General features: G+C 39.4%; 4 protein-coding genes across 6 annotated transcripts; 2 read left to right on the forward strand and 2 right to left on the reverse strand.

The window, feature by feature from the left end:
• The first annotated feature begins 2,433 nt into the window (after positions 1-2,433).
• ptk2aa (protein tyrosine kinase 2aa) lies at positions 2,434-65,020 on the forward strand. The gene is given in 34 exon segments (XM_030146755.1): positions 2,434-2,550; positions 2,552-2,588; positions 2,591-2,628; positions 4,060-4,229; positions 5,393-5,480; positions 5,674-5,753; positions 5,867-5,929; positions 8,282-8,336; positions 15,654-15,794; positions 16,068-16,145; positions 16,861-16,968; positions 21,966-22,083; positions 22,918-22,948; positions 23,805-23,869; positions 30,334-30,390; positions 33,385-33,482; positions 33,729-33,813; positions 33,904-34,004; positions 35,871-35,986; positions 40,410-40,510; positions 42,890-42,979; positions 43,115-43,319; positions 43,524-43,635; positions 43,725-43,799; positions 48,408-48,515; positions 48,893-48,997; positions 53,429-53,485; positions 57,087-57,126; positions 57,212-57,306; positions 58,190-58,198; positions 59,884-60,039; positions 60,128-60,208; positions 60,295-60,380; positions 63,823-65,020. Coding segments are annotated over 34 exon segments (3,093 nt in total). The 3' UTR covers positions 63,950-65,020.
• A 4,081-nt stretch (positions 65,021-69,101) lies between these two features.
• Positions 69,102-71,261, reverse strand: rplp1 (ribosomal protein lateral stalk subunit P1). The gene is made up of 4 exons (XM_030146766.1): positions 71,047-71,261; positions 70,254-70,328; positions 70,011-70,122; positions 69,102-69,227 (listed from the first exon to the last, which is right to left on the reverse strand). The coding sequence occupies exons 1-4, from the start codon at positions 71,116-71,118 to the stop codon at positions 69,145-69,147; spliced, it is 342 nt and encodes a 113-aa protein (XP_030002626.1). The 5' UTR covers positions 71,119-71,261; the 3' UTR covers positions 69,102-69,144.
• Positions 71,262-76,098: 4,837 nt separating this feature from the next.
• Positions 76,099-93,766, reverse strand: LOC115427993 (uncharacterized). Of its 3 annotated transcripts, none has more exons than XM_030146760.1 (10): positions 93,711-93,766; positions 91,296-91,461; positions 89,488-89,847; positions 88,190-88,510; positions 87,687-87,788; positions 84,618-84,950; positions 81,737-82,072; positions 79,928-80,260; positions 78,119-78,451; positions 76,099-77,075 (listed from the first exon to the last, which is right to left on the reverse strand). In XM_030146760.1, the coding sequence occupies exons 2-10, from the start codon at positions 91,330-91,332 to the stop codon at positions 76,615-76,617; spliced, it is 2,616 nt and encodes an 871-aa protein (XP_030002620.1). In that variant the 5' UTR covers positions 91,333-91,461; positions 93,711-93,766; the 3' UTR covers positions 76,099-76,614. The 3 variants fall into 3 exon arrangements, with proteins under 3 accessions (XP_030002620.1, XP_030002621.1, XP_030002619.1); XM_030146761.1 differs by having other exon boundaries at positions 91,296-91,458; positions 93,711-93,731; XM_030146759.1 differs by lacking the exon at positions 93,711-93,766 and adding an exon at positions 92,080-92,170.
• Positions 93,767-123,160: 29,394 nt separating this feature from the next.
• Positions 123,161-129,150, forward strand: LOC115428900 (stonustoxin subunit beta-like). Its single transcript, XM_030148146.1, has 3 exons — positions 123,161-123,168; positions 123,500-123,546; positions 128,403-129,150. The coding sequence occupies exon 3, from the start codon at positions 128,531-128,533 to the stop codon at positions 128,954-128,956; it is 426 nt and encodes a 141-aa protein (XP_030004006.1). The 5' UTR covers positions 123,161-123,168; positions 123,500-123,546; positions 128,403-128,530; the 3' UTR covers positions 128,957-129,150.
• The last annotated feature ends 15,029 nt before the right edge of the window (positions 129,151-144,179 follow it).

The following is a 144,179-nucleotide window of genomic DNA, read 5'->3' on the forward strand; positions in this document are numbered from 1 at the left end:
GTGGCTCCACCCCCTTCACAACCCTGTAGAGCACAGGTATCAAACATGGGACCCAGGAACCAAATCTGGCCCGCCAAAAGGGTCAATCTGGCCCATGGGATGAATTTCTGAAATGGAAAAATTACCCTGAAGATAGGGCTGTGCACTTAATCGAAAATTCAATTACGATTTCAATTATTAGACGCAACGATTACAAAAATTATGTAATCGAGAAAAAACGATTATTAATTTTGAGTTGTTTTAATTCACGCGCACGCAAGCTGATGAGCGCATGAGCTGCTCTGCCCCGCCCCCCCTAAGCCCTAAACTACAGCTGCCAGCTAGCCGGCAGGTCCACCCCAAGAGGAAAGTTGTACCTAGCGGTCTGGACAAATGGCAGGAGAATCACAGCAGAAGTGCTTGGTAACAAAAAAGGCAAGTCAGATCAATTGTATGGAATCACTTTGGGTTTGATGAAGAAGACGAAGAGCAAAAACAATTACGTGCAAAAAGTGTTTCGTAGTTGTGTCCGCCACCGACCGGTAACACAACAAACCTTTTAACCATCTAAAGTTTAACCACCACCACCTTATCATAATCTTATGAAAAACTACAACACATAAAAACAACTTCGTCCGCAATGCAATCTTCAGTTTCCGAATCTCTTTATGCTGCAACTCCCGTATTAACCTACCCGTATAACCCTAACGTACGAATTCTAGATGGCTGATGCATACAGAAGGCCTTAACTGAAACCTTACGGCACGCCACTGAATTATTATGTTTCATACTACATTGAACATACTTGAATTTATAATTTGCACTTTACGTGAGTTTTTATTTTTTATTTTTTTAATTGCTACAGTTCTATGGCAAGTCTATAGCAGTTTAATTACAGTGCACTATTATTTACAAAAGGAAACATACTTGAATTTACAGTACACTTATTTGCCATTCAAAGATTTTTTTGTTTCGTACAAAAGTGAAACATACTTTGCTTTAGTGGTTAAAAGCTTTATTTATCTTTAAAGAGTATATTTACATTGTTTTGCAAGAAAAAAATAACAACTTTAAGGTTAACAAATAATCATTTTTAATAATCGTGATTTCAATAATTGCTAAAATAATCGTGATTTTTTTTTTTTTCTATAATCGAGCAGCCCTACCTGAAGATATTAACAATCAGTGGTATCAAAGTCCATTTTTAATTCAGCTTCTACATACAGATCAATATAATCTCAGGTGGGTCAGACCAGTAAAATACTATTATAATAACCTATAGCCTAAATAATGACCACTACAAATTTTCTCTTTGTTTTAGTGTAAAAAAGTATGGAATGTTTGCATTACAAACTATCCTTTTACAAAAAATGTGAATAATCTGAACAAAATATGAACAACCTGAAATTGTCTTAAAAGAAGTAAGTGCAATTTACCAACATTCTGCCTGTTACTAAATGTTTTGTGTATTTGTAAGTGTAATTTAAGTTGTAACGCACATGTGTAAGTGATAAACTGAGGCCAGAATATTGGTAAAATTGCACTTGTTAATTTTAAGACATTTCAAGTTGTTCATGTTATTCAGATTTTTACGGAAACTTTGTAGATGTAAACGTGATCATAATATAATTTAACTTTTTTCACTGTTATTATTTTCCTGGTCCGGCCCACTTGAGATCATATTAAGGCTAATGTGGCCCCTGAACTAAAATGAGTTTGACAGCCATGCTGTAGAGGATTAATGGTTCCAGGCTGTGAATGATGAATATCACTAAATAATGCGGAAATCCTACCACAGTTTTCAAAAAGCTTGATGTGATGTCCTCTGGGTTGTGTCTCTGTCAAATGAAGTGTGAAGTGCTTAAAGATATCAAATTAGCAGGGACAATAACATACTGTTATTGCAAGTATTATTGATTGATATATGATCTAGAGTTTGGATTGTTAGCTGTTTTTTTTTTTTGTTATTAACCAACTAAATCATTAGACCTCCACACCCCAACAGATTTTACTGTCAGCTAACATGATAATTGATTAAACCGCAGAAACTTGTGTCTTATTTAATTTTGCCTGAGAAGCCGAACTGCTTGCCATGCTATTAATGGGAATGATAACTGATATTTTCTTTTATCGTGTAATTATTAGAAATCCTAAAGTGTGTTGCTTTGAAAAAAGTTAAAGTGTAGGACATGATCAGGATAAAAACCACCTCTGCCTCAGTTTGATCCCCAACAAACCTCAAATTCTAATGAGTGTCATGTATTTTTGTAGTCTTAGAAATTATGACGCACTTTTCCAGATTTTTGAACATTTATATCAAGACAAGCTGATGACAAATTGTATGATCATAGGAGGGAGGACGTCCTTTTTGATTTGATTGACACGTCGTATATTTTTCTGTGTTTCCAGAATATGACAGACACCTAGCAGCCGCAGTATCAGCTGGGAAAAACCATGGCAACAGCCTACATGGACCCCAACCTAAACCACGCCCTCCTGGGAGGAGCCAAGTCCCGGCTGAGTGCTGGGGCATCAGACAGAACTGGCTCTGTGGACAGGGTTCTTAAAGTTTTTCCATTACCATGAGACCAACACTGAACACAGCTTCTGGCGGCCAATATCAGATATGGAGACGCCACTGATGTCAGGGTAAGGAGACATGCATCTTTCCTTTGTCCTCACATGGATGTCTATGGTTGCCATCAGCACTGATTAGTTTTACATATCGTTAGCCTCATAGCATAATTTCCTAAGACACATTTTTGGCCAAATTGTGGGTATCTGCGTAACTTTACTCGCCTAACACTGCCGCTTCATTTTATGCAGGTATCACAAAATATGACTTAGGCTATTATGCTATGAGGCTAGCGATATTGTATGTAGGCCAGCGTTAGACATGCAGAGTCACGTGGCCAGTGACAGGTCTATGCTCACCTGGACACATCAAACATCAAACTTTTTAACATACTGTTTGATAAATTCCACCTGACATGGTTTGAGGAGTCAAGTCCCAGATATGCATGTTGGCTTATTCTCGTACAGAGTTTTTCTCAAATTGTGAGTGCATAAGAGAGTGATAACACATTTTCTGCTTGAAGTTTATATTTAAAGACTAGAGATCAGCGCAGCTCATGTTTATTGCGTAATACAATTTGTTAATGATGTCCAATGTTGTGGCAACAGAGTGACTGATTTTGATAAATGAATGTATGTTTACTGAGTAGCTAGTTCAGAATAGGTTACAGTGTTTTAGCAACTCAGCAAAAGTAGTATATTTCAACTTTATTTGTGTTATATAATTATTCAACCCGAAGTGGTGTAGTGAGTAGCTTCTTCTTCCTTAAGGCTCCTGTGAACTGTCCTTAAGGCTCTCCTATCTCTTGTATTGGAGTGAGTGTAGTGCACACACACCATTTAAACTCAGGGTGTGTATGGTAAAGGGAGAGTCCTTTGGCCCGAACAGGAAACCTGTGACTTGACTGTTCACTAAACCACCAAAAACACTTTTAAACTCCACTTGAAGACAGATTATACACAGCACTCACAGGCTCACTTTTTTGTAATTTTTTTTTTCTGGGATCCCTATTGTCTTCTTCGTCATGTGAGACAGGTGGGCCGGTGCCCTTGCGCCTTCTATTGGCGAACCCTAACTGTCTAAAACACAACCAGAAGTTAACACAAATAAAAGTTGCACACATCAGGCTGAAATTGTGGAAAAAAATTCCACAGGAATCTGACTTCCCCATTCTCTAGTACTGGTGATGTGAGAGTGAGACTCTGGACAGAAATAAATGTTGTGACATTCATGATGACATTGAGTGTGCAGAAGCATTGCATGGCATAAACTGACCAAAAATGACACGGTGAATGGGACCTGAAATCAGAGCTGAAGCCAACCCCCACTGTGAGTGTGGCTTTTTTCTTCACTGCGCTGAATTGGTCACAGTGAGGTATTACTGATAAGTAAGACTTTCTGTCTTTAAGTCAGAAGTCTTATAAAAACATGAATTATTTGTGCTAGAGGAAGGCAGTAAAAGAGTATTCATAAAATATATATCTAAGCACCGTCTTCATCTTCAGGGGATCATCCAGAAGATTCTGGACATCCACAAAGTACGCTGGACTAATTGTTTTGGGCTCCGCCTCAGCCACGCCCATACCAGAGACCAGGTGCATTGGCTCCACCCTGATATGGGTGTGTCACATGTCAGAGAGACGTACGAACAAGCCAGATCCAATGACGAGTGGAGGTGAGAGACATTACTTCTTTATTTGTCTAATGGAACTTCCTTTCCTTCCCTTCACATCCAAAACTATATCTTTCACAGGAGAAGTTCAGAAAGAGTTGGGTGGACGCATCACAAGCAGTTTCTTGCCGTAGTCGTGACTTATTTGGCTTTGTAAATGTATTTAAAGTCTGTGTTTTAGTGTCAGCAGTTGACTAGAGGCACAAGTGATAAACTGCCAAAGGCCCATGAAGAATAGCTCAGCTGTCTGTTCTGTGGTGATGTGCCCTGTGTACGTTGTAGTCTGTATGTGTGTGTATTTATGACCTTTAGTGGTATGAAGGGCTCATTTATACTCTACGTTAAAGATGCAGACGGATATGGATGGAGCTTTCTGTCCATGCCCTGTGTACATTACGTGCGTAATTCTGTCCGTTTTCCGGGAGCTTGCAGATACGTACCCAGATGAGAATATGGAGCAGTACCAACAAGAACAGTGGAGGCAGTGTGGAGATTTGAACAGAATAATTTCCATAAATAGCGGCACTTTTCAAAGAGTGACTGTGTGAGTTAGTGAAAAACTACCAACATACTTCTGACAACTACCCTTCTGAATATCAACATTAGTGTTCACATTAGTAAACCTACTCTGTCGTCGCCATCTTTGTTATTATTGACCTTCTTCTTCTTCATCTTCTTCTTCTCAAAAAAACATTACTTTTCTTCGTGGTATTCGGCCAGTATGATAATTAAGAGGGCGTCATCTGGTAGATTGATTGGAGAAACACTCATTCCAACGTACAGGATGCATGGAAGTATGAAGGCAGTGATGCATGACAACGTTACAGACCGATGAACCTATTTATATACGTAAACCGAACGTAAATGACCCCTAATGCTGTTGTATGGAGAGTTTTTATGCCGTGACCTTTAAGACTCATAGAACCAGACTGCGTCAACATGTCCCCATCTGTATCCTCTCTACACGTCAGTTATCACATTTGCATTTTTGTCACTTTTTGAAGCCGTTCCTACTCTTTCCTTGGTTTATCTGCTAATGTTTTTTTTTTTTTTTTATTGTAAAACATTTCAATAAGTACTTACAAGAAATTACTAATGTCACTATTCAATTAATTCATGTTTTGATTGAAGTCATTCCTTTTTCACTTTTTTCTTCCTCCTCATAGGTATGAGTTAAGGATACGGTATCTACCAAAGGGCTTTGTCCAACAGTTTACAGAAGACAAACCTACACTCAACTATTTCTACCACCAGGTACACACAGTGGCACGCACATACACAACTACACAAACATATGTCCTATTGTCCTTATGAATGTATGGTCAGATCTGAGGCATGTGCCATTTGGGTATATTTATCTGTCAGATACATGGTCTGATATTTGATGTTTGGAGAAGTTAAGGTTTTGATAAACACAAGAATGCTCTTGTCATTTTGTTCCTGTTAGGTGAAGTACGACTACATGACGGAGATTGGAGATCAGGTTGACCAAGATGTGGCTCTGAAACTGGGCTGTTTAGAAATCAGGTGAGGCAGCTCATCTTTTTATTTGTTTACAGTTCTTTGTCTCCTTTCTTTGAAATGTGACTATATCTGTTGTAGATGGAGCTAATTTTGTGTCTGCCTGGTTTCAATTCCAGGAGGTTTTTTAAGGAAATGAGAGGAAATGCCCTTGACAAGAAATCCAACTATGAACTACTGGAGTAAGTATTTCTTGGTGAGCGAAATACTGCATCACCACATGTCAGCATGGCTCCTGATCTGCACGTCGACGTCTTCTTCACCTAATCACTTCCCTTCTTTGCTTGTAGATCAGATGGTCATTTGGAAAGTTGTTTATTTGCAGTCTAAGGTGTTTTCAGTTGCGTTAAAACCTCTCCAGATCAGTAGGTTCATTTCAAACACATTCCTACTCCTCTTGAATAACCCTTGTTTTCTCAATGATCATATATCGGCTGTTTTCACTGTGGTTTGCTCTGAGTTGATTTATCTCCCTGTTTGATAAATGCAGTGCAGAACATTACACGTGGTGGTTTTAATGAGGCTCGGCTCCAACACAGCAGTTCTAATGAGCAGCGCAATTCCAATGAGCTCTTCCTCTCTTTATGTCCATCAGCCTAACGAGTTCTCCAATTAAAAGAGAGAATGTCCACTTTCTTTCCACCAGTGTCTCTTTGTTTTTCTTCCTTTCTCGTTGTTGCAGTCCTTCTCTCTGTCTATGCTCTCTTTTTCTCTTTCTATTATGGTGTGTGTGGACTCTTTGTTTAGTCTCTATCTGTCCGTTGCTGGCTCTCTGCTCATTGGACTAAGATGTTGTCATGCATGTTTTACGCTGAGATGAGAATGAGAGGGAAAGGCTGAAGGGCTTTGATCCACCGTCAGAGCTGGGTCTTTGCTGACCATCCTTTGTCAATTAAAATCTCTACTGGCCATTATGTAACAAATGAATGACTGTTCACAAAGAAAAGAGTAGTTTTAACCATTTTGTCCCTTATAGGAAAATTCTATATAAGCCCAATGTTATCAATATTCGCTTTTAAGTGAATTGAAAGTAACTGTAATTTAATTGTGTTTATGTGTGTGTGTGTGTGTGTGTGTATATACACATTTATATGTGTGTGTGTATATATGTCAATGCAGAGAGCTAGCCAGGGCAGAAAACGATGGACTGTCTGTAAAAGAAGCATATCATGGATGTTTCTCAGTGAAATGAGGGGCTCTGTCTACAAGTAGTTTGAGCGCCTGTAAAATAGTTGAAAGTAGGGATGTAACGGTATTGAAAATTTCATATCACGGTTATTGTGACCAAAACTTATCATTATTATCATTGTTATCATTATTATCACTGTATTGTTGAATTTGTACTCAAAATGTTCAAAAAGTACTTATACACAACCTGAAATATTTAACCAAGTTGTAGTTTGGAAAAAAAAAAAAAAAAAAAAAAAATAAGAACACTTTCTGTACTTTCTGTTTGAAGAAACATTCAAATATTAACAGTAAACATCAAACATACAAATGTGTATTAAAGATGGCACCTTATGGCCATTGTTTTGACCATTTTTCCATATTAAGTTTGAGTTGTTTTTGTTTCTTTTTCAGAAATAGACATAGAGATAGAACTGAGAATGAGTTTTCAAAGTGCGGGTCATCAAACACAGTTATCATAATTAGAATTTACACGGTAATACTAACCGTCAGAAATTTTACCGCGGTTTATTGTTATACCTGTAATCGTTACATCCCTAGTTGAAACTTTATTTCAATAATCTCGTAAAGTTTGTTCTGAACATTTAAAGTTGTTTTTCATCATAAATATGACTGAAAATTCAAGTTCGTTTTTGTTTCTTTGGTATAACACATTTTTTTAAGCATTTATTAAAATATATTATTATTAATATTATAATAATGATAATTAATGGCCAGATATTGAAAGATAAGTTCTTTCTGAAAAAAGGTGCAAAAGAATTGGCAAAAAAAAAAGACATTCTCTGACACTTTTAATGCAAAACCAACATCTAGGCCTGTTCTAACAGTAGTCGTTCTAGGGTTAATGGTGTCCTTTTCAGACAGACATAGGTCAGAAACCGACTGTCCACTGACAGTGTTTCTAAATCTGTAATATAAATATAATCCTTAAGGAGGGAAGAGGATGATGTAAGGTGTCGTACTCGTCTTTTCTCCAGAAGTATTTGAGTCATTATCTGCGTCCTGTTTTAGCTCTACACATCTTTCTGTGTCTCTGTGGTTTCCTCTTTGAACTCCTCCCTCCTTTCTTTGTCTTTCTGCTCTTTGGGTTTTTCTTCACCTCCGTCTGGTAGGAAAAGATGACGTGCTCTGTACTCACTTCTTAGCCATAGCTCTGTGTTTCTGCATTCTGTAATAAGTCATCTGCCTGACACTATCTGGATGGAGCTGTTGTTTTATTTCTCAGTGGAAGGGAATATAATCTGCTGAGACCAGATAAAGACTCAAGTGCTTGTCAATTAACATTCCTGTGTGTAATTACTGCAGTAAACATTCTGCTCTTCATCTCTGTATCTTTCTCTTTGTAGAAAGGATGTTGGTCTGAGACGCTTTTTCCCCAAAGAACTGTTGGATTCAGTGAAGGTGAGAATAATCTGTTTTAAAGTTATTTATAAAAACTGAGTTGGTTAAAGACCTAAGGCGGGGTGGTGATAGGATTCCAGCACCATTTCTGGTGATCAGCAAATGGAGGTGGGGGGGCAGGATATATATCATAGGTGCAAAAAGATCAGAGCCAGTATAATATCAAGGGCTCCAACCTGGGCTTTGATGAACCTCTCATTCTCAACCAATGGCTTTCGCTCCCAAGTTCAATTATGGCTACTAGCCAATCAGTTGTAGAGAGTAGGCGGGTCTTGGTGGAGACGACAACCTCAGAGTAGCCATCTGTACGTGGTGATGGCCGGCGAGATGGAAGGCAAGCAGATGAAGACCAGTGAAGACATCCTGCAGGTTCACAGGGGACTGAAAAATAAATGGTGTGGGCATGGACAGAGGAGGTGGGAGTGGATGGAAAGCCCAACGACAGTTTGTGCAAATAATTAAGACAATGGAGTGTTTGTTTTTGTACATTCTGCCCACACATATTGAAATATGCGATGATTGATGACTGATTGATGAAGCCAAACTTTTTTTTTTCTGTTCCTAGTTTCTCTTCTGGGACTTCTCCATGAATAGAGTAAAGGCTTAGGCTCCGTTCACATAGCAGGTCTTAATGCACAATTCAGAGTTTTTGGTGATATCTGACTTTTTCCTGTGTTGGTTCATATTCCACATTAAATGCGACTTCTATCAGTTTTGAGTCTGAACTGAATGTGACCCTGAAGTGATCCACATGCACAAAGAGGTCCTGACGGAATACATGACCACACAGACACATACTGTGTTTACAGAAGTAACACTCTGGGACGCAGAATTGTGACATTTGGTCGCATTTCAATAATGTAAAGTTCGGATAAATGCGATCTAGCCATTCAGACTGAAGTCACGTTGCAAAATATCAGATACGTATCGGATTTAGGACGACCTATAAAGGTGGCCGGGGTTGGATTTGAAAAAATTGGGTTAGTGCTGTTCAAACTGTCTTTAACAGATCAGATACAGGTCACATATGGGGACAAAACTGATGTGGGCCACATTTGCCTTGTAGTCTGAACAGAGCTTAAGACTCAGCTCATTGTCGGACTAAAATGAAAACTACTCTGTCGTTTGTGGTTTCAGTCCTTGTCTTCTGTCTTCATACTGTCACTGAAGTGAAGTTCACCTCAGAGCCAGAAGAGTTGTGTGCGTTTGTAGGTACAGGTGTTAGCGTACGACCTGAGTCCAGACGTATTGTCACCTGTGTCCATTCTAAACTCCTGTCTGGATTGTTGGTAGGGCTGTAGGGTTGCATTGGTGAACAGGTGAATGTTTTCAGCTTATCTCATTAGAAATGTTTGGTTTTGAAAGTACCGAAATGCAACAAAAGTCAGCACTTCATACAACACAGACTTCACACTGGTACACAAGTACATGTGAGTCTGACATATGGAACCTGTGAAGGCCCTTTACCAACGTACATATCCACACGATCCAACACATTATTACACCCATGATATTCTGGTCCTTTTATGTAGATATTTATAAAGATTTGAGGACGTTTTCCATCCGAGTTCAGTCAGACAGTGTTTGGTTTTTGTAAATGTTGTGATCGTTGGGGGTGTTTGTATAATGAACAGGGTCTTTGTCAGCGATAAATTTATGACGTGTTTATGGGGGAGAGAGAGAGAGAGAGAAAGAAAGTGTGAGCGTGAGTGAGTGAGACATTTGAGTCAGTGAGAGAATAGCCCAGTGACCCAAAGGTCTTTATTGTCGCCGTCTGACAGATGCTCTGCACAGTGAGAAAAGTGTGTTAACGTGTGTGTGTGTGTGTTTTGCTCAACCCTCAGGTCATGTTAAACCCACTTTCGTTTCTCCAACAATGAGGAGGGTGGGGGAGGGGTCAACGTGTGTCTGCCCGAACTGAGCCCTGCTGGCTCCCCCCCCCCTTCTCTTCTCCTCTTTTCTTCCTCCTCCTCCTCCCCCTCTTTCTCTTCTCCTCCTCTTCTCTTCTTCCTCCTCCTCTTCCCCCTCCTTCTCCTCTTCTTCTCCTCTTCCCCTCTTCCTCTTCTCTTCTTCCTCCTCCTCCTCCTTCTCTTCTTCTCCTCTTCCCCCCTTTCTCTTCTGTACTCCTCCTCCCCCTCTTCTTCCCCCTCTTCCTCTTCTCCTCTTCCCCCTCTTCCTCTTCTTCCTCCTCCTTCTCCTCTTCCCCCTCTTCCTCTTCTCTTCCTCCTCCTCCTTCTCCTCTTCTTCTCTTCTTCCCCCTCTTCCTCTTCTCTTCCTCCTCCTCCTCCTCCTCCCCCTCTTCTCCTCTTCTCTTCTTGTCCTCCTCCTCTTCTTCTCCTCTTCCCCCTCTTCCTCGTCTACTCCTCTTCCTCCTCCTCTTCCTTTTCCCTCTCTTCCTCTCCACCTCCTCATCCCTTCCTCCTCCTCCTCTTCCTCTTCTCCTCCTCTTCCCCCTCCCCCTCTTCCTCCTCCTCCTCCTTGACCTGTACAGTGAACACAGTTGGATTATCATAATCATATCATAATAATTAGAATTTACACGGTAATACTAAACATCAGAAATTTTACCGCAGTTTATTGTTATACCTGTAAAAACGTTATTTTACTCCTCTGGTTTTGGTAGAAGTATATGAACCCTGATATATAGTATCAGATAAAATGCAGTAAGAGTAAAGACAAGCACATCTGCTGTTCTTTATGTGGCACAAAAATGGAGAGAGAGAGAGAGAGAGAGAGAGAGAGCACAGCTGTCATTTATGTTGTGTCGATCACCCTGGTGAAAGAGAATGGTAGTCATTTAATTGGGATTATTCTCTCTCAATGGACTCCACTCTACATACACACACACACACACACACACACAGTGGTGGGAGCAGATGGCTGTGGTAGTAAACAGTGACTGATGTTGGTTGAAGCCTTTTAAAGACTGGTCGTCTGTTCATTCATACTGACAAGAGTCACAGTAGTAGGTTTAGTAGAACTGACCTTTGGAGATCAAAGTCGGATCAGATATCAGCCTCAGCTCAAGCGCTGGTCCCTTACATGACTTTATAATACACATGTGATATGTAATTGTGGGGGATAGGACTGGACAAGCAGTGACCTCTTGCTACTCCCTTTCAGGCACAACAGTTGTTCCATTTTATCTTTTTTTTTTTTTTTTTTTTTAGTTTTGTCTTGTTTATTTTTGTTTGTTTTTTTCCTTTTTCCTATGTTTTGTATTCTGTTTGTGTCTGAAATAAACTTAACAAACAATAATTTAATGATAGGGAAACCTACAGTTAAATACATGATTTCATTATAGCAGTTGTTAGTCATAGGTGAGTAAAGTAGACTGGATTTAATCGTTAGTACATTAGGGATTAATAGGTTTCAGCTGCAACACATTTAGAGCTGCAGCTATTGATTATTTTATAATCAGGTAGGGCTGTGCAATTAATCGAAATTCAATTACGATTTCGATTATTACACGCAACGATTTCAAAAATTATGTAATCGGAAAAAAACGATTATTAATTTTGAGGTTGTTTTAATTCACGCGCACGCAAGCTACCATGAGCTGCTCTGCCCCGCCCCCCTCTAAGCTACTGCTGCCTGCTAGCCGGCAGGTCCACCCCAAGAAGAGAGTTGTACCTAGCGGTCTGAAAAAATAGCAGGAGAATCGCAGCAGAAGTGCTTGGTAAACAAAAAAGGCAAGTCAAATTCAATTGTATGGAATCACTTTGGGTTTGATGAAGAGCAAAAACCCATTACGTGCAAAAAGTGTTTCGTAGTTGTGTCCGCACCGACCAGTAACACAGCAAACCTTTTTAACCATCTAAAGTTTACCACCGCCACCTTTATCATAATCTTATGAAAAACTAAAACACATAAAAAAAACAAAACAAAAACTCCGTCTACAGCTTCGTCCGCAATGCAATCTTCGGGCCTTTCTAAACTGAATGACGAATGACAAGGAATAACGAATGACACGTAAGATTCGGCAGAACCACTGCTCCTTTGTCATTCGGAATAGTTTGCATGGAATGACAGCTATAATGGGAACGACAGATGACTTCAAATAACGGAAAACGACGTGTCGGTTTACTGGCTGGCTGGGCCGGCCCCTAGTAAATATAGTGAACAGAATATGGAAGTAACATTTCTCCCCTGTAGTTAGCTGTCGGTTGTAGCCCTAGCCTCAGCTGGAAGTGAAGCTCCAGAGAGCTGCGCGAGCCCATCTAACTTGATTTTCAAAATAAAGCGCTTCCGTATCAACTTTACGGGACTAAAGCGTCAACTGTCGTCTTCCTGATATATTAGAGCCAAGGCATTACGTATGTGACGTGACATTTCTATACGCACTGTTGTCGATCAAGTTGGAATACAATGTTTTTATCTCTTCCCATGAAATTAATGTGGTATTGTGATTTATTCTTGATAAAGTGTAACTGGATGCAGTCGGTATGTAATCATTGCAGCAGGTCAAAGGTGATTACTGATGTGTATAAGTAGGAAAAAAGGGGGAATGGATCTGAAAACGTTATTCGAAGTCATCTGTCGTTCCCATTATAGCTGTCATTCCACGCAAACTATTCCGAATGACAAAGGAGCAGTGGTTACGCTAAATCTTATGTGGTCTTTGCCAAATCTTACGTGGTCATTCGTTATTCCTTGTCATTCGTCATTCAGTTTAGAAAGGCCCGCAATCTTCAGTCTCCGAATCTCTTTACGCTGCAACTCCCGTATTAACCTAACTGAAACCTCACGGCACGCCACTGAATTTACTGTTTCATACTACACTGAACATACTTGAATTTATAATTTGCACTTTACGTGAGTTTTTTTTTTTTTTTTTTTTATTGTTCCAGTTCTATGGCAAGTCTAGAGCAGTTTAATTCCAGTGCACTATTTATAAAAGGAAACATACTTGAATTTACAGTACACTTATTTGCATTCAAAGATTTTTTGTTTCGTACAAAAGTGAACATACTTTGTTTTAATGGTTAAAAGGTTATTTATATTTAAAGAGTATATCTTACATGTTTTGCAAGAAAAAAATAAACAACTTTAAGGTTAACAAATAATCATTTTTAATATCGTGATTTCAATTATTGCTAAAATAATCGTGATTTTTTTTTTTCTATAATCGAGCAGCCCTATAATCAGTTCATCTATTGATTATTTTCTTTGATTTGGTTTGATTGACTTGATCTAACTATTATTTCAGTAGGTGAAAAAAATAGTAAAAATGTGAAACGGACATGACTGAAAATGAAAACTTGTTTATTCCAGAACCAGATGAAACAATAACCACAAAACATATAAAAGTAAAAGGATATATACAAAATATCTATGTAGAAATAACAACAATAAAAACAGTATACAAGTGTATATATAAAAATATCTACATAGAAATAAATATGATAAGAACAGTGTAAAAGTATATATAAAAACTATCTATTTAGAAATAACAACGATAACAACAGTATAAAAGTATAAAAATATCTATATAGAAATAATAACTGCAGTAACAACAGTATAAAAGTAGGGCTGTCAAAAATAACTCGTTAATGCAGATTAATCCATCATCATGATTAATCTGATTAAAAATTTTAACTCCATTAACACATCTCCAGCAGAATGACTCTGAACGTCTCTGCCAACCCATTTGGGCCAGTTTGTCCAAGTGGAGTTAGCGCTGCGTATGCGCAGATGGGTTAGGTGATCCGGTAGTGACAGGCAGCAGAACCAACCCATAAAGATGGAAGACACTAAACACCACGTTAGCCTTCTGGATGGAAATATGAGGTGAAAACCCCCCAAGATGGAACAGTTTAATTTGAATGGGTTCATTAACTCAGCTCTGCGTTTATGGAGAAGCTAAGCTAACAAGACATGTCTGTCCTTGGATGTACACTGATGGTCATCGGTGAGATATTTCTGTCTAACTTATCAACTACCTCAGACTTATTCAGATAAGAGGTTACATAATACACACAGTCTCACCATGTAAAATCTGGACATAAAGAGATGGATTCATCCCATTTGACAAAAATGCGATAAACATACTGTGTACGGATAGTTGTGACTGTCCGGCCTGTTGGTGTAGTATCAGTGAGGTGGATATCTACTTGGACTTCCTCACAGGAAGGGTGGACACTTTGGACCGATGCTAATCTCATGAGAATGAGGAGGAATTCCTAAAATGGTAGAAATTAACCAGCAGGAGTTCACGTGCATTATTTTCTGGAACCTTGTGTCTGTTGTGAAATCTGGAAATAACATTTAAGGAGGGCAAAAGTACTTGAGTAATAGAATATAGAATCTGTAAAACCCCATAAATAACAGAACGATCATGAGAGTGGTTCTGACCTCCAAAGTATAAACACACAAACAGGTCAAATGTACTAGATCAGGTGTGTTAAATTACCCATTTTTTACTGTCCGTAAATCAATCGTCCTGCCTTTTGATTGTCTTGTCCCTGGTGAAGGGTCATCGTACTTGTATTAAATGACCTTATTGCAGTGTACCAGTGTACAGTCAGTGTGTGCGTGTGTTTTTAAGTCCAAGCTGTACTGCTCTAAATCTGCACTAATCTTTATCTTAATCTATATATGGGCCACTATTTCTAATACAGGATGGTCTGTGCAGTGTGTTGTGTGAATGCACGTTTTATAAAATGCTCTGACTATATGCATATGTGTTTGAATTATATTGTCATTTATATATGTTTTAATGGCCACACTGTTTCTCATAGACATGGGAAAATACAAATCAAGTGGCGGCATCATCAAGAACATTATTTCAGTTTAGTTGAACCTTAATGTAGATTTCGACCCCCACAGGATTGAAGATTATTGCACAGATATACAATATGACTGGTAAAGTGTAGCCATGCAGCTTTATGAGTAGAATTATGGGCATATTGAGAGGATTGTAAATAACAGAATAATGTTCCTAGATGGATTTTTTTGTATCAGTTCCCCATCTGTCTTCTTTGCAGTGACATAACAGACCTAAAAATAGATAAACACATTACATTCATATTTAGGGAATACACATTTACTTGTATGTTAGAGTAGCATAAATCTCATACAAAGACAAGTGGAGCCACACTGTGATGTTTTATGGAGTAGTTGTAAATAGTACAAATATAAATACTACCAATGCACCTCTGAAATGAAGTGGTGAGAATGGACTGGAACCTCAGAGGACTGTCAGTGAGTCAGTGTCTGTGCGTCCACATGTCCCAACATAATCCCTACGCTTTTTTCATCTGATATTTTGAAGTGAATCCATAGATCTTCTTTAACATAAAGTCTGTTTCTTTCCAGGCTAAAACTCTTCGTAAGCTGATTCAACAGACCTTTAAGCAGGTGGCCAACCTCAACGATCAGCAGTGCATCCTGAAGTTCTTGGAGATACTTGCACCAGTTTACCGCTATGACAAGGAGTGCTTTAAATGTGCCCTTGGGGTAGGTTTGGGTCATTTCTACCCCTCTGGACTCTGAAGGCTTACATTAGCTGTATTAGGCTGACCCCTTGTGGCCATACCAGGCCAAACAAAAGTAAAACATGTACCCATGATGCTGTGGTCGTTCTCTTTTCAGTTTGCCTTAACTTTGGCTGAACAATGCTAGTACCTAAAATGGATCAGAGGATAACTTATTGTAAATATTTCTCAGTGCGTTACCTTTTCTTCTCTGTCATTCTTTTGTTCATCTTCTTCCTTTGCCTCTGTTTAACAGAGCAGCTGGGTGATCCAGGTAGAGTTAGCCATTGGGCCAGAGGAAGGGATCAGCTACCTCACGGACAAGGGATCCACGGTGAGGTTCCTTAAAAGAACACCTCAAACTGCTGTTTCCTTTTGTTCAGAAATATTTCAACCATAGGCCACAAAGGGCAGATAAGGTGGAGAATGAGCTCATTAAACTGGTCAGTTACTTTTACACTGAGCCCGTTTACATGGCCATAATAATCCGATAACTGGAAGTTATCCGATAACTGCTGTAATCAGATGCAACGCATGTACATGCACTTCAGAAATGCGATAATGGAAAAACCTTGGTTACATGTTTCAGTCTATTATTTGATTTCTTTCGGAGCACGTACGTATGTTATCACGTAAGACGTAAACTTCCTGTCATTTTCAAAACACCCGGTCTTGTTTGTTTTGTTTTTTTTACACATGCACAGATGTAAAAACCCTGGAACAAATCAGATTAACCTGTATACATGCAGGAAACATCGGAGTATTGGGGACAAATCTTGGTGTGTTAATCCAATTTCTCATTGTAAGATAACTGCTGTTATCGGATAAAACTGATCAGATTATCCTGTTTACATGATCACTGGAATAATCTGAGAACTCTAGAAATCGGATAATGATGGGAGTGTTAGTGTGGATGTAAACGGGCTCAGTGATAACTTCTTACCACATTTTATAAACTACATAATTGGAGGATTAAACTGTCCATCCATTCATCCATCCATTAAACTCATAAATGACTAATTGTTGTGTGTTTTTCTTTTTGTCTCCAGCCAACACATCTTGCTAACTTTAACCAGGTTCAGTCCATCCAGTACTCTGCCATGGAGGAGAAGGACAGGAAAGGCATGTTACAGCTCAATGTGGCAGGAGCTGCTGAGGTACAGAACCATCACATGATCAGCTTGAACTGGTATGAAGGCAAAGGTCCACGGGGACTATGTCCACACACACAAAGGTTACAGCTGCAGCTACTAGTCAGTATTTTGGCAATCACTTAGTCTGTCAATTATTTTCTTCATTTTGATTCGATTAAAGGGTTATTTGAATGGGTGAAAGAATAGTAAAAACATGAACGGACATGTTTGAGAAATGACAAACTACTTGTTTCTTTATTCCAGAACCAGCTGGAACAACCACAAAAAGTATAAAAGTAACAGGATATTTACACCTCCTCAAGGTCTGCTGGCAGCGAGTAAAAAGACCATTACAAAATACTGGCTTAAGAGAGAATGCCCACCGATGACTGTCCTTTACCAGTGTGGTAAAACATCTGTATTACTAGAACAGATGACCTACACAATGCGACTGCAGAAAGAAATGGGTGAAGAACACTGGGAAAAATGTCATGTTTACATAACCTGAGGCAAATTTGTAAACCATTAATTATAAAAATTTGTGTTGTTTGGCCAAACAATGCGATTTTGTAACCCCTTGACCTCACGACCTTTTAGTTCTGTTTTTTGTCTTTGTATCTGTTAAAAAACCTTTCATAAAAAAAAAAAAGGAAAAGGATTTAGGGTGTATATATATATATATATATATATATATAGATGTATATATATATATGTATGTATATATGGTAGGTGCCCTCATATCTTCTGTTGTTTGTGTTGATCCTGGCGTCATGTGCATCACAATAAAAAAAACAACAGTGGAACCAATGTTTAACAGCAGCAAAATTAAAGAAACCAAGCTTTGATTCAGGAAAAATTATGATTTAATATTTTTTAAGTGATTTGAGTCAATTAATTGATGAATTGTTTCAACGCTACTAATATTCCACTATTATTATGAACATGATATTCTATTTGGATATCCTGAATTAGGGCTTTGTTCATATGAGCTATTCCGGTATTATTTTGGTTTCATGAGGATTCAATAAACATGCATATAGCCTTATTGGAATATGTGTTTGTGGGTTTTTACCACAGGTTGTGATAAATGACACCTGTTTATGGTCAGTGAGAGTATAGACATGACTCTGGTAGAAATGCATCCAAAAAGAGAAACCAACTCACTGTTAAAAACACCCTTTTGGATCAGTTGGATTGTGCAGATTTTTGGCCTTTTCAAGACAGTGTTTGATGGAATGAAAGGAGGAGGCTGTGTTCACGTAGTGGAAAACCCCTTTACGAATCTCAAAATGTGCCACTACTTGTTAACAGGACCATTAGTGGAATATTGGCTTTTTTTAGCCATTGGAAGGCAGTTTATTATGAACTTTGTCTTACACTGACCAAAAATTAAATGCACCACTTTAGTTTTTTCTCCCCATTTTCATGAGCTGAACTCAAAGATCTAAGACTTTTTCTATGTTCACTAAAGGCCTATTGCTCTTAAATATAGTTCACTGATCTGTCTAGTGAATGCTTCTCCTTTACCCAGATAATCCATCCACCTCACAGGTGTGGCAGATCCACATACTGAGTAGACAGCAGGATTATTGCACAGGTGGGCCTTCGGCTGGACACAATAAAGGCCACTCTAAAATGTGCAGTTTAACTGTATTGGGGGGCTCCGGGGGGGTCAGAAAACCAGTCAGTATCTGATATGACCATCATTTGCCTCAGTTCAACACATCTCCTTCATTAGTTGATCAGATGGTTGGTTGTGGCCTGTTGAATGTTGGTCCACTCTTCTTCAATGGCTGGGCCCAGTTGGTGGATATTGGCAGGAACTGGAACACGCTGTAGTATATGCCGATCCAGAGCATCTAAAACCTGCTCAATGGGTGGAATGTCTGGTGAGTATGCTGGCCATGCAAGAACTGGGATGTTTTCCACCTTCCAGGAACTGTGTCCAGATCCTTCAACATGGGGCTGTGCATTATCATGGTCCAACATGAGGTGATGGTAGTGGATGAACAGCACAACAATGGGCTTCAGGATATGGTCACAGTATCTGTGTTTATTCAAAATGACATCACTAAAATGCACCTGTGTTCGTTGTCCATAACATACACCTGCCCATACCATCCCCCCACCATAGGCCATTTGATTCACAATGTTGGCATCAGCAAACCACTCACCCACACGACTGCCATCTGCCCTGGACAGTGAAAACAGGGATTCATCCGTGAAGATAACACTTCTCCAAAGTGCCAGATGTGAGCATTTGCCCACTTAAGTTGGTTACGATGACAGACTGCAGTCAGGTGGAGACCCCGATGAGTACGACAAGCATGCAAATGAGCTTCCCTGAGATGTTGTCTGACAGTTTGTGCAGAAATTCTTTGGTTATTCAAACCGACTGTTGCAGCAGCTGTTCAGTGGCTGGCTCAGACCATCTTGGAGGTGAAGATGCTGGATGTGGAGGTCCTGGGCTGGTGTGGTTACACGTGGTCTGTGGTTCTGAGGCCGGTTGGACGTACTGGGAAATTCTCTGAAACACCTTTGGAGACGGCTTATGGTAGAGAAATGAATATTCAGTTCACTGGAAACAGCTCTGGTGGGCATTTCTACAGTCACATGACCATTGCACACTCCCTCAAAACTTGCGACATCTGTGTCATTGTGCTGTGATCAAACTGCACATTTTAGAGTGGCCTTTTATTGTGTCCAGCCTAAGGCCCACCTGTGCAATAATCCTGCTGTCTAATAAGCATCTGGATCTGCCACACCTTTGAGGTGGATGGATTATCTGGGCAAAGGTGAAGCGCTCACTAACACAGATTTAGATAAATTAGTGAACAAAAAGTTGAGAAAAATAGGCCTTTAGTGAACATTGAAAAGGCTTAGAGCTTTGAGTTCAGCTCATGAAAATGGAGTAAAAACAAAAGTGTTGCGTCTATATTTTTGTTCAATGTATTTAGAACTAGAAGCACTCGGAGAGCGCAGACCTCCGCCAAGGCTGATCAGTGGCGCCCCCCGTGGGCCCCCCCACCCCCCGATCACCACCAAAATTTAATCATTTCTTCCTTATCCCATTTCCAACAAACCCTGAAAATTTCATCAAAATCTGTCCATAACTTTTTGAGTTATGTTGCACACTAACGGACAGACAAACCAAACAGACAAACAAACAAACCCTGGCAAAAACATAACCTCCTTGGCGGAGGTAATCAGGGCAAAATGGAAACAATTGGTCAGGTGAACAGAGTGGATGTGTGTATTGGACCACTAGGTGTTGCTGTGCCTGTCACAGTTACCCACACAGTATATACAGGGTTGGACAAAATAATGGAAACACCTTCACCTCAAGATGATAATTGCCCCAATCCATACAGCTAGAATTGTTAAAGAATGGCATGAGGAACATTCTAATGAAGTTGAGCATCTCGTATGGCCAGCACAGTCCCCAGACCTCAACATTATTGAGCATTTATGGTCAGTTTTAGAGATTCAAGTAAGACGTCGATTTCCACCAGCCATCGTCTCTAAACAAGAGTTGGAGGGTATTCTAACTGAAGAATGGCTTAAAATTCCTTTGGAAACAATTCACAAGTTGTATGAATCAATACCTCGGAGAATTGAGGCTGTAATTGCCGCAAAAGGCGGACCTACACCATATTAAATTATATTTTGTTGATTTTTTTTAAGGTGTTTCCATTATTTTGTCCAACCCCTGTAGACATACCAGGGATTCTGCTGTCCATTTCATCTGAGATTTTGTCGAACTAATTTCTCAGACTCTATTGACCCGATTCTTTTCAAGTTTCACACATGTTCTTTGCATGTGCCTTTCTCTGTGCCTTAGGTACAAATTTTTGAAAAAAGTTTTAAAAAATATTAAAAGTTAAGACTCAAAATTCATCCCTGGCTAGGCAGGGTATCAGTAAGCAGTGATCATGACTGACCTGCATTCTGATCTGAATCAAAAGGCATAGCTTGAACCCTCAGGGGTGTCCAAATCTGATCCTTGAGGACCTACAGTTTTAGATATTTCCCTCTTCCATCACACCTGATTCAATTAATGATCAGCTCATCAAGTCTACAGAAGCCTGATAATGATGGAATGGCTTCCAGGTGTGATGGAGAGGGGAAATATCTACAACACGCAGGATGCTGGCCCTTGAGGACCAGATTTGGACACCCAGGTGTCAAAACATACGGTCTGTGGACCAAAACCGGCCCACCAAAGGGTCCATGTGGCCCACGGGATGAACTTGTGAAAAGCAAAAATTATATTAATCAGTAATGTTAAAATCATTTTAGTTCATGCTCCACATTCAGGCCTAAATTGGGCTGGACCAGTACTGTCAAATAACCTATAAATAATGACAAATGCCACATTTTTCTCTCTGTTTTAGTGTAAAGAAAAAAAGCATATTTCATGAAGATAGCATTTACAAATTGTCCTTTCACAAAAAATGTGGAGAAGCTAAACAAATATAAACAATCTGAAAACAATATTGTTTCTTTTACTAAATGTTTTGTGTATTTGTAGACTGTCCACTGTGATCTTTGAGTTATAACGTATACGTGTAAATGATACACTGAAGCAGAATATTGTTAAAATTAGTTTTTTTTCTGAAGACATTTCAGATTGTTCATGTTATTCACACTTTTAAGGATAGTTTGTAGATGTAAACATGTTCATCATGTAATTTTACTTTTTCACTGCTATTGTTTTTCTGGTCTGGCCCGTTTGAGATCATATTGGGCTAAATGTGGAAGCTGAACTAATGAGTTCAACACCCCTGTTCTAACCCTAGAAAGATATTTTCTAGATTTAGATTCCATATTATGTTTCTCCAACAGAGGGGTTTCATGACATGCACTGATGTATGGTGTGTGATGTATTACCTTTTGCTGTATTAGACTGACTTGTGGGCATTGACACATGTTGAAGGTTTATAGTCAGACTGTCCTTCTTTTCTTTGAGAGTCTCTGCTTTGATAATGACTTGTAACAGGACTGTTACTGTGTCTGTGCAGCCGCTCACAGTTACAACAGCATCACTGACCACGGCAGAGAACTTAGCTGACCTCATTGATGGTTACTGTCGACTCGTCTCTATGGAAACACATTCCTTCATTGTCAGAGTTCAGAAAGGTATGACCAACTTCTACCATAAATTACATGATTATATTTTACCTATCGTTATCCTCATATCATAACTGTCTAATTCATCCACTATATGGACCAAAGTATGTGGACCTGTTGAATCCAGGTGTTTCTTTTCTGACAGGGGTCTGGGATACAAAACAATAATGACTAATGTCAGAATATCGTTTTAGTATAATGGGATAAATATCATTGCATTGGTTAGTTTGGGTTAAATTATCTTTGTTTCAAAATGCCTCAGAGATGATTTTAACTTAATTTTTCTCAACACAGATTCTGTTTATTCATGACTGATTTAAATGTTCCACCTCTAAATTTTTTGAAATATTTTTCCTGCTCTGACCGTAAAATAATAATTTTCTTCCACATCTGACCATCTACTTTCATCACATTTGACTGAGGAAGAAAAATCTACCATTGGACCTTAAGGAAATGTTGATGTTTCTAAACTATATGAACATAAGTATGTGGGCACATCATGTCTATAGCTGTCAGATGTCCTGTTCATGAGGATCGGACACAGAAACATCAATATGATATTTATCCCACAATATAAACTATATTCTGATGTTAGTCATGATTGTTTTGTATCCCAGGTCCCTGTTAGAAAAGAAACACCTGAATTCAATGTGTCTACATACTTCTGTCCATACAGTGGATGAGTTAGACAGTTACAATATGAGACTAACAATGTACCCAACAGGATGTTTACACTCTGTAAAAACCCTTTTCTTCTTAGTGTGAATCAGTATTTGAAAGCTGCTGTGTACATGCTTGATAATGTTCAATCTGATCTGGTTGATTTGTGTTTTTGTCCTCTAGAGGGAGAGAGAGCGCTTCCCTCCATCCCAAAGTAAGAACTGGACTCATGCTTAACAGTCTGTCATTAAGTGTATCTTAAGGACAGTCTTATATCAAAACTTTGGTCCATTGAGTTGAGAATATTTACTCAGTTTTCTGCTATTTGATACCTAAGGATACCACAAGAACTACTTAACATTGAATGGTCTTACTATACCAGATGACAGTCCTAATGATTAATACTGGAAAATAAGCAGGCCCTCCATCCTTTAGATTCAATGTGTTCATATTCACTGTCATAGATATTTATATATATATCTCAAATCCCACACAGCAGTGACAGGCTCATCGGTATCTTACAAGCATGTGTTTTCTCATAATGAAGCCTTCAAATCCACCTTCTTGTCTGCGTTATAGATTGCAGATCCTTGTGTTAATCTGTGGAGCTTTAACATTTCTCACATTTCACTATCACTCCATATTCAAACACCAACACTTTTTGCTTCCTTTTGGTGAGTTCAGCTCAAATCTGTCCTTTTCCTCTTTCTCCTCTCTGTCTGTGGTCAAATAAGGAGATATGTTTAGGGGCCAAATATTTTCCACTTAGGGTTTTTAAACACTCCAACAGTCTCCTCCTCCTTCTGTCTGTCTTCTCTCTCTCTCTCTCTCTCTCTCTCTCTCTGTTCGTTGTGTGTGATGTATGGTGGTGAAGTTCAGCTGACTCAAAGACAGACCACGGTGAAGGCACAACAATAAGGCTTAGTGTAGCAATGGAGAAGGTTGTTTTTTTCATCATTGAATGTGAACAGAGGCTTCCACATTTAACCTCATTCAGTGAGATCTGACTTAATTTTATTTCAAACATTGCTTTGAATTTACTATCTTCCTGCTGTTTTCTCTTCCATTAGGTTGTCTAATAATGAGAAGAAGTTAGAAGCGGTCAGGAGTGGAGTCAGAGCCATCTCTGTTTCAGGTAAGACGAACAGTGATATAAACACAGTCCAGTCACTGTCATGTCCACCTTTACTTCTGTCTCCACCTCCATCAACGTCTGCTTCTTTGCGTCTTCTCCTCTGCTTGTTTCCTCCTCTGTTGGGACGTCCTCTCTGTCCTCTCCTCATCCTCTCCTCATCCTGTCTGTCCTCCTCGTCCTCTCTGTCCTCCCCATCCTCTCTGTCCTCTCTGTCCTCCTCGTCCTCTCTGTCCTCTTCTTGTCCTCTCTGACCTTTCCATCCTCTCTGACCTCCCCGTCCTCTCTGTCCTCCCCGTCCTCTCTGTCCTCCCCGTCCTCTCTGTCCTCCCCATCCTCTCTGTCCTCCTTGTCCTCTCTGTCCTCCCCGTCCTCTCTGTCCTCTCCTCATCCTCTCTGTCCTCCCTGTCCTCTCTGTCCTCCTCGTCCTCTCTGTCCTCTCCTTGTCCTCTCTATGCTCTCTGTCCTCTCCGTCCTCTCCTCGTCCTCTCTGTCCTCTCTGTACTCCCCGTCCTCTCTGTCCTCCCCATCCTCTCTGTCCTCTCTGTCCTCCTCGTCCTCTCTGTCCTCTTCTTGTCCTCTCTGACCTTTCCATCCTCTCTGACCTCCCCGTCCTCTCTGTCCTCCCCGTCCTCTCTGTCCTCCCCGTCCTCTCTGTCCTCCCCATCCTCTCTGTCCTCCCCATCCTCTCTGTCCTCCTTGTCCTCTCTGTCCTCCCCGTCCTCTCTGTCCTCTCCTCATCCTCTCTGTCCTCCCTGTCCTCTCTGTCCTCCTCGTCCTCTCTGTCCTCTCCTTGTCCTCTCTATGCTCTCTGTCCTCTCCGTCCTCTCCTCGTCCTCTCTGTCCTCTCTGTACTCCCCGTCCTCTCTGTCCTGCCCATCCTCTCTGTCCTTCCCATCCTCTCTGTCCTCCCCGTCCTCTCTGTCCTCTCCTCATCCTCTCTGTCCTCTCCTCATCCTCTCTCTCCTCCTCATCCTCTCTGTCCTCCTCGTCCTCTCTGTCCTCCCCATCCTCTCCTCATCTTCTCTGTCCTCTCCTCATCCTCTCTGTCCTCTCCTCATCCTCTCTGTCCTCCTCCTCCTCTCCGTCCTCCCCGTCCTCTCTGTCCTCTCCTCATCCTCTCTCTCCTCCTCATCCTCTCTGTCCTCCCTGTCCTCTCTGTCCTCTTTGTCCTCCTCTTCCTTTTAATTTCTTTACTGTCTTACCCTCTCACCACTGGATCCATTCACTCTGTTTTCTCTCACACATGCTTGTCCTCTTTCCTACTCGATTGGCTGAAGACCTAGTGACATCAAATCTTCCTAAACCAACCAAGGCCCGTCGTTTCCTCCTCCCCTTTGTCTTCTGTTCAGATTCTCCACCCAATGGTATAATCAGCCCCTTTAGAACAGCAGGAAATCAGCCTGTGTGCAAAATTGTGATGTGTCAGAATAAAATGTGTGATTTGTACACATACTTTATGGGTGATTTTAGTGTGGATAAGCCCCAAGGAAGAACAAACTGTTCAAGATAATGAATTTGAGCAGTTTGGTATGTTAAGATAAGATATGACTTTATTAATCCAACCGTGGTGAAATTTCACAGTTAACAGCTGCGAGAAACAACAAACAAGTCCAGAGAAAAGACAGGTAGAAATAACACAAACGAGTGAAAAAAATAACAATTTGATATTTATATAAATATAGAATTAGAATTAAAGTGTGTTTGTGGGGGTGTTACTGAGAACTGAATTATTAATCTTTCATGACCACTTTTCTAAAAAGAGTCAGAAAATAATCCTGATTTACAGCAATGACAGCCAGTGTAGAAACTTGTGTATTTTGGATGTAAAATTTTCAACAATAGTAACTGTACCAAATCACTTTTATCTGTATCATCACAGTCATTCTTGCTTTCAGCATGTTCTCTTCTACTAAGGTGTTGTTCTCCTTTGCTTTAACTAATTCTTTCTTATATCAGTAGGACTCAACTACTACTAGAACTAATCCAATCTGCTGCAAAAGAAGTGTCTGGTTTGGGAAGCACTGACTTTGCTAACCAGTGTTTTAGATTTTGCAGCAGAATAACATGATAAGAAACAGAACGCACAGACTCAAATCTGCACATGTTTGACATAGACATCACTTTGAAGTCATCTATTGTGTTTTCAGTTCAGGTCAGTTTCAGTTTACTTCATTCAGAGTGTGTCAGCTTATACAAATATCTGAACATACCTAGAGGATTTTTGCACATGTGTATGTGGTTTTATGGTTTTACTAGTTAAACATTATTTTACTGTGTGTCTTGTTCTAAGGGTAACATCGTGAACAGGTCAACATGTGTCTTTGTGTGTCTGTGTGTGGTTTTGGCATCTTCCAGTGGTGTGGATGTGGATGATGGTGGCTTTGCTGTTCAAAGCTGAACTAAATGTCTTCGTCCAAACCGGAGAATCCAAATGTGACACGCAGGCAACATGAAACACAGCTCTGTGCGCAGTAGGACTATCTGCATGTTTGGTAGAACACTGATGCGAAATCAGTGAATCAAGGCATAATTTAAATCAGGTGTGCCAAACATGTGGCCCATGGGCCAAGACTGGCCTGCCAAAGGTTCCAATCCGGCCCATGGGATAAATTTGCAAAGTGCAAAAATTACACTGAAGATATTAACAATCAAAGGTGTTAAAGAGGTTTTAGATCAGGAGCCACATACAGGAGCCATATATAAGTGTGGGCTCAAGTAAAATAATAGCATATTAACCTATTTATAATGACTCCAAATATTCTTCTTGGTTTAATGTGAAAAAAATTATATTCCGTTATGTCTATAAGTATTGACAAGTCCAGATTTTTCTCTTTGTTTAGTGCAAAAGGATAACATTAAATTATGAAAATATTTACATTAACAAACTCATTTAACAATAAAATGTGAATAACCTGAACAAATATGAACAACCTGGAATGTCTAAAGAAAATAAAGTGCATTTTTAACAATATTCTTCCTCTTATTAAATGTTCTGAGCCTTTGCAGATCTGATCCATAATGCACATGTATAAATAGGTCAAGGCATAATATTGTTAAAATTGTCATATTTTTCTTGAGAAATTTAAAAAAAATTTAGGTTATCCCCCCTTTTTTTGTTTGGATATTTTGTAAATGTGAATATTTTCATAATTTAATATTGTTTTTTTGCACTAAAACAAAGAGAAACATTTGAAGTTATCATTATTTGTAGGCTGTTATGCTATTATTTTACTGGTCTGTCCCACTGGAGATCATATTGGGCTGAATGTGGAACCTGAAAGAAAAGGAGTTTGACATCCTTGATTTAAATGGTGAATATAGCCCCATATGTATCCAGAGGAAATACTACAAATTAGATGTTGGAATGAGATGTCATTCCATGTCCTGTAACTAGAACACATGTATTGATCATATGAGGTGTATTGATTGTATTGATTGATACATGTATTGATCATATGGTGGTTCGGTGGTTCAACAAAGGCCAGGGTGATGCACAACAGTACAGAGGAAATGTTTGTGGATTTCTCCGAATTTGAACATTGTTGGGAACATTCCATATAAATATAGAAGTCAGGAACATGGTGTATATAAAATAGAAGATAGGCTGTGGTTTTTGTAAATGTTGGAATTCTGGAAATGCTTCATACAGTCTGATCCATCTGCATTTGAATCAGATTGTCCTGAGTTAAAATATCATGATGCAACATATTATTCCAATACCTTTTTCATCCATTTTTATGGAATGAATTAGGTTAATTATGTGAAATATGTAAATGAGTGCTTCTGTATTTGGTGACAAACTAATGGCATTATTCTGGACAGTATGTGGTGGTGATTTGTGTGTGTGGGCGGCGCAGTGGTTCAGTGGTTGGCATCGTCACCACACACACACACACACACTTAATGGGTTAATTAGTCAATGGAAATGAGCCGTAGGTGTGACTGCGACAGTGATTGGTTGTTGGTTTGTATGTGTTAGAAGTGGTGACACATGCATTGTGAACCCCTCTGGGACCCTCACCCTCACAATGGTTCAGAAAATCAATGAATGAACCAATTAGTGATGTCTGTCTCCTTCCAGGATGATACCATTCTCATCACCATCCTTAAAGAACTGCCTTAGGTAATATCTCAGGTTTTTTAGCAAACACAAAAATCTTGTAATACAGTACAGTATTTGGTGATTTAGGCAAAAAAAGTATTTTTTGTCCAAAAGAAAAACATTTTTAGGAAGGTGGCGATCTGCACATATATAGAATCTGAAAGGAATTATAAACTAGACGTAATAAATTCCAGTGGATTGGACTTAAACACAGCTGCATCCTCTCCTGACTACGCATTAACCCTCTCACTGACAAATGTTCACAGTTTGACAAAGACAGTCCTTTCTTCAGAATGTGCTGCTGTTGTCTAAAGTGGTGCTTTCATGCTTTCCTCACTTTGAATTTAACTGCAGATATTTTGGATGTTGACTAACTGGTTGGTGGCTTTGCAGATCCTACAACATGTCCTGTGTCATTTCCAGACTTTTCATACTCTAACCTCTGCCTTGTTTCTCTCCCACCCTCTTCACTGCTGCCCCCCACCCCCACCCCCCCTCCACTCCTCCTTCGCTGTCCTGTTTCCTGCAGAAGAACTTAGCGGGGATGGTAACGTTCCGCTGTTGTTTATCAGTCTCAGTTGTTTCTTCTTTCTTGTCCTGAACTTCACTGTTAAGGACAGGAAATGTGTTTTCTGTGGGCCGTTGTGTGTCAGCTCCTTCACCTTCCAGTGTATGTGTGTGTGTGTGTGTGTGTGTGTGTGTGTGTGTGGTGTATTAAGGCTGAAATCAGTAAGAATAAAAACTGAGTGTATAGTTTTTCATATTTCTGTGGTTGAAACTCTGAGGACCATAATGTTTAATGACTGACGTTTTAGTAACTGGAGCAGTTTTAGTTCTGTTGTGTAATCTGATTGTGGTTTTATCCATGTACATTTGTGATCATTTTAAAAACAAAAATACTTCTACATTAAAAAAAAGTTTCTTCACCACAAAAAAAAACAAACAAAAGAACATTAAAAAGCTGAACATTAAGTTGTATGTCTCTTTAAGGGAAGTTCTCCAACCCTTTTGTGAACACGTGTACTCACATTCACATACACACACACGCATGCAAACACACACTGAAGCAGGGAGAGGTTCGCTGGATTCAAGCGCCAGTGCATTCCTGTCTATAATGGGCTAACACACACACACACACACACACACAGTGACAAATCCTAGACCACATGGTACCGAACTACTCTCTCAGTTCATACAACTCTTAAAGCACCAAACTAATTCTTCTGTTTTATTCCATAAACTGCTTCAATCTCACTCTGTTGAAATGTTGTTTGTGATCAAATGAAACACATTTAACTTGATTTGAGTGTCAGCAGTTAGAGCAGGGCTTTTTTCACTTCAGGTCAACATATTTTAAACAGTGCTTTAAAGGCTTTTCCTGAACTCCTTCAACTCAACATGAAGCTTTTTTTTTTTTTCCATTTTAACTTTATTTACAAAGTCAGCCCAAACAAACGGCCCTGATGGTTCATCCAGTCGTGTGTGTGTGTGTGTGTGTGTGTGTGTGTGTGTGTGTGTGTTATGACACTTCTGTGGAGTCTTCTGGAAGTCTGAAGGGTTTCATCCATCTCACATTGGAGGGCTGTCTTCCTCTGAATTTGCTGTAACTACTATATTCTACACTACACTAAGCAGGAGCTTGTAGAGAAACTCAGCCACAGGAGTAGTGTTTGTGATGGGTTTGTGGACACATTCCCTGATCAGCCCTTCAGGACAGCAGATGTTTGACTCTTGTTTCCAACAGCTGAGTCTGCATGGTGATTTTTTTTAAACACCACCATCTGGTTAGGATCGAGTCCTTCCATCTTCCCCCCTTCACCACTACCATCTGCTCACATGACATCCAGGTCCTTGTTTTTTTTTTCCCACCTTGTGTTTCACTCTGTCTTTGTCTTTTTCTTACACATCGCTCGTTCCTGTTCTGTCATTTTTCCTCCTGCTTGAATCCTCTCTCCTGTTTCTACTCCTTCTTTTCTTCGACTCCTCCACCACCACAGTTTCTTACCACAGTCCAGCTGCTCTCACACAGCCAGATATGCACAACACATGCTCAGCTGACACTCTACGCCAACGCTGTGTGTTTAGACACAGGCAGAAGACCAAAGGAACTAGGAGTTAGTTTGAGAATAAAGCTGCTAAACATTGATTTTTTTTTTTTTTTTTTTTTTTTTTATGGGATGCACATGTGATTGTGAGTATGTGTCAGGGATCATGCCATAGTGAACCTGTGATAAACCAAGCCGTATATGCATGTTTGTCCGTGTGTGTGTGTATGTGTCCCTGTGTGTGTGTGTGTGTGTGTGTGTGTGTGTGTGTGTGTGTGTCTTTGCCTCTTCTAACTGTGTCTACTCTAATGTTACAGAGACTGATGACTATGCTGAGATAGTTGATGAAGAGGACACATACACCATGCCCTCCAGTAAGTAACCTCCTCTCTGTCCCGTTAACACTCATCAGTGCTAAGACGGAAATTTTTTTTGTTGTTGTTGTTGTTGTTGATTTTGTTTTTTTTTTTACAGTTTTGGACAGTCCAACTCTTATTCTCTTCTGTAAGGTTCCTGAACAAACATAGCTTTTACTCTGTGGTATAATAGGCTGATTTGGACGAGGACGTGGTAGAAGTTCAAGTGAACCGCAGTAGGTTTAGCAGCAGCTAATCAAAGTCAGGCTGCTTTCAGCGTCTTATATAAACAGCGGAGACACTATTGGGAGGTCAGGGAGGATACAGCTCATACCTTGTAACTGTGGTTACATCTGTCAAACCCATTCGTATGTTACTCACCACCCTACATTTACTGTCACTTTATTTGATACTTGCGTCTTTAAACTTGGTTGTAGCCTGTAAGTAATTGCAGCTTCATCCCACTGTCAGGACTTTAAATGTGTGTAAAGTTGCTTTGTCTTTCTATATTTGTCCCACTGTATGTCTCTTTTGCTTGCTTTCCTAGACTTCCTCTAAACAGTCTAAAGTGTGCAGACATATTTTCCTACTGTTTGTCTGGGTTTGTGTGCTCGTTTCACGCTGTCTGCTATATGTGTAGAGTCCACTGACAGCTACACACTGAACATGCAACATGTGTTTAGTTATTCTGTGGCTCTGTTAACTAACTGGAATAGTAACACAGGTAGTGTGTGTGTGTGTCTCTTTAATTCTGTTGTGTGTTTTCTGAGCTATTTTCAGTCGTAAAGCAGCTTGTGGCTTTTCCTCTTTTCATCCATCTCTCTTCCTCTTTCTCCCACTGCCGACACAGTGAACTATGGAGTTGTTGAAGGTAAAACCTCCTGCCTCTCTTGCTTTGTGGCTCTCTTAATGAAATGCCTTGAGATTTTAATGCGTGCCTCATTTTCCTTGCCTGGTTCTGTATTGAATTGTACTGAGACTTTCATCTTTTAACCCATAAAGACCCAAGCTGCCATTGGTGACCAAAACCATTTACTGATCTAAACTGTTTAATACCTGTTGATCCATTAATCCTATCAATATATGTCAATAATTGGTGTAAAATACAGTTCATCTTTTCATGGTCATCAGATATGACCCATTTGTTGACCTATTCAGAGGCTCCGTAGTTACCATGGAAACACCGTCATCTTCTCCAACATTGATTCCCCAGTAAAACCTATGGAGTTGGATCAATGACAGTAGATAGACACACTGGGTTTATGTTCAATTAATGACAGATTGGACTAAAAAAGACACTTTTTCCTCAGTTTTCTCTGTTTCTGATATAATAACCATCAACTTTAATCTGAGTTTTTATGAACATCTACATGATCAGAAAATGAAATCTAGGAAAATACCTGATTTTCACTGAAAAAACGCACAATAAAGAGGATATTACTAAAATACATATAAGGTTAAATACAGAGAGAAATTCATTTTGGAACTGCCATAGACGTAGCACTGGGTCTTTATGGGTTACTAAAAAAGGAACTTAACATTCATTCAAGTACATGTTTTTTGGAGTTGTTGAGACCACTGAATAAGTGTTTTTCCATCATTAGTTGTTTGTTGAAGTTGTTCTTTATTGTCACAACATTTTGTGATATCTGGAGGTAGAACATTCAACAGCATTTGCAAATGTAAATGAGGCAAAACAACATTGAAACTTGTTTTTTTAGCTGAAAGTTTAAACAAAATAATCCAAATCCAAACGTAAAGAAAAGCACAGATCAATACTGTATTGCAGTATTGATAATTATAATTACAGTGTTATAATAGATGTATTACTCAGCCCTAGTCTGAGGACACACACTGTCCATGTGATTCTGAGCATCTTTGAAGTATTTACATTATTATTAGGCTGGTTCTCACTTCACCATCCTGTTGGTAATGATAGATTTATTTAGTTTGATTCATCACAGTGATTGTTGGGTTTTTTCTGTCATCTGTGGGTTCTTTAGTGTCTAGAGTCAGAGTTAATTGCAGTAAACCTCCTCATATTGGAATGTGTTTTGTTCATGTGCTCTATGATTGGTTTTGTTTGGGATGAGACCAAAAGCAGAGCTCTGCAGTGTTGAAGTCAACTTTTAATGGCGTTTTAGTCAGAATGTGGTCGTTCTGTCAGGTAGAGGCTGACATTAAGGATTATCTGCACAAATGTTGTAAAGAATAGGCAGAAGTATTGATAAGACAAAATGCAGAGGTAAAGCGTCAAACGATGAGGATGTCTGTAGCAAAACCAACCCATTTAATTCCAGTTCTCACCCAAACAGAAAAAGGTTTTTGTCGGTGAAAAGAACCACATTGACTAAACGTTAGCACCAGTAAAACATTTATTTCTGTCTTTGGATCATTTCATTAGCAAATCCAAGTCCACAAACAGACTCATTAAATGAGACATTAATGTTACCATGAAAAAATCCAGTCACTGATGTGTGGACTGTGTTTGGCATCTTTATGAGACCTACATTTGACATTTAAATGGGTTTACTGTGAACTCTTCTGTTTGTATTATGACGCCTGGCAACTGAAATAATGTATTCATATTAAGCAGCTGGACTTGATTAGAGTTAAGGAGTTGCATATTGTCTTTTTTGTTTTTGAAATGCATTTTTCATCTTATTGCATCTTTTACATCTGGTTTTGCTTTTTACCATGTCTTAGTCTTGAAAATGACTTGACATTTATCATGGTCATTTTCAATATGAACTGATATTTAAAGTCATAATATTTTTGGTCACATCCTTTTGTTTAAGTGTTCGTGTCAGGTTAAAGTAGAGAAGGAAGGACTTTTCACAGAAAGACCTGGCTGAAGTGTTTTTATATTTTAATGGTTTTGGTTTGGCCTGACCTGGACTTTCCCAAAAAGCAGAGTGCATTCAGTGTAACAAAGCTAGAAATGTGATAGATGTTTTTATTCTTTTGTTAAATAAAACTTGACTGGTGTTTGTCCTTTTTCCTCGGTCTCAGCCCGGGACTATGAGATCCAGAGGGAGAGGATCGAACTGGGGCGCTGCATCGGAGAGGGTCAGTTTGGAGATGTTCACCAGGGGGTCTACAGCTACCCGGTACGACACACACCACTTAGAAAACTTACAGCAAAATATGAACTTGAACATTGTTTGGATAATGGAATTTCATAGAAAAAACATGAATACATTGTAGATGCTTCAAAAAAATGAAGTGTGTACATTTTTCTTGCTTTTTGTCTTTTATTGTCTCGCTCTATTGTGAAGTCAACTGCAAAGATAATCATAAAGAGATGATGAAGCAGTGAGTGTGGACACATTTGAAGTAAACTTGTGTTTGTGCAGGATAAGGCGGCTCTGCCTGTGGCCATTAAGACCTGTAAGAACTGTACATCAGACAGCGTCAGGGAGAAGTTCCTACAAGAAGCATGTAAGTGTGTGTCCACTCTGCTGCCTCTGGTACGCACCGCTTACCTTTATGGATCTGGGGCTGTTTGATTTTGATTGTATTTTTTTGCAGTAACCATGCGTCAGTTTGACCATCCTCACATTGTGAAGCTGATTGGAGTCATCACAGAGAATCCTGTGTGGATCATTATGGAGCTGTGTACTCTTGGAGAGGTACAGTCAGATAACTACTGTTTTCACAGTTTATCCCAGTCTGTTCTGTCATACAAGTTAATATGATTATTCTCGTAGCATAATTACCCGAGTCAGCCACTATATGGACAAAAGTATGTGGACACGTTGAGTTCAGGTGTTTCTTTTCTAACAGGGGTCTGGGATACAAAACAATTATGACTAATGTCAGAATATAGTTTTATATTATGGGATAAATATCATTGCATTAGTTAGTTTGGTTTAAATTGTTACCTCCGCCAAGGAGGTTATGTTTTTGCCAGGGTTTGTTTGTTTGTTTGTTTGTTTGTCTGTTTGTTTGTTACCTCCGCCAAGGAGGTTATGTTTTTGCCAGGGTTTGTTTGTTTGTTTGTTTGTTTGTCTGTCCGTTAGTGTGCAACATAACTCAAAAAGTTATGGACAGATTTGGATGAAATTTTCAGGGTTTGTTGGAAATGGGATAAGGAAGAAATGATTAAATTTTGGTGGTGATCGGGGGTGGGGGGGCCCACGGGGGGGGCACTGATCAGCCTTGGCGGAGGTCTGCGCTCTATGAGTGCTTCTAGTTTCCATCTACTTTCATCACATCTCACTGAGGAAGAAAAATCTGCCATTAAACTTTAAGGAAATATTGATGTTTCTAAACTATATGGACATAAATATGTGGACACATCATGTCTACAGCTGTCAGATGTCCTGTTCATGAGGATCAGACACAAAAACATCAATATTAAAAATCAATAGGATATTATCCTATAATATAAAACTATATTCTGACATTAGTCATTATTGTTTTGTATCCCAGACCCCTGTTAGAAAAGAAACACCTGAACTCAACGTGTCCACATACTTTTGTCCATTTGTGTATGAGTTAGGTCATTATGGTATGAGGATAAAGATATGTAATAAAGTAAATATCATTTTATGCTAGTTTATATTTCTCCTGAAAGGTAAATATTGTGCCTTTAACCACACTACATTTATTTGTTCCTATTGCTGCTGCTAAAAATAATAATTAGTAGTGCACATTTGCTCTGTTGGTAAGGACCATGTAGTTCTGTCTGCCATATGGTCCTTACCAGGTTCTAAAAATATTTAAATCTAGCCTCAAGTTTAACCCTTAAAGACCCAAACGTCCACCTTTAACCAAAACCATCTACTGATCTAAACTGTTTAATTCCTGTTGATCCATTAATCCTATCAATCCAAGTCAGTAATTGGTGTAAAATACTGTTCTTCATCTTTTCATGGGCATCAGATATGACCCATTTTGATGTTCAGAGACTCCATAGTTACCGTGGAAACACCGTCATCTTCTCCAACATTGATTCCCCAGTAAAACCCATGGAGTTGGATCAATGACAGTGGACGGACACACTGGGTTTACGTTCAGTTAATGACAGATTGGACTGAAAAAGACACTGTTTGTTCAGTTTGATCTGTTTCTGATAGAATAACCTATGAATTTACTGAGTTTTAATTTACATCCACGTGATCAGTGAATTAAATATAGGAAACTGATTTTCACTGAAATAATAAAAAATACAGAGGATAATATTAGAATAAATGGTGATTAATCACTTAAGAAAAGTTAAATATAGAGAAACAAATATTTTGGAATTGCCACAGTAAGAGCAGTGGGTCTTTATGGGTTAAAACAACCCTCAAAAACTTTCAGGTTTATGTTGAAGTCAGAACATGTAAGGACCAAATGACATTTTATTATGTCCTTATACGACAAAGCCATAGAATTCAAAGAGGTTGTACTTGTGTCCTTTCTTTTTGTTGTGAGTGTATCTACATTGTTTATTCCATATGTGGACCCAGTGTCAAAAAGGTCTTTCCGTTCTTCTTTCTTTCTGTCCACAGTTGCGTTCATTCCTTCAGGTGAGGAAGTACAGTCTGGACCTGGCTTCTCTCATTCTGTTTGCCTACCAGCTGAGCACAGCCCTGGCCTACCTGGAGAGTAAACGCTTCGTACACAGGTAAACACACCGGATACACTGAAGGCTTGTACCGGTGGAGCCGGGCATGACATTATTGCTTCTTTTGGTTTATCATTTTCAGCACTTGGACATTTTTCCAACCAACTAAATGCTTCTCTAGAAAAAGTATTTTCAGATACTGTGCAACATCCCCTGAATTTATCTGAGTGCATTTGTAAGACAATAGGCAAGGCAAGGCAGGTTTATTTCTATAGCACATTTCATGTACGAGACAATTCAACGTGCTTTACATAAAACATTAAAAGCATTACAGCAGGGAAGCAATAAGAAGTATAGGCATGAGAAAAACAATAAAAAACAAAAAAACAGTTAAATAGATAAAATAGATACAAATTTTAATCTTAAAAGAAACAGGGCAGATCTGAACTGATGAATACAAACTCTATGCAAATGCAGCTGAGAACAGGTGGGTCTGTAACCTGGATTTAAATAAACTGAGTGTTTCAGCCGATCTGAGGTTTTCTGGGCGTTTGTTCCAGACATGTGGAGCATAGAAGCTGAACGCAGCTGAACTGAGGGGTCTGGTGGGTTCATACTGGGTCAGGAGGTCACTGATGGATTTTGGTCCTAAACCATTTAGAGCTTTATAGACCAGCAACAGAACTGTAAAGTCTGTCCTCTGATGGACAGACAACCAGTGTAAGGACCTCAGAGTTGGACTAATGTGGTCCACTTTTCTGGTCTTAGTGAGGACTCTCGCAGCAGAGTTCTGAATGAGCTGCAGTTGTCTAATGGATTTTTTTGGTAGACCTGTAAAGACACTGTTACAATAATCAAGCCAACTGAAGATGAATGCATGGACTAGTTTTTCCAGGTCTTGCTGGGACATCAGATCTTTTATCCTTGAGATGATCTTAAGGTGATAGCAGGCTGATTTTGTGACTGCCTTGATCTGTTTTTCACAATGTAGATCTGAGCCCATCACTACACCCAGATTTCTATATTATCTTATATTATTCCTATAATATCTGGTGTATTTCTATTCATCAGGGGTGTCAAACATAGGGCCCGCGGGCCTAAATCGGCCCTCCTAAGGGTCAAATCTGGTGCAAAAATTACACAGAGGACATTAACAGTCAAGGATGTCTCTGAGTCTTGACAAGTTGTTTTGATCATGTAGTTAAATACAGTATTTTTCAGTTCCAGATGCCTGTTTGTAAATAGTTTGTGTCTTCATAGATCCATTGTGATCTGTCAGTTATAATGATAAGCTGAGGCTGAATATAGTTAAAACTGCACTTTTTTTTAGGGGGGGGGGCTCAGGTTGTTCATGTTATTGAAGGTTTTTGTGAAAGGATAGTTTGTAAATGTAAACACTTTCATAATGTAATTTTAGTGTTTTGCACTAAAACAAAGAGACAAGTTTGGAGTTATCATTTTTCATAGTTCAATATGCTATAATTTTCATGGTCTGTCCCTCTTGAACTAAAAGGAGTTTTACACCCCTGATATAAATGTATTTAGTGTGCATTTGACTTTTTTACATTACAAACCTTTATAGAAACAGCAAAATTAAAAAAACAAAAAAACTGAACAAACAAACAAAAAAATCTTACTTGAGGTGCTGGCACACAGTAAATGCACGCAATAATAAATTCTGTTGTAGCAGGCATTTACAAACATGTCTGGTAGTAAAATAGGTCATGTGGACTGAAAAGGAGACAGAATTATTCATCACTCATCCATGAAAAAGACATGACAGCCATTTGGATGGAAAACAGGAATACTCTAATTCTGTTTCTTTTTTTTTTTTTTAAATATTAAAGCCATGTGTAACATCGCCTAAATCAGGGGTGTCAAACATGTGGCCTGTGGGCCAAAACCGGTCCGCCTCAAGGTCCAATCCAGCCCATGGGATGAATCTGTGAAAACACATTGAATATATTAACAATAAAAGGTGTCAAAGTCATTACTGTTCAGGTTCCACATACAGACCAATATGATCTAAAGTAGATCAGTTAAGTAAAATACTGTCACAATAGCTATAAATAAAGACAACTACAGATGTTTTTTTTTTAGTGTAAAAAGTAAAATTACATGAAAATGTTTACATTTACAAACTTTTCCCAAAAAATCTGAATCACCTGAAAAAATATGAACAACCTGAAATCTAAAGAGAATTAAGTGTAATTTGATCAATATTCAGCCTGTTACTAAATGTTTGTTGTATTTGTAGATCCACTGTGATCTGTCAGTTATAATGTACATGTGTAAATGATAAATTTAGACAGAATATTGTTAAAATTACATTTATTTTTCTTAAGAAATTTGTTCGTGTTTTTCACAATTTTTAAAGGATAGTTTGTAGATGTAAACATTTTCATAATGTAATTTTACTATTTTGACTGTTATCACTTTACTGGACCGGCCCAGTTGATATCACATTGGACTGAAAGTGGCCCCTGAACTAAAATGATTGACCCCCCCTCGCCTAAAGCACCATGTTCTGATCACATGACACATGGCCTAGTTTCAACTCCAGACCTTTTTGTGGTAGTACATGGAATTTTCATTTCATTTTTTATTTGAAATTTTCTAAAGTGTACTTAAGATTTGCAGTAAGTTCTTGAAAAGATTTTTTGGTTTTTTTTTAGCTTACCGGCCAACAGGCCGTAAGCTATTGTTGTCATGTGGCGTCCGTCGTCGTCGTCGTCTGTCATCTGTTACAAAAATTTCAATCGTCTTCTTCTCAGAAACTACAATTCCAATTGACTTCAAACTTGGTATACAGCTTCTTTATGATGATGTCAACAAAAGTTAGTGAAATTATTTGGATCTGGATCTGATTCTGGATTTGGTGCAACTTTGAAAAATGTCACCATTATAAGAGATAGGAAGTGGATCGATGCAATAACTCAGTAAATATAAATGATATCAAGTGTAAATTTCTACAGTCCAGCCCTGATGGGGAGATGACCAAAACATAATGTCCACATGCTGATCAGGATCTTCTTCTGGATCCAGGAACTTACAGAAAATTTAACATGGACTCTTATGGGGAAAAAATTTTCAATTGTCTTTTTCTCTGAAACTCCAGTTCTGATTGACTTCAAACTTGGTATACAGCTTCTTTATGATGATGTCAACACAAGGTATTGAAATTATTTCGATCTGGATCTGATTCTGGATTTGGTGCAACTTTGAAAAATTTTCCCGTTGTAAGAGATAGGAAGTGGATCGATACAATAAATCAGTAACTATCAATGACATCAAGTTGGAATTAGAATTTTTTTACAGATCTGATTGGAATATATGACCAAAACATGGGCTATTTCTGTAATATAATAAATACACATAACTGGGTGATAATAAATGGCATCTGGATACATTTCCCAAACCTTTTAATTTGGCCAGTAAGCTACAGGGCCATTGGTTCTATTTTTTTTGTTTGTTTTGTCTTTTTTTTTTTTTTTTTTTTTTTTTTTTTTATTATATCCATAAAGAAGTTGATGAATTCTTTCAAAATCTTCAACATTATGTGTGTTCCTCCGTCCAAGCAGAAATGTGAACTGTTGTTTGGAACATGCATCTCTGTTCCAGCTGATGTAAACAATGACAAGGTTGTCAATCAATCAAATGCTATTTATATAGCACCAAATTATAACAAAAGTTATCTCCTGACACTTTCCATGTAGAGCTGAAATGAACCAGACTCTTAAACCAATGTACAGACACCAACAGAATCCTCCACGAGTAAACACTTGGTGACAGTGGAAGGAAAAACGACCTTTAACGGGTAGAAACCTGGAGGATGGACCACTGACATGACCAGTTAAAGGGCTAAAGAGAGAGGGATAAAGGAAGAGAAAAAGAAAGGGGGGGCACATGGATGCACAGTAAATTGAACTAGAACCGTTAAAAACTAGAACAGCTGTTACTAGTATAACTACCAATAACTAGAACAAATGTCCATAACTGTTAATACTACTACTACCTAATAGTACCACTGTCCTAATGTGTTGATGTACATGTCCAGAAAATCCTCTTAAAACCTCTTAAAGAGTTTTTATGTGGAATATAATGTTATACTCCACATGTGTAGTCAGAAAATATGCTCTGAATATGGTCTTGACATGTTACCTGTTAAATTCAGAATACTGTTATATTTGGAATAAAAATACTAATGTGTGTCTAAGTGTTCTCAGTGTGACCGGGATCATTTTCACCTTAATTCTGATCTTAAATCCACATACAGTAGAAACCAGTGTATTGTCACCATTAGATGAGTGAAATGCCGACGCTAAACGGACTCCAACATAAAGCTAGGCTCATGTTCATGTCTTCACCTTCTGTCTGTCATATTTCACTGGACTTTTATTTTCCTGTGATGATGAGTCCAACACAGATGTCTGAGTTGAATGACACACAGGCTGACTCATCATTGATGGCCCATGTCCTGTAGGGATATTGCAGCCCGTAACGTCCTGGTGTCTTCAGTGGACTGTGTGATGCTGGCAGACTTTGGTCTGTCCAGATACATGGAGGACAGTTCCTACTACAAAGGTAAGAATAGCAAACACTAATACAGGGTTGGTACAGGGGCTTGAAGTCCTTGAAAATGCTTGAATTTCACTGTTGTGTTTTCAAGGTCTGAAAAGTGCTTGAATTTTAGTTGAAGTGCTTGGAATTCTAACTCTGTGGTGTGATTTATTAATTTGTTTTTAATATTAACTCTGGCAGGTTAAATGGCAAGCCAAAGCTACTTACAGAGAGGTGATACATTTAGAAAAGTAAAATTTTACGTTAAAAAAGAAAATTAGCAGGTGTTCTCAGGTCAACTCCAGGTAGATTTGTATCTTAATCTTTGTCTCTTTGGTGTGGCTTCCCTTTTTTTGGATAAAAGTTTGTAATCTACTTTAATTTATAAACTTTTTGCTATCATGAAACATAATTTTAGATGTTTACAGCATAATACAGTGTACATCATTGTGATTAAAAAGTGACAAAAATAATCATGAGTAGATGTATTCATGTAGATATGGATTTAACCCCAGCAATAAGGGACTGTGCTGGAAAAATTTTAAAATAATCCTTAAAAATGCTTGAAAAGTGCTTGAATTTGACCTAGAAAAATGTGTCCGAAGCCTGTAAAAAAGCCCTGTCATCTGTGCGTTAGGAGAAGCTTTTAGGACATAATCTTCTGAACTCTTCTATAAATATTCAGTCATCTTCAGCTGTTGTCTGGTTGTTGTACTTTACCGCCATCTAGTGATAAAGCAGGAAACTACTCGTTATCCAGGAACTTCCCCAATATCTGTTGTGTTTTAGCCTCTTAACCTGTTCTTTTTTAATCTCATCTCTATTCTTTTCATGAGTGGATACAAACTCCAGAACCTCAACACTGAGTTGTTTACATTGTTATACACATTTTTGGAAATTGTCTGCTTCCAAGATGAAATTGACTAAATCTTACATTCTTTGATAAGATGAACTGGAAAACAAATGATAAAACAGATGATTGGCTAATGTTTCCAAGATATTTAATGACAGTTTTATTGTTTATAAATGTACATAAATCTTGCGTTTGAAAGAATCTTTCTATCTGAAGTGTCCAAGTGCTACTCTGGCAAGGATTAAACTAAAGAAGTCTCATGACTTATTGGAACTAAATGTATTACGAAAATACAAACTGAAACATCACTTAAAACAACAGTTATTCAGTCTGTACATGGTGCTTTTTGGCTTGTCTCTTGTACACGGCGTCAGGATCATCCCTTGACATATTTCAACAGTAGCATAGATGGATTCCATTTTCCCTGATACCTTTTCTCCATGGCTGCAGTGTCCTGGTGAAATCACTGCCCATGCTCATCACTTAAAACTCCACAGATCAGTGGGAAAAAAATCCAGATGAGAATGAAAAAAGTGTATATTCTGTGACATGTTGTTGCCCATGTGTTACAACAATAATGTGGGGCCCAAGTTTTGTCCTGATGCCCTGTTTTACATCCAAAATAAAGACGATAGGCCTTTTTCACAACAGCAGTTACACTGCACTTTTGTGATGTAAAGGTTACCTCACCACAAATATAACAGAAGTTTTCTGTGTTGTTTACACAGTTTAGAGGCATCTGTGGTTCCTCAGGTAAAAAATATGAGACATGATAAAAGTATCACACACTGACAATTATAAAAACGGCTCCATATGACTTGGATCAATGCTCATTGTGGCTTATGAAATGAAACAGTGTATAATATTTTTCTATAATTTCTTGTTCATTTTAATGCCTGGTACAACTAAAGGGAAATCTGTTTGGACAAGTATAATGATAACAAGAAAAATAGCTCATCGTAGTTTAATTTCAGAGCTGATATCTATCCATTTTCGATGTTTCCTTGATAATAACCAAAATCACCTCAGTTCTTCCATTGATATCTATGGCATTGTACTGACAAAAACAGTGCTTTTAGACATTCCATGTTTTCTTTTCTGTCTGTTTTAGTCACATGTCACACACAGGAGTTAGTACTGGATTGCATAACCATTGTTTTTGATGACTTTTGATGGTCTAATAATTTTTTCCACGACTATATGTGACAGAGGGCATGTTCTATCCAAACATTAGCATAGATGACTGTGTTCTCAGAACCTGTAGCTCAGACACATACATATCCTTTCAATTAATAATCACTCTCTTATTTCTTCCTGTAGAATTTCAATATTTGACTTATTATTGTATCTTGAGAACTTGAGCCAACGATCACTTTTGACTTATTTTTTCTTTTTTAGTGACTGAAAGTAGGTAAAGTTGAACTACTTTTATTCCGGAAGCGTTTTGCTTGTAGACCAGTGTTATCATTAGTTTCAGTTGTGAAAATCGTTCAGTCCTCCAGCGGAATCTGCTCTTACTCATAATATGTCTGCATGTTTCCATGTTTCAGCTTCTAAAGGTAAACTTCCAATCAAGTGGATGGCTCCTGAATCTATAAACTTCAGAAGATTTACTTCTGCCAGTGACGTGTGGATGTTTGGTGAGCTGATGTAACAGGACAAATACATCTTTTGAGACAGTGTATTTCATTCCTCTGTATTTTCCTTCCGAAGCCTGTATTGGTTCATGTGAGCAGGTAATGATTGTAACTATCTTTGCATGTGTCTCTCTGTAGGTGTGTGTATGTGGGAGATCTTGATGTATGGCATTAAGCCGTTCCAAGGAGTGAAGAACAATGATGTGATTGGCAGGATAGAGAATGGTGAGAGATTGGCTATGCCTCCTCAGTGCCCGCCCACTCTCTACAGTCTAATGACGAAATGTTGGTCGTACGATCCCAGCAAACGGCCACGATTCACTGAACTTAAAACACAACTTAGGTAAGAGAATGGTGTCTTTAAAGTGTTTGATGTATACAGGGTTCCCATGGGGTCTTAAAAAGTCTTAAAAGTCTTGAATTTACTATTCTGCATTTAAAACCTTAAAAACGTCTTTAAAAGGTCTTAAATTTGATCTGGTAGGTCTTAAGTTATGTTTCCTTATGTTTCCTTCCTTTGTGATAATTTTGTTGTCAACTTTTATAGCACCATATTAGAGGAGGAGAAGCTTCAGCAGGAGGAGAGACTTAGAATGGAGATGAGGAGACAAGTGACAGTGTCCTGGGACAGCGGAGGCACCGACGAAGCTCCTCCTAAAGTAAACTCACCCATCCATGCACTCGCTCTTTAACCCACCCGTTACCTTCTCACTTCAGTGACAGATATCTGTAATGTGTGTCCTTCCAGCCCAGTCGACCTGGTTATCCCAGTCCTCGGTCCAGTGAAGGCTTCTTCAACAGCCCCCAGCACAATCACTTCCCAGTAAGACAACACACACTCCATAACCATCGGGAGTTCTTTCTCAGCAGAACATGTGTTTTGCTGGATATTCATTACTGCTGTTTGTATCTATATATTTGTATTTTACAGCTTGGTATCTCAGTTTTTGATGCAACGTTAAATAATCTTAATAATGCAACACCCAGTGGTAGAGCCCCTCTCTGTTGGGTTCTCTCTCTCTCTCTCTCTCTCTCTCTCTCTCTCTCTCTCTCTCTCTCTCTCTCTCTCTCTCTCTCTCTCTCACACACACACACACACTCTCACACACACACACCAATGTGTAATGATGAATATGTAATCAGTATCTGTTTTTGTCTTGTCTTACTTGTTGTCATATCTTTCACATGTTTGGTTATGTTTTCAACAGCAGCCACTTAGCTGCCTTGTCCCACGGTCTTGTCTTATGTCTGTTCTGTCCCACTGTCTTGTCTCGTCCTGTCCCTGTACACTTTGGGCTATGTGAGCCCTCCCTCTATATATCTATCTATATATATATATCTATCTACAGGGTGGGGAAGCAAAATTTACAATGAACATTTAGTTGTTTTTTCTCAGCAGGCACTACGTCAATTGTTTTGAAACCAAACATATATTGATGTCATAATCATACCTAACACTATTATCCATACCTTTTCAGAAACTTTTGCCCATATGAGTGATCAGGAAAGCAAACGTCAAAGAGTGTGTGATTTGCTGAATGCACTCGTCACACCAAAGGAGATTTCAAAAATAGTTGGAGTGTCCATAAAGACTGTTTATAATGGAAAGAAGAGAATGACTATGAGCAAAACTATTACGAGAAAGTCTGGAAGATACTATTAAAGAAGAATGGGAGAAGTTGTCACCCGAATATGTGAGGAACACTTGCGCAAGTTTCAGGAAGTGTGTGAAGGCAGTTATTGAGAAAGAAGGAGGACACATAGAATAAAAACATTTTCTATTATGTAAATTTTCTTGTGGCAAATAAATTCTCATGACTTTCAATAAACTAGTTGGTCATACACTGTCTTTCAATCCCTGCCTCAAAATATTGTAAATTTTGCTTCCCCACCCTGTAAATCTATCAATCTATCTATCTATCTATCTATCTATCTATCTATAAGCAAGGAATGGATGAACATGGGAATATAAAGTTGGAGATTGTTACTTAAACACAAGCTGTAATTAAAAATGACGTTGTCCTCCAAAGAGGGATGGTGGTGGCAGGTTTAAAAAAAAAAAGAAAAAAAAAAAAAAAATTAAATAAATCTTAATAACACAAAGGAAAGCCATTGTTTGGGCCAGTTTGGAACCATAAAACAGAAGTTAACACATACCAGCTTCCTTACATCTGTTGTGGAGGTTTTAAATAAGTTCAGAACAATAACATTAACACTTTCAGTGCCATGGGCCGATTAAATCGGCTTTACGAAAACAACCTGTAAAGTGCCACGGGCCGATCAGATCGGCTTTGGAGAACACGCCACATTTGTGTACAAACAAACCATCCACCCCCATTTCTTTCTCACATTTCGATGACGTTCTTTCTGTGTCCCCCTTTTGAGACCAAGCAGACGGGAATTTGAGGTCACGCGACCGAATAATATTTTTATATCTTTTTAATGTTTCTTATTCTCCGGTGTTTCATCAGAGGGAGCCCTCCATGCCGGGGGGCGGCTGTGGACTCCGGGGGCTGTGGCGGCGCCTTCTCTCACTGGGGTCCGCTCCTTTCTGGTGGGTGAGGGTCCCAGTTGGCCCTCTCCCACTAGTTGGGATGCGGGGCTGTGTTGCTGGTGCCTGGTCGCCGGGGTCGGCGGCTGCCTCCTGGTGCAGACGGCTCCCTGAGACAGCGCCTCCTAAATTGATGTTTTACTTTTACTTGTACATTTTTGTTCTGGTCTACCCGTGCTCAGTTAGTCTTCTTAAGTATGTGTGAGCTTGTGGGTTTGCATGTATATGTGGGTTTGCATGTATATGTGTGTGCGGGTGAGTGGGTGGGTGTGGGTGGGGGGCGGTACTGATTTTTAAACTGATATGTAAAGCACTTTGTGCTACAGTTTTTAATGTATGAAAAGTGCTATATAAATAAAGATTATTATTATTATTATTATTATTATGAATTATGCAAATTACAATCAATAATGAATCGGCTGCGTCCGGTGCGTTTTGGATCTAATCAGCAATCGGTCGGATGTTACCGAGCGGTTTTCTGCAGGATTCTTCAAATATTATGAAAACGACGCGAAATACTGAAAAACGGCCAAAATCTGTGGCACTTTTAAGGCTTATTATCCCCTTAACTGTCTGGCACTTAAAGAGTTAAAGGGGTTTTGTGTAGTATTGATATTCCAAACTCTCAACAGCAGGGTGTAGTTGTGTACCAGAGCACACTTGTGACTATATCCACAGACTGACAATATCCACAGACTGACAATCACCTACAGAATAAAGTAAACAGGGTTTGTACAGGTGCTTGAAATCCTTGAAAATGCTTGAATTTCACTGTTGTGTTTTCAAAGTCTGAGAAGTGCTTGAATTTTAGTTTCAGTGCTTGCAAATCTACCTCTGTGATGTGATTTATTAATTTATTTTTAATGTTAACTCTATCAGGTTAGATGCCCAGCCAAAGCTACTTACAGAGAGGTGATACATTTAGAAAAATAGATTTTTATGTCAAAAAAGGAAAATTCCCAGGTGTTCTCATGTCGACTCCAGATAAATTTTTATCTTAATCTTTGTCTCAGTGTTTGTGTGTCTGAAGAATGCCAAGTGGCTTCCCTTTTTTGGATAAAACTTTGTGTTCTCCTTTAATTTCTAAACTTTTTGCTACTATGAAACATAATTTTAGATGTTTGTAGCATAATACAATGTACATCATAGTGATAAAAAGTGACAAACATAATCCGGAGTAGATGTGTTCTTGTAGATATGGATTTGACCCCAGTGATAAGGGGCTGTGCTGGAAAAAATTGAAAATGACCCTTAAAAGTGCTTGAATTTTACCTTGAAAAATGTGTCCGAACCCTGAGTACAGTGTTTGAACTATGTGTCTGTATTATGGTTTCATTAAGGTGTATTTGTCAAATTAAAACTCATAGACACTTATTTTGACAGTCACTCAAAATAACGCTGCTGCAACAGCTGGTAGTTTACGTTATAGCTCTGTTAGCTTAGCTCTGTTTTGAGACTGAAAACAACCACGTTCTAGAGTGTATGTAACATCTTATTGAGCCTTTGTGCTGGCATGTTCATACTGATCAGGTAGATGTGGTAAGAACATTTCCAATGCTTCCCAAAGGTATTTTATTCTTTTATTAATTTTTTGTGGTGAACATTGTCAGTTGACACATGTTCATATCCCCTCATTTGTTCACGTTCTGAATTGTGAATTTTCCACACAGAAGAAATCCCCTATTGAAGAATTTTTACAGTTTGAAAATCTTCAATATATTTTATTTTTCAGTCATCAGATTACTTTTTGATACTCTTTATATTTTGTGTGCCTTGCCTTCCTTTTAATCTTTCAAATTCCATTTAATAAGATTCTTTATTTCTTATATTTTGTAAGGTTACCATACTAAGTCTGGCCTAAACCACACAGATATTTCCAGATAACTGAGACAGACATGGTCTGTAAAAGGCCAACTCTTCTTTTTTTCTGTGTTGGAAGTCGGGCTGTGGTGCTGCGTATGGAACAGTTAGAGAAAGAAATGTGAAGGCAGAGAAAACAACTTCCAGTGCAGTTATTCGTCTCCTCATAAACCGAGCAGACAGCAGGCATTTCCTGTAGCGCTAAAAGCCACTCATTCGCACACTTGTGCACCAGCTCATATTCACCGTCCTGCTCTTCTGGATATAAGCTGCTCCTTCATCCACAAAAGGAGGATAGAATTTAACTCTATTTAACCCTCCGGTTTCCCACCCACAAAGGTTCGAACCACCAAAAGCACATAATCTGTGCAACGCTGTAGTAATGCAAAATGTTTTCCTACAGTTTATTTTTAACTTTTTAAAAATGTTTTGTATTTCATCAACTTGAGTGATAAGCAAAAATACCAAATACTCAATAACTGTCATTTTTTAATTTACTACATAAAACTTGGATCATTTTTTTTTGTTTGTTTTTGCCGCCTGGCATATGTCAATGATTAATAGCATTGCATTATGCAATATGTATTATTATTACTTTTTGTGCAAGATCAAATTTTAAATGCTAAAATGTGTACTCACTTGGTAGAAGGGTGTTAGTGTAGTAATTTAATATTGTTTACAATGTGCTGACTTTGGTGGATGGATCAGAATTTTAAAAAATTCTGCAAAAATGAACAACTTCTGAATTCTGTCCTAAACCAAATTGTGAAAAATAATATGACCTTTAATAACATGAAGCACAAAGTGTGCAATACCATCTGTATACTTTGGCAGCATGCATTATACTGTAGACAGAGTCCAGAGAAAAGACACACTATCAGATAAATGTATTCAAGTAAAAAGCAACATTTATCTCTGTGATGAGACGGAGGTTATAAGTTTGTATGAAATGAAAAAACTCAAGTCAAGTCCATTAAATCCAGTGAATCAGGGCTGACTGTCCATCTGTCCGTCCTCCAGCCATCAGCCCTTGGTGGGATGGGAGGAGTGGGAGGCAGTTACCCCCCCTCTGAAACCTGGAGTCAGCAGAGACCTGAACTTACTGCACTGTGGAGCCCCAACACAGAGGTACCAACACTCACATGGATCCGTTATCTGTCAGACATAGGCTTTAGGTCCTGTAGAAGCCTTTACTGGACTATTAACAGAGTTTAACACTGACTGGAAATAAGAATAACACAACTGGAAGAATGGGAACTATTGGTGTTTGTTATCGGTTGTGAGAAGCAGGAAGTTATCGGTTATCAGTATCGGTTGTAAAAAAACAGTTATCGTGCATCCCTATTACAATGGCAACAAGATCATCCCACTTATCTGTATTAGGCTTTGTTTTAGATACAGCTTTTTGTTAGCAGACAGATCCAGAACCAGAACCAGATACCTGAATGTTGAACCTAATATTGATCAAGTCCCATATTTCATATCTTTGAATGTTTCTTCCACAGAACAGTGGATGTGTTGGACAGGCTCTGATGGAGGAGAGGCTGATGATGCAGCAGCAGCAGATGGAGGACGACCAGCGGTGGCTGGAACAGGAGGAAGGTTTAATGGTAACACTCACACATATGTATTTATATTTATTAGTGCTAAAAAGCAACATTCAGATGAAATATTCTGTTCACTGTCACAAGAGGAAAGAATCCCGAAGATATTCACTTGTAAGAAGCTGGAGTTAGAGAATTTGGGCATTTTTTTACTTCAAAAATGATTACAACTGATCATCAGAATGGTTGCTGAGTAATGTAATAGTTAACAACTAGTTGATTAATCATTGCAGTTTTCTGATGTATTTTCAACCATTTATACACAAGCATTTCTTGTAAACATTATACTTGTGACTAATGACAGAGTATCAGTAAATCTTTGTATTGAAAGTGGACCTACATCACCAGTCCAGGTGCAGTCACCTCCACTTGTGCAGACAGAGTTGTTTTAACAGTGTTGCTTGTTTGAGAGCTGTAATAACACTACACTACCAAAATAATCCATAAGAATCTGAAAAATAAACTGCAGTTTGGGATGAGCCATTTCTGTACATTCTATGTGTATTTTATTTATATACAGTACTTTGCAAAAGTTTTGGGTGTCCTTTAAATTTGTTGTTTTTGCAGCATTGAAATTAACATACATATGTATTTCTCAGTCTCTTTTCTACAGATACAACAAGAAAATACAGGAGATATGTGAACAGCCTTAAAAGACACACAACAAACTGAATTAAAGTCAGTATTTAGTGTGACCTTCTTTTTACATTTAACATGTCTTTAATCCTTTTGTTCACTTTCTGATGTTTAATTCCAGGTTTCATCCAACACATGCCAGATGCTTCGAAGGGTTTTTGCTGCTTCTTGTCATGGGGTCAGGGGTCACATTAAATACTGACTTAAACCCATTTAATTCAGTTGTTTTGTGTGTCTTTTAAGGCTGTGCACATATTTACTGTATTTTCTTGTCATATCTGAAGAAAAGAGACTGAGAAATAAATTTGCATGTTCATTTCAATGCTGCAAAAAAAACTAATCTAAAGGAAGCCCCAAACTTTTGCACAGTACTGTGTGTGTATATATATATATATATCTCCAGATGAAATGTTATTCAGTCTGGGCTGTGTTTAATTTATCCCATCAGACACTAAAACTACCCAAAAAGGAGACAAATCAGTACTTGTGCAAAACAAGTGTGTTTTTCCTCTCAGCTCGTCAGGTTGTTTTTCTTCTTGCCTTGATGTGCTCTTTTCATTTCTGAGCCAGGTGCAGGAGACCTGAAGACACTAAAACATAGAGAGGCATGAAAAACATCTGGCTAAATTCTAAATGTAGTTGGCTGGTCATTAACAAACCAGAAAGCGTCACAGACCTAAGAATTGACTAATGTCTGTCCTGGTGTCTTAGATGGAATCCTCTGTCCTCGTTCTTAAATGCATCTATTTGATCTTTTTTGTACAGAGTCTTGTTGACAGTTGATTTGATTTTGTCATAAGCAGGACTGGTCTTGAATGCTTTAGTGTATTGTTTGCTTTTAATGCACAGATGACGCCTCAGCAGGTCCATGGCCACTGCTGCTGACTGATCCGCACCTCTAAAGCCCATAGAAATCCAAACAGGTGGTCATTAGACACGTTTGTTCTACTTGGAAATAGAGACCTGATGTACACAAGTCCCCTTATACAAGGACATATGGTTGGAGAGATACTGGGGAATCCATAGACAAGATAATCAATCAATCAGTCAGATTTTATTTATATAGCTCCAAATCATAACAAAAGTTATCTCATGACATTTTACATATAGAGCTGGAATAAACCAGACTCATAAGATAACATAACATAAAATAAGAGACTTTATTGAAAATTTGGGTCCACGTCCATAAAAAATACTGTAAAAAATCATTCACACACATACAGTATAACATCCAACATGTAGCACATAACATTTAAATAAATAAATTATAGATAAATAATACATTTTTCACTCTACATTTTTGCAGTCAGTTAAAAAGTAAAATATTTCCGTTAATGAGTTAGAAGTCAATAAATCCATATTATTGCACACTGTCCTAATTTGACTGTGTGGGCTTTTAGGGCAGAGGTCAGTGTGGTTATGGCTTTGGGACAGAAACTGTTCAGTCGTCTTGTGGTTTGGGATTTGGTTGAGCAGTAGCATCTCCCTGAGTAGAGGAGTTGGAACAGATGATGACCTGGTGATGCAGGTCCTGTATGATGCTGGATGCTTTCTTCAAACACTCGACTGGTGTAAACATCCTCGAGGGCTGACAGGCTTGTGCTGGTGATCTTCTCTGCAGCGTTTCCAACCCTCTGTAGAGCAGATTTTTCAGCTGCAGAGCTATTTATTTAAATGTTTATTTGCTTTGTTAGGGAATTTCATTAAGATCTCTGCATTTTATCTATTCTGATACACACACAGAGTACCTGGCATTAGCATTAGCAGTAGCACACATTAGTATCAGTGAGCTGCCATTGAAGGGTCCAACTCCAGATCTTCATCATCACCATGGTCAAGGGCACTGACAGGAGAGTGAACTCTGTATGTACCTGCATTTAATGTTGGGGGAAACCAGAGGGGAGAAGCACTTAAGTCCATACTGACTGAAAATGAAAGCTGGATCCTTCTATCAGTGAGATGGAAGTGCCTATCTCTGCACCACCTGTCCTACAACTGTCAGCTTCTGATCGACTGTCCTGTCATTTATACTTATGTCGGTGAGATGATTTTATAAAGGCATTTCTCAGTCGCACCTTCAAGGTTTGTTGTATTTTGGTTCTGGTCCTGCTCTTTTGATTTATTGCGCAAATAATAATAGAAAAAAAAGGCTGATGGTTATGATACAGTCTACTCTCGTTATACCGCCAACTTCCGTTCATGGCCAAATTGGTGGTATAGCGAAAATGGCGTTACAACGGGTTGCGTCCATAATGTGCATGTCTTTACTATATGATGTCTATGCTGCCTCCGTTAACCCGTTCTAATTGCGTTTCTAAATAAATCTTGATTCTGTTATGTTGTAAGGCAGGGATCGGCAACCTTTAACACTCAAAGAGTCATTTCGACCCGGTTTCCACGGAAAAGACAACACTGGGAGCCGCACCTCGGAGGTGCCACGGCGGCGCACCTCGGAGGTGCCGCGCCGCGACGCTGGCGGTATAACGGTCGGGAAATCAATGGTATAAGTGTTGTTTGTGCATGGAACTGGGCTGGCGGATGGCGATAAGCGGAAATGGCGGTATAACGGCGGGCGGTTTAACGAGAGTAGACTGTAGTTAACAAAAGCTAAGACTAAAGAACCAGGAGGAGGAAGGAACCAGGAGGAACAAACCAGAAGGTATAAGGAACCAAGAAGAGAAACGAACCAGAAGGTGTAAGGAACCAAGAGGAGGAGCGAACCAGGAGAAGGAAGGAACCAGGAGGAGCAAACCAGGAGGAGGAAGGAACCAGGAGTAGGAAGGAACCAGGAGGAAGGAACGACCCAGGAGTAGGAAGGAACAAACCAGGAGGAACGACCCAGGAGGAGGAAGGAACAAACCAGGAGGAAGGAAGAAACAAGGAGTAGGAAGGAACCAGGAGGTGGAAGAAACCAGGAGGCACGAACCAGGAGGAGGAAGGAATTAACCAGGAATAAGAATTAACCAGGAGGAGGAAGGAACCAGGAGGAGGAAAGAACTAGGAGGAAAAAGTAACCAGGAGTAGGAAGGAACAAATCAGGAGGAGGAAGGAAGGAACCAGGAATAAGTAACCAGGAGGAGGAACAAACCAAGAGTTGCCCTGAGAGAGAGGGAGAGACAGAGATGGAAAGAGTGGGAGGGAGGAGGGATCAGACGGAGGAAGAGTGGAGTTAGTTGGATGTTTTCTTTCCCTCTGGAAAACTTTGGGTGCATTTTTCTCCTCCTCCATTCTTCTGTGACTCAACGTTTCTTTCTTCCTCGGTTCTTTTCTGTCGTTCTTTTTTCTACAGCCTGGGTTTTCTTTCCCCCTCTACTTTGGTATCTCTTCTGTCTCTGTGTCTTAAGTGCTGTCGTCCTTCTGCTTCGTACCTTCACTCTCTTTCTTTCTTTCGATGGCCTCCACTTTCTGCTTCCCACCTCCCATCTACAGCCTCTGTTTTCCCAGGATGCATCTCTTCAAGGCATGCTTCACTCAAACGGTACTGCATTAGAATCAAACGGGGAGTAAGAGACATGCTTGGTTTAGATGGAAGGAGTTTGGTCCTGGTTCTGTTGGGTCTGCGACTGCTGCTGTTCACATTGGGTCTTTTTTATTTCTGCAGAATCATTTCATTGGCTGTAAAGTCTGTCTCAGGTTTGATGTGGTTTTGGTTTGAAGAAAACTGCTTTAGTTGCTGTTTCACTTGGAGTTACAGTGACTGTCGGCCTTTTCTTGTCTGGTGTTCTGTGTATGTCTGTATGCTTTGTTTTTATTTTTTTATTAATGAATAACTGAAGTTTGAAATGTTCCTCTTTGTTGCAGAAAACTGAATCCAGAAACAGCAGAGGAAGCATGGACAGAGAGGACGGCGTCCTACAGGTACCCATCTGTTACTCTATAGTTGCTTTTGCATTGCACATCTGCGCAAATCTTTACTGATATTTACTAAATATTGAAAAAACTAAAGTGTGTAATGTCGGTTTTTCCATTAAATCACAAATTTTGATTTGTTTATTTACTATTGTGAGATGTCAGTAGAAGTCATTCCATAAACATGAATATAAATCTGCGTTGTTTTGAATCTAGAATGCTTGTTACCCCTCTATCTCCTACTACATTCTAAAACTAGAAGCACTTGGAGAGCGCAGAACTCCGCCAAGGCAGATCAGTGCCCTGGATTTGGATGAAAATTTCAGGAAATGTTGATACTGGCACAAGGAACAAATGATTAAGTTTTGGTGGTGATCGGGGGTGGGGGGGCACGGGGGCCCACTGATCTGACTTGGCGGAGGTCTGCGCTCTCCGAGTCCTTTTCTAGAAAAGACAGCGCAGACCTCCGCCAATGCAGATTAGTGCCCCTCCCCATCACCACCAAAATTTAATCACTTGTTCCTTGTGCCAGTATCAACATTTCCTGAAAATTTCATGAAAATCCATCCATAACTTTTTGAGTTATCTTGCACACAAACAGACAAACCAACGCCAACAAAAACATAGCCTCCTTGGCGGGGGTAATGATTGGGTTTCCTGGTGTGTTCACGCATACCACACCATGTTTGGGTTAAACTCTTCTTCTCTAGTAACATTCGTCAGCACAAAAAAGTCTTTCCATTGCAGTTTTGTGCGATATACCAATTTCACTACATCCCAAAACCCACCTCTTGCTAGTGCAAAAACTTTTTATCAAAAACCAAGAGTTTTGGCGAAATTGTCGTTTTTCCATTAGGCAAATTTTTATGCTGAAGTCATATTCACACAGTTTGAGGGTCAATGAAAAAGAGACTTATGAGTCAGTTGTCACAGTCAGAAGAACGGTCAGAATTTAGAAGATTTGATGAAGTAAAAAGGAGATTATGTGTATTTTGCAAAATGCTGACAGTCAGTAGCTGTGACAAACTATTTCAAACACCAGCTCAGTGTACATGGACCCTAATATTCCATGAATCATGTGACTAATAGACTCATGGAAGCACCTCGGTCCCCAGACTGATCTGATTCAGATCATGGTCCATGTCAGCCTTCCATACCAGGAAAATACCGTCCATGTTAAGACTTCAATCAATCGATCCAATTTTATTTATATAGCGTCACATAAAAGTTATCTGATGACCCTCTCTGTTTGAGGGAGTGGGGGGGAATAGAGGGAGACACATGGATGCACAGCAAACTGAACTAGAACTGTTAAAACTAGAACACAGCTGGTGTTAGTTTAATTACCAATCACTAGAAACAAATGTACATAACTGTTAATACTACTACTACAAATACAAGTGGATTTACTACTACTGCAGCTGTTAGTTGACCTGTTTGATTCTGTCTCTGCTCGTTCTTGACCCACATGGGGGTAAATATTGGGTCACACAATGAGTTTCCCAAAAGGACAGAATCGTGCAAGTTTTTAGTTTCTTAACAATCTAAACATGTAAACACCACAGTGGTCAAAAGGTGCAGAATAATGACAAAACATGAAGAAAAAAAAATTAATCTTGCTCATCTTAAAATAAATAAAACAAAGCTGGAAATTAACAGGTGAAACTGTTTGACACATGACAAAAAGTTGGGTTCTGATGAAATACGTCTTCATCTTATTGGACTGTGATCAGACTGAGGTCAGTAGGACTAAACTAATACTGTCCATGGAAACACAAAGGCTGAGACAAGGACACACAGAGTGACCACAGCGACCACTGGAGGATCATGGGAATTCAAACCTACAAACCAATTTAGTCCTGTCCTTCTGTAAACAACAACTGAATGAACTGTTATGAACTGTTATTCTGCATTATTTAACTCTAACATACATTATTCTAACTCTAACCTGTTACTCTACATTATTCTAACTCTAACCTGTTACTCTACATTATTCTAACTCTAACCTGTTATTCTACATTATTCTAACTAACCTGTTACTCTACATTATTCTAACTCTAACCTGTTACTCTACATTATTCTAACTCTAACCTGTTACTCTACATTATTCTAACTCTAACCTGTTACTCTACATTATTCTAACTCTAACCTGTTATTCTACATTATTCTAACTCTAACCTGTTATTCTACATTATTCTAACTCTAACCTGTTATTCTACATTATTCTAACTAACCTGTTACTCTACATTATTCTAACTCTAACCTGTTACTCTACATTATTCTAACTCTAACCTGTTACTCTACATTATTCTAACTCTAACCTGTTATTCTACATTATTCTAACTCTAACCTGTTACTCTACATTATTCTAACTCTAACCTGTTATTCTACATTATTCTAACTCTAACCTGTTACTCTACATTATTCTAACTCTAACCTGTTATTCTACATTATTCTAACTCTAACCTGTTATTCTACATTATTCTAACTCTAACCTGTTACTCTACATTATTCTAACTCTAACCTGTTATTCTACATTATTCTAACTCTAACCTGTTACTCTACATTATTCTAACTCTAACCTGTTATTCTACATTATTCTAACTCTAACCTGTTACTCTACATTATTCTAACTCTAACCTGTTACTCTACATTATTCTAACTCTAACCTGTTATTCTACATTATTCTAACTCTAACCTGTTACTCTACATTATTCTAACTCTAACCTGTTATTCTACATTATTCTAACTCTAACCTGTTATTCTACATTATTCTAACTCTAACCTGTTACTCTACATTATTCTAACTCTAACCTGTTATTCTACATTATTCTAACTCTAACCTGTTACTCTACTTTATTCTAACTCTAACCTTTTACTCTACATTATTCTAACTCTAACCTGTTATTCTACATTATTCTAACTCTAACCTGTTATTCTACATTATTCTAACTCTAACCTGTTATTCTACATTATTCTAACTCTAACCTGTTACTCTACATTATTCTAACTCTAACCTGTTACTCTACATTATTCTAACTCTAACCTGTTACTCTACATTATTCTAACTCTAACCTGTTATTCTACATTATTCTAACCCTAACCTGTTATTCTACATTATTCTAACTCTAACCTGTTACTCTACATTATTCTAACTCTAACCTTTTACTCTACATTATTCTAACTCTAACCTGTTATTCTACATTATTCTAACTCTAACCTGTTATTCTACATTATTCTAACTCTAACCTGTTATTCTACATTATTCTAACTCTAACCTGTTACTCTACATTATTCTAACTCTAACCTGTTACTCTACATTATTCTAACTCTAACCTGTTATTACATTATTCTAACTCTAACCTGTTATTCTACATTATTCTAACCCTAACCTGTTACTCTACATTATTCTAACTCTAACCTGTTATTCTACATTATTCTAACCCTAACCTGTTATTCTACATTATTCTAACTCTAACCTGTTATTCTACATTATTCTAACTCTAAGCTGTTACTCTACATTATCCTCATATGTAGTCATTAATTGTTTGTGAGATGTTCCATTGTTGACGACATAATCATGTCTTGTCCTTGGTCCATGTCTCCTCAGGGTGGAAGCCAACACATCTACCAACCTGTAGGGAAACCAGGTGAGAACTAAACCCACTGATACCTGAAACTGAAGCGCCACAAATGACTCTGACACCACAGTTTGGGTTGGTTTTGTCCCTTTAGAACTTGTGGCTCCTCCTAAGAAACCTCCGCGTCCTGGAGCCCTGGGTCAGCTGAGCGGTCTGAGCCCCGTGGACAGTTACAACGAGGGCGTGAAGGTAACAACACAACATGTACACACAACAGGAAGGTCCACACACACCAGTCAAAACTGTTACAACAGACATTTTTAATCTCAAGTTGTTTTTCCTGGTTGTATAAAGGTTCATAAAAATAATAAAATAGGACCAATAATCACTGATGTAAACAATGCAGCACAGTGGGAATGAATGGGATCCACCCAGCTACCATTAAAGTGATGTTAGTGAATTAATTACTTTAATCAAATAGAAATAATTAATGTTCAGTGACATCTGGTTTGGAGACTGAACATGAACACTGTTAAGACCCAACAAGTATAAAAAACCCAAATAGATTATTAAATTAATGGCAAAGACACATGAAAACAACATAAATCCAGGTTCTTTGTAGTTTTAAACCTTTAAGTTTAACAGCAGAATATCTCACAAGACCTTTCAGAAGGATAACACGTTCAGTATCAAATCTACAGATGGAAGTGTGTTTGAACTGAGAATGTGGACAAAATCAACCCGTTTCAGATGATTGAATTATTCTGCATCTGTCACTTTCATGCTCTGTCATGTCATTTTGGAGCTCAGCTTCTATCTGACGTTGTGTTGCTGATCATTTGCACGTGTCGACATCAGTGACCTTTGACCTAATGTTCTGACCCTTTTGTCTTTCCCGTGCACCCCTCCCCCATTAACATCCATCTACCCATCCATCCACCTATCATCCATCCATCTACCCATCATTCATGTATCCACCCTTCTATCCACCCTTCCATCCATCCATCCATCCATCCACCCATCCATCCACCCATCCATCTTGTTTGCTCTGTTGCTCTGTGTGTTTGTTTTTCCCCTCTGCTCTATAACTCCACTGCATCCATCTTTCCACCCCCCCCTCCCCCACCCCCAGCCGTGGAGGGTAAGCTGATATCTGTGTGTGTCTGTTGTCATGTAGCGTTAGCATGTAGAGTTGCTTCTTTACCAGAGAGAAAACATTTTCACAGTTATTACACAGACATAATTTAATGTCAACAGTCATGTAACACTCAGTTTCGTTTGATGTACTTTGTACTGTCAAATGACAATAAAGGCAATTCTCTGATTTACTATCAGGTTTTTTACTCTTTAAGATTTAATGATATTACATTACCCGACCCAGTGCAGGATCTGACACACATACAATATTGTGACACGCAATAACAAGGAAATACGTACAGTAGATAACTGTGGTGTTTTTATACCACTATTTTCTTTTACATCCCTATGCAGAACAGGAACTTATTTACTTAAAAAAAAGCTCCCTTTGGGCCTTATGTGTGCACACGTGTGTTTTATACGACTGTATACAAGCAGTCAAGGAATAAGAAAGGGTTCTATTGTTCAGGACAGAAAAGGTTTTTTTATTCAGTACAGTGATAGAATTTGTTCCAACTGTGAAATTCAGTTTTTGCTGACAAGCAAAATAAAAATATAATTTTGGCAGAAAAAAAACTGTTCTCTTTACGCACAAAAAAAAACATATACATACATACATACATACATACATATATACATATATATATATATATATATATATATATATATATATATATATATATATATATATATATGGAGAAGCATCAGTTAATTTCACCCCATTAACAATAACACTTCTGTTTTTCAAATCTCCCTGGTAAAGAATAAATGTTTAAAAAGGTCTGTTTTATATTGAACTGATACAAGCTTCAGACTGATCCATCTGCATCCTTTCATTTCCATTAGAAACACATTAGGTGCAGAATAAACATCCAAAAAAACAACTGTATTCTATGGTCTCAGCAGAGCTTTACTGCAATGTTTAAATGATTTGTTTTCGTGGCTGGTCAACAGTTGGATGTTTATTGTGCACATGTTACTTGGAACCATTTGAGTTCACATTAGTTTAAACTGTTACTAAACATCTGTACTAACTACCTGACACCTCTGTCATATTATGGAGCATACAAACAAACATCTAATCAGTAGTGACATATCGTTATCCTCATATTCATAACTGTCTAATTCATCCACTATATGGGCCAAAGTCTATAGACACTTTGAATTCAGGTGTTTCTTTTCTAACAGGTGTCTGGGATACAAAACAATAATGACTAATGTCAGAATACAGTGTTATATTATGGGATAAATATCATATTGATTATTAATATTGATGTTTTTATCTCAGATCCTCATGAACAGGACATCTTACAGCTGTAGACATGATGTGTCCCAATTTTTATGTCCATTCATTCATTCATTTTCTGAATCTGCTTTATTCTGACTAGGGTCACGGGGGTTGTTGGAGCCTATCCGGGCTACGTGTCCACATACTTTTGTCCATATAGTGGATGAGTTAGGTCAATATGGTATGAGAATAACCATATGTTCTTGGAGGCATTAACAACCAGAGGCAGTAGTTTTAGTGTTGGCAGACTGCCACCTAGTGTTCTGTCTGTGAAACTACACTTTAGTGACAGTCCCATGAAAGTTTATGTAGTCTCATTCAAGAAATTCATATTCAATGTTAAAACTAGTTCTTTAAATTATAATGAAGTATGTACGTTATTGAGTCTGTTGTTGGTCCAGTTACAGCCCCAGGAGATCAGCCCCCCCCCTACCGCCAACTTGGACCGCTCCAATGACCGAGTGTATGAGAATGTGACCGGACTGGTTAAAGCCGTGATTGAAATGTCCAACAGGATTCAGCCGGCAGCGCCAGACGAATATGTCCCCATGGTTAAGGTACGGTCCAAACCTGTGGACACACACAAAGAAAAGTGGACACACACTTGATAAACACACCTGATAAACGTGTGTGTGTGTCAACTAGGAGGTGGGTCTGGCTCTGAGAACTCTGTTAGCAACAGTGGATGAGACCATTCCTGTGTTACCGGCCAGCACACACAGAGAGGTAAACACACACACACATTTCAGACCGTGTGCTGCAGAACTGTCAGTTTACAGATGTTGACAGTGACATGGTGTGTGTTACTCCAGATTGAGATGGCCCAGAAGTTGCTGAACTCGGATCTGGCAGAGTTAATATCAAAGATGAAACTGGCTCAACAGTACGTCATGACAAGGTGGGTTCAACTCTGTTCAGCTCCAGAACCTGTTCAAACGGTCCCTCAGGTTTGAAAATGTCAGAGAACTGGTTCCAGAACGGCACCCGTACACGGATGGATGTCAGAGTCATGTTAGTTCAGGTTCCACATTCAGCCTGATATGATCTGAAGTGGATCAGAACCACTAATAATTATCTATATGATAAAACTGGAAGGTCTCAGAGCGTCTGTCTGTGTGTGGATCTGCACGGGTCTGAGGAATGTAGATGTTTTGAACCAGCCCATGTGGTTCCTACCGTTGAGGAATAGTTCTGTCTCCACATTCAATATTTTGGCAAGCTGATAGGACCAATATTTTGGGAGATATTAGTCATTTTGGAATACAATACTGGACCTCAGCTAGCTTCAGCCTGGCCCTCCATCAGCTACAATAGCGTTATAGTCATGTTGCTATGGCGATGACAGTTGACCAGAAGCGTAGTACCATGCTGCATGATGGGAAATGAAGTTAAAAACAGGAACTACGCATTTACTAACTTCAGTCCCTAGTTATCAGTATGAATATGACACAGGTCAATGCACTAGGATATAAATAATGTCAACACCAAACTGAGTGAAAAATGTAACATTACATAATGAAAATACTTACATAGTCAAACTATCATTTAAAAAAAATTGAATAACACAAACAACCATGAAAATACTGAGATTTATTAAGAAAAATAAGTGTAATTTTAACAATATTCTGCCTCAGCTTCTCATTTAACATGTTCACTACAACTGACAGATCCCAGTGGATCTACAAATACAGAAAACATTTAATAACAGTGTTGATAAAATTACACTGTCCTCTGTTAAAGCAGTGATATGTGTCTTTTTTAAACAGAATTCTTCATTTTCAAACATTTCCCTGTGGTCTCCATAAACTGTAAATGCTCTGCTTGGGTCTGAATTCTTCCTTCATTCAACTCCACAGGTCCATTTTCAACCCAGTTTATGAGTAATGACACCAGAAAGGGGGTTTGGAGCACTGGCCCTTTACATGCACATGCCCCGCCCCCTCCAGGTTGTGACTGTGCTTTCTGTCCTGTTCAGCCACTTGAGTTTGTTAATACAACCAACAACTGAACATTTGAGGTAATGGGCTCTAAGTTTGGACATACTTTCAAGTCTGGACTCCAACCGCTGATGACGACAAACAATTATGGAGAAATACTGGAGAAATGTTTGTCTGAAGTCTGGACCTGATATGAGCAAATGACGAATGAATAGAAAGATGGCTTTGCAGCACCTGGAGGGTTCAAATTCAAACTTTTTGAACTATTAGGCTCCAAATACACAAATAAATGAATGACAGACTAAGAAAAATGGGTTTAGATAAATATGACCCATTTAAGACATTCCATATTGTTCATATTTGTTCAGGTTATTAACATTTTTTGTGAAAGGATAGTTTGTAAATGTAAACTTTTTCATGTAATTTGACTTTTCTTTCCACTAAAACAAAGAGAATAATTTGCAGTTGTCAGTATTTATTAGGTATGCACCGATACCAGTATTGGGTATTGGGTCCGATACTCAGCGTGTGTACTTGTACTCGTAAAAGTACTCCAATACAACCGCACTGATACCACTTACGGCAGTGTGACATTCCCAGTTCAATGCAGCGGGTACGAGAAGGAGGAATAACGTCAGCAGTGGAGACTGAACTAAATAAACGATGGTGAAAAAAGTAATGTTACAGACACAGACGGAGCGTTCTGTCTGTCCTCTGCGTAGGTATCAGATCTGTTCAAAGAGCGACTGTGTGAGTCAGAGAAAAACTACTGACACATTTAGGACAACTGCCCTCAGCAGTATCAACATTAGTATCACAGTAGTGTTACCTCTGTCGTCTACAGGTTTATTATTATCAACTTTCTTCTTCTCATTAAACTTTCCTCTTCTTCGTGGTATTTCTCTAGTATGGTTAATTCAGAGTGGCGCCCTCTGGTGGATTAATTGACAAATGCTCATTCCAACACATTAAATGCCAGTAGCAGCACTTTGTTCCAGTCAGACTAATGACAGCGACAATAAAGCACATTTACAAAAGGAACAAACAACTGGAATGGGATTATTAAGGACTCAGATCGGTACTCAGTATCGGCAAGTACTCAAATGGAAGTACTTGTACTCAGTCTGGAAAACAGTGGTATCAGTGCATCCCTAGTATTTATAGGTTATTCTGACAGCATTTTACTGGTTCTGATCCACTGGAGATCATACGGGTCTGAATGTGGAACCTGAACGAAAACAATTGTTAATATGGTCAGTGTATTTTTTGTGTTTCATAAACTCATCCCAGGGGTCGGATCGGACCCTTTGGGGGTCCAGATGTTTGACACCTGTGCTCTAAAACAACGAACCACATTCCATCACAGGCCAGGATTCTTATGAGACCAACAGAAGTGTTGGATTTACCTTTTGAACAAACAGCTGGTTTAGGTTCTAGTTTACGAACCCAAAGAAGAAGGAAACACATGGGTGTCCAGTGCAAGGTTATTATTGTTAATGAAAACTAATGAAATGACGAAAACTAGAATTGTAAAAACATTTTCATTAACTCAAATAAATTAAAACTATAATTAAAGGAAAAAAAACATAACTAACTGAAACTGTATTGTGTGCTTACAAAATTAACTAAAACGTATAAAAATTATGGATAAAATTCCCTTCATTTTCATCTTTGTCAATATCAGATTGATACGAAAGCGATTTATTTCCCTCGAGCAATTTTCTCTGCTCGCACCATATGATATTTAAGGGTCCGTCACTTGTGTCCACTTGTGTTTTCCAGTCGTCTTCTGGTCCCCACTCTACCTGGAAACATGGAGACTGAAGTTGGGAGAAAGCAGCAGAGTCCTGTCTGGGATTTATGTGAATATGATGACAGAGAAGAAGAGAAAAGACATGAAAAAACTAAAACTAAGCACTTAGATAAAAATGAAAACTAATAAAAAGGATCAAACCTGCTCTAAAAACGAATTAAAACTGATTTAGAGAAAAAAAAGTCAAAACTAAACAAAACTAAACTATAATGAAAAATCCAAAACTATTAGGACCTTGGTCCAGTGTGGATGTGAAAGTGAAGCAGATAAAGTCTGAGCGGTGGAAGAGCGGACTCCTCCCACTGAAACACAACCTTCTAACCCACACAGTCCTTTCATCATGTTCTGCAGGTGCATTCACCCTGGTGTCCTCCTCAGATCCACTTCCCTCTGGACACAGTCTGCACTAAAACATACATTCACACACACAAAAAAAAAAACACAATAAAATCCAAACTCATGAACTTCTTAAGGTGAATCAACTTCAGCCCAGAATTGGCTGTGACCTTCCACTGATGTGAGCTCATCATCAGTGCTGTTGTTTCTGTTTGACCCAGTGTCCATGTGTTTGTGCTCTCCGTTCTCTACAGTTTACAGAAGGACTACAAGAAGCAGATGCTTATGGCGGCGCACGCCCTCGCCGTCGACGCCAAGAACCTGTTGGATGTTATTGACCAATCACGACTCAAAATGATTGGCCAGACCCGCCCACATTAACCCCCAGACCTGAACCTGAACAAACGGAGGAGGAGGAGGCTCCTTCATCGCTCTCCTCCATGAAACCTTCCCTGCTTCCTCTTCTCCCATAATATTTCCTGTTGTTTTCTACTCTCTTCTATCGTTTGAAGTCTAGTCTGTCATGGTTTTTCTTCGGACTTCAGTTCTTCCATCACAGGTGACACGTTGTAAATGATCAGAGAAAGTTTATCTCCCACTGAGACCCAAACGTGTTGATGTTTGGTGACTTGCTTGAAGGACTTTGAAGATGTTTTAGTGGATGGAATGGACCCCCGCCTCCTGCCGTCGGCTTCTCCAACACTTAGAGACTGAAACAACTGGAACTGAAGGAGAAGGACGATGAGCTGAGGACAGTGTTGTTCAGACCAGCTTTTAGATCATTATTAACTCGGACATTTACAGCCTCTGTCGCTGTTTCTGACTGAAGCTTCTTCATTTACATCCAGCTTCTCATTCGTGTCTTTATTGTATTTCATTGTTGTTTGACTTCTATCTTCAGATCTATCTCAGGCATCAAGAAACTAAATTAACACTTTTTATGAAAACAGATCATTCAAATAGCCACAGGCCACTTTTTAAGTTAACTATGTAGTAAATATACAAAGACGCTCTATTTTTTAATGTGTTTGAGGCATAAATCTGTCAGGAATAAAGGTGAAAGAAGGGCTGGTGTTGAGTTACTGTGTGCAAAATAAACTACAGTCGACTAAACATGCATTCTGTTCTAAATGTTACGGTTTTACTCTGTAACGATCCTCGAAACGTTCTAAACATCAGTGTACATCATTTTTGGTGCAACGTGCGATGACTTTATTATTTGCTTTGTAAATTTGAGCTTTATGTTGTTGGATCAGCCATGTTCAGTGTCTTTTCTATCCCATTTGTTTTCACTTTTACAGTTTGTCATTTTCACAAGTTACAGTGCAAACTTTTTTTTCCAGCAGTTTTCAGTTCATTTTCTCCAGGAATTGAAGTTTCAGGGACAATATAACACCGAAAAAATGCTGGTTCATATACAAAATAAAATAAAAGCTATTGTGAAAACACCAACTGTAAACTGTTTCTGGAATTTCATCTAAATTATCTTAAAGGGTTGATGTGAATTTTCTTTATCTCCAAATGTTTACATTAGTGATTGAAAAAGTACGACTTGAAGTTCTGTTCAGTGTAAAACTCTGGTGGCTTTGTTTGTTTGTGTGTTGAGTTGTGTCCGACTGGTCCGACCCATGTTCCAGACCGTCTGCACATCTGGCCTCAAGGATCTGATCTGTCGTAAAGCAACACCATGGAACTTTTGTTCACAGGTTCGCCTAAAGTCAAGAAACGGTATTGTCTACCGGCTTGATAAAACTGTGGAAGGAACTGTTGGAACAACTGATGTAAGGACAAGAAACAGAAGGAGATGACTGAAATGACACGACCTGAAACAGACAGATTTAATACTGAGGAGTTTATATTAGAATGGATCCACCAGTACCAGGTCCAGGTCTCCTTCCTAGTCCTCCAGTACCAGGTCCAGGTCCCCTTCCTAGTCCATCAGTACCAGGTCCAGGTCTCCATGTGCAGGGCATCCCTCCTCCTCTTCCAGTCTCAGCTGGTCCAACATTCCCCCTGGTCCCTCCTCTTCTGTGGTCCCTCTCCGTCTGTCCTGTCTTTCTCTCTGTGGACATCACCCTTACCCTCTGCTTTTCTTGCTCCTTCAGTCATGTGACCTTTAGTCTGTTTCTTTCCTTCACTCCTAACTTTGTTGACCTGCCTCGTCTTCTGAAGGTGGAGGGGGGATGGGACGTATCCCCTAATCCAGTCCAGTTCTGTAGTTCTGTTAGTGTCGGGGTTCCAACCCCAAACCAGAAGTGTCCTAGTGTCAGTGCAGGAGATACAGACGCTCTGGAGACATGACCAAAGTGGAACTGAAGTGACTGGAGTGGATGTCAAACAAAAATGACCTGGAAAATAGAGTTTGAAGGCTGAAAAACTCCATGGTGTTGCTTCAATATTCTCCTTCACCTCTGCCCAGAGTTATTACTCCGCCCCCTCCCAATAGACATTTCACGTCTATGAAAAACATCCATATTGTTTAAACTGACTTCAGACGTGCCACATGTATATTAGTAACTGATATGACATCAGCTGGAACCATGACAAAATAAACTACAATATGTGTGAGGGCCAGGGTTTGTTGTACCTGGAACCACTTGTTTATTCATTTATTTTCTCTTCTTCTCAGTTTGTGAACATTCCTCTGCCCCTCCATCTAAACTGCCCACCCCCCCCCCAGTAAAAAAAAAGTGAGCAGTTCTCTTGCTGTGAATGTTTCTTATAATGAAGAGGTCATTGACACAGTACTGTGGCTGCAGCCGGTTCGAACCCACAGTCTGTGCTGGTTTTGGTAAAGTTCTTCTTCATGATAGTTCGCATCACCGCAGATGCTGTATATTTTTGGGCACAGCCCATATGTGGGGGCGCTGTTTCACCTTTTCCAGTCACTGATGGTATTTTCATTGTAGTATTTGTAAGTTTGTAAGTGTTACGACTTAAGTTTGAAGCTGTTTAAGTTTATTTGAGCTGAAACTTATCAGTTATTTTTGAGCTTTTTTTTTTTTTTAATTTTTTTTTTATTTTTTTTATTTTTAATAACTGACACTGTAGTAATTACTGAGATGAGCAAATATAGGTTTGACTCAGCTGGTGAATTCAATTTATTTTTATGAGATTTCTATGACTAGACTTTTCTCAGAATGTGCATTTGACGTATAAAACTCCAAAAAAAACAAAAACGTTCTTTTACATTATTTCTCAACAATAATAGTGTCTGGTTTTATATATATATATATATATATATATATATATATATATATATATATATATATATATATATATATATATATATATATATACAGGGTGGGGAAGCAAAATTTACAATGAACATTTAGTTGTTTTTTCTCAGCAGACACTACGTCAATTGTTTTGAAACCAAACATATACTGATGTCATAATCATACCTAACACTATTATCCATACCTTTTCAGAAACTTTTGCCCATATGAGTAATCAGGAAAGCAAACGTCAAAGAGTGTGTGATTTGCTGAATGCACTCATCACACCAAAGGAGATTTCAAAAATAGTTGGAGTGTCCATAAAGACTGTTTATAATGGAAAGAAGAGAATGACTATGAGCAAAACTATTACGAGAAAGTCTGGAAGATACTATTAAAGAAGAATGGGAGAAGTTGTCACCTGAATATTTGAGGAACACTTGCGCAAGTTTCAGGAAGTGTGTGAAGGCAGTTATTGAGAAAGAAGGAGGACACATAGAATAAAAACATTTTCTATTATGTACATTTTCTTGTGGCAAATAAATTCTCATGACTTTCAATAAACTAATTGGTCATACACTGTCTTTCAATCCCTGCCTCAAAATATTGTACATTTTGCTTCCCCACCCTGTGTATGTGTGTGTGTACATATATATATATATATAATATACACATATGAAGAACTATTGTCTATTTCTAGATGGTTTCAGATTAATAAACTCTCCCTCAATACCAAAAATCTCATTTTATGGTATGTTGTGACAAAAATAAGAAGTATAACAATGAAACCAATAAAATATTCATAGATAACTTTGAAATAACTCAGGTTTCTTTCATTAAATTTTTTGGTGTTATTGTAGATGAAAAAATGAGGTGGAAATCCCATACTGATATTGTTTGAAAAAAAATCATTAGGTTAATTGGCATTTTGAGCAGAGTCTGTTCATTGATAACTCATTCCTTTTTCTTGACTTTTTATTATTGCTTAATTTATCCTTACATTATGTATTCCAATACTGTCTGGGTGGCAACCTGTGCAACTTATCTCATAAAGATTTTCCTCATTTTAAAGAAATCTTTAAGAATGATCAGCTTTTCTAACAGACTCAATTCATCTGCTCTTTTACAAAAATTCAAACTTCTCTCAGTTTTTGATGTGAACATTTGCCAGACCTGTGTCCTCATGTCCAAATATGGTCACTTAACTCATATTCTTCCCAAAGTTTTCCAGAACTTCATGTTGTCTTCTGTTATTCACAGTTATCCTACACAATATTCAAGCAGATTTTATCTTCTGTACTGTCGAACTTCTGTCAGTAAGTATTTTCTAAAATATGGTGGACCAAATCTGAACTACGACCTGAACTTCAATCAACATCTTCTTTATCATTGTTTAAAAAGCATCTTAGAAGGACTGGAATGGGCTCTATGCAGTCCCACTACTTCCTGAATTTAAGGCGTCTCCTTTATTTCCTGTTTTTCATTATTGGACACACTGATTATTCCAGGTGTGTCTGCTGCTTCTTGTTGTGACAGCTGTGGTCACACACACCTGGATTAGCCAGTGTGTCCGATAATGAAAAACAGGAAATAAAAGGAGCTGCCTTAAGTTCAGGATAGTGGGACTGTGCATAGAGCCCATTCACGAAAAAATGTAAGGCTGTCATTTGATTTGTATTATGTTAGTTTGTTTCAGTTGTATCTTATTTCTTTTCCTTTTTCTCCTGTGTATTAATTTCCGGTGCGTTATTCACATCAGCCTTTATCGCTTCTAACCTCTCCTGCACAATGATGTTAACTTGTTTGAATATTTTTTTTTTGTTTTAGTCTTCCTGTTTTATGATGTGCAAAAAAAAAAAAAAAAAAAAAAAATTATAGTCCTTCACATATTTCAACCTGCCTTTCTATAACTTTTCCATGACCTCGGGTCCATATTAACCATGTTTCAGATACTTGTACACTCAGGTTTTTAATGCTTTCACTACCTGTTAGACTTATCGTCGTCATGTTTCCTGTGCGTGTCGTATTCGCTCTGGACTGATAACTTCATTTGAACATCACCATGTTTGTTGACCTTTAACCTTTGTTTTATTCAGTCTGTAAAACACAGAATCAAACCACATCTAACAAGTTCCTGTTTTCCTTCCTCACTGATCTTTTCAGTTCTTGCTTACACTAGTTTTAATAAAAAGTGTAATTAAAATTATCCTTATTATCACTTTGAGCTGCCCTTAAAACCTAAAATCCTCCATTTCAACCCAAATGACCATGAACCATTTTGGATGTAAATGCAACAGTTGTCAACAGAGGCAAACCACTATTTTTGTACTTTTATTGAGTTTTGTTACAAAAACAGTTTTAATCAAAGAGACCGAAGCCCATGTCATCATCAGACTCCTCAGACTCCTCCTTCTTCTCTTCCTTCTTCTCCTCCTCTTTAGCTGTAGATAAAACAAGAGCACATTGGGTTCATAATATGTTCACCATGAATTCAAGTCCAAATAAGTCCATTCTTAGTCTTCAGTTTCTTAAATGTTCAGTTTCTTTCCTCTGACTGTAACTGAACGTGCTCAGTTGAAGAACATTCATATGAGCTCTGGAAAACAATTTACTGATTTTACAAACCAAGCAATGAATCAATTCACTGAGAAAATAACTGAGAATTTAAGTCCTGCTCCGTTGCAGACCTAGAACTGGAGAGTTTTGTTTTTAAGCTTCTTAGATGCCTGTTCAAGCTTTTTGAACATATGTGAATTTGAGAATAAAATGTGAAATTGTTGGAAACCGACTTTTCTTGCAGACACAAAAACTCACTGAACCCACAATGCACCAATGTTGTTTGAAAACTGAGGGAAAATCACATTCTACACAAGTGGCTCAAACCCATGAAATGTCACCATTAAACCAGTTACACATAATTCAAATCCTGCAAGAAACAGACAACCAACGCATGTAAGAAGCTGAATTTCAACAATGAACTGTACTCATGCTAATACTGTATCTTTTCTCTTACAAAGTGGTAAAGAAATTATTTGCAACCACAACCTATTACATTGAAAACAAATTGCTGTCTATATACTTCAGTCAACTTTAACTTCCTTTAAATGCATAACATCTGTTTCTCAAGAACCAGAGAGAAGATCTTTTAAAGCCATTCCCACTAAATCTAGTGTTGGATTTAGTCCATCTGAACTTCTAGGTTCCCTCAGAGCAGGTGGCTTTACCTGGTGCGTCTCCAGCTGCTGCAGCAGCTCCAGCTGCAGGGGCTCCAGCGGGAGCACCACCTCCGGCTCCAACGTTGCAGATCAGGCTTCCGATGTCAACACTGGACAGAGCCTGCAAGACAACATTAACACGTCTTCAGCAGAACTCACAATCCAACTCCATCATCAGTTCAAAGTAAATCAGACTCAGATATCTACACTACAGATGCACATACGATGCATGAACAGTCATGTCCATCTCACCTTAGCAAACAGACTGGGCCAGAAGGGCTCCACGGTGACTCCAGCTGCCTTGATCAGAGCATTCAGCTTGTCCTCCTGCAGACACAAACATCCATGCTCAGTTAAAATATTATAGATTACATTGTATACATGGATCCTCATCTCAAACATTGTGTAAAATTCATATTCAAGTTCTGAAAGCCAGCAATTTCTAGGAAGTCTGTACACAGACCAATCAGATCTTAGTAATACGTTAGATGCTTTTGCAAATCTACAGGTGACATTTCCTGCTACAGAAATCATTACTTCATGAACACGAGCCTGATGCTTTTTCCGCTGATGCTGTGCCGCGTAAAATAAAATAAAGAAAAAAATAAAAATAATGAAGAGCCGAAGACACATGAGGGACTACATCTGCCTGAGATTATACAGGAACAAGAACAGTATAATAATAGAATTATACGCTTTACCACATGTCACAATGACAGACCTGTCTAGAGCCCGAAGGATTAATATGACCGGATGAAACTACGTTTCTAGTAGAGCTTAAAAACACAAGTGGGATCACATACTGGTTAGACACAGATCTGTTCCACATCAGAAACGTGGGCTAATGTTAGCATTTAGCTTAGCCGCCATACAAGCTAACAGACGGGACTGACACTACTGGTAGGAAATGCCTACTTTTATCAGATACGGTCCATCTTTAATCAGTCCTGTGTCTGTAGTTTCCACAGTACATCATTTATTTGAGCTGTTGTGTTCCTGTTTGTCCCTCAGACTGATGTTGTCGGAACCAAACACAGACACTTACGGTGACGGTGACTTCATCGTCGTGGAGAATCAAAGCGGAGTAAATGCAGGCGAGCTCAGACACAGAAGCCATTTTAAAGGTTAGATTTGGTAGTTTGGCCGTTGGATGCCTAAATATTGTGGTGCTAGCCGCCGGATTGTGGGCCTTAGCTTCGGATGAAGAACCAAACACCTTAGGCACGGTAACTTCCTACACCGGAAAAGGAAGGAGAAAGGCGGGAGCTCGGCTAATATACTGTACGTCTGAGACGCGTGAATACGTCATTACGCACATAATGTGACGACAGACGTACAGCCTATTCGGACAACGATACACAGTCGTACTCTGAACCTGCCGCCGTATTTTATTGGAATAATATTTACATAGACAGGAAAAACACTTGTACAGAAGCCGAGAACTACGGAGCCCGGGAAGGGACATGCAAAAAAACAAAAACTATTGCGATATAACGCAATAGTTTTTCCGTTATAATGCAATATCTGCTCTCTCTTGCTTGAGGTCCGTACGTAATGGGGTCCAACCGCTATTGGACGTGTGGGCTCTGACATGCCCCCCTGTCCTGTGTAGTATGACCGTAACTCTTTCATTATTCGTCTGATCGGAAAAATTCCAACGGTTTCTGAATTAAATTCATATCTGCCCAGCTTCATGGCTGTGGTCAGCTTCATGGACACAGGTGGATGTGCACAGAGTGTGAATGGTCTGCGCATGAGAAAGGAGGATGAGCGCGTTGTATTAATGTGTGTTCTTCATTTTGTACAGACTGACCACAGTCCACTCCAGGTCATAACTGACTTACACACCTACAGTAGGAAATATAGTTGAGTGAAAAACTTTGGACTCTACAGGATATGGGAAAAACTGTCAGCATTAAAAGACACAGTTGTGACGTGTAAAAACTGGTCGACCTTCCACACTCTGGAATTAGTCAGACCCATTTATTGAGTGTCACAGCATGAAATTCATTCATAAACCAGCGTAATAACACTGGTCAGATCAGCAGAAGCACCACACAGGGTGACTTCTGAGTCCCATTCAGGAAAAGCACATCTGGTCAGTTGTCATTCTGTTAAACCAACACAAAACTGAACTGACTTCCCACCCACATTAAAGACACACACACATACATACTGCACTTTTACAGCCAAATTGAAAACACAGTTTGCAGACATCTCCACCTGTACACACTTACATATGTCTCTGTGTGATCTGTGTCATGATCATGGACGCTGTCTGTCCATATGTGATGTCTGTTTACATCTCTGTCTGTGATTCTGATGTTTTCTGTGATTCTATTGTATGTGCTGCTTTTGTGTGTTTGGATTAGATGTGCTGTCTCTGTAGGACTGGACTGGTGCTTCACTGTTCTCTTTTATCTTTGTTAGGGACCGAGCAGTAAGACGACCAGGAGACAGGTGTGGGTTTTTATTCACCCAAAATTATTCAAAAAATGATTACAAATGATAGTTTTAGCAATTAATTGTATAAAAGAGGTACACATAACAGAATTGTACACAAAAATAAAAGCAACTAAGGCTGAGAACAAGAACTGATGCATCAAACAAACTGACAAAAACTGAGCCAACAAAATGACACAGTGGGAGCATATATAGAAGTTTGGCCAAACCATTAAACAAAAAAGGGGGGAAAAAATGGACACCAACTAGAACTAAATACAACTGAAGCTTTGGTAACATTAACCCCCCCCTTATGACAACACATCCCATAGTTTGTGCTGATGAGGTGGCTGCGGTATATAATGCTGCTCCACCCTTGGCCACGCCTTTTTTCCACATCAGGATGGCGACAGGAAACTCCACCACACGGGAACTCATAGTGATGGTGAGATGAAGCCTCATGAGGCTTCGAACCACTTGAGCCAATTGGTTCGAGAAAGAGTTCATTTGTCGAAGCTTCATGTGCACATGAACCCACCTACTGTCCATGTGTAGAATCACAGGCAGCTGGATCTGAACCACAGCATGTGGGATGCACTGAATTTTGTGTCTGTTATGGCTCTTGGGAATGACTATGAATTACAAAAAATGTATGACCAAATAATTTCTCTACATAAATGATCACATATGTGTATAATAAGATATTTTTGAATGTATTCTGTGTGTGTAAATTTCCCCCAAATGGTAGCATCATATGTGGGAGGTTGTGTAATGTTTTTTTTTTTTTTTTTGTCACTTTAGGATAATGTATGGACTTAAACAGACAGAGGACACTGAACATGCTTGTGGAACTTGGACAATGATGTACAGAACAGGGGAGATTTTATTCATTTTTATTCAGAAAGAACAGTTTCTCAACAGTTTTTAGTTTGAAGTGATTCCTTTTTTTTGACACAGCCTCTCCGGTGTTTGAAAACACCCTTTCACATGGTACAGAAGATCCTGACATGCACAAAAACACAAGAACAAGATTATATAAATCGATATACAGTAATTTTTTTGTCTCTCCCAGTATTCCAGATAAACAAACCTTATGTGTCTGAAATAATGTTAGATTTAGTTTACCTTATTAGGAGTTATCAAATCCAAATGTTCCCACACAGGGGAAGTCCTCCTGTTCTTCACTGGCTCCATCCTCTTATTCATACTTCTCTCCTCCTTCTTCTAAATCTTCAAATGATCTCTCTCTCTAAACTCTTCAAACTATCTCCAAACTATATAAACTCTATCCAAACTCCAGTATCCAAACTATTCAAACTCTGTTCAAACTCTGCACTGACCGGAACTCTCAATCAAAAACTCACATTTCGAACAGAGCCTGAGGGGTTTATTTTGCTGTCAAACCTGAATCACATAGAACCACCGCGCGAAGCAGTCACGTGGTACAGCCGGGCAGCAAGGCTTCGGACGTCAGCATTTTTGGCTCCTCCCCTAAATGAAGCATACACACTTTGCGGAAACGCCACCTCCATTACTCGACACGCTTCGAAGCCTCGGCACATCCCGTAACATCACTACCGCACATTGTTAACATATGTGCATCTATACAACAGTGTATATGATTAAAATAAAGAAATACAAAATAAACTAAACTGTGTATGTTAAAGGACTGACTGCAACTAAAGACCATGTGCGGCAAACCAAAGTTACAGAAAGAATGAGATATGAAAACGAATAAGGTGATAGTGTGTTTGTAGAGGTGTTCCCATGTGTGGCTGTGTCCATCATAATCTGTTTATGTTTATTGATTTATCTTGTCTCTTAGCTGTCTTAAGTCTCTCTTTTCAATTAATGTGCTGTAATGTATTGTTTTTTTAGGGGGCCTATTGTCATCAGGCCGGGGACTACAGCAGGATAACAGCCATGTTAGCTAAAGCTGCAACTTTTAACTGTTATTGATACAGTCGATTAATTGGGATTGTCCACAATACAATAAACTAAACTAAAATACATTTATAGCAGCTGAAAGTCTTTCAGTTCTTGTGTTTGGGATTTTCTCCCATTCTTGTCTGTAAATGAACTCTAGTTCTTAAACATTCTTGGTTCGTCCTCATACATATACTACCTATCAAAAGTTTTAGAACACCCCAATTCTTCCAGTTTTGTTTTGAAATTCAAGCAGTTCCAGTCCAATGAACAGCTTGAAATGGTACAAAGGTAAGTGGTGAACTGCCAGAGGTAAAGAAAAAAAAAAAAAAAAAAGGTAAGGTTAAACAAAACTGAAAAATAATGTACATTTCAGAATTATACAAAAAGGCAAACAAGAAATGGGTTAACAACTTAAAGCAGTTCTGCAGCAATGGAGGCTGATCAAGCCTCAAAAGTTGGTGCTACCAATTCCTCCAGGTGTCCCAACGTTTGTGAATTCCTTCAACCCCCTGTGTCTGCAGAAAAGTAGTGTTGGAACACACTTTGGTACCATACCGTTGTCAGCATTATTTGAACAGTATTGGAGTGCAGGAAGTAGTGTGTTACTATAAAAATGGAAAAGAGGAAAAGGCAGTTAATGATAGAAGAGAGACAGAGCATCAGAAGACTGAAAAATGTAGGTCTGTCCTCCAGAGAAATGTCCATGAAAGTCCAGGTGTCAGTAAGTCCAGTTTCCTTCACCGTCCAAAGGCACTCAGAAACTGGACTGGGAAATGCAGACAGGAAGAGGTCTGGTAGAGCCAAAGACACAACAGAACCAGAAGACAAGTTTATGAGTCAACAGCTGGAGTGAGAGGAGACTGACAGGACAACAGCTGAAAGCACAGAGAAGATAGTGGAGTAAGAGAGTCTGAGTTTACACTGGGAACACAAGACTTCCAGTTGCAGGTTTGATCAGTCCATAACCCCTTCTTCCAGTCTTCAGTAGTCCACTGGCGGTGTTTCATGGCCCAGCCAAGCCTCTTCTTCTTATTCTGAAGTATCAGCAATGGCTTTAGCTGCAACTGGACCCATCAAACCTGCAACTGTTCAGTCTTCTGTTCCCAGTGTAAACTCAGACTCTCTTACTCCTCTCTCTTCTCTGTGCTTTCAGCTGTTGTCCTGTCAGTCTCCTCTCATTCCAGCTGTTGACTCATAAACTTGTCTTCTGGTTCTGTTGTGTCTTTGGCTCTACCAGACCTCTTCCTGTCAGCGTTTCCCAGTCCAGTTTCTGAGTGCCTTTGGACGGTGAAAGAAACTGGACTTACTGACACCTGGACTTTCTTGGACATTTCTCTGGAGGACAGACCTACATTTTTCAGTCTTCTGATGCTCTGTCTCTCTTCTATCATGAACTGCCTTTTCCTCTTTTCCATTTTTATAGTAACACACTACTTTCTGCAGTCCAATACTGTTCAAATAATGCTGACAACGGTATGGTACCAAAGTGTGTTCAACACTACTTTTCTGCAGACACAGGGGGTTAAAGGAATTCACAAACGTTGGGACACCTGGAGGAATTGGTAGCACCAACTTTTGAGGCTTGATCAGCCTCCATTGCTGCAGAACTGCTTTAAGTTGTTAACCCATTTCTTGTTCGCCTTTTTGTATAATTCTGAAATGTACATTATTTTTCAGTTTTGTTTAGCCTTACCTTACCTTTTTTTTTTTTTCACCTCTGGCAGTTCACCGCTTACCTTTGTACCATTTCAAGCTGTTCATTGGACTGGAACTGCTGGAATTTCAATACAAAACTGGAAAAATTGGGGTGTTCTAAAACTTTTGATCGGTAGTGTAGCTCTTAACATCTACCCACAGATTTTCAATGATGTTCAAGTCTGGGACTGTGAGGTCTGTTCCCAAACCTTCAGCTGGAGTCTCTGAGGTGGATTCACAGATATGTTTCAGATCATCATCCTGTTGTAAAATCCATCCTCTTTGACAGTGTTCATTTGTCTGATTTTGCTGCAGTGGTTTTGATTTGATTGTTTGGATTTTCTTTGGTTTGGAGGACAGACTACTGCTGTGAAAAATGTGTCATCACAGAGCAACAAACACTAGAAATACAATAATGAAGAGTCTAAAAGCATAGTTTGAGTGGTTTGAAGTATGTATATTTCTATTGTATTTACCTGTTTCATATATTTAAGAGGAATAAGATCAAGCCTCAGTTCTTGATAAATAGAAACACATTCACGACAGATCAATCAAACATCTCTGGAGCATCTGATCTTATTGGAGGAAATTGATATGGGATCTGATATTTGTCTGCAGAGGAGACACAGGACAGAGACACACATGACCTCTGACCTGCATCTGAACGCTGACCTTTGACCTTCAGCACCACTACTTTCCCTCTCAGGGTGACTCCATCTCTGATGACTTTACATTTATATCTTCCAAAGTCGTCATGTTGGAGGTCATTCAGGGTCAGACTGAAGTCTCCAGTCGTCCATGGGTCTGCTTTCATCTTTGTTCTGTTTTTGTATCTATCGTCCTGCTGACCAAGTTGAGCTGACTTCTTCTCATACACATGGACATGGATGTATTCCCAGTCATTAGTATAGTACCTCCACTCCACTCGGGTGTCCTGAGGCAGGTCAGGGGTCGTGCTGAAGGGCAGCAGGGCCGACCTTGCCCCCTCCTTCACCTCCATCTCTTGAACTAGGAGGAAACATGACATCAACATGGGACAATTTTTATCATCAAATCTTCTACATGGAGGAAAATCAGCCTCTTTAAAAGGAAAAGATTGAATAATTGCTCAACTTCAGTACTTTGACCAGGAACAGCAGAGAAGGCTGATAAGATGACTACACTCACAAATCCATGGTCGTCTAAATTGGCTCTAGGGACACAGAATGCTACTGTCCTGGTGGGGAAGGAGGTGGAGCTGTGGCAGATGGTTCAGAGGTGCAGACTAGACTTGGACTCTGGAACTGATCTCCTCAAGGGTGCTGGGACTCTTTTTTTTTTTTTTTTACTCAGGAGTTGTTTGGGGTGAGAGGTGTGGAGCAGGTGTGGGGTTCCTCCCACCTGCTCTGCCCTCTGGTAGGCCTCTGGCTCAGTGGCTTTATGTTGGAGTTCACCCCATTGAATGAGAGGGCGGAGCTTCAGTTCAGGGAACAGGTTCTGACTGTTGTCTGTCCCATGTGTACCCTGCTGGCCTTCTTGGAGTCTCTTGGTGGTGTACTGGGAGGCGCTCCCCTCAGGGACTCCACTGTTCTACCGAGAAACTTCAACATTCACATGGGCAATGACAATGAGACCAGGAGGAGCGTGGTTGGGAGGAATGGTCTGCTGGATCTGAACCTGGGTTTTTTTTTTATTATTAGACCTCTGTACAAGTTACTGTTTGTCTAGAACAAACACTTTGTCACAACAGTGTTATTAAATACATGTGGCACAAGGTGTTTTGAGCAGGTCTAATGAGGAGGAAACCCCCTGGAATATGTAGGAAATGCTATATGTCACAGCTGGCCTGGGAACACCTTGATGTTCTGATGGAGAAGCTGGACATGGGTGGGTGGGTGGGTGGATGGATGGATTATCCAGCCTGATTAAAAATACTAAAATATATATCATTAAAATCTGCACCATGAGTAACTCCACATTGTGCTATTTGTGATTGTGGAGGTCAGACAGGGAAGGGGAAAGAAGGGCTCAGTATTCTAGAAGTAGGAATGACCTGTGTCTGCAGGACTGACCTTTGACCCTCAGACGCACTTGTTTCCTCCTCAGGATCTGCTCGTCTCTGTTGTAGATGGTGCAGGTGTAGGTGTAGGTGTCCAGGTTTGTGGGGTGTTTCAGGGTCAGACTGAGGTCTCCAGTTCTCAGTGGGTCTTCTTTCATCTCTGTTCTCTTTTTGTATCTGTTGTGCTGTTCATTACTTCTGTCAGAGACGTCCTCATACACGTGGACCTTCCTGTCCCAATAGTCCGTCCACTCCACTGTGACCTGACTGACGTCCTCTATATGTAATGTGGTTTTCCAGGGCAGCAGGACAGACTTCTCCCCTGAAACTACCTCCACCTGTTGGACTGAGAACAACACCCATACCATCAGACAACAGCAGAGGAAAACATCTGCCATGGATACAGTTCGAAGTGATGATCTAATCAGCAGCAGAACCAAGTGCTTATGTGTGTGTCTGAAGTTTTTTGTATGTGTACGAATGTCATCAGGATCAGAGCAGTTCCATTTCAGTCTCAGAAACTGCCCTGCTGGTATGTTATCTTTCATATGTTTGGGATGACTGCTACTAAAATGTCTTTTCAACAGATGTGTGAATGACTCCAGTTTCATTTGTATATGTGGTTAAATCTAGATAATTGATTGGATTTGTTCCATGCTGTATTCACAGGTGGTTTCCTCAGATGTTTGTGGATTTTGGGGAAATAATAAATAATAGGAGTGACTCAATGAGGGTACAACCAATAACCATACTCCTTCTTTATGATCCAGTTTGATTTGAAAGTAACTCTCAGGATATTAAACATCAGTAAAGACAATGTCGCACAAGGAAACTTTAACCAACAAACCACAGAGTAAAACGATAATTAATAAAAGTGTGGCATTCCATCAAAACCAGTTTATACAAACGTGTTGAAGAAGTGGTTTCAACAATCTGAACAGAAAGAACCACAAGGAATGACAAGAAAGACTGACACTAGTGAAGGACTTGGAGGTTTTTTGGGTCCCCCTAAGAGAGGGTGAGCAGAATTCAGTTGGTTCTCCGAGTCTACAAGTTCACCACAAGGTGGGAGTAAATATCACAAACTTCACCTTTAACGCATCAGTTTTTAACATAATTTAATGTACAACATGAGAGAAAACATTATTTTTGAAAACAGTCACTAATGGGTATTGTGTTGGAATTCCACCTCATTTTTCACAGCACACAGTCTTATATCAGACTTTATCAAAACATAAACCTGCTGGTGGTGGCCTTTCTCAGACCAGGTCCTCTGGCTTCCTCCCACCATCCACACACATGCATTTTTATGTGTTAATTGGTGAGTCTAAATCAAAAGAATGTGAGAGTGAATGGTTGTCTGTCTCTACATGTTAGCGATGACCTAGACAAATATTCCGAGTAAACCATGCATTTCCTTGTTGGTAGTCAGGATAGGCCCTGGCATCCCTGCAACCCTCCAGAGGATTCAACAGTTTGGAAAATGAAGGAATATTTCTGTTGTTGTGTCAAAGTACTGTAGAAACAAACCCATAAATTGATACTATCATGCTGATCTATACAGTGTTAATGTGAGACTGGATGGAAAATATTTTACAAATTCTATTTTATTTTGGAATGTCAGGAAAAAATAATAAGTACATTTTTCAGAGTTTTGAAAGAGCAATTTATGGCATTTTAATACTAATGAATTCTGCAGTGTTTTTGGTTTCCCTTCAGCACACTGACCTGTATCTAGAGTACTGACCCACGTCTAGAATGCTGACTCTAAGAAGAGCTCAGTATTCTACAACTAGGAATGACCTGTGTCTACAGGACTGACCTTTGACCTTCAGATCCACTTGTTTCCTCCTCAGGATCTGCTCGTCTCTGTTGTAGATGGTGCAGGTGTAGGTGTGGGTGTCCTTGTTTGTGGGGTGTTTCAGGGTCAGACTGAGGTCTCCAGTTCTCAGTGGGTCTTCTTTCATCTCTGTTCTGTTTCTGTATTCATTGTCCTGTTCATTAGTTCGGTCAGAGCTGTACTGGTACATGTGGACCTTCCTGTCACCCTCATCTGTCCACTCCACTGTGACCTGACTGACGTCCTCTATATGTAATGTGGTTTTCCAGGGCAGCAGGACAGACTTCTCCCCTGAAACTACCTCCACCTGTTGGACTGAGAACAACACCCATACCATCAGACAACAGCAGAGGAAAACATCTGCCATGGATACAGTTCGAAGTGATGATCTAATCAGCAGCAGAACCAAGTGCTTATGTGTGTGTCTGAAGTTTTTTGTATGTGTATGAATGTCATCAGGATCAGAGCAGTTCCATTTCAGTCTCAGAAACTGCCCTGCTGGTATGTTATCTTTCATATGTTTGGGATGACTGCTACTAAAATGTCTTTTCAACAGATGTGTGAATGACTCCAGTTTCATTTGTATATGTGGTTAAATCTAGATAATTGATTGGATTTGTTCCATGCTGTATTCACAGGTGGTTTCCTCAGATGTTTGTGGATTTTGGGGAAATAATAAATAATAGGAGTGACTCAATGAGGGTACAGCCAATAACCATACTCCTTCTTTATGATCCAGTTTGATTTGAAAGTAACTCTCAGGATATTAAACATCAGTAAAGACAATGTCGCACAAGGAAACTTTAACCAACAAACCACAGAGTAAAACGATAATTAATAAAAGTGTGGCATTCCATCAAAACCAGTTTATACAAACGTGTTGAAGAAGTGGTTTCAACAATCTGAACAGAAAGGACCACAAGGAATGACAAGAAAGACTGACACTAGTGAAGGACTTGGAGGTTTTTTGGGTCCCCCTAAGAGAGGGTGAGCAGAATTCAGTTGGTTCTCCGAGTCTACAAGTTCACCACAAGGTGGGAGTAAATATCACAAACTTCACCTTTAACGCATCAGTTTTTAACATAATTTAATGTACAACATGAGAGAAAACATTATTTTTGAAAACAGTCACTAATGGGTATTGTGTTGGAATTCCACCTCATTTTTCACAGCACACAGTCTTATATCAGACTTTATCAAAACATAAACCTGCTGGTGGTGGCCTTTCTCAGACCAGGTACTCTGGCTTCCTCCCACCATCCACACACATGCATTTTTATGTGTTAATTGGTGAGTCTAAATCAAAAGAATGTGAGAGTGAATGGTTGTCTGTCTCTACATGTTAGCGATGACCTAGACAAATATTCAAAGTAAACCATGCATTTCCTTGTTGGTAGTCAGGATAGGCCCTGGCATCCCTGCAACCCTCCAGAGGATTCAACAGTTTGGAAAATGAAGGAATATTTCTGTTGTTGTGTCAAAGTACTGTAGAAACAAACCCATAAATTGATACTATCATCCTGATCTATACAGTGTTAATGTGAGACTTTATGGAAAATATTTTACAAATTCTGTTTTACTTTGGAATGTCAGGAGAAAATAATAAGTACATTTTTCAGAGTTTTGAAAGAGCAATTTATGGCATTTTAATACTAATGAATTCTGCAGTGTTTTTGGTTTCCCTTCAGCACACTGACCTGTATCTAGAGGACTGACCCACGTCTAGAATGCTGACTCTAAGAAGAGCTCAGTATTCTACAACTAGGAATGACCTGTGTCTACAGGACTGACCTTTGACCTTCAGATCCACTTGTTTCCTCCTCAGGATCTGCTCGTCTCTGTTGTAGACGGTGCAGGTGTAGGTGTGGGTGTCCAGGTCTATAGGGTGTTTCAGGGTCAGACTGAGGTCTTCTGTTCTCAGTGGGTCTTCATTCATCTCTGTTCTGTTTCTGTATTTATCGTCCTGTTCATTAGTTCGGTCAGAGCCGTCCTCATACACGTGGACCTTCCTGTCACTATCGTCTGTCCACTCCACTGTGACCTGACTGAAATCCTCCATCAGCTGAAATGTGGTTTTCCAGGGCAGCACGACAGACTTCTCCCCTGAATTCACCTCCACCTGTTGTACTGAGAACAACAAATGACACCATCAGACAACAGCAGAGGCAAGGCAAGGCAAGTTTATTTGTATAGCACATTTCAGCAACAAGGCAATTCAAGGTGCTTCACACAGGACATTGAGATACGACAGGGAAAAAGAAACACATAAAACATTATAAAAGAAACATGTAAAAGGTGATTAAAAACAGCAAGTAAGAAAACAACACATAAAATCCAAAAATATAAAAACACACATATTAAAGTAAGAGTTGCAGTGCAGAGTTTCGAAAGAGAATATAAAATTTAAAAAGTCAAAAGCCTTTTAGTCAAAGGCAGCAGTGAACAGGTGAGTCTTTAACCTGGACTTAAAAGAACTCAGACTCTCAGCAGACCTGATATTTTCTGGTAGTTTGTTCCAGATATACGGAGCACAGAAACTGAACACTGATTCTCCATGTTTAGTTCTGACTTTGGGAACACAGAGCAGACCTGCACCAGATGATCTGAGGGGTCTGGATGGTTCATACTGGACTAGAAGGTCTCTGATGTATTTTGGGCCTGAACCATTCAGTGCTTTATATGCTAGTAAGAGAATTTTAAAGTCTGTTCTCTGAGAGACAGGGAGCCAGTGTAGAGACCTCAGAACTGGACTGATGTGGTCCAGTGTAGAGACCTCAGAACTGGACTGATGTGGTCCAGTGTAGAGACCTCAGAACTGGACTGATGTGGTCCAGTGTAGAGACCTCAGAACTGGACTGATGTGGTCCACTCTCTTGGTCTTAGTGAGGACTCAAGCAGCAGCATTCTGGATCAGCTGCAGTCGTCGAATAGACTTTTTAGGCAGACCAGAGAAGATCCTGTTACAGTAGTCAACTCGACTAAAGATAAATGCATGGACAAGTTTTTCAAGGTCCTGCTGCGATATCAGTCCTTTAATCCTAGAAATGTTCTTGAGGTGACAGTAAGCTGACTTTGTAATTGTTTGTATGTGGTTTTTAAAGTTCAGGTCTGAATCCATGACAACACCCAGATTCCTGGCCTGGTCTGAGGTTTTTAACTGAAGTGACTGGAGCTGCATGCTGATTTTAAGACGCTCCTCCTTGGGTCTGAAAACGACTACCTCAGTTTTTTTTCTGTTTAACTGAAGAAAATTATGGCCCATCCATTCAGATATTTGCTCCATGCATTTACCCAGTGCTTGTATGGGGCTATGGTCACCTGGGGACATTGAAATGTAGAGCTGTGTGTCATCTGCATAGTTATGGTAATCTATTTTGTTTTTTTCTAGGATCTGAGCCAGTGGAAGCATGTAGATGTTGAACAGAAGGGGCCCCAGGATGGAGCCTTGGGGGACTCCACAGGTAATTTTGGTCTGCTCAGATTTAAAGTTACCTATTGACACAAGATAATCCCTGCCCTTTAAGTAGGATGCAAACCAATCAAGAACTGTGCCAGATAGTCCCACCCAATTTTCCAGTCGATCAAGTAATATATCATGGTCGACTGTGTCGAATGCAGCACTGAGGTCCACTAACACTAAAACTGAAGATCTGCCATGATCTGTGTTTAAGCGAATGTCATTAAATACTTTGACCAGAGCTGTCTCAGTGAGCAGAGGAAAACATCTGCCATGGTGTAAAGACCCACAGGCCATTTCCCATATTTGACATCATTCGAATATGCGTCATGTTTTATTGGTCAATCCTTTGATGTGAATAACTTGGACACAAGGATGATTTATTATTTGTTGTATTTCGTAAAATATTTAATGACGAATGACGCACGGCACAATATAAAAAGGGGTGGATGTGATGTGCGCGCACGGACGCTTGGAGGAGTGGGATGTCACACACCGGGTTGGAAGCGTGCCAGAGCCGGTGATCCTGTGGAACTGTTTTGGTGGATTTAACCTTTTTTTGGATTAAACTTTTTATCCGCTCTCCACATGGATTATTGATTTTCAAGGAGCCACTGAAACCAACACAGGCTGAATCGGTGGTGGTGTTGCGCAGAGCCTTGAGTAGAGCCTGCGGCTACGCTGCTGCTGCTTATACTGTTTGCGTGTGTGGACCTTTGGGAACTAAGGGGGGAAGGTGTTGGGGGGGTTGAACGGTCTTATGTTGAACGCATAATAGTAATTGATTTTTGTTAAATGTGGTGTGTTAGGAAAAACTTTATATGACTGCTTTGTGGTGTATTTGTGGTATTTTGGGTTAATTGTGGATGCGCACAAGTGCGGTGTGTGTGTGTGTGTGTGTGTGTGGATTCACCTGTGGAAATTAAAAGGCCAGTACAGAGCAGAACGCATTTTTGTCTTGATCTTATTTTCCCCTGCTGACGGTTAATCCACCCATGTCCTCAAATGCGTTGTAGCGGAGGCGCTTTAGAAAATAAGTGAACTGTTACAATGGTTCCAGTTCTAAGTACTATTTGTTCAGTCTGTGTTGAATCCTCAGCAGAACCGACTGCTTATTGAACTGTTAACTCTTATTCTCAGTTCAACTACATTTGACATTTCCGTCTGATAATCCAGGCGCCTTTAGTTTTCTCATCTTCTGTCTACAGCACTGACCTTTGACCTCCAGCACCACTTGTTTCTTCCTCAGGACCTTGTTTTTGTTGTAGACGATGCATACGTAGCCATTGGTGTCAAAGTCTGTTGGGTGTTTCAGGGTTACACTGAAGTCTCCAGTTCTCAGCCAGTGTTTCTTCATCTCTGTTCTGTTTGTGTAAATCGGGTCCTGTTCATCAGGTTGGCCAGAGCCGTACTTATGCACAATGAGCTTATTATTGTATAATTCCCTCCACATAACACTGATATGTCTTAAGTTCTTCGTCTGGTGAGCTATAGTTTTACATGGCACCAGGACAGACTCCTCCCCTGAATCCACCTTCACCTGTTGGACTGAGAACAAACAAATAAAAAAGTAGACACCTCAGTGGCTGGCCTGCTGTAGTGGGATTTGTTCCAACATAATCTCATTATGAACCAAAAATATTGTGGACAGCATTGTCTTAGAAGCATGGCAACTCATTAAATGAACACTCAAAACTGTCTGTGTCTAATATCCAGGTACAGAAAGCACACTGAAGAGCTACAGAGGTCAAACAAAAGGCTGCAGCTGCACTGGTTCAGAGGCAGCATTTCCACCCCTTCACCTCTATGACAAATGTTCCAGCTCAAATACATTCTCCTTGTGCTAGCAAAGAGCAGGTGCACAACAAGGACCAGTTATCTGTCTGAGGAAAAGACAAACCACCTGTCTACTTACATCAAAATGGGATATTCATATTTATCTGTTTAGACGGGGGGGGGGTTCGGCCCGTCAAAGGGTTCAATCCAGACCATGGGATGAATTTGCAAATATCAAATGTGTCAAACTCGTTTTAGCTCAGGGGATACATACAGTCCAATTTGATCTCAAGTGGGTCAGACCAGTAAAAATACACTGTTGCCAGTGAAGTTGGAACAATTCAGTTTTCGGACATGTTCCTCTTTTTATTCCCATTCAATCACTTTTGACCCAGTACAATGATTACATACTGAGTCCCAGTTACACCTTATCTATCAAGGATAAATCACATTTCACGTGAAAAAATATTATTGGAAACAGTGTAATAACATTATAACTTATAGATGTCAATATTCTGCCTGTTACTAAATGTCTTGTGTGGTCGTAGATCCACTGTGATCTGTAATTTGTAATGCACAAGTGTAAATGATAAGATAAGACATAGTATTGTTGAAATAGGATACTTATTTTTGTGGTTGTACAGGGTTGTTCAGGTTATTTACATTTTCCTTATGCAGTTTTACATTTTTCACACTAAAACAAAGAGAAAAATCTAGAGTTGATATTATTTACAGTGTTATTATGCTATTATTTTACTGGTGCAGCCTGATTCAGATCAAATTGGGTTGAATGCGTGTGACACCCCTGGTTTAGACACAAAGGTCCAGGTGTTTTAATGCCTCCTCTATTATTGTGGAAGAAGTAAATCTGCTTCATGTGGTGTTGATGTGAAAGGTAAGCACATGGTCTGTGTCTTATGACTGTATCATCTAAATATTATGGTCTAATTGCTGTTGATGGATAAACGATTAGAACTTAATTTTTATCAATGTCATTTAAAAAGGTAGTGAAGTAGATTAAGGGGGCTTTCACATCAAAGGTGTTTGTTTGCTTTAAATAGACCAATGTGTTTTCCTCTGATAATCTGGTTCATTTGGGGACGTGTGAACACGCATCTGAACTTGAATGTTGGAACTCGGGATGGGAATCGAGAACCATTTTTTTTTGAGAACCGGATCCCAGTAGCTCGATTCCTTGGAATCGTTTTCCTGCCTGCTTAAGGATTGTGCTTATCAATTCCATCTTCGTTGCGCATGTGTGATGACGTCACTCGTACGTTGCATTGTTTTGGTCAGAATGTAGCCAACATGGTGTTGAGGCAGAAACGGTCTAAAAAGATGACACCAGGTCCAAACAGACCACACCAGGTCCAAACAGATGACACCAGGTCCAAACAGACCACACCAGGTCCAAACAGATGACACCAGGTCCAAACAGACCACACCAGGTCCAAACAGACCACACCAGGTCCAAACAGACCACACCAGGTCCACTGGAACACTGTCAAAGCTTCCATTTCTTCAAAAGGGTGGAATCCCTCAAATCTGCTAAAAAATTTGTCCACAGCATGCGATTCATTTACAGGAATGTCACATATTTGATTCGCTACTTAGCAGCGCTTGTGAATGTAGCGGCAGAGTGAACGCCAGGCCCAGTTCTGGTTCCAGTGCGGGCAACAAACGCCGTACCCAAATACAAGTTTCCGAAGGTAGGGGAAAGGAAATGAGGATCACAACGGGAGACGGGCAGAGTCGAACTGGTTCCATGTAGTGGACATGTGGCAATACAGGAATTAGTAAAGGGTCTTTAGTTTCACTTTCACTGTACCCCCCCCCCCCCCCGAACCGGGCCTGGCATCATCTGTTATTATTATTTTTACATACTGTATATGTTATATTTTCTGTGCAGAGATGGAAATATAAAAGACAGTTAATGCAAACACATCTGTTTGTACTCTTTTATTCCCTCACCCAATGAGAATCGTTAAGGAATCGGATCGATAAGCAAAATCGATAATGGAATCGAAATCATTAAATTTTTATCAATTCCCATCCCTAGTTGGAACCCCTGTTGAATCAAACTGAGTCCCCGATCAAACATAATCCCCAAACAAACCTATTCCCACAAACCGATTCCCAGATTGAACCAAGTCCCCAACTGAACAGAGTCCCCGATCAAATTGAGTCCCCAACTGAACTGAGTCCCCAGTGGAACCAAGTCTACCATACTGTCAGGCCTGAAAAAGACTTAAGACACCAGTTTGACTTGTTTTTTCTGTGTACTGTAAAATTATACACATTATCTGAAGCATTTCTCTGATCAGTCCACTGTGACTCCTGACTGTTGACCTCCTCAGCAGCGACTACGCAGACACACATTACAATCACAAACTTGGTATGTAGGTTTCTATATGTATGAGTGACAGTCTGCTTCTATAATCACATGAGACAAAGAAAAACATAATGAGTAACAGCACAATGGGTAGTGTAGTAAGAGACGTGACATACCTGGCAGAAAATACCATCGAAAAATAAATAAAAGTCCTAGAAGGATTATAAGAAGAATGGCAAAGACAACAAGGAGAGCTGTGGCCCAGGTTGGAAGACCCTCTGTGGACGACAAAACACCAAAATGAACTCCAGCTAAGACATGATCGTATGATGAGGTGTCAATCAAATCCTAACAAATCTTTAAAGACATTATCAAGTACCCTAAAACCTGCTTGATATGAAGTTGAAAAGAAAGATGTGTATTATTATGTGTACCTGTTTGACAGCTGGTCATATGAAAGAGCCAGAGTTGATGAGGTGGAGTATTGACTGCAGTACTGAGTATTGATAAGTAGTATTGAAAGAAAGAGTATTGAAAAGTGTCTTTTCTACATTAGTATGAAATGGCATAAGGACATGGATCTCCATATTGAATGTTTTAGACCCAGAAGTGAGAGCTGCAGAAGAAGGTGTGTGTTTTCAGATTGGAGCCGTTTCATGTGGTCTATCCCAGCACTGACCTTCGACCACCTGGAGCAGGACTTTAGACCTCAGGACGTCTCCTTCCCTGTAGACAGTGCAGATATACATGCCTCCATCCCTGTCTCTGGGGTATTTCAGAGTCAGACTCATGTCTTCATTCATCTCTGTGCGGCCACAGTAAAACCTGTCTTGTGTTTGAAAGTCATCAGTTTTATTCCGGGACACATGGACCACCATCAGTTGTGGATCATAGTGAGTCCACTCCACTGTGGTGTCTTCAGGCAGATCGGCTGAGGCTTCACAAGGCAGCTGGGTAGACTCCGCCCCCCGCTGGACCTCCACCTCCTCCTTATCGTCATCTGACAGGAAACAGACCATAATGATTATAACATACAATAAAGCCCTCTAGAACTTCAACAACACACACTATTCATATTAAATGAAGAGGAACAATAACAACCCAAGGTGTATTTCCAGCAACAGATTGACAAAAAGTTCAGCTCAACCCTTCATCCATAACCAGGGACAAAGTGGTCTAATCCAGTCAGCAGCTTCTGTGCATGAACAGTCAGGGTGAAGTTTGATGAAGGTTGTGTTGTGAAGAAAACGGAAATGAAACTACAAGCACTCAGAGAGCACAGACCTCCGCCAAGGCAGATCAGTGCCCTGGATTTGGATGAAAATTTCAGGAAATGTTGATACTGGCACAAGGAACAAATGATTAAATTCTGGTGGTGATTGGGGGCGGGGGGAGGGCACTGATCTGCCTTGGCGGAGGTCTGCACTGTCTAGAAAAGCACTTATAGAGCGTAGACCTCCGCCAAGGCAGATCAATGCCCCCCCCACCCCCGATCACCACCAAAATTTTATCATTTGTTCCCTGTGCCAGTATCAACATTTCCTGAAATTTTCATCCAAATCCATCCACAACTTTTTGAGTTATCTTGCACACAGACAGACAGACAAACAAACCAACGCCGACAAAAACATAACCTCCTTGGCAGAGGTAATGAGCTGAATACAAAGACAGATGTATGTGTGACCTCTGACCTGTGTCTACTGTAGTGGGTGTGGTTTGTATCTGACCTCTGACCTTTGACCTGTGTCTACTGTAGTGGGTGTGGTTTGTATCTGACCTCTGACCTTTGACCTGTGTCTACTGTAGTGGGTGTGGTTTGTGTCTGACCTCTGACCTTTGACCTGTGTCTACTGTAGTGGGTGTGGTTTGTATCTGACCTCTGACCTTTGACCTGTGTCTACTGTAGTGGGTGTGGTTTGTATCTGACCTCTGACCTTTGACCTGTGTCTACTGTAGTGGGTGTGGTTTGTGTCTGACCTTTGACCTGCAGCTGTACTCGTGTCAGTCTCCATTCTTTAGGCCCCTCCCACTTGGTTTCCCATCGGAGGCTGCAGGTGTAGTTGCTGCTGTCAGACAGTTGTGGTTTCTTCAGAGTGAGGCTGAAGTCTCCAGATTTCAGAGCATTGGTCTTCATGGTTGTGCGCTCCTTGTAACTGTATTCCTCTTTCAGATTGCCATTTTCATATTTAAGCAGGTGAAAAACTGTTTGGTTGAGACCCGAGCGTCTCCAAACCACTGAAGGATCCTCCGGTAACAAGTCAGAAATCTGGTAGGGCAGCAGGACCGACTCCATCCCCTCATACGCCTGCACCACTACTGCCAATGCATGCTGGGAAACTGAGGACAGACACAGAAACAGTGTGTTCATCTGTACGAGGGCTGTTCAATAAGTTCATGGCCTCACCCAGAACAGAACAACACAGACTGATAATTTATATTTTAGTTTTCAACATAATCTCCATTTACAACAATGCACTTGGTCCATCGATGTTCAAGCATCACTATCCCATCACGAAAGAATGTAACATCCTGTATTATAACAACCAGTATTTCTGGGTGAGGCCATGAACTTACTGAACAGCCCTCGTAAATGGGACCAGAATAACTCAGGTGAGTCCTCCTCAGTTTCCTCCTTCTGATTGTTGTTTATCATCCTTATCTGTTCCACACTCACTTTAATAAGGCTGGGATTTTCAACCTTAACTTTTGCCAAATCTGTCCTGTCATAACATAAACGGTGTGATTTGTTTGGGGGGGGGGGGCAACCAACCAAATAAAAATCCAGGCAGCTTGTGTCAGTTTTCTTCCACCTATATCCTACATTACTGACACGAATGTTCACCTGAACTGAACTGTCACAGTCTCAGAATTCATTGACGTCCCCATGCACTGGGGCGCTGTAAAGCGGGGGGGGGGTAAATATGACAAATTCATGGGGCCCAGCATTTGTGTGTCCAGCAGATACAGGTTAGAAGTTCTGAAAATGTCATTTAAGATCCACTGTATAATAGAGGAATAGAACCAGGGAGTTGGACGTTGAAAGTATGTAAAGTTTCACTTTAGTTTCATGCCAGCATTAGCTCTGTTAGTTATGGGCCGCACTCCCACATATATAACTGCTGCCAAGTACATAATTATAATTGTGTGTTTACATAATGACTTCTATTGCAATTGATCACTTTGTATGTGTGTTATGAAAGTCTATAGTGTAATGTAAACTGTGCTGTTCTAAATAAAGTATATTAAAAGAAAGGGAAAAAAAAACAAAAAACATATATATATATATATACATACATATATACATACATACATATATATATATACACACACACACATATATATACACATACATACATACATATATACATGTGTGTGTGTATATATATATATATATATATATATATATACATATATATATATATGAAAAACTGCTGCCAAAAAAATACTCATCATCTCTGTTTTTTTGACAAATTGCACGCTGATAACATATATCTTATTGTTTGTATAAATCCATTGTCTGGACCTTTTTCATATACAGTAGATCAGTCATTCAATCAGTGACCAGTGGTTTCACTCTAGAGTTATTTTCTCCATATTACCAATACTCTTTTCTTGTTCCTTTATCTGCCTTCAAATGATCCAAAGTTGGTTTTTTTTCCTCTCAGAAACATAGTCTGTGAAACATTTGATGTGTTTGAGTAAAATGTCACAAAAATACTTTGAGTGAAGTGCACAGTATGTTCCACCAGATGAGATAGGGGAGGGCTGTGTTATCATTGTCTTACTGTGGATGAGGATCACAACCACCACCAACACTTTCATCTTCCTGCACAAAGTCCAGAGTTGTAGTTGAATGTCCTGACCGAACTGAATCAGGCTTCAGAAGCACACAGGTGTCACTTCACTGCTTCCACTGAGCTCCACTGTGGACTGTTTCCACCGAAGCACCTTCTGGAATGGAATGGAAAACAGATGGAGCAGCTTTGGACTGAAGAGCCTGTACAGAGTTAACTCAAAGACTCTATTCTCTAATCTGAAGAACGAAACATTTCACAATCAAACTATTTGACAGAATGTGGATCAACAGGTTATTCTGAAAACAAACAAACAAACAAACAAACAAATAAAATAACAGCACAATGTACTTTGTTGGCAGAAACATTAAAATATTACCATGTAAACATCGAACATACAAATGTGCATTAAAGATGACACCTTATGGCCATTGTTTGACCATTTTCCAGATGAAGTTTGAGTTTTTAGTTTCTTTTCCATAGATAGATAGATAGATAGATAGAACAGAGGTCTCTCTCTCTCTCTCTCTGAGTTTTCAAAGTGCAGTAATAAAACACGGTTATCATGATAATTAGAATTTCAACGGTAAAACTAAACAGTGGGAATTTTACCACACTTTATCATTATACCGGTAATTGTTCCATCCCTAATCTGCAACTCATTCAACATCAAGTTCTTCACAGGACACATGTCACACAATACAAGATGCCAAATATGGGACTAATTGACACAGCCACTTGGTCCCAGTGCACCATGGGAGTCACTGACACTCACCTACATGCACTTTGGGAATGCACTCCAGTACAGGCTTTGTGGAACACCATCACTCAGATACTCACAGATATCCTGAGCTGCAGAGTCCCCCTCCTCCCCCTCCTCCCCCTCCTGTCTGTTTACTGGGTCTCACCACATCAACTACCACAGCGTCCAGACACAAGACCAGCCAACTGACACCTCCAACTATCGCCAAGAAAACAATTCTGCAAAACCCGAAATCAAAACACTCAATCAATATCAATCATTGGACCAATTCTCTAACTCAATACATAACGTCCTCACTAATAACAAGTTGCCATAACGATGATGACAGAACATCCTTCACAGATTCCTGGTCACCATTCATTAACCACTGCAACATTAACCTCAATCATTTCTCAACACCAATAACATAATCTCTATCATTAAGCCTTAAATCAATACCTATCATTTATTTATCAGAATTACATATGCCACTCACATTCTCACATTCTTCTAATCTTCACACACACATACATACACACACACTCCAATTATTATTATTACTTTTTTCTTCTATTTTTTTGTTTCTTTTCTCTTATGTTCCTTCTAAATTTTCTACTTATGTTTTGATCTTTTCCTCTTTTTTTCTCTTTTTCTTTGTCTTTCTGTTTCCTTTCTTTCTTTCCATTCTCTTTATTCTTATCCTTCAAATGTATTGTAATATTGTACTAATATTGTTATTAGTGTACTATTAGTGTACTATTGGTGTTGTGGTTGCTGCCGTTGCCCCTATCTCCATCATGTATCTGGTTTTGGCCCCATATTCCCACATTCAACCCTGGTTTTTGTAAATTCCATCCATTTTACACCAACAGGTGCAATGTTTTTAATGGTGATAAATAAATGGCACCCATACATACAACAAAAAATAATACAAACACAAAGAGGAGGGAGGCTAAGCAAGGGGTGAGAACAAACAACCTGATGTGTTTTTAATGCACAGTACAGACACTTTCATACAAACATTTCCCAACATAGGCCAGGAGTTTATTTTCACCATTAAAGGACGGATGGATGGATAAATAAATAAATAAATAGATAAATAAAGTTGCAGCAGTGCTGTGATGGTAAGGTGAGGCAGTGGGGGCAATGGCATCAAATGCAGATAAATTGTACTTTTAATCTCATTTGGTTATTTTCATTTATTTATTTACTTATTTATTTTTTATTACCCCCCCACCCCTCTCTCCTTTTCCTTTCTCTTCTTCTCATTTAGTTTCAGTTACCTAATGATTGTCTTTGGTCATATCCCTGATTTTTATTCTTTTTGTTTCTTTTCTTTCAGAAGCCCACATCACAACAGTCACACCACATACACATCTTACACACTCCACCATGCACAGAACATTTACACAACCAGGACACGACATTGATTTTTATTACTGACTGACATTTTGTTTCTTTTATATGTCACATGCCATATATATCTTAACACCCCCCCCTTTCCCCACATGATGATGATATAATGTAAATGTAAATATTGCATAATACCGTACAGAAATCTCTCTGTCACTTGGTGTCACTTCAATAAAGGTTATAAAAAAAAATTGTCAGCAGCAGCGGCTGTAGTCCAGACTGAAAATATGTCCAAACTTGGAGCCCATTACCTCAAATGTTCAGTTGTTGGTTGAACAGGACAGAGCAGCACAGCCGACAACCTGGAGGGGGCGGGGCCTGAAGTGTCTCATGTGCATTTAAAGGGCCAGCGCTCCAAACCACCTTTCCGGTGTCATTACTCAGAAATAGGGTTGAAGATGGACCTGTGGAGTTGAATGAATGAAGAATGCAGACCCAAGCAGAGGATTTACAGTTTATAGAAACCACAGGGAAATGTGGGAAAAGGAAGAATTCCATTTAAAAAAATGCAAAATATCACTTCTTTAAAATTTCCTCATATTCTTTTAGTTTTTGAAGACAAAAACATGCGTTCAAACAGATTAAAATCAGTCTCATTACGTCTCATTTTGCTATTTTATTTAGTTTTAACTGAATTTCATCTCACTCTGTGTAAAATATGAATTCATATTTTCAGGTCCTTACGGTAAAAGCCCTGATATGAGTAAACAGGAGTTACACTGCCATCTGGTGGACACTTGAGTATTACAACAAAGACAACCATAAGAAGGATTACGTTGGATAAATGTTGCCTTATAAAGTTTTATATGCTTCATAAATAAAATCAATCTTCACTTAGCAATATTTTTATAAGAAAAGCAGAGAATTTATAAATATAAATAAATAAATGAATGAATAAAAATGGATAAATAAAAATTAGACTAAACTAAAATCATCTTCAGTTTTCCTCTTATTCTTTTAGATTTTGAAGACAAAAACATGAGTTCCAACAGATTAAAATCAGTCTCATTACGTCTCATTTTTGCTATTTTATTCAGTTTTAACTGAATTTCACCTCATTCTGTGTCAAATATAAATCCATATTTTCAGGTCCTTAACCCTTTCATGCATAGTGGTCACTCCAGTGGACAGTTATTCTACAGCTGTTCTCTTATATATTCATGGATTTTGTTGTTTTAGTTTCATACCAGCTGACACATTGGATCCTTATGCTTCATCCCATACACTGACATTAATGACATTGCTGTAACTTTGCTGTTCTTGATAAATCTGATCTGTACTAACATGCTGAAGTGTAAATCAAGTGGTTGTTATTGTTATTAGACTGTAATTAACAACAGAAAGGTTTTTTTTTCTTTTTTTGCATATTATCTCGATAAAGTGAGTAATGACTAGTGTTAGAGTATGTTAAAATGTGAGAAAACATCAGATTAGCAGCATTAAAATGTTTGTTTTTATGTTTATGTTTGTATGTTTGTTTTTACACAGTATATCAGTAAATACATGTTTCTTTGCTTCAAAAATTAAACGCATGCACTGTAAAAAAAAAAAAAAAAAAGATAAGTTGACTGAACTTAACTAAGTGAAGTCATCTTGTTGCTGTGACTGAGTTAATTTCAGTCAACTTGTAGTGTCGACTTTATTACACTTTTAAAAACACAAGTTGATGCAACATGCAGTCTGTTGACTCAACTTCCTGTATCAAGTAAGTTGAATTTGAAAATATTTGAGATGACTTTAAGAGATGTTGGTTGAATTTATTTTATCAAGTTCTTACAACTGTGAATCAAGTTGGCTCAACATGGAATACATAACTGATGATTGAGAAATGAGGACTTAAAAATATTACTTAAGAGAACTAAAAAAGATGCTGCTTGAACTTATTTTATCAAGTTACTGCAACATTTTATTTTTTTTTGCTCATGCTCTATTGCCAGTAGGGGTGTAAGAAAATATCGGTTCTGCAATATATCGCGATATTTCATTTCACAATACTGTATCGATATTAAAAAGTACTGATATTTTTAGGTATTTATTCAAATACAGATATTGTGGAGGTTCAGTTTAGCTTTTTTTAGTGTTTCTTTTTTGTTTATATTTTATTTATTATTATTAAACGCAGTTTTATTAATAAATAACAAAAATAAAAAATAAATAATGTTATGATGTTAGTTATGAACTAATAAAATATGAACATTTGAGCAGGATCTTAAACTGTTATGTCTGTAAAACATAATTTAAGTTCTAACACAGGAAAATTTTGTGATATAGCATTAGATCCTGTTGTGATCAAATAAAAAATTGTTTAGTATTTGTGCATATTTCTGGTGTAATTCGATTTTTCCAGGAAATAATCTTTAAAAAAAACAACAAAAAAAAAAATATATATTTTTTTTGCCTTTTTAACAGTATCGTGATATATCATATCGTGATCCTAGTATTGTGATTTGTATCATATCACCAGATTCTTGCCAATACATACCCCTAATTGCCAGTCTACTTGGTGGCATCATGTCATGGTGTCCAGCTTTGCGTACATCTTTGCAAGTCCAAGAAATGTAGCTTCATAAAAAAATTTCAATCGCATTGCTTTTTTCATGCCTAAAGAGGAATAAAACCACTCAGGGAAAAAAAAAATCTTGCTGAGGGTTCTCACAATTCATGCATGAAAGGGTTAAGGTAAAAGCCCTGATATGAGTAAACAGGAGTTACACTGCCATCTGGTGGACACTTGAGTATTAGACTAGAATAGAATAGAATAGAATAGAATAGAATAGAATAGCCTTTATTGCCATTTGACAGTACAAAGTACATCAAACGAAACTGAGTTCGATGATTCGGGACATTGGGTCGCTGCTCCTACTAGAGCGCTACCACAAAACCCTTTTCTTTGAAAATTGCAGTGAAGAACAGAAGATAATGCAAAGCACAAATATAAGACATCATACAGTTTTCACACAGTACATGTGGACACATGCTGGAATTTTTTCAAGGGTTTGAAAGGGAATTGGGGGACAGCGTGAACATTAGGCAGACAGCAGACGTGAAAAAAACGATGGGGGTAGGGAAGGTCCATGTATGTTCTGTGTAATAATTGTGGAATGTGTATGCAAAGATAAAGAGACTCCAGTACTCTGCCCATTCAGTTCAGTTCAGTTCTTATCAGTCCAGCCCTACTGTTGTCCTGGCTGTGGAAGATGTTTTGAGTGCAGGAGGAGTAGATTACAGAAGAATCTGTTGCTTCCTCAGCTCTCAGGGGAGAAACAATTTAGGCCATGGGGGAACTTGATTCCTGCATTAATTTAGTATAACTTCATTTTGTTATACCTGGCCTCAGCATTCCTCAGCATCTTCGACCAGTAAGGTCTCACTCACTGCTCCGAAGTGCTTCTCAATTTCCACCGACAGCAGCGGGGTCTCTTTGCATGCTGCTGTCTTGCTGATTTTGCGATAGATCAGGGCCATTCCAAGACCAATCAGAGGGTGTCCTGCTATCATAAATCTAAATAGGTAGATGTCTTATATCCTCCACCGAGAGAGCAGACAGACAGACCACCCTCCACTTGTCCCAAGCGTCCCAGGTGTATCTGGCTGCAACTGTTCCATCAGGGCAGGCGGGCTCCCCAGGACCATTCTTTCTTGATGGAAAAAATCGTGTCAATTGCGCTGAGTGACCAGCTGATCAATTCCATATTTGCTATTCAAGAGCTCAACAAGCAGGGGATCCAAAAGTAAAGTAAGTCAGACGAGACACTGCAAGGCCAAGCAGAGTGGGGGAGGCAGGAAAAAAGCAACAGATAGCAGAACTCAGAAAAACACGTCCGCTCTCTTCGAAGGACAAGACAGAAAAGTCAACCATAAGAAGGATTACGTTGAAATAAATGCTGCCTTATAAAGTTTTATATGCTTCAGAAATAAAGTCAATCTTCATTTAGCAATATTTTTTATAAGATAAGCATAGAATTTATAAATATAAATGAATAAATAAAATGAATAAATAAAAATAAAAAGACTAAACTAAAGGCATCTTCAATTTTCCTCTTATTCTTTTAGATTTTGAAGACAAAAACATGAGTTCCAACAGATTAAAATCAGTCTCATTACGTATCATTTTTTGCTATTTTATTTAGTTTTAACTGAATTTCATCTCATTCTGTGTCAAATATAAATTCATATTTTCAGGTCCTTATGGTAAGAGCCCTGATATGAGTAAACAGGAGTTACACTGCCATCTGGTGGACACTTGAGTATTACAACAAAGTCAACTAGAAGAAGGATTAAGTTGAATAAATGTTGCCTTATAAAGTTTTATATGCTTCATAAATAAAATCAATCTTCATTTAGCAATATTTTTTATAAGAAAAGCAAAGAATTTATAAATATAAACAAATAAATAAATAAATCTGCGGTCACGCGCGAGCCCAGCAGAGCACCGTGTCAAACTTTCACATATTTTAAAAGATTTGATGTAAGAAAGACAAGCAAAAACGTTGGTCACTCTATGACAACGACTCCAGCAACTAAGTGGATGTTCTTTGGGGTTTTAATGTTGTACTTACTAGGACTGCAGACTCGTCCTCTGGCCTTTAACTGGGACAGAGTCAGTTCCTCCCAGTTTCCAGAAGACAGCTCCTACTTATCTACCTCCTGGAGGACGGCCATGCCACAGCCGCCTCCAAAAGTGGCGTCCAACCGAGGCCTCGCTCAAATAGCAGTTATCCTATTCCTCGCCGGTGATGTGGAATTAAATCCCGGACCACAACAAACTCACTCTTCCCTGAATCCACAACTTTCAAACTCAACACTAGTGTAAACTGAAGGGACCAGCAGGATACAGCAGCTAGCCAATCAGGGTCCAGAGGTGGACAGCGCGAGTTACCAATGTTTTCCTCGGTATGACCCGCCCTACTCTGCCTCTGATTGGCTCATCAGTCCTCATGCCTAAAGTTAACCAATCTAATCAGTGAAGGTTGCGAGTACTAGCCAATCAGAGGCAGAGAAGGGCGGGTCATGGCTTCAGTATGACTTTGTTAAAGAGAAGTGACTTGACTGAACTGGGGTGGAACTGAACCTGGTTCTGCAGAAAACACCCTGTCGAATGTCAGTGCGTCAGTCTGCCTTTGGCACTGGACGGACTGATGCACTTCCTGTCATGTTTTCAGGATCTAGGAGCATTCGGACAGCATAGGAAGTGGGAACCAGCTCCTACTCCCAGGCATCGACCAGGTAAAGAAAAGAGTCCGAACGCAAATGAAAGTGTGTGGGACAATATATGACTGAGGGACTACTGAACCTGCATGTATCTTAGATAAAAGTAAAAATAAATAAGTAAATATAATAATAATAATAATAATAATAATAATAATAATAATAATAATAATAATAATGTTTTCTTTGTTCATTATGATCATGTTTTTAAAAATTCCATAATTATTTCATTACAGAAACTTATCAATAAATAATTAAGAAATGACTAGATGTACTAAAATGTCAACTAAATAACCGTCCTAATCTAATAACAACCATCCTCTAATTAGCTAAACAATAATAAAATGAGCTTATTCAAACATTGTTTTGATTGCGTTCTTTTTAAATAAGTTGAGATAATCATGACAGACATTTATTTTTTTGGCAGTATATCAAGTTTTATATGGAAAATAACAAATTGTATCTGTGTCTGAGAAATCACTTTGAACTAAATTATAAAAACACCTCCGAAGGAAGTGTGTTTATTCCAAAGCACCTTTTGTAAAAGTGATAGTGAAAGTATAATCCATTTATTTTATAAATGTAAGTTTTGTATCACTTCTTGGAAAAAAAATTGGAAAATTTTCTCTTTTATCAAAACTGCAGTAAAGTATCAGTTTGATGAGAAAATTATTCTTTTTGGATACTTTTCTCATAATAATTATGTTAACAGTCAACCTCTTCATTCTTCTGGGTAAATTTCATATTCATAAAGCTAACATATCCAAAACATCCCATCATGTCATTTATTTTTTAATAGAATTGAAAATCTATTTTGATTCTCTAAAACATACTAAATTTAATTTAAAAAAAAAATGTTTATCAGCGCTTCAGTTTTACTACAATTACGTTGAGTAATTTGGTCTGCCACTTCATATTGTAATGTTATTTTTCTTTCCTTTTCTAACTGTACCTGTACTTATTGTTGGATCTTCATTTTTATTCTCTTTAATTTATTTATTATTTATATTTTGTCTATATATATATATGTTTAATTTTATTTATTCTTGTATTTTTTTTGTCTTGTTATTAGTTTATGATTATTATGGCTTGGAACGTCTGATGTTTTGTATATTCTTGTTATATTCTATTTTTTGTATGTTCTATTGATGAATAATAAATAAATTCTTGGGAAAAAAAAATCCAAATCACATGACCAGCTCCACATGACGTAATTTCCTCCTGAAGAAAACACTGGCAAGACTCAAAGGTATGTTCTTTATTTAATATAAAGTCATGTGTGAGTCAAGTGTAGATGTATCACACTCCTATGTCAACAGTGTTACGACAATATTTTTATAAATAACTTTCAATTTTACTCAGTTGTATATATGATATTTAGAGGAATCTTTCTGTAAAATGCCATGTGGTATTATGGTTCTGCTGAATTTAGTCCTGAAAACAGCAGAAATATCAGGTATGCATGTCAACTTTGTTACCCTGTAAAGGAAACTCAAAAAGTCCCTCAGTTATATATTGACCTGTGTAATCTGTGCCAAATGCAAATGCTACTCATATACAGATATATTGTGTAAATGGAAAAATGAAACTGATAGAGCCACACAGAACTATGTTATAATGAATTATCAGCCGTCCTTCATTGTTATAACTTTTTTTTTTTTTTTTATTCTGACATGTTTATCCCTTCAGTGACTGCCTCAACATCTCCTGCTGCCAGCACCTCTTACCTACCAGGTAAAGAAAACATTCTGATAGCACAGGAAAATATGTAATCTGTGCTGCAGACATAATGGAGTTAACAAGAGCCAAGTGTAAACATATCATGTAGGCTGATCTTACTGATGTCTTGTTGGAATGGTAAAAAAAAAAAAAAAAAAAAAAAAAAAAAAGGAAGACAGTAATGGAGCCACACATAAATATAATACACATAAATATTTAATATTAAAATGAATGAGTCAGCATCAGTCTGACATGTCCTGCTGCTACCACCCCCTGTCGCCCCAGATCAAGTACAGAAAGCATCAGTACTTCCATCACACATGCATCTGGTTGAGTCTGACAGAACTGGATCTGTGTCTGTCTGCATCCTCCCATGGTTTTCCAGGAAAGACGAACAGGGCTGACACTCTTCTGACTATGTCCTCCATTTTGTACAGATTTAATCCAGTATCACCTGATGTTTGCAGTGGTGGTTTTAGCAAGACCCCCCCCCCCCAAAAAAAAAGAAAAGAAAAAAAAAGAAAAACAAAGCATGGACCCCACAAACATCAGATTTATAACCTGCCTAATTCACCAACCCTAACTCTAACCCTGGATGAGAAAAGTGCCCTTTCTGCTGGAGCCCAATTGTTTCTTCATTCATTAATATTTAAAAATAAAAAAATACTCTCTCTGTAGGAGCCAAAGTACACTAGCTGTATTTAGTGATAGGATCATTATATTCTTGTTTATTTCAATTAATGTTTACTATGCTTACATTCATGTTTATATTCATAACTGTAGAATGTAGTTTACTTTAGGGGTGATGTTGTGTTATGGATAAGCTTCTAAAAGGTTTTGATTGGTTTTAGAATTTGCTTTGAGACTGGGTGTGGCTGTCTCTTTAACAGACCACATGTGCACGCTGCAGCATGAGTGGAGGAGGTGAAGAGGAATACTGAAGCCACACAGTTTTTGTACCGTAGCTGTAACTTACCAGTAAAAGTTCTTAGTTATAACAAGGAAATATATTTTGAACACTCATGTAGAAGGATTTTGCCTGTGGAAGAAAATAAATGTTTTTGTCATCCTTTCACATCGGAGTACCGTGGAGATTTTTCCTTCAGAACATAGTCTACAGCACGAGTAAAGAAAACTACGCTCAGTGAACCGTTAGCCCTGACACTGTCATCAATTCCCCCCAAATGTGCTTTGATATCTGACGGGCCTGGCATGTATTTGAGTTCTTGTGAGAATTCTGCCTCGACCTGCTCCGTGTTGCTTACAAGCCCCTGCCGGCCACGCCCCTCCCCCTTCCTCCTCCGCTTAGGGTTAGGGTTAGGGTTAGGGTTGTTGTGCCGAATTCTGCTCCCTGCCGAAAACTGCATCATCAGCCTAGGGTGATGTAGTTTTCAGCAGTATCTGTTTTTATTGTTATATATTTTGGAGTGTTTTCTATTTAAGATTTAACGTTTTAAAGTTGTATATACCTTACAGTTTGCACATTCTTCAATATTAAACAGATAACAAACGTAACTGTAGTATCTTACAATATTATTAAGTAATTGCTACACAGCTACGTTGGTGTTCAGAGGATGAATAATTCCCGATTAATTTCATACCCTACAGTCAAAAAAAAAAAAAAAAATTAACTGTGGAAAATTAACTAAAGTGAATTTGGTGCACATTGTCCTCTTCGTGGCTGATTTAGGAAGGGGGAGCAGTTTTCGGCAGGGAGTAGAATTTGGCACAACAAGGCTTAGTGCTCATGCAGTGCTGAATGCCAGGGTTAGGGTTAGGGTTAGGGTTAGGGTTAGGGTTAGTGCTCATGCAGTGCTGAATGCCAGGGTTAGGGTTAGGGTTAGGGTTAGGGTTAGTGCTCATGCAGTGCTGAATGCCAGGCCAAACCACTGCAGCCTACTTCTCCTCTGACCTGCACCATCAGACAGACTGGTAATGACAGTGTTTGTGCAATCCCCTGATGTTGTTTGGTGCGAAATTAACCATAACATTAGTGCTGCTGAAAACTATACAGCGCTACTGGCCCGACATTTCCTGAAAAAGAAAACAAAACAAAAAAAAACCTCATAAAATCTGTAATTTCAAAGCTTTGTTCAGCTGTTTACTGTTGTCATGTTTAATGAAGACAGAGAGGGAGAGAAACACTCAAGCAGGCAGAGAATTTAAAGACAGTTTTACTGCTCTACAAATTAGACAAGTTCACTAGTTTTGGTTCAGTTAAAATCATAATTATTGAAATGAAGGTAGGTCTTAAGTTGAGCTACATGACAGTTTGGTGAAGTATATTGTGGTATGCCACTAATGTAATGTTTATGCTTCGACTCTGTCAGAAAACAGTAAAAATAAATGTGTGCACTGTGTTATCAGTGTAACAGAGTTAAAGTATGTAGTGTGCGATTCCACTTGCCATCTCACATTGTTTTATTGTATTAATTACAATTTTATTTTATTGCCATTGAATGCAACACCCCTGCGGACTAGGGTCGTGTACCCCAGGAAGTTAGTACCAGTTTATCTGTGCTGTCTACCTGGTGAGTACACACACTGTCAGTCCAGTCATTATTTTACATTTTTATTTTAATTTCATTTCTAAATGATTGTATTACACCATTATATTTGTGTAACGCTTTGCTCCGAGCATATTCTTGAATGAAAATGACAATATTCTTAATTATATGTTCATATCATGATTAGCATGGTGTGTTAGCTAACTTTGATTTTGTTTTTGTTTGTTTTTTTAATTTTAGCTCAGCAGTGTGAGAACAAGGTTCGGGTGTTACGAATGAGACTGACTGTATACTTTTCTGCCAGGAATAAATGGCAAGTGTCCAAAGACGTTTGGTTTTGTCATCTCTAACACAACGCTCGAATACAGCCGCTCCATCAGCTTTATACAGAGTCTGTAAGTCACTCTGGATTATTATGCCCTTTTTTTGGCTCGTGCACCTGCCCCCCACCCCCCAGAATGTCTGTGCACGGGTCTGCATGCATAGTTCTATGGACAGAACACGTGCATACCTTTATCTTTTACCTGTTTCTCCTCTTCTTCTTTTCTCCTTTTCCTAAATTGGGTACCTGATGGCTTTGGCCTTTTCTTATCCATCTCAGTTTATTGGCACTTGAAAATAAACACATTTCCCATCCCCCAACACTGTTACAGATGATGAGGGGTCCAGACTAACCCAGCTCACCTTGGAGGTCTACTACTATGTGTTTGTAGTTATTTCACACAAACCAGGAAAATAAACATGTGCATGAACTATAGGCCTGTATTTAAAATATTGTGAATGAAATGTGGGTTATTTGGAAGAAAGTGGAGGTGTGACTGACTTTAGCCACTAATTCCATTAAAGCAGGGTTCTCAAACTCATTTTGGTTCAGCGGTCACATTCAGCCTGATTTGATCTCCAGTGGGCTGGACCAGTGAAATAATAACAGAATAACCTATAAATAATGACAACTCCAAGTTTTTGTCTTTGTTATGGTGTAAAAAAACAACAACATTAAATTATGAAAATACTTTTATAAACTATCCAAACAAATAAGATGTGAATAACCTGAGAAAACTGAAATTTCTTAAGGAAAATAAGTATAATTTTAATAATATTCTGCCTCCACTTATCATTTCTACCTGTGTATTATGGATCAGATCTACAAAGACACTAAACACTGAGTAACAGGAAGAAAATGGTTCAAATTGTGCTGAATTTTCTTTAAGACATTTCAGGTTGTTCATATTTGTTCAGGTTATTCACATTTTACTGTTACAGGATAGTTTGTAAATATTTTCATCATTTAATGTTATTTTTTGCACTAAAACAAAGATAGAAATTTGAAGTTGTCACTATTTCTAGGTATAATGTAGTAGGATTTGTTTCACATCAAACCCAGAAGAAAATCTGGAGTCATTCTTTTTTGTCGGTTATTCTGCTGTTCTGATTTGACTGTAGATCATATTGGTCTGAATGTGGAACCTGAACTAAAGCCAGTCCCCCCCCCCCATGTTTGTGTGAATTGTAGCTGAGTCAGTCTCATGAACTCCTCCCTGAACTCTTCCTCTTCTTTTCACTTTCATTTCCTCGTCCATCGTCTTCGGTCCAGCTCTGTGCATCTGAAGGTAAAGTTCTTCTGTTTAACCTTTTAACGGCTCTTTGTTGTCACTGTTCACTGTGGGTCTGGACTTTATGAACCGTTAAAACCCGCTGTCAAACTCGGTGTCAGTTTAACCGGTTTTCCGTTATCCAGACCCGGATCCATCACCGAGGCCTGTTGAAAGTGGGTCTGACTCAGAGGAGGAGGTTCTGGACTGAAGCCTCCGTCCGTCTGTCCGGTCAGGGCTGGTTTCACATGGTCAAACTGAGGCCGAAGGTTCTGAAGCTCCGTGGATCTGACGAACCGACACCGATTAAACTGCGTCACAGAACCGGGTTTAGACCGGAAGTAGGTCTGGGTGGGGGGGCATGTGGACAGGACAGTGGTTAGAACTGAACCTGAACCACCAAACACAAACATAGGTAATAATAAAGAGAATAAATACAAATAGGATAAGAAAGAACTTTTAGGGAAGAAAAACGGGTCGTGTTTGTCCAGGGTGAACCCCACCTTCGCCCCTGTGTAGCTGGGATAGGCTCCAAGCGACCCCCGTGAGCCTAGTGAGGGTAAAGCAGGTTCAGAAAATGAATGAATGAATGAACTGGGCACGTGGAGGCCCCACCCAGTGTCACTGCGGTGCGTTCAAGGACTGTGGGAACTCCTGTCAAACCCTTATATCGGTGAACTTTTGTCTAGATTCCTCGCCACTGTCACCAGTCACTAGTGTTTGCTCATGGAGGATTCTGCTGGGTTTCTGTAAATTGGCTTAGAGTCTGGTTTTGACCAACTCTATATATAAAGTGTCATGCGATAACTTTTTTTGTTGTGATCTGGCGCTATATAAATAAAATTTGATTGATTGAGTGATTTGATTGGTTTCCCCCTGTAAGTCACTTTGGAAAAAAGCGTCTGCCAAATGCATAAACATAGATCAGGGCTGTCAAACTCACTTTGGTTCAGGGGCCATATTTAGCCAAATTTGATCTCAAGCGGGCCAGACCAGTAAAATAATGACTTAATAACCTATAAATAATGGCAAATCAAAGTTTTTGTTTTTGTTTTAGTACAAAAAACCCCAATTAAATTATGAAAATATTTACGTTTCACAAAACAGATGTGAATAAGCTGAAAAAAACAGAAATTTTGTGTGATAAATTAGTGCAATTTTAACAATATTATGCCTCGACTTATTATTTTTACCTGTACGTTACACACAATGTTATATAAACATTTGGTAACAGGCAGAATATTGTTAAAATTTTGGAGTTTGGAACTAAAATTTGAACAATTTCTACAATAATACATCTCTTATTATTAACACAACTACAGATCACAGTGGATCCATAAATGCACAAAACATTAGGAACAGACAGAATATTGTTAAAATTGCAGATTTCGGGTTGTTCGTCTTTTTTTTAATTTATGTATTTATTTGCATTTTATTGTGAAAGAATAGTTTTGTAAATGTAAATATTTTCATAGTGTAATGTTTTTTTTTTTCACTTACATTTTTTCTACATAATTTTTCACAAAGAAAGTTTGTCGTTGCCATTATTTATGGGTTATTGTGTTGTTATTTTTACCGTAGATCACATTAGTCTGTATGTGGAACCTGAACCAAAATGATTTGGACAACCTGGACTAGGGATGCACTGATACCACTTTTTTCCAGACCGAGTACGAGTACTTACATTTGAGTACTTGCCCATACCAAGTACCGATATGAGTACTTAATAATCCCATTCCAGTTGTTAGTTCCTTTTGTAAATGTGCTTTATTGTTGTTGTCATTAGTCTGACTGGAACAAAGTGCTGCTACTGACATTTAATGTGTTGGAATGAGCGTTTCTCAATTAATCCACCAGGGGCGCTGCTCTTAATTAACCACACTGGACAAATACCACAAAGAAGAGGAAAGTTTTTTTGAGAAGAAGAAGAAGAAGAAGAAGGAACTCAGTAATAACAAACATGGAGACGACAGAGGCAACACTAATGTGATACTAATGTTGCAGCGTTTTCACTGGTAAGGTTTAAAAGCGAAGCTTCAGCAGGAAGAGAAAAGAGAAATGAGCGATAAGCTTCGTTTTCACTTCCGCTGGCGGCAGTCTGCACCGCTCCGTACTCCTGGTGGTATGGGCTCTGTGCACAGCCCCACTAGTTCCTGAACTTCAGATAACTCCTTCATTTCCTGTCTTTCATTATTGGACACACTGATTAATCCAGGTGTGTCTGACCACAGTAGTCACAACAAGAAGTAGCAGACACACCTGGATTAATCAGTGTGTCCAATAATGAAAGACAGGAAATGAAGGAGCTACCTGAAGTTCAGGAAGTAGTGGGGCTGTGCATAGAGCCCATTCTCTGTCTCCACCAGCACCTGGAAAACGGATGGAATGTACGCAGAGGATGGACAGAACGCTCCGTCCGTATCCGTCTGTGGCTTTGACGTTACTTGCAGTCAGCGTTACCTTTATCCCCTTCGTTTATTTTGAAAAATCTCCACACTCTTCACACTCCCCACACATTATTCCACCGCTGCGTACCTGCTGCACTGAACTGTGAATGTCACACGGCCGTAAGTGGTATCGGTGCATTTGTATCTGATTACTTTTACGAGTACGAGTACACACACTGAGTATCGGAGCCGACGCCCGATACTGGTATCGGTATCGGAGCATCCCTAACCTGAACTGTTCGGGTTTATTTTTACACTTTCATTCCGCAGGCCAGAATGGAACCTTCGGTGGGCCACATTTGGCCCCTGGGCCGCATGTTTGACACCTGTGGTCTAGAAACATTAAATATTAACTCGATGACTTCTGAGTAAGAAATGTTGAAGCTAAACAGTAAAAATCAGTTTATTTCTTTCAATTTTGATAATAATGTGGTAAAACTTCTCTGTAAAAGAGCAGTTCCCATAAAAACCAGTTAGCAGTAACATGTGACTGTGGTTTTCTTTTTTTAAATTATCTTTTTATTTGAAAGGCAAATGTCCGTCACATACATAAATTACAGAATCATTCAAGAAAATACCATAGAATGGATACAGAAAGTTTCGATCATTATATCCATATTTCCCTTCTATCATTTCTTTTTATGGACCATTCATTTTGGTTGAAACATTAATAAAACAGAACAGAACAGGGGAGCGCACCACTTCATACAATAACAACCTCACATAAAAGCAGGTAGATTTACACAAAGCACAAATACAATCAAATGAAATCAGATCTGATTGGTTTTACATACTCAGTCCATTTGGACCAAATATTATCAAATTTTTCTTTTTCACATTTGAGGGAAAAGGATATCTTCTCCATAACATAAATCTCATAGACAATTCCAATCCATTCATCAGTGGTGGGTGGTTCTACTTTTAACCTTTTCCTCGTAACACATTTCTTACTGGCTGCCAACAGGATAGCCAATAATTTTTTATCTTTAATGTTCCATGACTCAAACGGTAGATTGCCTAAATACATGGTTTCACATTTAAACAGAATGTTTACATTAAATACATTTGTATGTGTTTGTGAATCTCGTCCTGTGATTGTGGTTTTCACTGTGATAATGACTGTAGACACAAACCCTTCTGCATCCCTGTACGTTTACTGCCCCCTGGAGGCCCCCCAGTGAAAGATGCACATGGAAAAATAACTGATAGAAAATCATCTGTTTTTTTCTGTATTAATCTCTCAAACCTCTTCAGTTCGACTCAAAATCAGCAAAAGGTCAGTAATTTTCTGAATTTTAACTCTGGAGGATTAAAGATTCACACACCCTGGAGCCAATCACAGGGGGTTTATTGTGTTGTCTGGATGTGATTGGATCATTTTCATTGCGATTCAGACTCTTTCAGGATCCAGAATGAACTTAAAGCAGAGGATGAACCTGCTCCAGAGGTCAGAGGTCACAGAGTTTAGTGGTGTTCAGGCCGTCACACCAATGTTTAGTCTGATCCAGCTGTGGGTTTGACACCAGGACTTGAGTTAAACAGAGTGGGAGGGGTCAAACACCACTTGGATGTTCAGGTCCATGGTCATGTGGATTTCCTCAGGGATGTGAGTTGACCTCATCAGTGATTTTCTCCATCTTACAGTGAAATATGTAAGGAAAAGGATCCAAAATGGATTAGTTTATGGAACATCAACTAAAACTGTCGCTGACATAAAGAAAAACAACTCATTGAAAGTCCATGAAATGATTTAATAATGTATGTAATTAACAGGTTGATTCGTTTATTCATAGATGAATCAATAATAAATGGATTGATGATTAATTTGAAGCAGAATCAGTGTTTTCTGCTGCACGTTTACACTGTGTCAAAGCGTCAACGTGACGACCAAACAAACGAGCCAATCACCATCCAGTAACATGTCATGTGACGGGTCAGAGCTCCTCCCACTGCAGGCGTTGACACCAGATGTCTTTCCAGGTGAGACTCAGATTGATCCTGGAAACAGCTCAGCGGTGACGAACACAAACCCTTTTCTGTTGGACGTCCACAGGTGAGTTTGATCTGTCACTCTTTGAATCCAGTCAGGACGCTTTGATCTGAGCCTGTGACAATAAACTGATCTGGAAACACTTTACACATGTTTCTGATGTTTAAATCAGTCTGGATTCATGAAGTTGTTTTGATTGGACAGTGATAACTGTTGACCTTTGACCTTTCACATTCACAGTTTAATCAGTTATTGATGAACTAGAATCTGATCAGGTGATAAAGAGCTGCTGTTTAGGTCAAATAAACCGACTTCATCGTGTTCATGACCTTCCTCAGCCATCGTCTACAGATAAAAGTCAGACACAACAGGACACTAACACTTCCTGTCAAACCTTTCAAAATAAAAGTAGATTGAGCTGCTGTTTGTCATGTACAGGATGAATCAGTGTGGATTCAGGTCTGGACTGATGGTTTGTGTTCTGATGTGGATTCAGCAGAATGGATGAGAGTGAGGACAGAGAGGAGGGAGCCCCTCCCTGGAAGACCACCCACAGACCCCCCACAGGACCTGGACCAGGACCTGGACCAGGACCTGGACCAGGACCTGGACCCAGCTGTGTGTCCATGAAGAGTGATGACTCCATGCATCGAGGAATAGCGTTTAAAAGACAACATGTTCCACAGCCTCAGTAAGTGAACCTCAGATCTGGTCCAGATTCACCAACAAGGTTTTCAGCTCAGTCAGTCCTAACTTGGCGTTCTATGTCCGACCTAAAGTTAGTCCTGTTGAATCGTCGGCGTCACATGATCTTTTTCTTCAGTCTAATCAAAGTCAGACACAACAGGATACTAACACTTCCCGTGAAACCTTTCAAAATAAAAGCTGACAGTTTACATTCAATCCCAACATTGACTATGTCATATACCAGAACGTTCTCCTGCATCCAGGAGAAGGATGTTAATATTTACTGTAATTTTAACATCCATTTATCATTATTATTATTATTATTATTATTATTATTATTATTATTATTATTATTATTATCATTATTGCTATTGTTATTATTATTATTATTATTATTGCTGTTTAAGTTTACACTCCGGGTCGGTGGGGAGTCTTTGCCCCAAGTGGAGGAGTTCAAGTATCTTGGGGTCTTGTTCACGAGTGAGGAAAGGATGGAGTGTGAGATTGACAGGTGGATCGGTGCAGCTTCTGCAGTGATGCAGTCGTTGTATCGGTCTGTCGTGGTGAAGAAGGAGCTGAGCCGAAAGGTGAAGCTCTCGATTTACCGGTCAGTCTACGTTCCTACCAAGGTTATTATCGTTAACGAAAACGAACGAAATGACGAAAACTAAAATTGAAAAAACATTTTCGTTAACTGAAATAAATAAAAACTCTAATTAAAAGAAAAAAACGATAACTAACTGAAACTGTATTGTGAGCTTACAAAACTAACTAAAACGTATAAAAATTATGGATACAATTCCCTTCGTTTTCGTCTCTGTCAATGTCGGATTGATATGAAATTAATTTATTTCGCTCCAGCAGTTTGAGCTGGTGACACCATACGACACTTCACAGTCTGTCATGTGTGGTCACTGGTGGTTTCCAGTTGTCTTCTGGTCCCCACTCTACCTGGAACATACAGACTAAAGCTGGGACACAGCAGCACAGTCCTGTCTGGGATTTACTTTAGTGATACATGGGTCGGGTTTTTTTTTTTTTTTTTTTTTTTGGCGTACCGTGTGTGTGCGTGAGTGACAGACAGAGCTGAGCTAAAGGACAGAGTCAAACAGGACTAGCATCCAGGTTAAAACTGGAGAGTTTATCACCATGAAAAGGCCTTCCAAGCCCTGAACTGCACAGTTTAGAAGAGGAGAAAAGAGGAGGAGGAAAACTAATCCAATTACAGAGGGATGGAACCTGTTAGAATGTTAAAAAACGTTTGATGTTACTAGCAACAGCTAGCTGAACTGAACTGAAGCAAAGTTGGCTAATAATGGAACTGGAGATGATTAAGAGATGAGATATCTGCTAAGGTGTGGTTTACTGATGATGAACTGGGTTATATATGTTTATAAGTGGTTTATATATGTTTCTATCTGCTTTAACTGCTGGCTGCTTTGTGCATCTCCTGTCATGCTTTGCACATCTTCGCATTGTTTCACGTAAGTGACGTGTATGGATTGCACCCCACCTCAACCTGCTATAGGGAATTTATACATTGTATGGTACATTGTGTCTCTGCTCAGTCCATGAGCCGCCCTAACCCGACCCCCAAATAAAGTGTCCAGGGTAACCCATATCCACGCCTCACTAATTTCTTTGAATAGGATGATGAGGAAGATAAAATATATGAAATAACTAAAACTAATACTAAAACTAAACTAAAACTAAGCATTCAGAAAAAAACGATAACTAATAAAAACTAACAAACCTGCTCTAAAAACTAATTAAAACTAACTGAATAAGAGAAAAAAAAGTCAAAACTAATTAAAACTAAACTATAATTAAAAATCCAAAATTATTATAACCTTGGTTCCTACCCTCACCTATGGTCATGAGCTTTGGGTCATGACCGAAAGGACAAGATCCCAGATACAAGTGGTCCAAATGAGTTTCCTCTGTAGGGTGGCTTGGCGCACCCTTAGGGATAGGAGGAGGAGCTCAGTCACCAGGGAGGAGCTCAGAGTAGAGCTGCTGCTCCTCCACATCCAGAGGGGCCAGCTGAGGTGGATCAGGCATCTGTTTCTCCTGGACGCCTCCCTGGGGAGGTGTTCCAGGCATGTCCCAACAGGAGGAGACCTCAGAGAAGACCTAGGACATACTGGAGGGACTATGTCTCTGGGGTGGCCTGGGAACGCCTCGGGGTCCCCCCAGAAGAGCTGGAGGAGGAGTCTGGGGAGAGGGAAGTCTGGGCATCCCTGCTTAGACTGTTGCCCCCGTGACCCGGCCCCGGATAAGAGGAAGAAAATGGATGAAAGTTTAAACTCTAATAACCCTGACATGTAATGTGTTCTAGTCTGGTTTTATGGATATTAAAATATTAACCTCATGTAAAACAGTCCATTAAAACTGTCGGATTAATGTAACATTAAATGACACAACATGAATTTATGTTACTTAAATTAAACTTCACTATGTTACACAAAGTTAGATTTCACTGTGTTATTTTAATTATGTAACACAATGTACAACATCAACCAGATCAATGTCAGAGTTCAGCACTAAAACCACTGTACCGTCAATGTTTACAGACCTGGACCTGGACCTGGACCCAGCTGTGTGTCCATGAAGAGTGATGACTCCATGCATCGAGGAATAGCATTTAAAAGACGACGTGTTCCACAGACTCAGTAAGTGAACCTCAGATCTGGTCCAGATCCACCAACAGGGTTTTCAGCTCAGTCAGTCCTAACTTGGCATTCTATGTCTGACCTAAAGTTAGTCCTGTTGAATCGTCGGCGTCACATGATCTTTTTCTTCAGTCTAATCAAAGTCAGGCACAACAGGATACTAACACTTCCTGTGACACCTTTCAAAATAAAAGCTGACAGTTTAGATTCAATCCTAACACTTGACTATGTCAGATACCAGAACATTCTACTGCATCCAGGAGAAGGATGTTGATATTTACTGTAATTTTAACATCCCTTCATTTTCTGAACCCGCTTTATCCTCACTAGGGTCACAGGGGTCGCTGGAGTCTATCCCAGCTACATATGGGCGAAGGCAGGGTACACCCTGGACGAGTTGCCAGTTCATCGCAGGGCTGAAATGTAGAGACAAACAATCACTGTCATATTCACACCTATGAGCAATTTAGATTAACCAATTAACCTATCAGTGCATGTCTTTGGATAGTGGGAGGGGCCAGAGTACCCAGAGAGAACCCACGCAGACACTGGGGAGAGCATGCAAACTCCACACAGAAAGGTCCCACCCCCATTGACTGGTGTTGGAATCGAACCCAGGACCTTCTTACTGTGAGGCACGAGTGCTAACCACTGCACCACTGTGTCGCCCTAATGTTAACATCCATTTTACTATTATTAGTATTATTATTATTGTTATTATTATTATTATTATTATTATTATTATTATTATTATTATTGCTGTTTAATGTTCACAGACCTGGACCTGGACCCAGCTGTGTGTCCATGAAGAGTGATGACTCTATGGGTCGATGGATAAACTTTAAAATGGGACGTGTTCCACAGACTCAGTAAGTGAACCTCAGATCTGGTCCAGATTCACCAACAGGGTTTTCAGCTCAGTCAGTCCTAACTTGGCGTTCTATTTCTGACCTAAAGTTAGTCCCATTGAACCATCGGAGTCAAATGTTTTTTTTTCAGCCTATGGTTCAGACACTGGCAGGAGAATCACACTAAACCTGATCAATGAAAACCTGTTGTTGTAGTGGGACCTGGTCCTGGATGATACTGGATCAGAGTCCAGGGTTGATTCCTGGTCCATTGAACACCTTTGTATCATATGTTGTGAGTGCAGATGGTGAGGAGACACATTATTAGGACAGAGCTGTTGGTTTAATCCAAATGTTGATGAGATCAACTAAACTGGGGGTGTCCAATCCTGGTCCTCCAGATCTACTATCATGCATGTTTTAGATGTGTCCCTCTTCCAACACACCTGATTCAAATGATAAGTCTTTCATCAAGCTCTGCAGAAGCCTGATAACGACCGTCAGGTGAACTGGAAGAGGAAACATCTAAAACATACAGGACAGTAGATCTGGAGGACCAGGACTGGACACCCCTGAACTAAACCCAGTGAGTGTGAAGCTCCAAACAGACTCAGGTGTTGATTCTCAGAGGGATCAGCAGGACCAGGACACCTGTCCCACTACAGGGGGTCATGTGACTCATGCTGTCGTCCAGGTGTGTCCACCTGTTGGTGTCAGTGTGGACAGACATAATGTGAGCTCATTGTTGATGTTTGGTCCACAGAGTGGAGCAGCAGAGCTCAGAGGTTCCCACTGGTCTACAGGATCAGACTCAGCTGGACTCCATATTTAAGGTGTGTACATGTCCAACATCTACTGGTCCATCTGTTCTGTCCAATCATGTCCTGCTGCTGGTGTCAGACCAGTGGACGTCACTGTGTCCAACATGGACCTGAGCTTTGGTCCATGGGTGGACTTTGGGTCTTTCATCATGTTTTGTGTTCCAGCTGCTGGAGGAGAACATCTGCACTTTTGTCAAGAACGAACTGAAGAAGTTCCACCAGGTTCTGAGTACAGATTACCCAGAATCCTTAGAGAGTCTGAGTGATGAGGATGAAGAGCAGAGGAGGAGCTCAGAGGCTTTTCTGCAGATCACACTGAACTTCCTGAGGAGGCTGAAGCAGGAGGAGCTGGCTGAGCGTCTGCACCGCAGTAAGACCATTCTGTACAGATTGAACAGATGAAAATACTGGATTTACTGTGAGACTGATGGTTTTATCTGGGTCTGCATTCAGGAAGTTGGTCTGGAGTTCAGCATAAACTGAAAAGTAACCTGAAGCAGAAGTTTGAGTGTGTGTTTGAGGGCATCGCTAAAGCAGGAAACCCCAAAACCCTCCTGAACCAGATCTACACAGAGCTCTACATCACAGAGGGAGGGGCTACAGAGGTCAACCAGGACCATGAGGTCAGACTGATTGAAAGAGCATTCAGGAAACCACACAGACCACCAACAACCATCACATGTGAAGACATCTTTAAAACACCACCTGACAGAGATCAGCCAATCAGAACAGTGCTGACAAAGGGCGTGGCCGGCATCGGGAAAACAGTCTTAACACAGAAGTTCAGTCTGGACTGGGCTGAAGACCAAGCCAACCAGGACATCCACTTCATATTTCCATTCACCTTCAGAGAGCTGAATGGGCTGAAGCAGAAGAAGTTCAGCTTGGTGGAACTGGTTCATCACTTCTTCACTGAAACCAAAGAAGCAGGAATCTGGATCTTTGAAGACCACCAGGTGGTGTTCATCTTAGACGGTCTGGATGAGTGTCGACCTCCTCTGGACTTCAACAAAACTCAGATCCTGACTGATGTGACAGAGTCCACCTCAGTGGATGTGCTGCTGATGAACCTCATCAGGGGGAACCTGCTTCCCTCTGCTCGCCTCTGGATAACCACACGACCTGCAGCAGCCAATCAGATCCCTGCTCAGTGGGTGGACATGGTGACAGAGGTCAGAGGGTTCACTGACCCACAGAAGGAGGAGTACTTCAGGAAGAGGTTCACAGATGAAGAACAGACCAACACAATCATCGCCCACATCAAGACATCACGAAGCGTCCACATCATGTGTCACATTCCAGTCTTCTGCTGGATCACTGCTACAGTTCTGGAGAATGTGTTGAAGACCACAGAGAGAAGACAACTGCCCAAGACCCTGACTGAGATGTACATCCACTTCCTGGTGGTTCAGGCCAAACTGAAGAACGTCAAGTATGATGGAAGATCTGAGACAGATCCACCCTGGAGTCCAGAGACCAGGAAGATGATTGAGTCTCTGGGAAAACTGGCCTTTGAGCAGCTGAAGAAAGGAAACCTGATCTTCTATGAATCCGACCTGACAGAGTGTGGCATCGATATCAGCTCAGCCTCGGTGTACTCAGGAGTTTTCACAGAGGTCTTTAGAGAGGAGAGAGGACTGTACCAGGACAAGAGGTTCTGCTTCATCCATCTGAGTGTCCAGGAGTTTCTGGCTGCTCTTCATGTCCATCAGACCTTCATCAACACTGGAGTCAATCTGCTGTCAGAAGAACAAACCCCATCCCAGAGGTCTGGATCTGCACAGACACAGTTCTACCAGACTGCTGTGGACCAGGCCTTACAGAGTCCAAATGGACACCTGGACCTGTTCCTACGCTTCCTCCTAGGTCTATCACTGCAGACCAATCACAGACTCCTACGGGGTCTGATGAAACAGACAGGAAGTAGCTCAGAGGCCAATCAGGAGACAGCTGAGTACATCAAGAAGAAGATCAGTGGTAAACTGTCTGTCGAGAGAAGCATCAACCTGTTCCACTGTCTGAATGAACTGGAGGATCGATCTCTGGTGGATCAGATCCAAGAGGAAATGAGAGATGGAAGTCTCTTCCGTTATGGTCTATCTCCTGCTCAGTGGTCAGCTCTGGTCTTCATGTTACTGTCATCAGATAAAGATCTGGATGAGTTTAACCTGAACAAATACTCTCCTATAGAGGAGGCTCTTCTGAGTATGCTGCCAGTCGTCAAAGCCTCCAACAAAGCTGTGTGAGTCCAGACAGAGTGGAGTTGATTGAATTTAGAGTCTGTTTTAGGACATTTTTACACCTTATTCATTCCTTGTCAACCCACGACACTGATCATGTTAATCAACATCATAACAACTAGATCCTGTTTGGTCTTCAATGCTGGTTGTAGATTTTCTTAAATAAATCTGTAAATGTACGAGTTAAGGCGAAGACACACCAACCTGACTGCCGATCGTCACTATAAAAGGTAGCCCGACTGATCAGTCAGCTCTCGTCTCCCCAATGCCGTCAAAAAAGTGTGAAGAACACACCAAATCAACTTCCGACTCAAAAGTATGTTCTGCGCTTGCATGAGATGTAAACCCAGAAAAAATGAAGGAGCATCCCTGTAGACCAAAACCCACAGCTCACTGTCGTCAGTAATTGTTGTCAGCAGAGTGTTGAGTAGTTCAGAAGGGTTGTTGTTGTACTTGTTGAGCACATGGTTAGTAATAAGAAGATCCTGGTGTTGTCAGCTCTCAGGCTTCTACTGGTGGAAGATGAAAGATGTCACAGGTGAAAACTGAGGAGAAATTGCACCATGCTAACAATGCTGACAATGCTAACAGTGTTCACTTCATGGACTGAATGAAGTCCATAGTCAACACTAACTGTCACTCATTCAGATCCGATCTGAGCAGTGAATAGACTATTATAGAAGACAGTAATAGTGTGAAGTACCTTGGCAGAGCTGGATTCACATGGAAACTTCTCCTTCACTCATTCACTAGTCCCTCCACCAATTAAATTGGTCCAACTGAACGACGGCTAGTGGCCGATTACACATGTTGAATCGGCCAATAAGACTGGCGATGGCATTAACGACAGCTGATTGAACGGAACACACCAAACAGGCTCATGTCACTGACCTCTCCAGATTGCCCAACCACCTCTGACCGCCAAAAATCGGGTTGGTGTGTCTTCGCCTTTACTGAGACCCCCAGATAAATAAAGGGGTCATAACCATAATTATAAATGAACAGCAGTGAAGGTCCATACAGTTTGTCTGAGTGTTCACAGGAAATAGTAGCTCTGTGATACATTGACTTTATAACCTGATATTTGACCAAAACTAGTGATTATCTGTAGAACTATTGGAACTGAAATGAAGTAGAGTTTAGTGAAGATCAGTTTATTCTGCTGCTGTTTTTAATAAAACAAAACCATCTGTTCTGTTTCTGCAGACTGACTGTCTGTGATCTGTCAGACAGAGGCTTTGAAGGTCTGTCCTCAGTTCTCAGATCCCAGTCATCTAGTCTAAGACATCTGGACCTCAGCACCAATGACCTGAAGGATTCAGGAGTGAAGATCCTGTCAGATGGACTAAGGAGTCCAGACTGTAAACTGGAGACTCTCAGGTCAGAAAAAGTTAGAATCTGAATTCAGTTCTTTCTGATCTTTGGGTCCTGACTGAGTTTTATTAAATCATGTTGTACTTGTTTAAATACAGGGGTGGGACAAAATAATGGAAACACCTTCACCTCAAGATGATAATGCCCCAATCCATACAGCTAGAATTGTTAAAGAATGGCATGAGGAACATTCTAATGAAGTTGAGCATCTCGTATGGCCGGCACAGTCCCCAGACCTCAACATTATTGAGCATTTATGGTCAGTTTTAGAGATTCAAGTAAGACGTCGATTTCCACCGCCATCGTCTCTAAAAGAGTTGGAGGGTATTCTAACTGAAGAATGGCTTAAAATTCCTTTGGAAACAATTCACAAGTTGTATGAATCAATACCTCGGAGAATTGAGGCTGTAATTGCCGCAAAAGGCGGACCTACACCATATTAAATTATATTTTGTTGATTTTTTAAGGTGTTTCCATTATTTTGTCCAACCCCTGTAAGTCATGTCCACTATATTCATAAAGAACTTTAACAAGAACACAGATGTCCAAAGTGCTGTACAGAAATATAAAAACAAATAAAACACAAAAGAATTAATAACAACAATAAAAATAATTATACTTTAAAACAATAAAACCAACCTCTCTCACTGAGTTAAACAACAATGAGAAAAAGTATGTCTTAAAAGAGGATTTAACTGCAGAGCATCTGACAAGGACAGAGGGATCAGACAAAAGACTAATGAGGGTCCTAATGTTCACACCCTTATTGGTGAAAGACTTGCAAAGTTCTCACACATTTCAGTCAGTTCTCCAGACAGACTGACTGGGGGGTATTCAGAGCAGTAGGGATGCACGGATACCACTTTTTTCCAGACCGAGTTTAAGTACAAGTACTTCCATTTGAGTACTTGCCGATACTGAGTACCAATACCAGTCCTTAATAATCCCATTCCAGTTGTTAGTTCTTTTTGTAAATGTGCTTTATTGTCGTCATCAGTCTGACTGGAACAAAGTGCTGCTACTGACATTTAATGTGTTGGAACAAGCGTTTGTCAATTAATCCACCAGGGGGCGCCGCTCTGAATTAACCATACTGGAGAAATACCACGAAGAAGAGGAAAGTTTTATGAAGAAAACGAAAGTCAGTAATAACAAACATGGAGACGACAGAGGTAACACTACTGTGATACTAATGTTGCAGCGTTTTCTCTGGTACGATTTAAAAGCTTAGCTTCAGCCGGTAGAGAAAAGAGAAATGAGCGATAAGTTTGGTTTTCACTTCCACTGGTGGCGGTCTGCACCGCTCTGCACTTCCATAGTGTTATCAGTAGGATGGAAACCAGCCCAGCCCTGGGTAGTCGTCCTAAATGTGTCAGTAGTTTTTCTCTAACTCCCACAGTGGCTCTTTGAACAGATCCTCTATCTCCACGGTTCTGCTGGTATTCTCCGTCTGGGTACTCATCCACCAGCACCTGGAAAACGGATGGAATGTACGCAGAGGACGGACAGAACGCTGCATCCGTATCTGTCTGTGTCTATAACATTACTTACAGTCAGCGTTACTTTTATCACCGTCATTTATTTGGTTAAATCTCCACACTCTTCACACTCCCCACACATTATTCCTCCTCCTCGTACCTGCTGCACTGATCTGTGAATGTCACACAGCTGTAAGTGGTATCAGTGCAGTTGTATCAGATTACTTTTACGAGTACTAGTACAAGTACACACACTGAGTATCGGAGCCGATGCCCAATACTGGTATCGGATCGGTGCATCCCTACAGAGCAGAGTTTACGGTTTTCAAAACATGAGGATTTAAAAGAAAGGTGTAAATCTAGAGCTGCACAATCCAGTCAAACACAAGTGTAATCACTAAATCAACCTGTGTAATTATAAAAAGAAAAAGATGATAATTCAAGGGTCAGGATTTAGGTGGATTTAGGCTGATCCAGATGGAAAATTAGGGAATTAAAGTTCAACACAACCTGTGTTTTATGGAGATGATTTGGACTTAGTGACACTGAACAGATGGAGGTACTGTGGAAAACAGGAAAAATGAAAATACAACATAAAAGTATTTTTTACTGTGAAGTTTTGGTATTTTTACTCTAGTTTCAGTTTTTATGTGACATAAAAACAAAAGAACCAAAACTCATGTGGTCCAGCAGGATATTTAAAGACATTAATTGACATTTGTTTGACCTTTCAGGGCCACTCAAGGTCAAAGGTCATGGCACCAAATGAAAGCCCATTTGTGACTTTCTATCTATTGCCAATAGTAATTATGTCAATACAGGGTTTCCGCTACATGTAAGTGTTGGTGGCGCTCCGCCAAAATAAAAGCCGCCATGCCTTCAGAATTATGTTCTTTTTTTTTTCAGATGATAGAGATGGAAATTATTTATTATGATCGGATCCATATAAACATAAAGTCTATTTATGGACCATAATAAGAGAGTGAAAATATTCTCATAAAATGTGGCACTACTCTGCAAATAATTTAATTTTGAAAACGAACACTGGAGTCTCAACTTCCTGTCTGGCTCTACAGAGGCTCGCTCAAGACTGGTGACAGCAGAGTAAAGGGAGAGAGAAATGTACCTAAGCAAGAATACGTTTAACCAATATTTAGCTCAAGCCTGTGAAAATGACCCTGATGTTATGTCAGTGTTAATAATGCACTGTTAGCAACAGTAATGTTTAACCTCCTCAGACCCAGCTATGGGTTTCCTGTCCACATTTGTGGACAAGAGTTTCACAACTATATACAAAACAAAGAAAAGAAAACTGTCCACCACATAGAACATTCCACAAAAATTTTAAAAACTGCATCTGAAAAAAACTGTTGCATCGTGATGTTTCCAATATAAGCACTTATTTAATAAAAAAACAAAAAAGCTGGCACTTTGCTGACATTTCCTGGGTCTGAGGAGGTCTGATTACGGTTGCACTGATCCGATATTAAGATCGGATATCGGCCCCGATTTCAACATTTTAGCTGGATCGGGGATCTGTAAAAGCAACCGATCTGTAAGACCCCTTTTAATTTTGCAACACAGGTTATGTCATGCATGCATTTTTGTTTCAAAAAATCCTGGAGAAAACCCTACAATATCTTTAACTGTTTGGAAGTTACAGAACTTTGAAATGTGTCCCATTATAAACCAGTGGGGATTTTTAAGATTTCAATGATTCATACAAAATTCAAAAATCAATATTTCTCAATTTTTTGAACAAACTTGGTAGACCTTACCCCAAAGAACCTCTGCTATGAACTTCAATTGATTCTGGCTGTTTTGGAAAAGAAGTTTCTAGAAATGTGGACATAGATGACCTTGGGTTTGACTTTTCAAGGTCACTCAAGGTCAAAGGTCATGGCACCAAATGACAGCCCATATGTGACTTCTATCTATTTCCAATAATAATTACATCAATATCTTCAACTGTTTTGAACTTATAGCACTTTGAAATGTGTCCCATTACAAACTAATGGAGATTTTTTAAATTTCAAAAATTCATACAAAATTCAAAAATCTGTATTTCCTAATTCTTTGAACAAACATGGTAGACCTTACTCCAAAGATGTTCCACCAAAAATATCAAGTCAGTCTGACTGAAGGTTTCCAAGAAGAATATTCTTGAAAAATTGTTTCTGGACGATGGACAGATGACACCGGATACCTATAGTCCGTCTAAAAACTGAAACTAGCCTAATATGACATTGTTAAATTATTAATCTGTGCATTTGTCTTAAACAACCAAACAGAATCAAATTACAATAACACTGAAACTGAGATCTATGTGGACTGTGATGGTCCTTCATTCCAGACCTGACCTGATTGTAATCCAAATATCATCTGTGTCCTCCAGGTTGAGTATCTGTGACCTGTCAGAGAGAAGCTGTGAACATCTGTCCTCAGTTCTCAGATCCCAGTCCTGTACTCTGACTCATTTGGACCTCAACAACATGGACCTGAAGGATTCAGGACTGAAGATCCTGTCAGATGGACTGAGGAGTCCAGACTGTAAACTGGAGACTCTCAGGTCAGATAAAGTTAGAATCTGAATTCAGTTCTTTCTGATCTTTGGGTCCTGACTGAGTTTTATTAAATCATGTTGTACTTGTTTAAATGCAGGTGTATTAGATCTAGAGCTGCACAATCCAGTCAAACACAAGTGGAATCACTAAATCAACTTGTGTAATTATAAAAAGAAAAAGATGATCATTTAAAGGTCAGGATTAAGGTGGATTTACGATGATCCAAATGGAAAATTCAAAACAATAAAGTTCAATACAACCTGTGTTTTATGGAGATGATTTGGATTTAGTGACACTGAACAAATGGAGGTACTGTGGAAAACAGGAAAAATGAAAATCACAACATTAAGGTGTTTTTTACTGTGAAGTTTGGGTATTTTTACACTAGTTTCAGTTTTGATGGTGGACTTGGCATTGTTAAAGGACTCATCTGTGCTTTTTCTTTGATAAACGGGCAAACAACTCAAATTACAATAAAAAAAATGTGTTTGTCACTAAATTGTGCAGCTTTATTTGGATCTAAGCTGTAGAACAAACTGAGATCTATGTGGACTGTGATGGTCCTTCAGTCCAGACCTGACCTGATGGTATCATCATCTGTGTCCTCCAGGTTGAGTATCTGTAACCTGTCAGACAGAAGCTGTGAAGGTCTGTCCTCAGTTCTCAGATCCCAGTCCTGTAGTCTGACTCGTGTGGACCTCGACAACATGGACCTGAAGGATTCAGGACTGAAGATCCTGTCAGATGGACTAAGGAGTCCAGACTGTAAACTGGAGACTCTCAGGTTTGGATTGTTCAACCAGTGTGAACGATGATGATTAAATCCATGATGCACCTGTAGTGGATCAGTCTGACCTGGTTTTCAGAGCAGCTGTTCAGTGTCTGACATGAAGCACATGCATGTTCCTTTAATTAACTGTATGAAGGTTTATTTGAACCAAATGAGTCTAAATCTACAGATATTATCCAAAGGACAGTAAAGTGTCTACGGTCTGAGGGTTGGACTGGAGTGGAACTGGTTTGTCTGTTCAAACACTGGAACCCAAGAACCATTGAACCTTTGATTTGGAGCTGGTGAAGGATGTTCATTTATGCACTGGATGGTTTTGGACCGATATCTGGACATCTCTGTCCTTATTTGGTCAAAGTCAATCTTCATCCAGTTAAATGTGTCTGAGAAACAGTTAAAGATCAGGTCTTTTCAGACTGTGGACAGGGACTGGACTAGTCTTAGTCCAGTTCAGATCTTGTCCTGAACCGAGTCAGTCCAATAGAAACTGTCTCCAGGTCAGTCCCATTTGGACTGAAATCCATCCACAGAAGAACTGTGTCCAACAGCTGACGCTGCTTCTTCTCCCTCCTCAGATGATGTGTGATGTTTTGTGTTGCAGACTGTCAGGATGTCTGATCACAGAGGAAGGATGTTCTTCTCTGGTCTCAGCCCTGAAGTCCAATCCGTCCCATCTCAGACTGTTGGACCTGAGCTACAACCATCCAGGAGCCTCAGGACAGGAGCTGTGTGCTCTAGTGGAGGATCCACACTGGAGACTGGACACTGTCAGGTATGGACTGAGCTGATGCACACACAGAGAAGAAGTGATGGAACAGGTGGAGCTGACAGGAACACTGTGAGAATGAGTGATAGAACAGGTGGAGCTGACAGGAACACTGTGAGAATGAGTGATAGAACAGGTGGAGCTGACAGGAACACTGTCACAGCTGATTCCACATCCTTTACTGCAGTTCCAGACCATGGTCACAGATACAGACCTTCAATAATGGACTGACAGGAACTATGGACTACATGTGAACAGAAAAGCTGGAGTGGATCACAGTGATGTCATGTCCATGTTTAATGCTGCTCTGACCCCCACCCCCCCTCTCTTCTTTCAGGTTGGAGCCCAGTGGAGACCGATGGTTGAGACCAGGTCTGAGGAAGTGTAAGTGGATTTCCATTGGATTACAGAGTAAACCCAACCTGAACATACAGTGGGAGCTGGTACCACATGAGAAAACACATCAACTGTCAGTGAAGACAGAGGGGGAGCTGACAGCTGATTGGTCAGGACACGGATCACATGACACAAATACCCTCAGAACCTCAGCCCATTGGCCAATCACACCTCCTCTGTCTATGGATTATTCTAGTGTCATTCTTGTGCCGCTGTCTGATAAAGGCGGAAGACGAACAAACAATAAAGTCAATTAAAGCCGCAAGCAGCATTGAAAGGCCCTTGCCACGGGCACGTCCAGTACATGTATGTCCATCATTCAGCAGGTGGCGCTATAGCACCAAATTTTAATGTCTTCTGATGAATGGGTGGAGACCTGGGAGACTGACAGCTGATTCAAATTTGAGCCAAGTTGATCGTATATCCGAACTGAACCAATTTTAATTAAAAAAAATAAATTTGTAGGGGGCGCTATAGAGCCAAATTTCAAATATTTCAGATAAATGGGTGTAGGCATGGGTTATAGACAAGTGAGTCAAATTTGAGCCAAATCAGTATTCGTATGTCCAAGCTGAAGCAATTTTTGTAAAGGTAACTTTGTTCGGGGCACTATTGCGCAAAATTAAAATTTCTTACAATAAATGGGTGTAGGCCTGGACGATTGAATACTGATTCAAATTTGAGCCAAATCATTGAGTGTATAACCAAACTGAAGCAAGTTTTGTTATGGCAAATTTCTGAAAAAACTTCGCAAAGTTTGCAACCTCCTTGCACAAAAACGGTGACACTGATCCCAAAAATCTGGCTAACTTTTGATGCCCCACTCCTCTAGATACTGTACACTGATTTTAAGCTCATTTGGCCGAACGCCCAAGGAGGAGATACACTGAACAAAAATATAAACGCACCACTTTTGTTTTTGCTCTCATTTTTCATGAGCTGAACTCAAAGATCTAAAACTTTTTCTGTGTACACACAAGGTTTATTTCTCTCAAATGTTGTTCACAAATCTGTCTAAATTTGTGTTAGTGAACACTTCTTCTTTGCTGAGATAATCCATCCACCTCACAGGTGTGGCATATCAAGATGCTGATTAGACAGCATGATTTTTGCACAGGTGTGCCTTAGGCTGGCCACAATAAAAGGCCACTCCAAAATGTGCAGTTTTATCACACAGCACAATACCACAGATGTCACAAGTTTTGAGGGAATATGCAATTGGCATGCTGACTTCAGGAATCTCCACCAGAGCTTTTGCCTGTGAATTGAATGTTCATTTCTGTACCATAAGCCATCTCCAAAGGTGTTTCAGAGAATTCATGAAGAAGACTGTGCAAGGAAAATGGTGGTCACACCAAATACCGACTCGTTTTCTGACCCCCCTAGACCACCCAATACAGTAAAAGTGCACATTTTAGAGTGGCCTTTTATTGTGGCCAGCCTAAGTCACACCTGTGCAATAATCATGCTGTCTAATCAGCATCTTGATCTGCCACAGCTGTGAGGTGGATGGATTATCTCAGCAAAGGACAAAGGAGAAGTGCTCACTAACACAGATTTAGACAAATTTCTGAACAATATTTGAGAGAAATAGGCCTTTTGTGTACATAGAAAAAGTTTTAGATCTTTGAGTTCAGCTCATGAAAAATGGGAGCAAAAACAAAAGTGGTGCGTTTATATTTTTGTTCAGTGTAGTTTAAATACGACGTCAGCGAAAACGCTGACTCAACATTTTGGAAATTTCAATCCAATATGAAAAATGAAATATGAAAAATCCAATATGAGAAATAAGACAAAAAAAAAAAAATTAAATTTGAAAGGCCCTCGCCACGGGCACGTCCAGTACAAGTATGTCCATCATTCAGCAGGTGGCGCTGTAGCACCAAATTTTAATGTCTTCTGATGAATGGGTGTAGACCTGGGAGATTGACAACTGATTCAAATTTGAGCCAAATTGGTGTTCGCTTGTATGAACTGAGACAAGTTTTGTAAAAGTATATTTGTAGGGGGCGCTGTAGTGGCAAATTTTGGGATTCTTTTGATGAATGAGTATAGGCCTGTGAGACTGACAAGTGACTCAAATTTGAGGCAAATCGGTGGTCATATGTCTGAACAGAAAATTTTTTTGCAAAAATAAATCTGTAGGGAGCGCTATGGAGCCAAAATTCAATTTCTTCCATTGAATGGGTGTAGGCCTGCGACATATACCACAGAGTCAAATTTGAGCCAAATCGGTGTTCGTATGTCCAAACTGATGCAATTTTCATAAAGGTAAATTTGTAGGGGGCACTATAGTGCAAAATAGCAATTTCTTTCAATGAATGGATGTAGGCTTGGGAGATAGACATCTGAGTCAAATTTGAGCCAAATCGGTGTTCATATGTCTGAGCTGAAGCAATTTTTGTAATGGCAAATTTTTGAAAAAACTTCACAAAGTTTGCAATCTCATCGCACACAAACGGTGACGCCTTCACCTTTACATTGGACCTGGTCCCATTGGCATAATGTAGTTCCACTTTTCAAGGGGGCGCTGTCGCAACAGTTTTTTACCAACATCTACAAAACCTATATGTAAATTCAAGAGATTGACAACTGATTCAAATTTGAGGCAAATCGGTGTTTGTATGTACGAACTGAGACAATTTTTGTAAAGGTAAATTTGTAGGGGGCTGAAAACCCAGTTGAGTCGATCAGGAGGAAAGTTTGTCACAGTAACAAGTTCAACCCAAAACATCTAATCACCTCCTTAAATATTTATGATCCATTAGATAAAGGCTGGAATATTCTGGGTTTTATGAACAATTAGGAAAAAGGGAAGGATTAGATGAATAAATGTGTGCAGAGGCGGTCACTAATCCAGTGTGTTTGTGATCAGAAGGTTTTGGACAGTGAACTTGGACACACAGACTGAACAGAACCATTGGAATGAAATGTCAGTAAATTCCACTTCCTGTCTGTCTGTCCTTGACTACTGCCTACATGACATTAGACAGAAAAACCACAGCTACAACTCACATCTCAGAGCTTCAGTGAAATAAAACTCACACAGACCTGTTTCAGAGCAGACCTTTATTTGGGTCCATCCTGAGTTTGGACAGAACCATCAGAACTCAGACCTGTGGAGGTTTAAAGGGCTGTGACGCTGCACCCATCAGTCATCTGCATTGGAACACACATTATCTATGGGATCACATGAGCAGCATTGATTTAGTCACATGTTCATGTGGAAGATTTTCATGAGAACTTCATGACTTCTGTGTTTGGTCTTTGGCTGAACTACTAGGAATTGTACAACTATCAGTACTTGTGTTTAATGTGATACAAACTAAACCAAAATTATAAAAAAACAACTAAATTAAACAGAGCAAGAACAGCAAAGTTACAAAGGTCATCCTTTGAATATTCAACAAAATCAACATTTTTATTAACTTTCTCTGAATATTTTCTTCATTTTTCTGATTATTTTGCTCAGTTTTTTCATTTTTGCTATTTTTTCTAAATAACTTTATACTTTGTTTTATTAGTTTTGAAAATTTTGTTTTTAATTTAGTTGTTTGTTCATTTTCATTCATTTGACTGATTGATGATTAATTTGACTGATTATTGTGTTCAGTTTTTCTTCCTTTTGTTGAGTATTAGTGTTTGTAATGTGGTACCAGGTGAGGTTGTGTCACTGTGGTTTTATATTCCATGTAATGCGGCGTCTTTCCTTGTGACTGCACAGCTAGCAGCTAGCTTACAGCTATAAAACACTGACGTAGGCTGGCCATTTAGCGGTTGGAGGTAAGTGAACGAGGAAGGAGACGAGGCAGAGGCAGGAGATGGCGTGGTCCACAATTTTTAAAAAAATATTTTCAGTATTACCTATTTCAAACAAAGTGCAAATGCTAAAAAGTGCAAATGGTAAAAAAGTGCAAGTGCATATGGAGGTCGGAGCAGTAGTGTCTTCTCCAGCAGCAGAAGCACAACTGATGACAATGGGCACCTTTTATACTATTCTACTAACTGGATAAAACCACTACAACTCCACAGGGGAGTTACAAATCTACATAAATTGTAAAAACTAATCTAAAACCTCCATAACTAAAACCCACAACCTTAACCTCTATAAAACCCAATCTATATACCTAAAAATTCTAAACCTAAACACCAAGGATAAATTAAAAACCCATAAACCAATAGAATACACCTCCTGGCTCCCCCACACATTTCCCTGCTTTGGTCCAGGCCGGAACCTTCTTAAGGGCTGTTGTTCATGCAGGGACTCTTTTCACTGACGGACCTGGACACATGGACAGGGTAAGTATAAACACACTAAACACCATTCACTAAACACTTTAAAATCCACTAACACAGACACTAAACAAAATTAAACTTAAATATTGCACATTTACATTGCACTGCATCTGTTTGTGATCTGATTTATGTCTCCCTCCTTCTCCAGGGCCAAGTAATCATCAATTAAAATACAAGTACCACTGGATATAAAAACTGAAAAGGAAAGACAATAAAATTAATAAACTACTTTTAAAACCAATCGTGCAATTATTTTGTTTGTGCAAATATGTTTGTTTAAAGTGCTGTGCTGTCAAACGACATGTGCAAGTTAAAGTGCTTAAGTGACAAAAGGTGCCTGTATTCATACTTAACAGTGACAAACAGCTGTTTGTCACAAACACACACATGACCGATCCAACATATGGTCATGTGTGTCACAGTAACAGTGTGTGAACCAGGGACACAATTACAAACAACCAGTCATTCTAAGTCTGTCCCCTAAAGACCAATCAAGCTGATCACTGATCAATAAGTGCAGCTGTTCTGTGTTTTCTTCTGTCCATCAGATTTCTGTGAACTCACCCTGGATCCAAACACAGCGCACAGACACCTCAAACTGTCTGAAAACAACAAGAAGGTGGAACTAGTGGAGGAGGATCAGTCCTATCCAGATCATCAGGACAGATTTGAGAAGATGCATCAGCTGATGTGTTCAACTGGTCTGACTGGTCGCCATTACTGGGAGGTCCAGTTCAGTGGACGGGTTAATTTTACAGTGACTTACGGAGGAATCAGAAGGAAAGGAAGCAGTTTTCCCAGTGGGTTTGGAGGAAATGATCACTCCTGGAGTCTGGAGTCTTATGAAGGTGGATACAGGGTCTGGCATAATCACAAAGAAACACCCCTCCATCAGTCTTCCTCCTCCTCCTGGCCCTCCTGGTCCCGCTCTGGTACACTATCAGTGTATGTGGACTGTCCTGCTGGATCTGTGTCCTTCTATGAAGTCTCCTCTGACAAACTGATCCACCTCTACACCTTCAAAACCACATTCACTGAACCACTGTTTAGAGGATTTGGACTGACGTGGCCTGGATCCACAGTGTGTCTGTGTGATGTGTAGATGTGGAGTGTAGTTGTATAGTTGTGTTGTGTAGTTGTCAGTATTGGGAATAATGATGTTAAAAACAGCGGTGTTACTAACGCCATTACTGTTTTCCAGTAACGGGTATCTAATGAATTACTATTTGAAACATTACAACGCTGTTACCGTGACCGGCAGTGAAATGTGGTGTGTTACTATGCACTGATATCTAACAGCTGTTATCTGTCCTGGCTCGCTCAGCCAGGCAAGAGAGGTGTGACGTTCGCGGACGGGTCGAGTCTTTTGAACGGCTCTTTTCAGTGTGAGCCGTTCGTTTACGAGCCGTTCTTCCATTCAGATTACCCACACTGCCTTCATGCTTCACCTGTGTGTCCATGAGTCTGAGTTGTCCACGCTGCCTTCACCTGAACCACTAATGACATGTCCGAGTTTGAGTTGTCCGCAGCACACCCCATTCGCTTGAACGCAGTTACGTGCACAGCTAATTTAGGGGAGGAGTTATCAGTGAGTCTGACTGAGTGGACTGAAGACATTTACCACTGGATCAGGAAGGAGTGACTGAAAAAAGTGCAGATGTGGGATTAACTGGAGGAGCATCTTCTTCTATAAATGCAGATATGCACTGATGTGGTGGAAAAGCCCGGCCCTGGTGGACCCCAGCCCAGCCCTGGTGGACCCCACTCAGGCCCTGGTGGACCCCAGCCTCACTACAGTCATGGTATTCAGTACCTGTCTGCTCTTCTACTGTATGTAACTGACCCGTGAAACACACTCAAAAATCAGTTTCCTTTTACATATTTGAAGGTTTTTCTAAAAAGTAACACAATAATTACGTTCCCTGGTAACTAATTACATTTATGAAGGAGTAATTCTGTTACTAATTCAATTACTTTTTTGGGAAAGTAACTAGTAACTAATTACTTTTTAAAAGTAATTTGCCCAACACTGGTAGTTGTGTACTGTAGTTGTGTAGTTGTGTAGTGTCCCTAACGTTGAATCTAAATCTGTTGAATTTGATCTCCGTCCTGTGTCAGCTGATCATCTCCAAATACACAGAACATTTACAAACACCAATAACATCAATCAGCCTTAATTCAACTAGTATTTGGTTTGTTTTGGATGCTTGTTTCCTTAATTTTACTTCATTCTTTTTAATTCTGTCGACATGATGAATTATTTGTCTTGTGTTTTCATTTTTCTTCATTTATGTTGAATTTTTTTTTCTGATCATTTTGAGGTTTTTTTGCTCTTCATTTTAAGTTCACTTTGGTAATTATTTTGTTAATTTTTGTACATTTTGACAATTCATTTCTCATATTTTTCTTGTTTTAGTTGAATATTTTGTTCATGTTGATGATTTTGTTCATGTTGATGATTTTATATTTTCCCATGTTTATTTTTTTTTTTTAGGGACCAAGGCCACGGGGAGAGGGCTTTTTTATTATTATACCAAGATGCAATAAACTGGAATTTGACCCCTGTCAGCATGCTCAAAAACTCACCAAATTTGGCACGCATGTCAGGTCTGGCAAAAAATGTGATAAAATGTAAAAATTAACACCATAGTTGCCAAAATTAGCTCTCTAGCACCCCCTAGATACACAAAAATGTCCCTAGCAGCCAGTAGGAATGTTGTAGGAACATGAAACAAATGCCAAAATTTTCATCTCATTGAGCCCGACAAATCATACACTGATACCCATGAGCTAACTCCAACAGGAAGTTCAGAATTTGCCTTTCAAAATAAAATGGTGGCATACAAACTTCCAGCAGGAATGTCGTAGACACACGAAACCAACGCCAAAAGTTTTGTCTCATCAAGCATAACAAATCATACACTGACACTTATGAGCTAACTCCAACAGGAAGTTTGCAATTTGCCTTTCAAAATAAAACATCAAAATGAAACTTGTCTGAGGCCATTTGTCACACTGGCTTCTAAATAGCACCAAAAGATAGTGAGCCCTTTTAAAAAAATTGATCTTGCACTTATTTCATAACTGTCTTAGTTTTTTTTTTTCTAAGCCCTGAAGTTGCAAAATCTGAAACTGAGAATTCAGTTTGGACTTTTTCCACACATTATATATCGATACATTCACAAGACTCACCACAAGTTTGCTGTGCAAAAATTTTTGAGATAGGATGTATGGTTTTGGATTGACAGCAATTTATTTGAGAAGTGGTGTTTCACTGAACTGAACCATTAACTGAATTGAATTGACTCACATGTCTCATCTATAGGAGCCATGTGACATGGACATGCATGCACACGCTGACAGCTGATTGGCCAAAGTCCTCTAGAATGGAGAGGCTTTTGTTCTGTTAGAAAATCTAGAAACAACTCATCATAACTCTAACATTCCTGGGGTTTCAGTAACAAATTATAAATCAAAATGTAGGAAGAACTCTTTTATTTCAAAGACTGTTCACGCTTTAATCTTAGGGTGTACTCACACCAGGAAAATCTGATAGTTCACTTGCTTTGGGCCGGACCAAATTTTTATTATTATTTTTTTTATTTTGGTACAGTTTGCCTTCACATTGTATATTTTTGTAAGTGGACCAAAATCTGTAAACAAAACCACGCGTGCTGAGGTCGTTCAGCCATTGGACAGAAATGAGCAGTGTCGATTAAAGCTTCAAGTCCAAAGTGAAAGGAGAGAATCATGGAAATTTTGCATGCTGTTTTTGTTATCGTCATAGTGATATGGTTTTTACAGATGCAGACGTTTGCACAAATGTTTGAGCTGCAAGAGTGCTTGATGCAACGTCAGGTTTACAGTACTGTAGAATTCATTTCTCAATGACGAAGACTCAGACAGACGTCTACGGCGCTCATGTGCGCACATCATGTTGTGACTGTTGTTCTTATTCATGCAGGACGCAACAGGTATGTAGTATATCAAAGACTGTTCTCCAAAAGCATCAGTGCTCCGTACTGCTGACCTATGTGTATCTATCCTATATCACCGTTCAGTTTAGCCAGGTACAGAATTCCTTAACGCAGGTAAAGTTTGCTGGGGGTGATGAAGTCGTTTATTATTTTTCTTTTCAAGCACAACAGACAAATCTAACCGTCATCCTAATCATTCTCTCGCTGAACAAGCTGAAAACATCGGAGTTTTTATGTGTCCTTTCTAGCAGTTGTGTTATATGTACATCTGCCCAGATGTCCAAAAGGCAGCGTGTCTGTTCAGAGCTCCAAGTTTGACCATGGCTCATTTTCAGCTCCGTAGCCTATGAATCCTCACTCGGAGCGCGTCTCTGGTAAAACTCTGTTTTCCATAATGCTCGACACATGACGGTAGCTCGTTAGGTATGAAAAAAGCCAAACTGTGGCTGCTTTCACACCTCAAACGAGCCGCACCAGGGTTTGTATGGAACCGTGCCGAGACCACCTCTTCAGCTGGGTCTGAGTTCGCTTGTTTGGTCCGGAACAGAGTTCGGTGGTTTTTATTCACACCAGCCCAAAAGGTCTGAACCAAGGGAGCAAACGAACTTTGGTCCGTTTTAAACGGACTAAACAAGGCAGGTGTGAATACACCCTTAAACTGTTTAGTTTTTGATCTATAGGCCTCCAAGCGCATCAACTGATGAGTTTTCCCTCATTCACTCCAATATTAAATTTCTCTCACTAACATGTTTGACTAACTCCACGTTCGTACAGTCACTGCTTTTTCAGTTCTAACTTTTTTTCAACATATTATTTATCAATACGTTTGCACAACTCTCCACAAGTCTGACACACATGAATTTTTCAGATAGGCGCTACGGTTATGGATTGACGTCAGTTTGTTTGACAGGTGGTTTTGTAGGTAGTTTAACATGGACACCCATGTCTCCTCCACAGGTCATTAGTGGTGATCAGGTGCATCTGCCATGTTTCTGCTCCCATAGCAACCCTGTAGAGTCCATAGCAACTGTGTGTGTGTTATTGTGAGACTACTACATCTACTACTATTACTACTGCTATTACTACTAGTACATCTACTACTACTATTATTACTGCTATTACTACTACTACATCTATTACTACTACTACTACTACTATTAATACTACTATATCTATTACTACTACTACTGCTATTACTACTACTACATCTACTACTACTATTACTACTGCTATTACTACTACTGCTACTGCTATTAATACTACTATATCTATTACTACTACTGCTGTTATTACTACTACTATATCTGTTACTACTACTATTACTACTACTACATCTAATACTACTGCTACTGCTATTACTACTACTACTACAACATCTATGACTACTACTACTGCTAATGCTATTACTACTACTACATCTATTACTACTACATCTATTACTACTACTACTGCTACTGCTATTACTACTACTACTACTACTGCTATTACTACTACTACTACTACTGCTATTACTACTACTACTATTACTACTACTACATCTATTACTACTACATCTATTACTACTACTACTGCTACTACTACTACTACTATTACTACTACTACATCTATTACTACTACTACTGCTATTACTACTACTACTACTACTATTACTGCTACTGCTATTACTACTACTACTATTACTACTACTACATCTATTACTACTACTACTGCTACTGCTATTACTACTATTACTATTACTGATCCAACCTGCATAATGTACAAAACTGATTATAACTGATTCTCTCTCTGTCTCACACACACATGCATACACACACACGCACGTGCGCACACACACACACGCACGCGCGCGCACACACACAGACAGGGTAGGGTTTTTCAAAGTAAAAGCCTCATTAAAAATGTGAAAAAAAAACATAAAACTCCCCCCCAAAAAAACAACCCAACAACGGGTGGAGGGAGGCATGATGGGTAATGGGTGGCAGCATCGGAGGGGGAACCCGGCCAGAGCATGAGGTCCCGCCCAATGCTGCTTGCAGCTTTACTTTTACTTTTACTTGTTTTTTTAATTTTCATAATTTCTTATCATTACTTTGTCCTTTTTCCCTGTTTCCATTTTATTGTTTTGCTATTTTCCATTTTAATTAATTAATTCTTAGTATTTACTCAATTATGATTAAGTTTTTGTCCTGTGTTTTCATTTTTCATTCATGTTCTTTTTTTTTTGTAAATGTTGGTGATTATTCCATTCTATATTTTTCTTCATGTTGAACATTTAGTTTCTTTTTTTGTGTTTTTTCATTTGGACTTGTCATTACTTAGAGGTTCTTATGCTATAACGCTGCTGCCCATAATGTTGGAATAAAGTATTTTTCCTCTTGTCATGAAATGATTGTGAATATGTGATTTATTGTTAATGCAGTGGAACTGGACTGTCCACAATCAGTCCCAGTTGAATGTGTGAGGTTGTCAGGTTCTGTCTGTGTTCCAGTCCTGTGGTCTGGATGCACATCAATCTAACTATAGAAGTGGGCGGGACTTTCACTGGAGGAAAACTCAACTCATCCAATCACAGTCTATATATGACTTCTATCAGTGACCAATAGGAACTAGAAATAAATGTAGAAATGCATGTCTTTGTATGTGTGTGTGTGTGTGTGTTTGTCTGTCTGTGTGTGCATGTGTGTGTCTTTGTGTGTCTCTGCCTGTGTGTGTGTATCTATGTGTGTGTGTCTGTGTGTTTGTTTGTGTATCTCTGTGTGTGTGTGTGTCTGTGTGTGCATGTGTGTGTCTTTGTGTGTCTCTGCCTCTGTGTGTGTGTGTGTGTGTCTGTGTGTTTGTGTGTCTCTGTGTGTGTGTGTGTCTTTGTGTGTGTGTCTGTATCTGTGTGTGTGTGTGTCTGTGTGTTTGTTTGTATGTCTCCGTGTGTGTGTCTCTCTGTGTGTGTGTGTGTGTGTGTATGTGTGTCTGTATCTCTGTCTGTGTGTTTGTTTGTATGTCTCCGTGTGTGTGTCTCTGTGTGTGTGTGTGTGTGTGTATGTGTGTCTGTATCTCTGTCTGTGTGTTTGTTTGTATGTCTCCGTGTGTGTGTGTGTCTCCACATTCAATATCTCAGTCAGTTGATCAGAACAATATTTCCACAGACATTAGTCCTTTTGGAATACAACTGCCTTCCAGTCACACAGCGCTGCATGATGGGAAATGCAGTTCCAAACAGGAAGTGCTCATTTCCTCCCCTTCCTCATGTGTAGTTGGAGTTTGGCTGTTTCATGACCAGGTGGGTTTCTGCTCCAACTGAGCGTTTATTCTAGAACATGCTGCAGCTCCACAACATAAACAGGGAACTGACACTCCACATCTACAAAGGCTCAAGTTTTGTTCTGTGGGCAACACAATCTAAAGGTACTTCCTGTTTGGACAGACTTCAAAATAAAAGCACTTCCTGAAATTACTTACATTAAAGCGTTTTGTCTTAATATTCTCAGCTTTGTTATGACTCTCTTTGACTCTTAGCAATCAACTGAAATATCTGAAAATAAGTCAATAATGTCTCCTTTTCATATAAACTTAACCCCCATGAATTGCCTGGTTTTCTTTAAAGTCATATAAATTAGTTCCATCAGACGTATTTGAGCCGAACCACACAGGGAATCCAGCTGGACCCAAGTCTGGCTGAAAACTGGGACTACATTAGATGAGGACACATGACTTATGTCTGAAATAAATACTGTATTTATCAAAGTTTCAGCTGCTGATAATGTTTGTTTTGTTTTGTTTGGGTTCAATTTTGTTTGGGGGGGGGGGCACATACGAGTTTATTTCTACTTGACACAGAGATGGAATTCAGTTAAAACTGAACAAAATAGAAACAACTGAGACATAAACCTGATTTTAATCTGTTTGAACTCATGTTTTTGTCTTCAAAATCTGAAAGAATAAGAGAAAAATTTAAGATGTTTTTAGTTCAGTGATTTTATTTTTATTTATTCATTTTTTATTCATTTATTTATTTATTTATGAAGTGTTTCATGCGCATTTAAAGGGCCAGCGCTCCAAACCACCTTTCTGGTGTCATTACTCAGAAATAGGGTTGGAGGTATGGAGTTAAATGAATGAAGAATGCAGACCCAAGCAGAGCATTTACAGTTTATGGAGACCACAGGGAAATGTGGGAAAAGGAAGAATTCCCTTTAAAAAAAAAAAAAAAGCAAAATATCACTTCTTTAAATTTTCCTCTTATTCTTTTAGATTTTGAAGATAAAAACATGAGTTCAGATTAAAATCAGTCTCATTATGTCTCATTTTTTGCTATTTTATTTAGTTTTAACTGAATTTAATCTCATTCTGTGTCAAATATAAATTCATATTTTCAGGTCCTTACGGTAAAAGCCCTGATATGAGTAAACAGGAGTTACACTGCCATCTGGTGGACACTTGAGTATTACAACAAAGACAACCATAAGAAGGATTACGTTGAATAAATGCTGCCTTATAAAGTTTTATGTTTCATAAATAAAATCAGTCTTCACTTAGCAATATTTTTACAAGAAAAGCATAGAATTTATAAATATAAATAAACAAATAAAAGAATAAATAAATAAAAAATGAATAAATAAAAATAAAATCGCTGAACTAAAAACATCTTAAATTTTTCTCTTATTCTTTCAGATTTTGAAGACAAAAACATGAGTTCAAACAGATTTTTAATCTTTTAATTTTTAAAAATCTTTTATCAGGTTTATGTCTCAGTTGTTTCTATTTTGTTCAGTTTTAACTGAATTTCATCTTTGTGTCAAATAGAAATAAACTCGTATGTGCCCCCGCCCCCCGCCAAAAAAAAAAAAAGAACCCAAACAAAACAAACATTATCAGCAGCTGAAACTTTGATAAATACAGTATTTATTTCAGACATAAGTCATGTGTCCTCATCTAATGTAGTCCCAGTTTTCAGCCAGACTTGGGTCCAGCTGGATTCCCTGTGTGGTTCGGCTCAAATACGTCTGATGGAACTAATTTATATGACTTTAAAGAAAACCAGGCAATTCATGGGGGTTAAGTTTATATGAAAAGGAGACATTATTGACTTATTTTCAGATATTTCAGTTGATTGCTAAGAGTCAAAGAGAGTCATGACAAAACTGAGAATATTAAGACAAAACGCTTTAATGTAAGTAATTTCAGGAAGTGCTTTTATTTTGAAGTCTGTCCAAACAGGAAGTACCTTTAGATTGTGTTGCTCACAGAACAAAACTTGAGTCTTTGTAGATGTGGAGTGTCAGTTCCCTGTTTATGTTGTGGAGCTGCAGCATGTTCTAGAATAAACGCTCAGTTGGAGCAGAAACCCACCTGGTCATGAAACAGCCAAACTCCAACTACACATGACGAAGACGGGAGGAAATGAGCACTTCCTGTTTGGAACTGCATTTCCCATCATGCAGCGCTGTGTGATTGGAAGGCAGTTGTATTCCAAAAGGACTAATGTCTGTGGAAATATTGTTCTGATCAACTGACTGAGATATTGAATGTGGAGACACACACACACACACACACACACACACACACACACACACACACACACACACACACACACACTGAGCCCTTCCAGTTTTATGATATAGTAGATTCTGTGAATTCAGTCCTTTATTGTCTGTGTCTGTGTGAGTGTGTGAGTGTCTGTGTGTGTGTGTGTGTGTGTGTCATTTTCATCCTACAGTCATAATCCTGTCACTTTGTAAAAACGCTGATAGATGAGTTTTTGTGAAGGCGTCGTCTTCATTAGTAATTTCTTCAAACATCTTCTTCTCTGAAACTACGGGTCGGATTTATTTTTATTTGTATCTTCTTTAGGGACAATGTCTACAAAGTTTGTTCACAGTTTTGACAAATTTAGATTTCTGCCCAATTTTTTGTAAATATTCTAACTGTTCCTTTCCTTCTACTGGTCCATATTCTGATGGTTTCTAACATGTAAATGGTTCCAGATATCAGTCTAGTTCAGGGGTGGGCAAACTTTTTGGCTCAGGGGCCACATTGACTTTTAAAATTTGACAGACGGGCCGGGTCAGCACAAGATACGATACATATAAAAAAAACACATATTTGTTAACACTACATATCAAACATAAACAGAAAAAAAGCATTCCAGGGTTAATATACCTTTTAGTGGGAACAGTGTTGTTGATCACCCATTTATGCCAGTGCATCGAAGTCTGGTGTTAATTCTGTTGTGGCAGTTCTCAGAACAGATCTGAGGTGTTCATCACTCAACTGGGATCTGTGACCTGCGTGAAGTTGGCCCCCCACCCAACGAAAATCTCTGGTTAAATATTCTCATTTGTTTGTGCTTCGTTAGTGCTGGTTTGTGCCGTTAAAACTGTTGTTTGTACTATTATAGTTATTGAGTTATTAACAATTCTTTTATAGGTCATTCTGAGGTCAGCCAACCCCCCACTTGCTCCAAAATTCACCGAAATGGTTGCGTTTGTTTGTGCTTCGTTAGTGCTGGTTTGTGCAGTTAAAATTTTCGTTTGTGCTATTATGGTTTTATAGATATTAGAGGATTTATTTTCAGCCGACGACGTCACACAGCCCCCCACTTCCTCTAAATCGAGTGGAAATGGTTGCGTTTGTTTGTGCTTCGTTAGTGCCGTTAAAATTGTCGTTTGTGCTGTTATGGTTTTATATATACAGTATTACAAGATTTATTTTCAGCCAATGACGTCACACATTCCCCCACTTCCTCTAAATTGAGTGGAAATGGTTGCATTTGTTTGTGCTTCATTAGTGCTGGTTTGTGCAATTACAATTTTCATCTGTGCTTTTATGGTTTTGTAGATATTACAACATTTATTTTCAGCTGATGGTGTCACGCAGCCCCACTTCCTCTAAATTGAGTGGAAATGTTTGCGTTTGTTTGTGCTAGTTAGTGCTGTTTAAACTTTCGTTTGCGCTGTTATAGTTTTATAGATATTACATTTATTTTCAGCCGATGACGTTACGCAACCCCCCCCCCCCCCCCCCCCCCCCACACACACACACACACACACACACACAAATTCACCCGAAATGGTCTTTAATGTATTTTTACAGGAGCAACATTTGCACTGGATTCTCCATTGTTCTTACTCTGATAATCACAGCTGTCATGATGGTCTTACCTGATCAGAACCTCTTGATGCCTCTTCCGTGTTTACCTGGTAAAGTTGTTCTGTCAACAATGTTTGAAATTTCAATAAAAAAGCAATGCAAAGTAAGTGTTTTGTTCAGTAGTTTTGTTCCCAATTTATGTAAATGGAGCATCATGAGACTTCACAATTTTCCTACTAGTGGGGGGTGGACAGGTTTGAACCTGAAGTACACCTGTGGAAAAAAAGTTAGTGCTGCAGGAATTTCACATCTAATATTACACTTTTTTTTTTTTTTTTTTTACAAGTTTTAGCTTCTCAGCATAGGATTTACAACCCTCTGCAAAATGTGATTTCTGGCCAATGTAAATGAAATGTTTTAAAACTAAGTTAGCAGAATATTGACTCAAAAATTGCTCACAAAATATTGCTCATGTATTAAAGTAACCCTTTTGACAAATGGAGTGAATTTATTCCAGAAAAGGCTGAGTATGACAAATTTTCTAAAACTAAAAAAAAAAGAATATACCATTTGAAGCCTGGCACCTGGACTCATGTCATAAATGAGCAGATTTGGAAAGCAGTCAAAAGTCCTTGCATATTTATTTATAAAAGAGCCCAGGTCTATCCATCAATCACAATTACACTGAAGTCAGGAGCTACTGGAAAGAGCGCCATGGTCATCTTGACATAACATGTGAGATAGAGCCAGCAATTAACAGCCCAATGGTGTTCAAATGTTGCATCAACAACGCTGGTGACTCCCTGCACACTGGCTGTTCAAAGTGTTTCATGTCTGGAAACATGCTTGTGCAGATGAACACAGAACTATGTGAAGGCAGATGGAAGCCCATGTACGGCAGGCATCACAGGCAAAGAAGCTGATGAACTTTGGAGACCCCAACCAAGCCATCGATCTAATTTGGCCACACTACACAAAGCAAAACAAGAGAGAAAGGATTAGGAATTAGGTGAGAAAGATCTCATTTTGTCATTGCTGTTGTTAAAATCCAGGTCAGCTCATAGTGGGAGCTTTAAAGTCACTGGACTCCAGTTTTTCTGTCACCACTGGAGTCAAACACAAATGCATGTATACAAGACCTTATGACAGAAGACTGACTCAACAGTATGTTTTGATGATGATTTAGCGCTGCAGACAGAATTCCCTTGGAGTGAATTTCCCTCCACTCTGGTGCTCTAAGGAAACACATTTACTTTGAGGGCAGTCGTTGTTTTCCAGGGAGGCTTGACCCAGGATGCTCTTAGACATTCTGTATCTGTGAGATGGATGAAGATCTAGGAAGTGGAGTGAAAACAGCATCAGAAAAAAGCATCAAAAAACACCAAAATATGCCTACATGCTGTGTTATACACAAAACAGTGATCACTTCATTGCTTCATTTAATTCATTTGTAGTATTATTTTATCATTTCTAACTTTTTGGTACAATTCATGCTTGTAAATATCCTCACAAAATCCTTACTTCAGTTCATAGTTCATGTTCATAATTTGTATATTCCTGTTTAAAACACAGCTATTTTTATGTTTTATTTTGCACATAAATAATAATAATAATAATAGCTTTATTTATATAGCACCTTTTAAAAACAAAGTTTACAAAGTGCTTTTGACAAACAAGTAAAGGGCACAACAGCAGGATACAAGATGTAAGTAAAAACACTAAAACAGAAGCAACACAATAGGAGAGATGTGTACCACAATGCAGAAACATGACACTTCAAATAAATTAAATAATCGGAATAAAGAGGGCAGGGATAACATAACATGATGCTGTTAAATCAATGCAAAAATAAAGGCGTGAGATAAAACAACATCATGTATGAGAATATAAACCAACAATCAAACAGGATAAGATTCAAATAAAAAAAAAACTAAAATAAAAAAAAACTAAAAAAATTTAAAATTAAAATGAAAAGGGACAAACATCACATAAAAGCAAATCTATAAAAGTGTGTTTTAAGAATTTATTTAAAAAATGTTACTGATTCCATAAGCCTTATCTCCTGGGGCAGGCCGTTCCAAAGTCGAGGGGCCCTGATGGAAAAGGCCCGGTCACCCTTAGATTTAAGCCTCGACTTTGGAACAGCCAGGAGCCCTCTGCCCCCCCGAGGATCTAAGGCTACGTGCTGGCTCGTAGGTAACTAACATGTCATCTATATAACTTGGGGCCAGACCCATTCAGGCTTTAAAAGTAATCAGTAAAATCTTAAAATCAATTCTAAAACACACAGGGAGCCAATGAAGGGATGTGAGGATAGGGGTTATATGATGTCGCCTGTTAAAACCAGTGAGAAGCCTAGCTGCTGCGTTCTGGACCAGTTGGAGGCAGGACAGAGATTTCTGATTGATGCCGGGCAGAAGTGAATTACAGTAGTCAAGTCTTGTGAATATGAATGAATGTATAACTGTTTCCAGTGTGGGACTATTGGTTTGATTTTTGAAATGGTTCGTAGATGTAAGAAACAGGACTAGATAACTTTATTGATGTGGGGTTGGAATGTGAGGTCTGAGTCAAATATTACCCCAAGATTTCTGGCAACTGGTGTAATATTTGAGGAGAGGGGACCGAGGCAGTTTTTTACGGCAGTGGTGGAGTTTGGTGGACCGAACAGTATGACTTCTGATTTGGAGTTGTTTAATTGCAGGAAGTTCTAGGCCATCCAACGGTTTACATCATTAAGGCAGTCAGACACAGCAGCTAGGCTTCTCGGGTCATCCGGTCTCAGGGGCAGGTATATCTGTGTGTCGTCCGCGTAGCAATGAAAGGAAATGTTGTGACGCTTAAAAATCTCACCAAGTGGGAGCATATAAATAGAAAATAAAATTGGACCTAAAACTGAACCCTGCGGTACACCACAGGCAATCTGGGTTTTGGTAGATGTGTGGTTGCCTATGGTGACCGCAAAGGTTCTATCTAAAAGATAAGAATAAAACCAGATAAGAGCGGTGTCCCTGATGCCAACCCAGGTTCTAAGACGATCAATTAAAATATCATGATCCACAGTGTCAAAGGCGGCACTGAGATCTAAAAGAATTAAAATAGCGCTCTCTCCTCTGTCAGCTATTAAAAGAAGGTCATTGGTGACCTTGAGGAGGGCTGTTTCTCTGCTATGTAAAGGTCTAAAACCAGACTGAAATTTCTCAAAGAGGTTGTTATGGGACATAAAAGCTAAAAGCTGGATTGAAACTACTTTCTCTAAAACTTCAGATAAAAACGCAAGTTTAGAAATAGGTCTAAAATTATTAAGAACAGAGGGATCCAAGTTTGGTTTCTTTAAAAGGGATTGGACCACAGCATGTTTAAAAGAAGAGGGGACGCTGCCTTGAATTAAGGGGTTGTTAATAATTGATAAAATACTGGGTCCAACTGTGTCTAAAACCTCTTTAAGAAATTTAGTGGGAATGGCATCAAGGCTGCATGTAGCTGATTTCATATGTAAAATTATTTCAGTTAAAGATGTCAGTGAAACCGGTTCAAAATTTTTAAAATGGCTACAAATTTCCCTACCTGTGTCTAAAACGCGCTCTGGGGGGGTGATTCGTTGCCTTATGTCCTTGATTTTATTAAAAAAGAATTTTAAAAACTCCTCACACATGTCTTGTGAGGCATCCATAAAATGACAGGGGGAATGGGTCGTGATGGAATCTATGACCTTATATAAAATTCTGGGGTTAGAACGATTTGCTAAAATTAAGTTTGAGTAAAAACGCGCTCTAGCTTCCTTAACTGTTTTTTGATAGTTTTTTGTGGAAATTTTTCAGATTTCTAAAAAGACATGTAGGCCTGTTTTCTTCCATTTTCTTTCTTTCCTCCTACAGTCTCTTTTCAGTTTAGCAGTGGACTCATTTAGCCAGGGCTGTGGTGGACTCTGGGACTTTTTAATTCTGAATGGCGCAACAGAGTCCAGAACAGTCTGGCAGGTTTGGTTAAAATGGGATACCAGCTCCTCTATGTTAAAATTTGGATTAAAAGCAGTTAAAAAAGCAGGGTTAAAAAGTTCAGAAAACTGACTGGTGGACATGGAGTTAAAAGCACGACGACGAAGGGGTGTATTGTGGTTAAAAGGTGGTTTGGATAAAATGACAAATAAAATTGCTTTGTGGTCCGACACACAGATATCCTTAAACTCGAGATTGTCAGGATTGAGACCGAGATGAATTACAAGGTCAAGTGTGTGACCTTTTGAGTGTGTGGGTGCTTGTATGATCTGTGTGAGATTAAAAGATTCCAGTGCATCCATAAAATCAGAGACAAGAGGCTGAGCAGGGCAGCACACATGTACACTATATTGCCAAAAGTATTCACTCACCTGCCTTGACTCGCATATGAATTTCAGTGACATCCCATTCCTAGTCTATGGGGTTCAATATGATGTGGGTCCACCCTTTGCAGCTATAACAGCTTCAACTCTTCTGGGAAGGCTGTCCACAAGGTTTAGGAGTGTGTTCATGGGAATTTTGGACCATTCTTCCAGAAGTGCATTTGTGAGATCACACACTGATGTTGGACAGAAGGTCTGGCTCTCAGTCTGCGCTCTAATTCATCCAAAGGTGTTCTATGGGGTTGAGGTCAGGACTGTGTGCAGGCCAGTCCAGTTCATCCACACCAGACTCTGTCATCCATGTCCAAATGGACCTTGCTTTGTGCACTGGTGCACAGTCATGTTGGAAGAGGAAGAGGCCGGCTCCAAACTGTTCCCACAAAGTTGGGAGCATGGAATTGTCCAAAATGTCTTGGTCTGCTGAAGCATTCCCAGTTCCTTTCACTGGAACTAAGGGGCCAAGCCCAGCTCCTGAAAAACAACCCCACACCATAATCCCCCCTCCACTAAACTTTACACTTGGCACAATGCGGTCCCACAAGTATCGTTCTCCTGGCGACCGCCAAACCCAGACCCGTCCATCAGATTGCCAGATGGAGAAGCGCGATTGGTCACCCCAGAGAAGCCGCCTCCACTGCTCTAGAGTCCAGTGGCGGCGTGCTTTACACCACTGCATCCGGCGCTTTGCATTGCACTTGGTGATGTATGGCTTGGATGCAGCTGCTCGGCCACGGAAACCCATTCCATGAAGCTCTGTGCACACTGTTCTGGAGCTAATCTGAAGGCCACATGAAGTTTGGAGGTCTGTAGCCATTGACTCTGCAGAAAGTTGGCGACCTCTTCACACTATGCGCCTCAGCATCTGCTGACCCCGCTCCGTCAGT

This window comes from Sphaeramia orbicularis, chromosome 11, assembly GCF_902148855.1.
Source record: "Sphaeramia orbicularis chromosome 11, fSphaOr1.1, whole genome shotgun sequence".
Classification (NCBI taxonomy): Eukaryota; Metazoa; Chordata; class Actinopteri; order Kurtiformes; family Apogonidae; genus Sphaeramia; species Sphaeramia orbicularis.

Bases quoted from the DNA above. Each gene is read 5' to 3' on its own strand.
- rplp1 (XM_030146766.1), bottom strand. From the start codon at position 71,118: ATGGCTTCTGTGTCTGAGCTCGCCTGCATTTACTCCGCTTTGATTCTC. The intron at 70,123-70,253 runs GTGAGATGGACA...GTTGTCTTGCAG, and splicing joins GGCCCAGTCTGTTTGCTAAG to GCTCTGTCCAGTGTTGACAT. The intron at 69,228-70,010 runs GTAAAGCCACCT...TTTTATCTACAG, and splicing joins AGCAGCTGGAGACGCACCAG to CTAAAGAGGAGGAGAAGAAG.
- LOC115427993 (XM_030146760.1), bottom strand. From the start codon at position 91,332: ATGAAAGTGTTGGTGGTGGTTGTGATCCTCATCCACA. The intron at 89,848-91,295 runs GTAAGACAATGA...GTCTGTCCTCAG, and splicing joins GGTTGTGATCCTCATCCACA to TTTCCCAGCATGCATTGGCA. The intron at 78,452-79,927 runs GTCAGTCCTGTA...TGTTGTTCTCAG, and splicing joins AGTGGATCTGAAGGTCAAAG to TCCAACAGGTGGAGGTAGTT.
- LOC115428900 (XM_030148146.1), top strand. From the start codon at position 128,531: ATGCATCAGCTGATGTGTTCAACTGGTCTGACTGGTCGCCATTACTGG.